A 144,179-nucleotide genomic window follows, 5' to 3' on the forward strand; every position below is an offset into this window, starting at 1 on the left:
CAATCAAAAGTCTCCAACCCAATCAACACCCAACATTTTCTGCCCACACAAGATTGCATCAAAGATAATGGCATTTTGGGGGATATAATACATCCAAACCAGCACACCGACCAATGGAATCAAATTGAGTGTTCAGAAATAAACCTATCATCTAGGACAATTGATATTTGATAAGGCAGTCAAGACAACACAACTGGGAAAGAGCAGCCTCTTCAATAAATCGTGTTTGGAGAACTGCATATCCATATCCAAAAGAATGAAAGAGAACTCCTATCTCACACCCTATACAAAAATTAACTCAAAATAGATCAAAGACCTAAACATTAATACTAAGACCATAAGACTTTTAGAAGAAAATGTAGGGAAATATCTTAAAGATCTTGTGATAGGAGGTGGTTTCCTAGACCTTATACCCAAAGCATGAGCAAAGAAAGAAAAAAAAAAATGGCATCTCCTCAAAACTTAACACTTTTGTACATTAAAGGACTTTGTCAGAAATGTAAAAAGGCAGCCTAAGCAATGGGAGACAATATTTGGAAACCACATATCAGATAAGGGTTTAATATTCAGAATATATGAAGATATCCTACAACTCAACAACAGAAAGACAAACAACCCAATTAAAAAATGTGCAAAAGACATGGACAGACACTTTTCTGAAGAGGAAATACAAATGGCTCAAAAACATACGAAAAGATGCACAACTTCTCTGGCTATTAGGGAACTGCAAATCAAAACCACAATGAGATATCATGTCACACCTAGTTGAATGGCCATTATTCAAAAAACAGAAAATGACATGTGCCAGAGAGAATGTGGAGAAAGAGACACACTTAGTTACTGTTGGTGGGAATGTGGAATTGTACAGCCACTCTGGAAGACAGTGTGGTGGTTCTTCAGGAAGCTAAGTATAGGATTGCCATATGACCCAGCAATTCTACTGCTAGGTATATACTCAGAGGAACTGAAAGCTAAGACACGAACAGACGTTTGTAAACCAATGTTTATAGCAGCCAAGAGATGAAAACAGCCCAAATGTCCATCACAATTGCCAAGAGATGAAAACAGCCCAAATGTCCATCAACAGAAGAGTGGATAAAGAAACTGTGGTATATACATACAATGGAATATTGCGCAGCTGTAAGACAGAACAAAGTCACAGAACATACAACAACATGGATGAAACTTGAGGACGTTTTGTTTGCCAGAGATGGGAGACAAATACTGTATGTTCTCACTAGTGTCAACTAACATTGATGGGCGAGCTTTGAGCATTGGAGCTGGGAACTCAGGTTCTTGGTGGGTGGAGAGAGGGTAGAGGTCAGGCATTTGATGCTGAAGGATTATAGAATGTTCAGCGGGGTTGATTGTACAGATCTGGAGGTGGATGGCACAGTGCTGTGTGATGGTGGCATGATATTGTAGGCATATACTGACCAAGGATGACTGTGGGTGGTGTTGAGGGAGGAGAGCTGGAAGCAAGTGTGACGCCAGAGAGAGGGATGGATGACAAAGACTGGGACTCTGTAACTTGGTGAAACCTGGAGTAGTCAGTGATGATGACTAAATGTGCAAATGTAAAAATGTTTTTACATGTGGGAGAACAAATGAATGTTAACCTTGCAAGGTGTTGCAAAAAGGATGGTACTGGGGAAAAAATATAATCTATGCAACTAGAGTCTGTGGTTGGCAGTAGTATTGTAGTATGCTCCCATTGCATGTAGCAGAGGCAATATGCCAAAGCTGGGTATCTGTTGGAGGGAGGGGTAGGGAAGGGATGTGGGATTCTTGGTGGTGGTGGTGTTGTCTGACCCTACTGCTGCATTTTATTTTATTTTTATTTTTTCTTTTATCTTTTTTACTATTATTTTTTTTTTGAGTAATGAATATATGTAAGTGCTGATTGTGATGATGAATACACAACTGTATGATGACACTGTGAACAACTGATTATACATTGTGGATGATTGTATGGTGTATGAATATATCCCTATACAATTGCAGGGGGAAAAATGGGCAGAGGGATGTGGGTGCTGGAGGGAACTTGGAGAGAGGGATCTGCGTATTCACTGATGGTGGGGAAGTGGAATGGTGTAGCCTATCTGCAGAACAGTGTGGTGGTTCCACAAGAAGCTAGGTACGTGGGTGCCATAGAGTCCTGCATCCTCATTATTGGATATTTGCTTCAGGGATCTGAGAGCAGGGACACGAACGGATGTTTGCTCGCTGGTGCTTATGGCAGCAGTATTTGTGCTTTGCAGTGGATGGAGGTGGCCTAGGAATGCATCGACTGATGAACGGGGTGGTGAACTGTGGTGTATGAATACAATGGAATATTGAGCAACTGCAAGGAGTTGTGAGTCATGCAACTGGGTGAATAGATTTTGACGATGGCATTTTGTGTGAGGTACGCCGGAGGTGAAGGGACAGACATTGTAACTCCTCATCTCATGTGGACTGGGTATGGTGTGCAAACTCTGAGAATTGAATCTTAGAGTATGGGTTATCAGGAGAAGGCTTGATGTAAAGGTCCCTAGATTGTAAGTTCTTCTATCAGTCACATCTATTCCTGAGTTGGAATGGTTATCTCTAAAGTCTGAGATGCTGAGCTCCTTGTATATAACCTGGTCTGTCTCTGGAACTTTGGGTATCTGTGTGACACCTGAGACTCTAGCTAGAGCTAGAGCTCAGCAGCTGTGGATGTCTGTATTACTTCAAACAGCAACTGTTAAAAAAGCTGAAAAAGAGTTCAATTAGAGATATGAATGAAGCAGATCTGGCTGGGACTAGGGCAGTTCAGGCCAGGGGTAAAGGATGATACTGACTGGGTTTTGAAACTACAACTTTTGTACAAGACCAAGGAAGGGGATATTTATTTGATGCATGATCTATATTTTCTGTAGCACACTAGATAATTTAACCTGTGTGATCAGTTTGTTTGAACACCATAGGTGCATGGAGCTTCGAATGGGAAGTGGGATTTGATGAGTTTTATAGGCTGTGGTGAAATCCTGTCACATCCCAGAGTGATTTGGGCAGAGAATATAAGTGTATTTGCAGGCCCCCTGGGGAACTGGGGAGAAATGCGGAGATGTTGGACTTCCCCACCTGGGTTATTGCTGATATTATCCCAAACACTGGGGATTGCCACTGTAGTGGGCCGAGCCCTCAATCTGGGGGCTTTCCCTTGTGAGGCTAGTTACTGCAGAGGAGAGGCTAAGCCCACTTATAACTGTGCCTAAGAGTGTCCCCCAGATAACCTGTTTGTTGCTCAGATGTGGCCCCTGTCTCTGGGCCCACTCAGCAGGTGAACTTGCTGCCATCCCCCCTACATGGGACATGACTCCCAAGGGTGTGAATCCCCCTGGCAACACGGGAGGTGACTCCTGGGAACGAGCCTGGACCTGGCATCATGGGATTGGGAAGATCTTGGCCAAAAGGGGGAGGAGAGATGAAGCAAAGTGGGGTTTCAGTGGTTGAAGGATTTCAGGTGGGGTTGAGAAGTCACTCTGGAGGGAATTCCTATGCGCCATATAGATACCACTTTTTTAGTTTTTAGTGTTGGAGTAGCCAGAGGGAAAGACCTGAAGCTGTAGAACTGCAACCCAGTGACCTTGATTCTTGAAGACGATTGTGTAACTGCGTAGCTTGCACTGTGTGACTACGTGATTGTGGGGACCTTGTGGCCCACACTCCCTCTGTCCAGTGTGTGGACAGATGAGCAGAAAAACGGGGACAAAATTTAGATGAAGAATAGGGTGAGATGGAGGGGATGGAATGTTTTGGGTGTTCTTCTTTACTTCCATTTTTATTCTTATTTTGGGGAGTAATGAAAGTGTTCAAAAAATTGATTGTAGTGATGAATGCACAACTATATGATGATACTGTGAACAACTGATTATACACTTTGGATGATTGTATGGTATGTGAATATATTTCAATAAAATTGCATTAAAAAAGAAAGTGACAGAATTCTAGTCAAATAAATTAGGAAACTTGTAAGAAATGGATAAGTTCTTATCCATTTTGAATCAGAATGAACAATGAAGACACATAAAACCTGAGTGAACCAATAACTATCAATACATTTTATTGCTAAAAAAACATTCTTCTTACCGAGAGCCAGGAGTCATAACCTGAGCTATGTGGCTGGACATCTGAAGGTATTTGAAGCCCCTGAAACTGTATGCATAAATTTATGTACATATGTTTTTCTGCAGAGAGGATGTGAAACTTTCAATAGGTTTTTAGTGAGATCTGAGACCTTTTTTTGCTTAGCAGGCCGTTTTTCTTAGTAGATAAAGATGTTTCACAATCCCTTGAGAAGGGCATGTTTAGAGAGTTTTACACGTGCTCTTTCACATGCACTTCATTTCACGAAAGGCTACTGAAAAATTAAACCTATGTTTTTGTGTCCACAAAAAAAAATTCTTCTATCCTAAAAGGCACAAAAACTAGATGGATTCACTTGCAAATCTGATCAATCCTTCACAAAGCAGATAATGTCTGCCTTATAAAAACTCTCTTAGAAAATAGAAAAAAAAAAAAAAGAAAGCTATCTAATTCAACTTGTTACAGTTGTTAAGGAAGTAACAAAGCTCATGAACCAGACTAAGGACAATTTGACCTCTAGGATCATTGCCAAATCTGAAGTATTTCCATGAAAAGTACAATCAATGATATGCAAGAAAATCCAAGAGGATGTGACATTTGGTAAATATACTTTATTACAAGGATTTCTTAAAACAATACTCTGATCATTCTCAACATTGGATGGGACTGAGCTGAAAACCAGACAGGCTTTGAAGTGAATAGATGGAACCATATACAGCGGTTGTTAAGTTCTGAGTATATAATTTATTACCTAAAGCCAGGGTTCAGAGCCCTTTCCCACAGTGAAGAGGTTTAAGTTAAAACATACATAACCATTCTCCCAGAAACCTCCTTTGTGTCAGAGACTGAAATAAGCCCAGAGAAACAGTGGAAATAAAAATTCTTCAATACCTATAATATGCCAAACATAGTACTGCATAGTCACTATGTTATTTGACATCCACAATGACCCTCAGAGATGGGCATATTTATCTTCATTTTACAGATTAAGAAATTGAGGTTCAGAGATGTTGAATAAAATATGCTTCTTTGATTCCAGAGCACAGCATTCTCCTCGACCTGGCTTGTGACTTGAAATCTGCAGAGGAAAGGCAACTCATTAGTAACCCCCATGAAAGCAGGACTCCTTCCCAGATCCCATCCTCACTCTGCAAAAAGCAAAACTGTGTGCATTTTGTGTGGTTTCTGTCTCATCAGGAAGAATATACGTTCCAAGCCAGGGATCTAAGACGTTGTCCTACTCAGGCAGTGAATGTACATAGACGACCAGTGTCTTCTTTAAGGGAGGAAATCTCTCCAAATGGTTCCTTAAGCAAATGGTCATTTGTAAATAGAAATTCTACATAAGCATAAGTAAAAATATAAATAGGCATCACTATTTTCCCAATCCCACATCATCATTTAAAAAATAAAAGTCTCAGAGGACAACCCAGCCATTTTAGGGGCAAAATTCATTTTGTGACTCCAGAAAGATCTAATTCAGGCTTTCTGAGTATCTGCAACAACCAAATGATATAAACTCTATAGGAGATGGTATCATATTCATCCCTTTAAGATTTAGGGATATCAACATAACCAAAAAAGTGTAGTTTTTGAAAAATATTAAACCAATTTTCTGTAGAAAGTGAATCAAGTAATTAACATCTTCATCTTCCAGACCTAAATCCCAAATGTCACACCACTGAAGAAACTTCTCTCAGTGTTTTTCTATGATGAACCTCAACTCTACAAAGGATCCAAAGAGAGACTACTCCTTGGCACAGGTAGACTTCACATGTCAAATATGGGGTTAGGGAAGGAGTCAGTGACAGAGTGACTGGAAGGAGAGAAGACCTCTCTTCTTTAATATTTTTAAAACTCACATGAACACCTCAACAAGAGAATTTCTGTACATATGTGTATATGTGGCTATATCCAAATCCTTCACCCTTAATGCAAAAGAAAGCAACTTCCCTTTAATTCTGTTTTTCCAACTTTTCTTATCATAAACACAAGGTAATGAAAACATCAAAAAATCAGAAAATGCACAATCTTTAAAAACAGATTAGTAAATTAATTATTCTAAGCAATATGTGTATGACTTAAAAGAAGGTAACTTTTAAAAAGAGGTGAAAAGTTTCTCTTACAAATAGTCAAAGATAAAATTTTAAAATTAATGTGTGTGGCACACAGAGGGGATGGCATAAGTGGTTGCAGAATGTAAATTTTAATGACAGATATTAATAGTGAATGTGTAAGAATCATTTCAAGGGTGACTTTCTGTTTCAGGACATATTTTTTATTAACCTTTAGCACATCTAGTGGCCTACAGGTTTCACGCCAGAACACGTTTTTTATACTTAATGAAAATCTGTTCTATTCATATAGTGTTTTTCATATGGGTTCGGTGGTGAATAATGAGATGCCTATTCAACCTGAAACTTTTTCTGACACAGCACAGGGGACACAAACGTTTACTCTCCAGTGTGACTTTCCTCGCGGCATGCAATTTCGGAGTCCAAAATAAAATATTTTGTATCCATGGAGCTTCTACCCACTATGAACGTTCTGACAGGAAATAAGCTCAGAGATACAAAGAAAGGTGGTCTCACACTTCGGACATATTAAGGGTCTGAATCTTGAGAATGAAACTTAATTTTCATCACAATCGCTGGATCACTCACTGCCCTCCTCTTCCTCTCCCTTCTGCCTCCCGTTCCTGCTTCTCCCCCTCCTCCCCCTCCTCCCCCTCCTCCTCCTTCCCCCTCTCCTCTCCTTCATCCTCCCGCCCCCCACCCCCACCCCAGCCGCGGGCCCTTCTTGGGGAGCGCTTGGCTGCCCAAAGTTCTTCCCAGTCTGAGCACTCTGGAAACGAGTTGTCAATGTGTGCATTTTCTCATGCAAGTAAGATTCATTTTCTGACCAAACTATTTCCTGCACTTAGCACATTCCTGGGCTTTTCAGCAGCATGGGTTTTCTGATGCTGTGCCAATCCTGACCACATAGAGCCTGTCCCACAAAAATCCACGCATAAGGTTTCTCCTTTACATGGATGTGAGTACTGGCAGAAGCTGGTGCCACACTCAGCACATTTATAAGGTTTCTCACTGGTGTAGATTCTCCCGTGTGTCCTCAGGTTGGCTGGATGAGTGAAGATTTTCCACAGTTAACACAATCATATTTTTTCTTTCCTGAATGAATTTTCTAAGGCAAAGCAAGGTATGAATTATCACTGAAACTTTGGTCACATTCAGGACACTTACACACCTTGTTGGCTTCTTCCTGGGGAACTTCAAATATTTCAGAAAGTGCTCTGGGTTCTAAACATTGAGATAGTTCTACTAATGGAATATGTTTTTTTTTCTGTAACTAAAAGGCTCATATTGTCCTTTCAGGGCTTTCAGCTTCATCCTCAGTGGATGGTTCTAGATATAGACAAGGGGCAGAACAATGAAGTACTTTTCTAGAGCAAGTTCTGCAAGTCCCAGAGACTCTAGACTTAACTGCAGATTCATCTCAGCCTTGCCTTCCCCTCCAGCAAGGCTATATCCTGCAAACAAGACTGTGGGAACCACTAAATGTATGAGGAAGTATATGATTGGGGGAAAATACCACAGACTAAGTTTCTCTGTGAATCAGAAAAATACTCTGATTTTTCACAAACCTCTCCCCAGGGAATTTTGTTTCATTAGTTAAAGCAACAAAATGAGCGTTCAAATAGTGTATTAATGGACTATGTTTTACCTGCCTTGGCCAGGAAAAATACTGAACAAAACAACCCAGGCCAAAAATAAGGACACAGATTTGCAAGCACAAACATATTCTTTGGTTTTTCTAGAATTCAGTTTCATAAATTATTGACAGAAATAAATGACTTCAGGCTCTCATATTTATTCAGAGGTTTACCTTGGCATGTCATTTACTATGGTGACATTTGCCCTCCAGAACAGAGCATGAATTATTCACTTCACTCTTCTCTGGACTCTATCAGTGCAGTAAAATGGAAAGAAATTCACCGATTGAAAAATATATTTAGTGTGGAAAACTAATGCCAAAATGCCAATATGCCCAAGATATGATAGAAATATTACACAGATACTTCTTGAGGACCACTGTGCTGGGACCAGCATCAAAGGAAGGCTTCCCAAGTAGTCTATATAAGCCAGAAGAATGTATATGGGGAGAGTGATATAGCAATACTTCCAGCTGGGAGGTACTGAATTGGCTCCATAAAGAGAGGTGATGTGATGAGTAAGGTCTTTAGCCAAAAGTACACTTTTTCCTACGATCGGCACAAGTTATCTCCTTATTTCCATGCTCCAGCTCCCCTGTCAAGATCATCCTCTTTCTACTTTACAGGAGTGGTATAAAAATTATTGAGGTAAACCCACAATTCCTCTAACAAAGAAAAAAAATTAATGAGGAAAAGAATGAAAGCAGTCCTAACATTTTAAGAAAGACAATAATATATCATAGCTAAGATATTTTATTTAATTATTATATGGTGTTTATGAATTATTAAATCATCATAATCATACATATTTGTTGTATTTTTTCATAGCATATTCTATTAGACTTTCCTATGACTGTTAACATTTAATTAGATAACATTTATTAATTATCCAAACTTAAATACAGGAAATATTCTATTTTAATATAATTCATGATATTTAAACTGTACAAAAGTTTATCATTTTAATAAATCATATATTTAGAAAATATTTGTGACTTTTGAGAAAGGATTAATTTTTTTGTTCTACAATGAGCACTCACAAGTAAACAAGAAAACATAAACATCCAAATTTTAAAAAGTAGGCAAAGATAATGAAAAATTTACAGAAGAAATACAAATATCCATTCAATATATGCATTTATATTTAATCTCCCTAGTATATAAGAAATATAACTAAAGTCAATGATATATACTTTTATCCTATATTAACAAATATATACAATGTTCAAAATTTATAATTTTCCCAGTTGTACAGGATATAGACAACCAAAAATATCTATAAACTACCATGTGATAGTATAAGCTGGTGTAAACTTTTTTTTAATTTATTTTCCTTTTCTTTTTTTTCATTTGTTTCTTTTTGGTGTAAACTTTTTAAATAACAGTTTGATAACAAGAATAAAAATTTAAAACCTTCAAAACTTTCTGCAACTTAATTTTAAGGAATTATACAACATGGTCTGAAGATTCATGTCAAGTAAATTCATTCCTACACACAAAGGTTAGAAAAAGGTGAAAACAATTTCTTTGCCTTTAAATTGGGTATTATATAAATTATGATAGCCATTTATATAGTCTGCACCCTCTCTGGTGTGCACACGCTCTGATACACACACACTTATCCACATTTGAGTGTTGGGAGGGTTCACAGGATCGGGAGGGCAAAGGGGAGGTAAACATTCAGAAGAGAAGCCGCAGAGTGAATAAAGACTCAAAGTTGAGAGATCTTGCCACAGTTTATTAATTTACAGAAGTTCATTTAGCTCAAGACTAGATCACAAAGGGAAGAGCTGAGCTGTGAGAAATGAGGCTACTATTGCAGGAAATGAAAACTCAGAGGGCCTTGCAGACCATGTTAAAAAGCATAGACTTTATTGAGAGGGTGATGGAACGTCCCTGGAGAGTTCAAGCACAGGAACGCCCTGGCCAGGGATAGGGTTTTAGAGAAAGCCTCCTGGCTGCAGTGTGGAGAACACATTGGAGGAGCTGTAGATAGCATTAGTAAATTAGTAATTAGTAATTCCCTTCATCTTGGCCAATATTGATCTCCAAATGCCTTAAAATTCAATCTTTTGGTGTGATTATTTTTAGTAATGATTTGAAAGCTCTTAATCACATTTTATCACAAGTAACCACAAAAACAACAGTCATTATAGTAGAGAAAGTGTCATCTACATGGATAAAAAGAGGTAAAGGTGCTTGAAATATAATGGTTTGGGGAAGTAGAGTAAATGGCAAGCATTTCAACAAAGCCATTCTAGGCCAATGCATATCACAGTTTCTACCAAATCATCTCCATCAAGAGAATAAACTTGTTCCTTAAGTGCCTAGAGCCCTAGGCCTAGGTTTCTAAAAAAAATCTATTTCATCTTAAGTACTCATGTAAATTTTTCAGTCCAATCCTTAATAGATTTGTGGGTTTGATTTAGTATGATACTATCTGAATTGCTTTTCAACAAAAAAATTGATAATCCAAAAATCTTGTTCCTTTGTCATTTAGGTAACTATTAGCATATCATCCTCTAACCACATTCCACCTTCTGCACTCCCCTTACCTTTACAGCCACTAACACCCAGTGCAAGAGCTGCTCTAGGCCTTCTGTCAGGAAACAGTTTCATCAGATTACAAATGGCAGTGCCTGTGACTCTATCATTCCCATCTCACATGCTAATCATGAGATTCTTGTGGGCAGCGACTTTTGCTTAAATTCTTTGCCATCTCCCTAGTGAGTCAGGCATTTTGTATTTGAATAACGAATATAGTGAGTCAAATAAACAAAGTTAGAATCTGAAAAAGGGGAAGAAATATCAGATGATATTTTTGTGGTTACTTAGCAAGGAAATTACAAAACTTGAAGTCGAAGCAAGTCGGTTAATAGAGATAGTGGTATTTGATAGGAGTTTCTTTTAGCAGCAGTAAAGTTTCAAACAAGTCTAAGCATTGAATCTGAATGGATTAACAGGAACCAGATTGGAGGTAAAGAATTGAAACAAGAAAATCATCTTCAAAATACGATGAAATAAAACCACATACCCATGGAATTTGTATTGTCCTGGTATTTCCTGGGAGAGAACATCCATTTAGTTGTAATATTTGATTCTATTCTCACTATCACATGTCTCCTTACTGTGACTTTTATCACAGATGGAATATGCATGATTTATTTAAAAATGAAAAAAAAAATGTAACTGTTCTAGTTTGCTAATGCTGCCAGAATGCAAAACACCAGAAACGGAATGGCTTTTATAAAAGGGGGTTTATTTGGTAACATAGTTACAGCCTTAAGACCATAAAGTGTCCAAGGTAATGCATCAACAGTTGGGTACCTTCACTGGAGGATGGCCAATGGTGTCCAGAAAACCTCTGTTAGCTGGGAAGGCACGTGGCTGACATCTGCTCCAAGTTCTGGTTTCAAAATGGCTTTCTCCCAGGATGTTCTTCTCTAGGCATCAGCTCCTCAAAAATGTCTCTCTTAGTTGCTGCTGGGGCATTTGTCCTCTCTTAGCTTCTCCAGAGCAAAAGCTTCCTTTCAAAGGCCATCTCCAAAATGTCTCTGTAAACTGAAGCTCCTCTCTCAGTTCCAATGTGCTCTTCAAAGTGTCCCTCTTGGCTTTAGCTCCTCTTCAAAATGTCACTCTCAGCTGCACTGAGTGCCTTCTTTTTGTCAGCTCACTTATATGACTCCAGTGATTTAAATTAGAACCACCCTGAATGGGTGGGCCAACACCTCCATGGAAATTATCCAATCAGGTCATCACCCATAGTTGGGTGGGGCACATCTCCATGGAAACACTCAAAGGATTCCAATCTAATCAGCACTAAAATGTCTGCCCCACAAGATTGCATCAGAGAATATTGCTTTTTCTGGTGGACATAATACATTCAAACCGGCACATTCCACCCCCTGGACTCCAGGAAAACATATTCTTTCCAAACACAAAATACATTCATCCCATCACAATATCACAAAAACTTAAATCATTTCAGCAACAATAATTAAGTACAAGATCCCATTAAATCAGTTACAGGCATTGTCTATCCAAAAGCAAAATTCCCCTCTGACTGTGGACCTGTAAACTTAGAACAGGTTAAGTGCTTCCAATATACAAAGGAGGGACATTCATAGGATAAACAATCCCATTGCCATAAGGAGAAAGAGTAAGGAAAACAGGGTTAACAGGACCAAAACAGTTCCTAAAACCCGCAGGACAAACTCCATTAGATTTCAAAGTCTGCAAGTCATTAACAATGACATTGCATCCTTGGGGCTTGAGAGAGCGGGAATCTAACCCTTCCTAAGGGCCTTTGTGGCAGCCCTTTTCTCTCCAAACACTTGGTTGAGTGCTCCAACTTATTCACACATTGGGGAGACCACCTTTTCAGCTCCACCCTCTTCAAACATCGGGGCAGTACCTGGATTCTCTTCCATCTCCGGGGCACACACTCAACCCCTTCAGAACAGTGGGGTGGCAGCCAGGCTCTCCCCATTTCCCTGGGAATGTGCTCCACCCTCTTTGGGTCCTGGGGTAGCAAACCTCTTCTAGAACATCGATGCAGAAGGCCCACCCTTGACCTCCAGGGCAAACTCACCCTTTCCATGAATGTAGGTCACTCTGCTCTCCCAGCCCAAGACCTCTTGACTCCAGATTTCAACCTCCATGGCTCTGTCTTTGAAGAAATTTTTCCTTCAATTTGTTACTTGTCTGTCCCCTCCAGTCCCAACCAGCAGCAGCTCTGTCTGTAAAGAGCTCACAAAAATTCTGTTGGCTTCGCATGAAGCACACAGGGGTCAAAGCTGTCTGACAATAGGACTTTCCACAAATCCTTTCTGCTTAACTCTTTCTCCAATCTTGGCTTGTTCTGAAATGGTGGCTGGGTTCCATGTTTGGTTACATCCTCATGTTGGGCTATAGCTTCTGGAGTTTCACCCCCTGGAAGCCCAGGGTTTTTCAGGCCATCAGTTTCTGGTTTCTTTGAAAACAAGAGTTCACTTCTCAGCTTATCTCTGTCCTCTTGCATTTTACTATAAGCTGCAAGTAAAAGCCAGGCTATTTCTTCCATATTTTGCTTGGAGATCTCCTCAGCTAAGTGTTCCGGGTTGTCGCTTTCAAATTCTGCCTTCCATCCAACAGCAGGACTCAATTTTGCCCAGTTCTCTGCCACTTTCAAACAAGGATCACCTTCCTTCCTGTTTGCAACAACACATTCATCATTTCTGTTCAAGGCCTCATCAGAAGTATCTTTAGAGTCCATATTTCCACAAACAGTCTCTTCAAAGCAGTTTAGGCCTTTCCTATCAAGCTCCTCACATTTCTTCCAGAACCTTCCCATTATCCATTTAAAAAGCTGTTCTAACATGTTTGGTATTTGCAAACACAGCAGCAAAAGCACCCCACTTCTCTCCGAGGGTCCCATTCAGGGTACCAGAATACATTTTTTCTGACTTTCCCTGTTTTTGATAACTTTGACAGTTTTGAGGCATATTGGTCAGGTATGTTGTGGAATGTTCCTAAATTGGAGTAGTCTGTTTTTCGCATGATTATACCTGACTTATGGGTTTTGGGAGGAAGACCAAAGAGATAAAGTGCCATTCTCATCATGTCATTTTAAAGGTACATACTGCCAACATGACTCAACATGCTAAGGTTAACCTGGATCACCTGCTAAGGTAGTTTTTCAGGTTTACCTACTACGCAAGCTACTCTTTCTCCCCATTTCCATCCTGTATTCTTCAGAAGGAGCTAATATGCACAGCCCATGCTTAAGGAGTGGGGATTTATGCTCCTTCTCCTTGAGGGCAGTATAACTACAGCAATCATTGGGTTTTTTTCTGCATGAGGTATTTGCCTGTTCCCCCATTTATTTATTTATTCGATCATTTATATCACTACAAACTCACTCACATTCATTATGTATTTTGTGTTATAATCCACTATTATTTATTTTTCTACTCATCATCTATCTATGGATCTATTGGTCTATCTTTCTAACCACCATATTGTTCCAGCTGTGGCATGGGAGCTCTTTCAGTTGGCTCCAGGGCCCCTTTGACATACCCCCTTTGTGTGTTTTCTTTCTGTTTGTTTTGTTTGTTTTTGTTTATTTGAGCACTCCCTTACTTTCTTGCATGAAAAGATGTTCCAGGTTCATCTTGTATATTTTCTGCTACAGTATAGAATCAGCCACTTCTCCAAGGAGCCCTCATTCTTCTCATTGAAAAATGGTATAGAAACGAAGATCTGGGTGCTAGGAGATATCTTCTTTGGCCCATGGGGTTATACGTGTGTTATTTCATTTCCAAGTATTTGGGGATTTTCCAGCAATCTTTGTTATTCATTTCCAGTTAAATTCCATTTTGTTCTTAGAACATACACTGTATGATTTTAAATGTGTCAAGTTGTGCTTTGTAGCCCAGAATGTGTTCTATCTTGATGAATGTTCTAAGTGAGCTGGAAAAGAATGTGCATTCTGCTAGATAGTGTATTCTACAAATGGCAGTTCAATCAAGGGGAACGTCATTTATACTTAGTGCCTGGTACTACAAAAGAAAAAAAAAAGATTTAATGTCAGAGAAAGAGTTTTTAGAAAAATCATCCTTATAATACAATCAATAAGGATAAAGAAGAGTTTGGATTGATTAAGGTAATTTTCTGAAGCCCCACTGGGTTAACAGAGGAGAATTTGCATTATGCATCTCTATAGCATATCACATGTGTGGTAAATCTTAGACATCTAAAAATTGTTTAATAATAGGTGTGGTGGTTTGAAGCTGTTATGTACCCCAGAAAAGGCCATGTTCTCTTAATTTATTTCTGTAGGTACAGACCTGTTTTAGGTGGGACCTTTTGATTAGGTTATTTCAATTGGGGAGTTACCCCAGGATGGGTCTTAATTCTTTTACTGGAGTCCTTAAAAGAGATGAAATTAAGAGAAGCTCATAGAGAAAAGCCTCAGAGAAGCTAAGAGAGGTCCCACGGGAGCTGAGAGAGGAAGCCACTGAAGCCAGAAGCTGAAAGCAGCCCATAGGGAAGAACCAGCAGTTACTGGCCACGTGCCTTCCCTGAAAGTACTTGGACTCTGAAACAGCTGGCAGCCTGTTTTCAGAGTCCAAGTACCATCCTGCTAATGCCTTGAATTGGACATTTTCATCATCTAAGGACTGTAAATTGTAAGTTAATCGCCATTGTTAAAACCAACCCATATCTGGTATATTGCATCTGGCATTAGCAAACTGAAACAATAGGTTTTTACCTTTTAAAAAATTCAGGTGTTTCCCATTTGCTTAATAATATAAGTGAAAACTTCCCTGAGTCTCTTGCTTACATACACAGATCTCATTTTGTTAGGAACTCTCCTCAGTAATTCAGTCAAGCATGTGAAGAGCGCAAGGAACAGGGATAAGATTGTCATCTTCATCAAAGTTCTGAAGCAAGTAGTCATTCTTTTCCACAATAAAAATATGAAATATTCCAAAGGAGAAAAATTGAGGAATGAAAATAAGAAAAAACTAAAACCACTTTGAGATAATCTGAAGAAATGCATCTTCACATATCACATGACCCACACATTGTAACCAAATGATCATAACTTCGGGTTGACGTTTACAAATGCAATCATGGTCTTTGGCAGATTAGGTTGTTTCTTCCTATCTTTGAAATCTATTATTGAGGAAAAGCCGAGGAATTTACAGGTGGAGTTAATATGGGATGGGACAATTCAACTATGCCTGTCCAGAGATGATGAAGACAGGGGGAAGAAAGGATTGAGGAGGCATATTTGAAAAAGAGGGATCTGATTTTGGACATAATAAACTTGAGATGTCTATTCGTCATCCAAATGGAAATGTCAAGTAGGCAGTTGGAAATCTGTATCCGGAGCTCAGGGAAAAGATCTGAACATAAAGCAGGATGGGCTCATATAAGTAGAGAGTACATATAGATGGCTGAGGATTGAACCTCATGGAACGTCAACATTTAGAGCTAAAACAAAGGAAGGGAATCCAAAAAATAAGGTTGAGATGGAGCAGCTACAGATATAGGAGGAAAAATAGGGAAGTGTGCAGAAACCTGGAGAAGAAAGTTTTTATTAAGCAGGGAGTGGCTGACTGTGTTAAAGCTCCTGGGAGGCCAAAAAATGCAAGGATAGAGAAATGGCCATTGATGTCCTCTATGACATTGATTAGAACTGGTTTTGTTGAGATAAAAGGATGGACGCCCAGAATGGAATAAATTGGAAAGAAAATAGAAAGAGAGGAGTTAGAAAGTGTGTTCTTAGTCAACTCTATTGGCAAGAATACTAGAAAGGGGGGAAGAGTAAGGAGATAGTAGCTAATGGAACATATACAGTCAAGGGAGGTTATTTTTCTTAATTTGGTAGACAATAGAGCACTTTTATGGTAACGGAAATGAATCAATGGAAAGGGAAAAATTGATGTTGCAAGAGAGAGTGGAAGGGGAATAAATATAGAACTAAGATATTGCAATGTGTGTGTGTGGGGGGGGTGGTGGGTTCCAGAGCACAAAAGGATGGTTTGTCTTTTTATAGGAGCAAAGATAATGCTTCCACTATGACTATAGAGAAAACAGGTGGAGGAAAGGTTTTTCATGTTTTTCTTTTCATGCTTGTCTTTATTTTATTACTCATCCACCCATACACTGGGTCAAAGGAGTGTTAGTCCAAAGGTTTTTACAATCACATGGTCACAAGATAAAAGCTATATAGTTATACAGTCATTATCAAAGATCAAGGTTACTGGACTACAGTTCAACATTATCAAATATTTCCTTCTGGCTATTCTAATACACTAGAAACTAAAAAGAAATGTCTATATAATGAGTCAATAGCCACAATCACTTGTTAAATCCTAACTTCTGTTACAACTGGAGGTAATGATTTTTAATAGACAGTCTTGGTACATAGAGCACTGATGAATCTATGCCTTGATTGGACATATTTGGTTCAATGTGCCAAGTGTTATGTACAGATTTCTAAATTGTTTTTCTACATCAAAGGAAAAATGGGGTGGGAGGGCAAACATGGGATCTTTCTTTGTCAACAGTTCGTTTCCTCCCAACGGCGGTTGTGGCATTTCTTGGGCGTATACTGAAGTCTGAGGTTTACCCGAAATTTTAACATATATGCCTTGTGTTTTCTTGATGCGTTAGAAATTTTATACATGAAACAATTTATACTAGCATGCATGTAAGTAGATACAAAGTAGCAAACTGACTGCTTGGAAGCAGGTATATTTTCAGAAGAGTAGCTATGCAAAAGAGAAGTTTGTGAATTAAAAGAGATTCTTCACCTGTATCTTTACTGGAAGAGACTAGTGTCTGTGGGGGTAGGGAAATGGGGAGAAATAGAGGGCAGAAAATGACAGCTAGGTGAAGAATAAAAGATAGTGCCTTGAAAGAAATGAAATGATAACAATGTGACAACAGTGGATTTTATTGTAAACAACAGAGCAGAGTCAAAAGCTCAGACAGACCTCGAGATCATTCAGTAACGGCATGAATTTTATGTCCTAGCACTTACCATATGAGTATTAGAGCTACCTGTGCAAGTGTCAGGGATAGTTTCTTATTCCTTTTTGAATTTACATCACCTAGAATACCTGAAAAATGTGGTTTTAAAGAAAAATATTTGTTGAATAAATGAATGCATGAATGGGGCTGATAAAGCCCATTTTGATGTAAACTGCAGCTTGGTTACACAAACAGGTGCTGTGATTGGAGATAAGAAATGGAAAAGATGGAATAGGCATTCACCTATATGGAAATAATAAAAATAGAGAGCCAACATCATACAGTACTTATAATATTACAGGGACAATCATTATTTCATTTAACCTTTCAAACCATTTTAGAAGTGCTACCATAGATGAGTCAACTGAGAGCAAGGGAGGACAAGTTACTTAATATAGTTTTGTAATTGGAATTTGAATCCAAGCAGCCTGACTCCAGAGCCCGGACTCTTTAAACATGTGGCTCTATCATTTCCCCCAAACCAAAGATATCTATAACACCTTAAAGTCTTTACTTAATCTCCCTTTACCCTATGAGGAATTCTACCAATGGCTATTAATGTGTGAATGATCATCCTTTTTAGTCCCTTACTTCTTTCTGAGAATTGGTTCAATCACAAAAATTTCCCCCTAATCACACATTCCTGAGAAATAAACATTTTAATAGGTAATATAATCAAAATAAGCATTCAGAATTTTAAGATTCCCAATACTAAGAAAGAATAGCAATGTGGTTCTGGGTCAGCCACAGGAAAATTAAGTGACCTGGAGCCTGGACCAAAAGATTCAAAATGAGAAATAGGTTATATAGAGAATGATTTGCTATGAATGTCAAGAGAAGACAGGAACCATAATTAAAGTGAATAGATTTAATTATAATCATATGTAAAATTTGTGTACATCATAACAAAATAAAATGCAAATAACATGGAAAATATTTGCAATGCTTTTGTAAAAGAAAGAGTTATAGCCTGGGTATACAAGAACTCTCTCAAATTGGTAAGAAAAATGACAAAATGCCATAGAAAAATGACAGAAAACATGTACTAACAATTTATGAAGGAAGAAACATTTATTGTTAATAATTCTCTGAAAAATATCTCATTTGAGTAAATCTCATCTAAGTGCATTGATTGTCTCTCCATTTGTTTAGATTGTAATCTATACATTCATAAGATTATCATACCAAGCTGCATAAAATACAGCTTTTTATATGTTAGTTGATTAACAACAATTTTCAGTTATATATTTTTATTTTAACTGATTTATTGAGGTATAATTGGCATAAATAAAATGCACATATTTAGAGTGTAGAACTTGATACATTTTGATATATATGTATACACCTGAGCTAGTCTTCATCCTCAAGTTCCTCTTCCCCTTTGTAAAATCTTTCATCACAGTTTTTAAAAAGTATAGATTCTTGGTCCCCAACTCAAAATATTCTAATCCAACAAATTTGGGACTCAACCTGGGAATACATATTTTAAACAAAAATTTCCACGTATTTTATGCTGGGGAACTTTTTTTTTGAATTTCAGAGCTTAACAGAAATTTTTTTTACTTTTTATTGAAAGCTGCACTGAATGCTAAATTTCCACTTTTATAATAACCAAACACAGCAACAGTAACTCACTAAAATAAAACATATTTCTGATAGGTACTATTTTTCTGTTTGAGACATTTTTAAAGTTGGGTTTTTTGGTTACCAAAACAGGAATGTACCTATACAAAAAAGGTGATCTTTTTAAACAAAAAGGTGATGATTCACAAAAGACTACAAATATCACATGTAGCTAATTTTATGCAAATCTAATAGGATTTATTAAATTCAATTCATCAAATAGCATCTGAAGTGTTCTTTAATAAAATATCATGTGAAGAAAGAAGACTTTATCAATGTCTGAAAAAAGTCGGTTTGTTCATGGACAGTATGACAAGTTACCGTAAAAAGTGTTTCCTGAGACAAGGAAATGCAACATTATTCCTGAACCTTTCCAAGTCCAATATTTTTCACTCAATAAAATAGCTAAAGATCTTAAACTGAGAAAATACACAAACAGCTTGTGAACTTAATACTTTTTTTTGCATCATCAGAGGGCTCTAGTGAACTTCAGCCAGCTTGCCTGCTCAGAACATGGTTCAGATGTGAGAGAAAGACTCCTGTACAGGAGCCTGTACTGTCTCCAATCCTCTGCTTCCAGTGGTCTAACAGAGGTAAACAGTTTTCTCCCCATTTTGCAGTAATTTAATCTTCCTACTAGCAAAAGAGGTGACCAGCTCCAAGGACCAAAGGGGCTAGACTCATAGGATGGGGGATTCCACTAGCAAATTTTCTATTTTGATGTTTGGAACTCTCACACAACATTCTAGAGCAAGGTGCTCAGTACTTACCTGCTGTGCCCAAGGGTCTGATAAAGGTAAAATATCTATTTATTCATTATGATTTGATGCATACATGAAAAACTTGACACAGTAACAGAAGTTGACGGTTAATAAATCCTCCTGGTCTTTCAGCACTTCCGGAAGCAGACACTACCTTCAGTTTTCCCACGTCTGGGCTTCTAGCTCTTTTGTAGTTTTAGCACTGCAGCATCAATGATGCATTATGTCCAGAATCAGTTTTGACTGTGTCACATTCCTTTTCACTTAGTTCATCTGTTTTTCAGTGCTGGGCCCAGGTTTATCTGAATGATTACCTTTCGATCTTCTCTGCTATCAGAGTGCTCTCGAATGTCCTTGTGTTTTGTGGGCTGGTTGAAAGATGGAGCCTGGGAAGTGTGTGCCGCCATTGGGAGATTGTGGATCACCGGGATATTCCAGGGATGATCCCTTCCGCGGCTGCAGGGCAGCCTCCGGGAGCCACGCCCACGGATGCCTGGTGGGTATCTGTACGCGGCACCATTGAGCTCTGGATGAATTACTTGCTGATCTATGACTGACCAAGGAGCTGTTGTAATAAAGAAAATCCTGTTCACACAGTTTCTCAAGCTTTCTGGGATGCGACCTACAATTTATTGGCAGATCTCAGTAGCAGCTGCCTCCCTTTTCTCTAATGATCCTTGCTTAGTATACCAAGCCTTATGGGGAGTAAGGATTAAATTCTGTGCATCTTTCAACCGGCAAATCTAAAATGCTCTGCTACTTTCACATCAAGGCCGCTTCTCGGATCCTTCTTTCCTTGAGGGCTTAAGCTGAGGCTTTTTCCTCCACCTGTCTACCACAGGCAGCATTCACTAAGAATGCCCCTTGCCTCATCTGCTTGATAGTAAAATCACTGATGAGGTGGTGGTTTTGTTCGTTGAGAGTACAGTGCAAGGAGATGCAATTGCTCTGATAAAGCAAGTCCTGCAGGGTACAGATCTTCTGCATGTCCAGGGACCACGCTATACTGTCCTGCAAGTAGGACGCTTGCATAAAACAGAATGCTGAATCCAAAGAACTTGGCTTGAACATCAACAGCCTACCTCGAGAGACCGAAGCCAAGAGGCCCAACATCTCCCCACGGATGTGGGCAGCGCCAGAGGCTATCTCAGGAATCTGCGCAACGCCCAGGGCCTGCCTTCCGGCAGCGGCTGGTAGAGCCACATGTTCTGCCAGTATAGGTTGAGGATGTGGCACATGGTGGAACCGGCAGTCTCTTACACCGCTGCTGATGGGTTGTTGCATAATCCTCCTCAAAATCTGTGATAATTCCATGGACTTTTTTTGTTCTTTCCACAAATATACATTAATTGTTATTTATTTCCTCAGCCAGGATAGCTTCAGGTAGCTAGTCTGCATCTCAGCAGTTCCTTATTTTAATTTAATTTATTATTTTTTTGTTTTTATTTTTTTATTTTTAATTTTTTACCATTTAGCAATTGATTTTCCCCAGTTGTTACTGCTTTTTCTTCTACAGCTTACCTTTAAGTATTATAAAAACTCTACTCCTTACTTCCCTGGGATACTGCAGGCAATAGGCTTAAAAATAAAAAAAAAAAAAAAAAAAAAAAAAAAAAAGCCTTAACGTTTCTTAGATAATGGAAGGGAAGGATACCGCAAGGTAATTCTGACACCAATTATACAGGTCTAGAACCATCCTAGAATGACATCTCAATCTGCCTCTGCATCATGAGCAGCTTACTTCCTCCCCCTACACTTCTACCCCCTAGAATAGCTACTGGGCACCTCCATACCTGTGGCATGGGCAAAAATACTAGGCCTCAAAGAGTGGAGGGTGTATTCTTTTATCTAAATGAAAGGCACTCTTTCCAAGTCCTTGATTTCTGCCCCCCAAAAGACTCCACCCTAATTTGGTTTATCATGGAAATAGTCATTACCCAGACATACAATGGTGTAAAATTAGTATGTTTATTACAATCTGAGCTCTTTAGCCTTAAATGATCTAACTACAAAACAAGAGAAGTATGGTTCAGATTAGTAAATCACAGATTCAGTCCAACATCTTTGAGAATCTGGATTGCAAGCTCATCCAGGATGACTCTATTAAAACAAACAAAAAAATCCCATCCATTTAACAATGTTTCTTAACTGACAAAGGATTTTGACACTGGTCACAAAAGAACTGAGAAGACAACTGAAAACTCAAACTGGTAATGATCAATTCATTCCTAATATTTCCACATAGGAAAAAATAACTTTTTCATTCATTCAATTATAATATTTAATGAACATCTATTATGTGCTAGGCATGGTTCTGGGCATTAGGACTATAAAAATGAAAAAGCTGAGTTCTTGTAGAAAGGATATTAGCATAGTAAAATGGCAGAGAATGAGAAGCTAGCAACAAATACAATGCAAAATGAGAGTGCGAGTGGAGACATGAATCAGACATGACTGGAACATGAAGGAGCCTTAGTCTGCTGCAGATAATCAGGGAGTAGTTACAGAGGAAATGCTGTGGTGGAAGCAAATAACTTAAGGAATTTGACAAGCAGAAAATGGTAAGTAAATGATTTTTAATGTAAATCATATTAAAAACATGAAGTTCGTAAGAGCAGTTCTGAAAACAAAAACGCAAGGTCAAGAACAAAAGCAAAGCTAGTTCTGGAACTAAAGATGGAAAATAATAAAACTTTCTTGAAAGACATTAAAGAGGTCTGCTGTGGGAGGCAGAATAAATGGTCCTCTTAATGAGGTCTATACCCTAATCTCTGGACCCTGAGAAGACGTTTGCAGATGTGATTAAGTTTGCAGATGTGATTAGAGATTATCCTTGATCTTCTGGGTAGTCTTAATCTAATCACATGAGTCCTTACAAGTAGAAGAAGAAGGCAGAGGAGTGTGTCAGAGGAATGGGATGGGAAAACTCAAAGGACTTGATCCACCTGTGGCTGGCCTTAAAGATTGAGGAAGGCAGTCATGAGCCAAGGAAAGTGGTAGCCTCTAGAAACTGGAAATATACCACAGCTTGCAGCCAGCAAGAACTTTATATGACGTTGGTTGTATACAACCTCAAAAAACTGAATTCTGCCAACATCTGAATCGACCGGAAACAACACCTTAATTTCCACCTAGAGAGATTTATGTCAAACTTCTGACCTACATAACCATGAGTTACTGAATGTGTGCTGTTTAAGCCAATAAGTTTGTGGTAATTTTGTTTACTTGCTAAGTTCATTGGGAATTCCATCTGGATCTATGTAATTGTCTGTAACTAACAAACTTTACTTTTTTTTATTACTACTCTTGCTTATGTATAATATTCTCATCCTTCTTGATTGAATTGGCCTGGAACTCACCATGGTGAAAATCGTAGTTTAGATGGATCTACCTTTCAGAAAACACCATCCAGTGTAGGGACATATAATTCCTTTTCATCACTCAAAGCATCAATTTAGATTCAATTGGCCTAATTTTGAAATGAGGACTGGGAAAAGCCAAAGTCATCAGCAGAGAAATGTATTCTCAAGTGGTTTACACTTTTTATAAGGTCACATTAATGAATTCACCCAACCAGATCTAATAGTTATATGGAGGGGTGGAGTCTGTGGATTGTCCACACAGTTGTCACAATTGAAATATCTGGAGGATTAGTGTGTCTGTGCTACTTTTCTACTTTAGAAAGTACATATGGAGACTTCTATTAGAAAAATCTCTGCCATTTCCTAAAACTTTGAATTTCATTTGTATTGTGGAAAATCACTGGTCTCTTAAATGGAATGAGAGTTTGAAAATGGCAGTTTCTGCCATTCAAAAAGTTTCATTATTGTGGAGGAAAGGATAGATAGATATGTAGCAGTTGATTTTAAATCATTATTTTTAAGATTGTCTTTCCTTCCTTCTCCCTCCCCACCCCCAAACACACACACATGAATGATACACTTACCCGTCTGAAATAATATAGTTGGAAGAAGTACTTAAATTTCAAGTCAGCACTTGCAATGTACCCCCAAAATTCATTAGTTTATTAATTTATGGTATAAAACAATTTCAGGATTTATAGAATATATTGCACAGAAAGAGCTCTTAAATGAAAAGGGATAGAATTAAATAAAGGTCAACCAGGAAAGCATAAGTTAGATCATTAATTTTTCCACCTTCTAAAACCACTTCCTTAAACACCATGTGCTATATTAATATGATTTTGAGGGATGTGTTTGTGTTCAAAAAATTGTATTGTGACTTGGAATATAAGTTTTCTAAAAGCAAAAGTCATCATCAGAACTATTTTTAATATCTTCTTTATTTTGACAACACTTTAAAAATTATATATAGTTATATCAGGATTCTCAGTGGCAGAAAGCATCTATGAAAGTGTGTTCTACTAGAATCATTATCCTCAGAATGGTTGTAATTGTTTTAGGCATTTGGGATCAATAACAAATAAGCATATTCTATGGATACTTAGTAATGACCTACAACTGGCAAAACATGGGCATTTTTTGTCCATATTTGTGTGTACAAATATAAAGATGCATATAATTGCATAAAGACATAACTTTTAATCTTGAAGGAAAACAGAAAGACAACCAATTATAATACAAGTAGAATGAAATGATCACCTACCCAAAAATCCTTTTTAATTTTTCCTTAGCTTTTATCCTTATAGCCATTATGGAATACCTGCTCTCTCAGAGATTAATGATTAAGTTTAAGAAATTAAATTCTTTGTCAGTAGCATAGAGGTACTATCAGTACATTTATATACAATATATAAGCAAATATATAGTACTACATAAGGATATATAAAATTGGTAAGAGTTCAAAAATGAGAAAACAATTAATTCATCCTGAGATATGGGATCCTAAACAATGTAATTTAGTATGGTCATTTAAGATTTTCTCAGTAAATGCAAGAGCAGGTTTCAGAGTATTGCATATAATGAGCTTCATTTCCTCCATAAAATCTTCCAAAATTTTAGATTTTCTAAGTGTAACAATAGACACTGTGAGTCAATTGGGTGAGAGAGTAAAGTCCCCATCAAGTACCTGGAATTTGGTTAAAAGTAGAAAGATGTATTTTAACAATAAGCCAATATAAAAACTTAGTCATTCTCATATATTTTAACCACAAGTCAAAATAAAAATTTAGTCATTCTCTATGGAAATGGGCAACCTCCCTCTCTATCAAGCATCTTTAGAAGAAGAGTAATGGTTTTAGAAAAGTAATTTGAACAAAAAAATGTAAAAAAACAAACACAACAAAATAAAAAAACAAGAGGGGGAGGAGATTAGAGCATAGGAGACCAATTAAAAAGGTATTCTTTGTTTCAGATGTGAGGTGCTGACATACCAGGCAAAGGCTGAGGCAGTAGGAGTGGTACAAAGTGGAAGGATTAATGAAAAACATTAAAAGCACTCAGAAGTATTCAAAAGACTCAACAGTTCTTCAGGTGTGAGCAATGAAGGATATATCAAAAGGAAAATTGAATTTGGATGCAAAAATCCTTAACAAAATATTAACAAATGTAATTAAGCAATGTACAAAACTAAGTATACATCGTGACAAAGTGGGGTTTATATGAGGGATGCAAGACAAGTTCAACATTCCAAAATTAGTATAACCTGTCAAAGAAAAATCATAGGATCATATTGATAAATGCATAAAAAGTATTTGATAAAATCCAGGGCCTGTTCTTGCAAAAAACTGTCAGAAACCTCAGAATTGAAGGGAAACTACCTTGGCTAGACAAAGATAGTCTATGAAAAAACTACAGGTAACATCATACTTAATGGTCAAAGACTAAATGTTTTCTCCCTAAGATCAGGAAAAAGCAAGGATGCTCTCTCTTACCACTTTTTTTTTAATTCAATTTTATTGAGACATATGCACATACCATACAATCATCCAAAGTGTACAATCAGTTGTTCACACTACCATCATATAGCTGTGCATTCATCACCCTAATCTATTCTTTGAATGTTTTCCTTGTATCAGAAAAAGTGAAAATAGGAATAAAAAACAAAAGTAAAAAAGTAAAAAAAGAACACCCAAACCATCCCTCTTCCCACTCTATTTTTCTATTTTTGTTTTTTTGTCCCCATTTTTCTACTCATCCATCCATACCCTGGATAAAAGGAGTGTGAGCCACAAGGCTTTCACAATCACACTGTCACCTCTTGTAAGCTACATTGCTATACAATTGTCTTCAAGAGTCAAGGCTATTGAGTTGCAGTTTGATAATTTCAGGTATTTACTTCTAGCTATTCCAATGCATTAAAACCTAAAAAAGGTTTTCTATATAGCGCATAAGAATGCCCATCAGAGTGACCTCTCGACTCCATTTGGAATCTCTCAGCCACTGAAACTTTATTTCACATCCCTCTTTTGGTCAAGAAGATGTTCTCGATCCCATGATGTCGGGTCCAGATTCATCCCTGGGAGTCAACTCCTGCGTTGCCAGGGAGATTTACACCCCTTGGAGTCAGATCACACATGGGGGGAGGGCAGTGAGTTCACCCGCCAAGTTGGCTTGGCTAGAGAGGGCCACAACTGAGCAACAAAGAGGTATTCAGGGGGAGACTCTTAGGCACAATTATAAGCAGATTTAGCTTCTCCTTTGCAGCAACAAGCTTCACAAGGGCATATCCCAAGATAGAGAGCTCACCACACCAAACTGCCAGTCCTCAATGTTTGTGAGAATGTCAGCAACAATGCAGGTGAGGAAGCCCAACACCTCTGCACCTTCCCCCAGCAACTCGGGGTGGAGGGTTCAGTTTGGCCTCACCTTAGCCTTACAGATGGTTTCAAGTGTGTAGAACCAGGGATTAGGACTCAAACATATCCTGTCAGGGACACAAATGAAGATCAGTTATGGCTTTGCTGCCTCATCTGGGCCTACGTAATTGGGTCTGAGCAATGGTTTGGAGCAAATCCACTTCCTCTCTGTGTAGCTCCTTGCACTGCTGATACCTTTGTCATTCAAATAGGCACACTCTCCTCCTCCTCTGATGTGAAACCTGCCAAAGAAGAAGAAACCACATCAATCAGTTAACCCCGGGTCCTTTCTTTAAAAGTAGAGAAACCAAAGATGTGAAAAGAAAGAAACTAACATTAATTCAGCCTCTAAATGTATGATGCATTACACATATCATCTATTTAATATTAACAATCACCCCGTGAGACATGTCTCGTCCCTCCCATTGATAGCCAAGGAAACCAAATTCCCCAAGTCCATTTAACAAGGCAAGTTAGGATTCCCTAGGTCAGTGAGATGGTCAAGTCTAGGCTATATCCACCCCTTCACATTGAGAAAGGGAAGAGTGGAGAAGAACTCACAGATAAGGTTTTGCTTGTTCACAGACCATGATTTTATCCTGACTTATGATGTTTATCATTAGCTAGTCAATGGGCTTTGATTAGGAGGAGATATAATAAATAAGCTAGGGGACAGCACTGAGTCATGAATCAAATCTATCTTATGTCTATAAGTATAGTGTTATTTCAACTACATCCAAAGCCTCACTTGGCTGGTGGGAGAGGTCTGACACCTATTTTCTCTCTACAGGTTCGGCAATAATCTGCTTCTTTAAATACCTGAACACCTCAGCAGCTTTTTCTAACCCAGTGTTTCATTATTGCCTTCCTACTTCCCTGATTGTTCTAGGCTGCAACTGTGGTGCAGTTGAGCTGAATTTAAATGGTCTGACTCAGACATCCTCAGAAATTGCAAGTTCCTCCTCTTTATTCAGTGAAAATTGTTATGGACTGATATGACTTGCTAATTGTTGAAATATGCAAGGCCTTAATATAATATTTTATGTATCTATAGTGATGAACAGTTTTCAACAACTGGATAGTTAAAAATATATTTATTCTTAAAACACCCTGAGAATTAGGCAGAGTATTATTATTTTAGGATTTTAAAGGAAAAAGCAAAGGTTAATTCTAATATTTGTCAAGCACCCACCATGTGCTATGCAGTGCAGATTCAACAACTATAAGTGGATGTGTTCTCCAACTCTTATCGCTTACCGTCATGTCCAAGGTCAAAAGGCTTATGAGCACTGAAGCAAGAACTGGTTTTGGAACCTACCAAGGCCAAATCCAGTGTTCTTTCTGCTAAATAAAGTTGTCTTTCCAATCCTGATGACTTTATCATCATAAAATAGCTTTTAAAAACCTCCTGATCTCAGACAAGCAAACGTTTACTGAAATTGTCTGGATCCAAGTCATTCAGCATTATCCAAAATATTTTCAATACTATAAATATCCTTTAAATATACAACTGAGACTAAATTCCATACTACTAAACTTTACCTGTCCTAAACTATGATCTCACCATGAGTCAAACATAGGAAGAAGCTTCCATCGCAATTACTTATAATCCCTCTCTAAATGGCTGAAGATTGATGCAATGGAAGTTTTACATGGACATTTAACTTTCATTTATATCATCTTTTATAGTTTAAAATGTACATAATATCCATTGAAACCTCCAAGGCTTATAGCAGCCCCGTGGAATCAATAGAACGACAACTACTGCTTCGCTTTTAGAGATGAAGAAACAGACTTCAAGAAGCTGTGTGGTTTGCTTGCAGGGAAAGGGCTCCTAAAGGACATAGATGGGACTAGAACACTAATCTTGGAATACGATATCGTAGAGTGTGTAACTAGGGAACACTTTAGGTTTCATGAAGAGTAAATTCAAATACAAATATCATTGCCAGATTTCCAGAACTTACCATCCAGTAAATTCATCACCATTTGTCCATTTCCAGGGTTGGCCTTGTTCTCTGCTCAGTCCAGTCCAGTGGTCAGAAGGACCCTTGTATCTCAACAGAAATTCCTTTCAAAGAACACAGAGATGATACTGATATCACCCAGGCTTTCACAGAAGTGCTGCTTCTATGCTATTTTGTTAACTGCTCTTGTAGTTTTCTTTTTCATTTTGAATGCAAAATAAAGCATTGAGAATATGCACACTATATTATTACACATACATAGAGAAGATTATTTAAAATGGAAAGGAATTGTCAATAACTTATTTGTTTCTATATATATATATAGTATCCCTTTGTTTGAATATTCCACAATTTGTTTATCCATTCTCCTATTGGTTGACACATGGGTGGTTTCGAGTTTGGAGTTAGGATGAACGCTGTTATGACGTTCTCGGCATCTGTCCTGGAATAGAATTGTAGACCCCAGGCCATGCAGATCGTCACCTTTACCAAATGACACAGATTGGTTCCTAATGTAGTTGTAGCAAATCATACTCACAACGACAGTGTAGGCCAATTTCCCTTGCTACACATTCATGATGCAGTGCATCTTTTGATGGTTACAGACCCTTAATTTTGATGTAATTGAATATATCAATATTTTCCTTTGTTATTAGTGAATTTAACTACTGCTTAGTGAAATGCTTTACTCTCTTGAGGTCATGAAGATATATTTCTATATTATTTTCCATGACATTTTTAGTTTCATCGTTTATATTTAGGTCTTTGATTTGAATTCATGTACCATATGATGTGTGATTCCTTTTTTTTTTTTTTCCATTTAACATGTTCTAGTAGTAATTTTTTTTTATTTTATTTTGAAATAAATTTAAACTTACAGGAACAGTTGCAAAAGCAATACAAACCCCATACACAGGACTCCATCATACCCCGACCCCCCTCCCCCGATACCCCAATCCACCAACTTTAACATCCTGTCACACCACCATTTCTTTCTTTCCCTCTCTCTCTCCCTCCTTCCCTCCCTATCTATCATCCATCATCTATTGCTCTGTATTCTGAACATATAAGAGCAAGCTGCACACATCCTTGAACAAACAATATAATTCACATAAACATTTCCCATGAACAAGAACATTCTTTTATGCAATCCCATTAAGTGCAGCTGAGAAGTTCAAGAAATTCAACATTGATACAAATCTTACACTTCATATTTCCTTTTTTTTTTCTTATGTCCCAGCTGTGTCCCTTTGAACCTCCTCTCCTCCCTCCTCAGATCCCATCCAGGATCATCCTTGGCATTTAATTGTCATCATCTATTTAGTCTTTTTTTTTTTTTTTTCTCAATTGTGGAAACATATATACAGCCTAAATCTTCCCATTCCAACCCCTCTCTAGCATTTCATTAGTGGGATTAATCACATTTAGAATGTTGCAATGCCATCACCTTCCCACCAGAGGTGTGATTCCTTTTTACTTTTTTTTTTTTTTCCAAATGGATTATCTAACTTAACTGACCAAATGTTGACAAACCTATCCTTTCCCCAATGATCTGGTGCAGTGACATTTTTGCCATAGAGCAAGGAACTGGGCCTCCCAGTGAGTTCTATTGGCCGCACTTGTCTGTCCCCTTCCCCCAAGTCACAATGTATTCATGATGTCACTTTATAATGAACTTTGGTATATGTCAGGGCAAGTGCCTCCACCTTGTTCTTTTTCTTCAAATGTCTTGGCTATTCCTGGCTGTTTGCACTTCCATATATAGTCTAAAATTCACCTAATAAATTTCCACCAAAATCTTTTGCCATTTTAATTAAGACTTTGGTGGCTCTATATGCTATGTTGAGGGAAACTGACCTCTTTATAATCTCTGGTCTTGAAGTTTTCTAACTCTTTTTAATTTTTTTATTAGTATGGAAAAATGCAATTAATTTCTGTATTTGGAAAATTTAGTAAGCTCTCTTATTGTTGCCTTATCTATGTATACAAACACCACATAATAATAGAAGGTTAAAGAAGTGGCTTTTTTCTTTGCTTTTAATACTAATAATTTTTTATTTCTTTTTCTTTTCTTACTATACTGCCTAGAACTTCCAATACAACAGTGAATACAAGTGGTAATAGGGGATATCATTGCCTGTTTCCAATCCAGAGAGAAATCTTTCGATGTTTTAGCATTAAATGTAAGATTTGTTGTATTTTGTAGATGCTCATACTCTTTATCTTGTTAAAGTAGCTCTCTACTCCTAGTTTGCTAAGAGTTTTAAGATGAACAATGTTGAATTTTATAAAATATTTTGTGGTTCCATTGAAATATTTTATCCTTCAAATTTAAGTCTTGGATTATACTGATTGATTTCTAATTCTGAAGCAAGCCCTCATTCTTCAGATATACCTAACTTGCTCATGTATATTATACTTTGCCTACATTGATGAATTCAGTTTACTAATTTAGGAATCTTGCATTTATGTTCATGAATAAGGTTGGCCTCTAATTGCTCTTTATCCTACCCTCCTTGTCTGGTTCTTAATCAAGGCTATTATAATCTTATTTAATGTAGTTTGGTGTAATTATTTTCTAATTTCCCTTTTTTTACCTATAGGTAATTTAGAAATTCTCATCTTAGCTTCCGAGTATATACGTTTTTCTAGATATTTTTTGGCTATTTATTTCAGGCTTAATTGCTTTGTACTCAGATAACAAAGTATGAATGATTTCAGTCCTTTAAAAGTATTCATTTCCGTTATAGTCTAGTAAACAGTCAATTTTTGGCTAATCTTCCATGTATGCTTGAAAAAAAATTCTATAGTTTGCTGGATCCAGTATTCTATATCTACCAATTAAATTAGTTTTTATGTTATTCAAAACTTCTATATGCTTACTGTATTTTTAGCATTAAGAACATTTTAATGAACTATAGCTATATTTAGTAAGAAGTTTGACAATGCTTTCTATTTTTGAAAATATCTTTAATGCTTGGCATAAAGAAGATAGCAGATTCTTATATCTTCTGCATCAATTTTTTGTGATATGTTGCTTTGGCCGAAGTGTATAAAAAAAATGCAGCCTTACACATATGTGTAGTTGGAAAAGGAAGGAGTATTTTAATAGCCTTTTAAAATAATCGTAAACATTCTTCTTCGAAACTATACCAAAACCCATAGAATGATAGTTTTAAAAGATTGTCTGCAATGTAGAATCCAAAACCATTTTTTTTTCTTTTTGTTTATTAGAGCAGTTGTAAGGTTTACAGAAAAGTCATGCAGAAAGGAAAGAGTTCCTATATACCACACCCCCCAGTTTTCCCTGTTATTAACATTTTACATTAGTGTGTGTACCCTTATGTATTTTGCCTGCTTCTTCCATCATTTTATGAGAGGCCTACTTAAATTTCTTGCTCTGATAGATTTGTTCCTGTCATTCTATTTTTGCTTGATTTATTTTGAAACTGTTATTAGCTTCCTACAAATTTAAAATTATGTTGCTGCCTCTAATTTTCTAATCTGTATTTGAACAGTTCTGATTCACAAATCAAAGAAGGCATTGGCTTTCTCTCTGGCTGTGTTCCTGTCATTGAGGTAAGAGCAGATGGCCCACAGCAGAATGTAACACCTGTTGGGTTCCTCTCTCCTTGTGCTGCAGTCAATGACTAGCAAGTGTCTAACCCTATATCTTACTATGTGGTGTTCTCACCCAACACCACACAGTACCCTGATCGGGCTGAATCTTTAATTCCAGCCAGACCTATTTCCTTACCATTTCCTGGGAAGTTTCAACCTGTACAAGGTCAGCACCTTGTGAGTCGCAATATCTTTGACTGGATGTCCAATTCTTGGTGTCAAAAGAAAAATAGAAACATTTTCTTTGGAAGCCAATCCAGTTGTCTGGGCATGCAACTTCAAGACATTCTGGTGGCTTTCGGTGGAATTTAACTGTAGCTACTGAAAATAAAAACAGTTTATTTCATACTGTATGAATTACCAATTGCTCTCTAATACATTTCCCAACACTCCTGTGTAGTATTAAAAGAATGATTCCCATTTTTCAAACAAGTGTTCAAAATTGTTGCCTACATTACACAGTAAATGGCAGATCTGAGATTCAAACGAATTCCTTCAATGGTTTGGGTAAGCTGAAGAAGGCCTTCTTAACGCCTCAAGCCCTGGGTCACATACCTGTCTGCTTGGATTTCAATGATGCTACCCTCCCTTAAAATGCCAGGTACCTCAATAGCAGCATTTGATCAGCTTGGAGAACAGATTGTACTAGTGCTCTAGAAGCCTTGGTAAATGAAATGAGTGGCAGGTATAGGTAACATCTATGAGTAAATTTTCTTAAGATGTAATGGTCTGGAGCATGTATGGATAGTCCCATGCCAATGAAAAAAGTTGCTGTACCCTAAGCCTCCTTCTACTAAGAAGATGAAACATTTAGGGAGGCTCTCTGGGTTTTTGAGGCAGCACTATTCCACTTGGACAAACTTTTTCTGATATACTTCCCATATATCCAGGAGAGATGATCTCTTTAAGTGAGATTCAAAGCAAGGAAAGTCTCTCCAGATGGTAGTCACTGAACTCCCAGCAGCTGACTGTGCAGCTTTTATGACCCCCTTCTCCTCTTAACCCAATAGCTCTAAAAGTATCTATGGCAGACCAGAAAGCTGCATACTCGGTAAATTTAAGTAGCATAATTTCCAAGGAGGCACCTTAGGTTTGGCTTTTATGAGAAACAGAACCTTGTTATTGATAATCACTGATGTCATCTGAATATCTAATCATATAACACCAGGAAAATACGTGCTCTAAGGCACGCATCACAAGCTAGGTTCCAAATTATACCTACCATCAGGAGTATAATTTCTGGGACTAGACCTGAAGGCAGACTGCCCTTCTCCAAATCTATGCAGACCTATTGTGCTATCCCTGCTCCTGCCTCAGGTTTAAAGACTAATGGCAGGCTAGAGGATGACTTGGAAACTCTTGGCACCAGACAATGAATCTTTTCCAGTTAAAGTGCTGGTTGAAGGGAAGAGAAATGCAGAATGAGTAATGAAAGGAGGCAGTCTTAAGTACTAGAATCAAAGTTATTATGATTATTTAAATAAATGAGGGCTGTAGATTTAAATTGTGTTTCAGAATATATTTTCTTGACTAATATTGAGATATATACAGGCTGAAAAAATCATCTTCACCTTTTCCTTTCTTGAGTAGGCAATGTTAATTTAAATCTCTACAAACTTAACATTTATTTTTGCTTCATCAATGTGTAAAATATATTACTTGTGGTTACAAAATAGCAAGAAATGATCAGCTGTGTGGAATCATAAAAGGATGGGGAGATAAGTTGGAACCATCTAGAACATGGGATATTCCAAGCATTGTTGACCCTGAGATTCGGGAGCAGCACTTGAAGGGTCTCTGTGGAATTCCTTCTGGATGTAGTAGCAAGGGGTAGATTTCAGGTTACTGCCCAGGTTGGGACGAGGAGCAGGAGTGGTCTTATAGTTGTGAGTGTCACATGTTTATCAGGCTTTGATCTATAAAGGGATCTTCATAGCTAGCTTGCTTCCAGTGTACATTCTCCAAGAGGGAGTTTGTTGTCTAGAAAGATTGGTTGTGTCTGCTAGAAAACAAGGGCTGGAACCTAGAGTAGCTGTTAAGAGAAGCAATGATGTCTCCGACCCTGAGATGTTATACAGCCACTTAGTAGTTTTGCTTCTCCTTTTTTAAACCATCTGAGCTTCCCTTATTCATGCAGCACGTGCGTTGTGGAATTAAGTCAAAATTTGTCCTTTGCTATGACAGAGTAGACAAGAGATTACTGCACATCCCAGATACCAAGTATATTGGCCAAATCCAAACAATTCTTCCCTCTTCATAATAATTGGTTTTCAAAGTTCAAGTGTAGGTTAAAAAAAAAAAAGTAATGCATAATCTCTCTGTTCAGGGTTTCTGTACAGAGTAATCTTGAGCAAAGATCACTCCAGAAAATATTTACTCATAGTGCCCATGATGGGTTAATTATTGCACTTTTATCTTAGCTTAACCTGCTCATTAAGGTGACACTGGCAATAATGATGCTGATTATGGCTATGAAAGTAGAAGGAAACAGATTTCAAGGGTTACTTTGTTTCAAGTGTGATCCAAGTAATTTACATGCATCAAATTATTGAATCCTAATGATATTTTATACACTGAATTTATAATTATTTATACCATTACCTTTCCACTATAGAGGTAAGGGTGATTTCTGTGCCTCTTGTACAGATACAAAAAAAAATACAACAATGTTTTTTTCAATTAAACGATCTTGTATAATCTGTGGACACAGAGGGCAGAGTCACAGATTTCAAGAAGGGCAAAAGGCACAGGCAGTTATTTTATGTGGAAGATCATGGTCAGTGATTTGGATCATGGGTGCCAAAATAAGTTTTTAGTTAAATAACAGGAGAAATTAAGAACAAAACAAATAAATAAGAGTATAGTCTACACAGAGTTGAAAAATTAACTGCTCAGACATCAGCCATAATGGTCTTACAGAAAAACAGAAGAAAGCAAAAGAAGAAAATGACAAAAAAAAATTGTTTTGAAACTATTACTAGATACCAGATACTTGATGGTCTATGTTCTATAGGTATATGAGCTTATTTATCTTCACAACAACCCTGTGAGTTGGATTTAGCATGCCCATTTTACAGTTGAGGAAATTAGGAACAGGACGTTAAGTAATTTTGCCAAAGTTCCCCAGCTAACACTCGCAGATTTGAGATTTGAATCCAGATAGTTTCGTGGTAAAATGTGTATGTGGTACCTAACCAATAAAGTACAATTTCTTTTATAACATTTAGAAGGAAAAGTCTCTATCCAAAAGGTTTGTAGGGAAAGCAGAGTTAGAGAAGTTGGAAAATGAAGTTGAGGCATTTAAATTTGCATTCAAAAGGATAAAATGATATTTGGAACTTTTTCCATCAGTGATCATTTACTGACTACTCTGTACCAGGTACTGGCCTAGGGGCTAAGGATATGGGGGAAAAAGTATTTTTGCCTCAAGGAGCACACACCTCAACTAACAGGCATAAGAAACAACTACACTATCAGACAACAAATGCTATGAGAGCACAGAGGATACAACCAGCATTAGTTAATATGTTACTCCTGAAAAACAGAAACACTTTAGAAATTTACAAAAAAGCATACTTGCTTTAAAATGGAGTAAATTCTAGAGGTTAAGAAGAAACTAGATTCAAAATAACTGGATCAGAATTCTGTCTATAAAAAATATGGAATATGTGACTTTGGGGCAATTATTTAACCATTTCAGATTTTCCTCAAATTTCATTACATTATAGCATCACATGATTTTATTTTTAAAAACTTTTTAGCAGTATACTTACAACTAAAATACTGTATTTTATCTAAAAATAAGTTGAGTTTTCAAACAAATAATTTTTATTCTCAAAGCACTGGGTATCAAACACTGTCTGAGTCCAAGTCCTAATTCACAATACCCCTGAATAAACAGAACAGAGAGGTTGTGAGAGCAGTTCAAAAGTACAAAGCTTTGTGAGTAAAAGAGCTAGAGTTCAAACCAGGCCATCTAAATTCAGAATTGTACTCATGTCTGTGCTCTTAAACTCTTAGCTCTTACTAATGATTAACTTGGCAGACAAACTGGTGTCTTAAGGGGAATTTCCAAAAGGATGATTAAGTGTGTAGTTATGTGCTGTGAAAAATGAGAAAGGCATGATTATATATTTCAATCAGTTATTACCTGTATTTGAATTAAGTCATTTTTTAATGACTTGAGAGTATATATTTTTCTGGATTATTCTGCTGGTACCAAGGTTTATTGAAGAGCCAGACCTAGGGTGAACCATATGTTCATCACTACTTCCTGGGGTATGTAAATTCGCCAGGCTATGCCTCAATAACAGACATCGAAAGAACTATATATGTTTAATCCAATAGAATATAATTGTACTACGGCAACTCTTACCCTTTCTTTGCAGTAATACAGAAGAAGAGGTACACTTGTATATCCCCCTCAAAAGCCCTCGCCAAGTCTAAAATGTAGAAGGAAGGCTTGATGGATAAACTCGGTATAATAAGATAATGTGTGATTTTTAATATCTTATGTATAGTTCATCTTATGAACATTTCTAACAAGGAGGATTACATTCAAATCAATGTTTATAAGTTGTTCATCTGATATCTGTTACTGGAGGTCCATTTTAGTGGATTTTTTATATAGTAGAATGGAAAGAGAGTTGGAAAGAGAAAAGAGACCATTATCACTGGGTTTGAGTTAGTAAAGGTGAGTTTTCCTTATGTCCTAAAACAGGCCTTTTTTTCCCCTGGAATTTTAACTAAAATACAAATAAAGATTAGGATTATATGTGGTTTTTGGTTGTCCACCAAAATCTGTTTTTTTCTCCTTTTGTAATAATTGAGTCAAAGCTGGACAACTTCATATTTCCCAGACTCCTCCAAAGGTAATTGCGGCTTTGTGACTAAGTTTCCACAAGCGAAACTTGAATGCAAGAGACATGTACCACTGTTTGTTCTGAACCTTGAGCATGTCCCTTCCATATACTCTTTTCCTTTCCTATAAGAAACCTGAGCTTGATGGTGACATCCTGCAGAAGCCAACAAGGCTTAGGGAATGATGGAGCATAGCGGCCCCACAGAGCTATTTCTTCATCTTAGAATTATTGAAGGGTAAAGAAGTCTACGTTTTGTAAGTCAGCATAATTTTTAGTACTCTCTTCTTTTTATTCTATTTAAGCCTGTACCCTAATTATCATTATTTAAAATAATACATACTGAATCCACATCCAGTACTCAAGCATGAACACAATACCCTAAATTAAACACATATGCTCCTACAGCTTTATTTTGACATGCCCTACATCAGAACCTATTCACATTCTCTTTTAAGTAATTGTAATTAAAAACAGAATTTTTGAGAGAAGAAAACACACATGCAGTAAAACCACACAACTACAGGCATAGCAAAATATAAATTGAAACATAATCAGATTGACAGTTAGAGTCTATCTTCTACAGACTCTGGTCATTCCACAAAACTTGAAATAATATGACCCCTATCTTACACCATTAAAATTTTGGATCCTACTTACAGGGTAATGGGAGTTAAAATCTATTGACAAAATAAAAGATTTACATTAGGAGATGCAAAGAACAAGAAAACTATCAAGAAGACTTCTCTTCTTTTGGTAAGTGGAATTCTCTAGATAAGCAAAGGTTATGATTTACTTACCTAGGGCTGTAGTAACCATTCCACACAGCACAATAGTCAGACTCAGACAAATGACCAAGGGTGAAACGAAGACCCGTTTCAAGATACTATTATGAGAACCCTTTTCTGAAGGCAGATAACCTGCAAGAATTATTGAAAAAACATTTTTTATTAAATGTACACATCATACTTCCAGAAGCATTATCTGTCAAAATGTTACTCCATTTAATTCCTTTCCTTTTCACTAGAGGGGGAATTTGCCCTGTCATTTTATAAATTTACTATTGGGTCTCCAGAGTTTAGTCTTTCACTGAAGTTACAATCAATCTTGAATGCATACAACTCATGAAGTAGTCTTACCGAAAATAAATAAGTAAATAAATAAATAAATAAATAGCGCAACTAAATATGAATCTGATTAAATTGCTAGATATACCTACCATTTAAAGAAAATATATAGGGGAAAGAATCATGTTAAACTAAAGTATAGGAATGAAAGCAACAAAATCCGGACTGTTGGAAACTCTACAGAACAAATAATACTGATTCTTTAAAAGGATAATAAGGGAACACTCAGAAAGAGAGATATTGAGGGGGACTCTACAGACTAAAAGAGACATGAAAGACATTTTCTTAAAGCAAAATGGTAGGGGAAAACATGATTACCATGTAACTACAAAGAAAATATCGAAGATGTTACAAGCTCAAAGAGGCAGAATTTCGAGTGCAGGTTGCCAGGGGTTGGGAGCAGGGGGCAGGGGAATGGGGAGTTAATACATAAGGGGTGTAGGGTTTCTATTTGGGGAGATGGGAAAGTTTTAGTAACGGAAGGTGGTAAGATACTGCAATATTGTGATTGTGAGGAGTTGTGATGGGGAAGTTTATACTGTAGATACGTTCCCACAAATTTAAAAAAAAGTGATTACCGTAGAAGTCTAATTAGTGTTACTTTTGGGAGGAAGGGATGATTAAATGGGAGTAAATACATGCAGGGCATCTGAGATGGACAGCAAAGGTCTTTCTCCTGACAAAAGATAGTGATTACAAGAGTGCTCAGAATAGAATAATTCATTAAGCTGTATATTGGCTTTGTGCAATTTTCAGTATTTGTGTTACATCTTAAAACATCTAAGGTTACCTCACATCTCTTGTGAAGTTTATTGTTGGCGCCAACCTCTGACCCTTTTTCTTGCCTGTGACTCACACTTTCAGCTACACCTGTCTGTAGTAAGAGTCCTTGGCTAAACAGACCTATTATTTTTCTCCAATGTTGCCTCCATATTAGCAATTATCAGCCAGCTTCTCATTGACATTTACCAAAATATTTTTCTCTGCTAGGCCCTAAAGCTGAATTGAGACACTTCACAATACAGAGTAGAACTCAGGTCTCAGGTCAAGCCCACACTGTAGAATTTAGGCCTCCATGAGCATTTCTGAGGGCAAAAGAATATACCAAAGAACCTCAAGGGGCAGGCAAAAGCTGATTTAAAAAGTTAATGGGCCAGGGTAGAAAAGGAAGAATGATTAATAAAAATATTTTGTCATTTTATTGTAAGTTCCATGAGGGAGAAAACCTTATCTATGTGTGTGCATGTGAATGTGTGTTTCTTTTGAAATTTTATTGTGGTGAGATATATAAAATAAATTTTGCCATTTTAAGTGTACAATTCTGTGGCATTAATTGCATTTGTATTGTCATGCTACCATCACCACCATCCATTAAGAAAACTTTTCATCACATCAAGCAGAAACTCTATACCAAGTAAGTAATAACTCCCCATTCCCAGTATTCCAAGCCCTTGGCAACCTGTAATCAACTTTCTGTCTGTAAGAATTCACTTATTCCAGATATTTCTTATAAGCAGAGTCACACAATATTTGTCCTTTTGTGTCTGGCTTATTTCACTTAGCATGTTGTCAAGGTTCATCCATGTTGCAGCATGTATCATAACTTCATTCTTTGTGTTACACATGCATTATAAAATTTATATAATATATAATATTTAATATGTATATAATTAATAGTATATATAATTAATATATAATATTGAATACCCAATCAATATATAGTGTAATATTTAGTATATAGCTGTACATATCATATAATATTTATATTATAAATATACTTATTGTATATAAACTATCAATTTTACAAAATGAGTATATAATATTCAATATTTATATAATATTAAGATTTACTATTTGTTATAGAGTTATACAACTTAACATAATATAGATATATTAAATTTAGGTATTATATATGTAGGATATTACATATATAGTGCATATATATATATGTATATTTCAATGTTATATAATTCCATTTGAATACTAGTATGTTTTTATTTTTACCTCTTTTACTTTTTTAAATTGGAAATGTACTTCACTTTTTAATTTTTTCTCTTCTAAGTGCTTCCATGAAAGTTTTATACTTTATTTAATAATGATAATATTTTGCAACTCTGACATAGTTTACAGTTTGCATAATTTTTCCCTTAAATTAATCATTTTCATTCTCAATCATAAATTTAACCTGATCCCATTCTCTTATACCATTTTCTAATGGATTATCTCTCCATAGTTGCTATGATTAAGTATTTCAGTATTCACATATTTTTACACAAACTTATTTATGGTCTCTAGCACTCCAACTCTCAATCTTGAAAACTTTACATATTAACCATTTTCCCCTATGTAAGGCCTAGAAACCATAACTATCACTACCATCTTAACCCAATTCCTCCACTAGTTCCATACAGCCCACAGCCTTACCTGGGTTTGCCAGCAATTCAGTAGGTATAAAGTCTTTGTCTACATTACTGGTCTCATGCATTGTGCCTCCAGCTTCTATGAGCAATAAACCAGTCTCTAAATCGTTTGCCAAACAGTTTAGGGGAGGTTAAAATTTTAAACCTGAGAATGGAAAAATCCCTGACACTGAATCTGAAAACATTCTGAACGCTGAAGAGGTCAAGCTTTGCATCTTGCCTAAGGTGAAAGAGAAAGAACAGGCAGCACAAACGGCCACAGTGTTTTGAAAACACGTGACTTTTTGTAAGGACTTAAAAGAGAAGTTGATTTTCTTAAAGTGATAGTACTCTGATTGCAATAAAAACTAATTTCAGTTAAGCAAAAGAAAATAAATTTATTGAAAAGAAAGAGGTGGCTTTCAGAGGAAGTGAAGTTAGGCACTTCAGCTAAGTAAAAACAACAGAAATACCAATCTCAAATTAAAATCCATTTCCAAGAGCTCATTCTTATTACATTCTGTATTCATGGATTGGAAGAATAAATATTAAGATATCAATTCTACCCAAAGCAACTTACAGATTCCATACAATCCCAGTCAAAATTCCAACAGCCTTCTTTGATAAAATGGAAAAACCAGTCACCAAATTTATGTAGAAGAGTAAGGGGCCTGGATAGTCAAAACCACCATGAAAAAGAAGAGCCCAAGTAATCTTATTACAAAGCAACTGCAATCAAAACAGCATGGTTCTAGCTTAAGGATAGATGTATAGACCAATGGAATCAAATTGAGAGTTCAGAAATAAACCCTCACATTCTCAGACAAATGATTTTTGATAAGGGTGTCAAGTCCACTCTATTGGCAAAGAATAGTCCCTTCAAAAAATGGTGCTGGGAAAACTAGATATCCATATGCAAAAGATGAAGGTGGACCCTACTGCGCACCATATGCAAAAATTAACAAAAAATGGATCAGATCAGAGATCTAAAAATAAGAGTCAAAACTCTAGAACTCCTAGCAGAAACCTTTTGGAAGCATCTTCAGGACCTTGTGCTAGGAAATGGTTTCTTAAGCTTTACACCAAAAGCACAAATAACAAAAGAAAAGGTAGATACATGGGACTCCATCAAAAGTAAAACTTTTGTTCATCAAAGGTCTTTGTCATTAAAGTAAAGACAATCTACAGAGGAGGAGAAAATATTTGGAAACCACATATCTGATAAGGGTTTAATAAAAAAAAAATTCAGAATATGCAAAACAATCCTACAATGCAACAACAAAAAGATAAACAACCCAATTAAAAATGGGAAAAAGACTTGAGCATACATTTCTCCAAAGAAGATAGGCAAATGAACAATAAGGACATGAAAAGATGCTCAGTATCATTAACCATTAGGGAAATGCAAACCAAAACCACAAGATACTATTTCATACCTAGTAGAAATATATTACTTAATAGTAGCTGTTATTGAAAAAAAAATACTATTAAAAATTAATAAAGTTGGTAAGGGTGTAGAGAAATAGGAAAACTCATTTTTTGTTAGTGGAAAGTAAAATGGTGCAGCCACTGTGGAAAAGTTTGGCTTTTCCTCAGAAAGTTAAGAATAGATTACCACATGACCCAACAGTGCCTCTTCTAGGTATATGTCCCAATGGATTGACAGGAGGGACTCAAACAAATATTTGCACACTGAAGTTCACCACATCATTATTCACAACTGCTAAAAGATGGCAGCAACCAAAGAGTCCAAGATGAATAGATTAAATGAAATGTGGTGTACACATGCAATGGAATATTATACAGCTGTGGAAAAGAATGAAGTTCTAGGACACATGACAATCTGAATGAACCTAGAAGACATTTTGTTGAGTAAAATAAGGTAAACAGAAAGGGACAAATAGTGTATGATCTCACAGATATGAAATAATTAGCATAAGCAAATTCATTGAGTCAAAAACTACAATACAGGTTACCTAGGGACAGGGTGGGGGTAGGGAATGGGGAGTTAATGCTTAATTTGCCCAGAATTTCTGTTTGGGTGATGGAAAAGTTTGGGTAATGGATGGTGGTGATGGTAGCACAAAATTGTGAATGTAAATGACACCACTGAATTACATATTTAAATGTGGATAAAGGAGGAAATTTTAGATTGTAAATGTGTCACCAGAACAAATCTTTTTTAAAAAAACTGGATTGTACAACACAGCAAAACCTGTTGTAAATTATGGACTATAATAAATATTACAATTATAATAATATTCTTTCATCAAGTGTAAAAAAAGTTACCCACTAATGCAAAGTGTTAATTATAGGGAAACTGTGTGAGGGGGTCCTTATAAGAGGAAGACAAGAATGTCACAGTCAGAGAGAGATTTAAAGATGCTATACTGCTGACATAGAAGATGGAGGAAAGGGCCAAGAAATTCAGGCAGCCTCTGTAAGCTGAAAAGGAAAAGGAAACAGTTTGTCCCCAAGAGCTTCCAAAAGGAACACAGCCCTGCCAACACCTTGATTTTAGTCCTTGAAGATCCATTCTGGACCTTTGACCTCCAGAACTTCAAGATAATAAACATATGTTGTTTTGAGTCACTAGTTTGCGGTAAATTGTTACAGCAGCTGTAGGAAACTAATACAGCAGCTATAAAAACTCTCTCAGCCTCAGTAGCCAAATGATTAACAGGAGTATAAAATTATCTTCCTGGACTTCCAGGAAGATGGTGGAGTAAGTGAGGTGGAACGGGCTTCTCCTCCTCCAAGAAACTAACTAGAAAGGGGCTGGAGGACACCAGGGACTATGGTTTTGGGGTGTGACTGGCCATGCAGGGTCCCCCACAGTATGTGGAGGGGACACCAAGAAAATAACAGAGTAAAGATGATGCCTGGGCTGATGCAGTGAATTTGTTCTGCCTACAGACCATCCCTACCAAGGCCAGTGGCATCAAACCACTGCTGCACAAGGGAGGGAGCAGCGGCTCTCTATTCCCATGCACCTACCTTGATAGTTTGCTGGAGGGTGATCCTCCACAGTCAGACAGCAAGGAGCTCTCATGAGGGAACCTCACAGGTGGTGTTTGCTCACCCCCCACAGAAATCCAGGGAGGTGCAATGGTGAGAAGTGGGGAAGGGAAAGGTGCCATAACAACAATCAGGAGTCCCTCCTACACCCCAGAGACTCATGGTTGCTAGGCAGGCAGAGAACCAGCAGGCAGAGCCCATGTCCCATCCGCAGGGTGCCCTTGATCAGACTCCCTGCTTACCTGCCCAAGGGCCCCCATTGCAACTGCAGGACCAAAATTCCCAGAGTACATGGAGATCTGATGTACTAATTGGTTCCCCACCTGGTTTGGATCTGCCCACCTCACAGGAGAAGTTTGGGGAAGACCTACTTGAGAGTGCCACCTGCTAGTAGGTTAGGAAAATGGCACTCCAGAAAACCAAATTATATATAAATGCTCAAATAGTTCTGCACATCCAAAAATAATTCTGTCAAGACAAGCAAATGCCCCCAAGCCAACAGAAAGTAATAAAGCACTTGAGGATCTAGAAGATATGAATAAGCCAAGTGAACAAATTAAAAAGCTGCAACAGACACAAAAATTGGAGCAATAAATTAAAGAAGTACAAACAAATCTCCAAAAGAACTTCAATGAGATGCTAGAGACATTAAGGAAATCAAGAAGACTCTACAAGAGTATAAAGAAGAATTTGAAAGAGTAAATAAAAAAATAGCAGATTTTATGGAAACAGAAGACACTGTCATTCAAATTAAAAATATACTAGAGACACACAATAGCAGATTTGAACAGGCAGAAGAAAGGATAAGTGAACTTGAGGGCACATAATTGAATGCAAACACACAAAAGAACAAATGAGGAAAAAACTCAGAAAATTTGAAACGGATCTCAGAGAAATGGTGGATAATGTGAAGTGAACAAATGTAAGAATCATTGGTGTTCCAGAAGGAGAACAGAAGGGTAAAGGGCTAGGAAGGGTGTTTCAAGTCATAGTTGAGGAAAACTCCCAAACCTAAATGACATAGATATGCAAATCAAAGATGCTCAACAAATTCAAATAGAATAAATCCAAATAAACCTACTCCAAGACATATACTGATTAGATTGTCAAATACTAAAGAGAAGGAGAAACTTCTGAAAGCAGCAAGAGAGAAGTGGTTCACCACATACAAGGGAAACACCATAAGACTAAGTACTGACTACTCAGTAGGCACCACGAAGGCAAGAAGGCAGTGGTTTGATATATTCAAGATACTGAAAGAGAAAAATTGCCAGCCAAGAATTTGTTATCCCGCAAAGTTTTCCTTCAAAATTGAGGGAGAGTTTGAAATTTTCACAGACAAACAAACACTGAGAGAATTTGTTAACAAGAGACATGCCCTGCAAGAAATACAAAGGGAGCTCTACCGGCTGAGAAAAAAAAAAAAAAAGAAAGGAGAGAGAAGTCTGGATAAGAGCACAGAACTGAAGAGTTATTAATAAGGGTAACTCAAAGGAAAAAAAAAGAGAGAGGGGAAAAAATAGATCTAACAACTAAAAACCAAAGGATAAGAAGGTTGGCTCAAGAACTCCCTTCACAGTAATAACTTTGAATGTGAATGGATTAAACTCTCCAATTAAAAGATATAGACTGGTACAATGGATTAAAAAATATGACCCATTGATTATGCTCTTTACAGGCGAATCACCTTAGACCCTGTAGCACAAAGAGACTAAAAGTGAAAGGATGGAAAAAAATATTCTACACAAACTGCAATCAAAAGAAAGCTGGGGTAGCTATACTAATTTCAGACAAAATAGACTTCAAATGCAAAGATGTCATAAGAGACAAAGAAGGACACTATATGTTAATAAAAAGGATAATTCACCAAGAAGAAATAACAATTATAAAATTTTTAGGCACCCAATCAAGGAGCTCCAAAATACATAATACAAACATTGCCTACACTGAAGGGAGTAAAGGGCGATTTCAATATACCACTCTTTTCTGCAGATAGAACAAATAGAGGACCAATAAGGAAATTGAGAACCTAAACAATTTGATAAGTGAATTAGACTTAACAGACATATATAGATTGTTACATACCAAAGTACCAGGATATACATCCTTCTCTAGTGTCCATGGAAAGTTTTCCAGGGCTGATTATATGCTGCAGCACAAAACAAGTCTAAATAAATTTTATAAGATTTAAATTATTCAAAGTACATTCTCTGACCACAATGGAATGTCACTAGAAATCAACAACCACCAAAGATCCAGATGTTTCACAAATATATGGAGCTTAAACATACACTCCAAAACAACCAGTGGGTCAAAGAAGAAATTGCAAGAGAAATTGGTAAATATGTAGAGACAAATGAAAATGAGAATACAACATACCAAAACCTGTGGGATGCAGTGAAGGCAGTGCTGAGAGGGAAATTTATAGCTCTAAATGCATATATCAAAAAAGCAAGAAAGAGCTAAAATTAAAGACCTAACTGAATAACTGAAGAGGCTAGAGAATGAGCAGCAAACTAACCCTAAAGCAAGTAGACAAAAAGAAATAACAAAGAAATAGATGAGCTGGAAAACAAACAAACAAACAAAAAAACAATAGAGTAAATAAAATTGAAAGTTGGTTCTCTGAGAAGATCCACAAGATTGATAGACCCTTAGCTAGACTGACAAAGTAAAAAAAGGAGAAGACCCAAATAAACAGGATCACATAAGGGGATAATCACTACAGATCCTGAAGAAATAAAATAAAAAAAAAATCACAAGGGAATACTATGAACAACTGTATGCCAACAAGCTAGACAATTTAGAGGAAATGAACAATTTCTTGGATACACATGAACAACCTATACTGACCCAAGAAGAAATAGAAGACCTCAACAAACCAATCACAAGCAAAGATCCAATGAGTCATCAAAAATCTACCTACAAATAAAAGCCCAGGACCAGATGGCTTCACAGGGGAATTTTACCAAACTTTCCAAAAACAATCGACACCATTCCTGCTCAAACTCTTCCAAAAAACTGGAGAAAAAGGAACATTACCTGACTCATTTTATGACACTAATATCGTTCTGATACCAAAAGCAGATAAAGACATTACAAAAAAGGAAAACTATTGGCCAATCTCCCTAATGAATAGAGATGCAAAAATCCTAAACAAAGTAATTGCAAATTGAATCTTAAGCCACATTAAAAGAATTATACACCAAGACCAAGTGGAGTTCATTCCTGGCATTCAAGGGTGGTTCAACATAAGAAAATCAATTAATGTGATTCAACTCACTAACAAATTAAAAGGGAAAAATCAAATGATCATCTTGATAGACACTGAAAAAACATTTGATAAAATTCAACATCCATTTTTGATAAAAACACTTCAGAAGGTGGGAATTGAAGGAACATTTCTCAATATGATAAAGGGCACATATGAAAAATCCATAGCCAGCATAGTACTCAATGGTGAGAGGCTGAAAGCCTTCTCTCTAGGATATTGGGGACCTACAGATAGACAGTAGCTGGTGAGGGGGAATGATTATCTAATATGTTCAGCTATGTTAATAATAGTAAATTCAAAGGTATGGTAATGAATAAGAGTAACAATTGTTTGTTAATGGGATTATAAATATCAGAGCTGTATGGAAGGTGAATAGGATTGAAAGGGGTTGTTTAAAGGCATGTTTCCCACAGATCAGCACCACAAATATAGATAGGTGCTTGTGTGATATATTTCTAAGGTATAACACTAGCTCAGAGAGTTGACAACAGAAGCATATATGGGAAAAATCTACATATTGCATACTAGGGACTATAATTAATAGGAATACCATACTGTTATTACACAAATACCAGGGACAAATAATTGAGGGCTGACAGGAGCTATGAGATTTTTTGGGTCATGAGAGCTGTTTAAATTGGGGAGTGATGAGGATTGTACCACTAAGTGATGATAATTTGAGCTATGGATGGATTATTGTGGACATAACATATGCTATGTGAACTTAGGAAGCCCCTGTTTTATAAGTCAAGCCCTTGATATTGATGCTTACTCTGGTGAAGCTTATGGTTGTAAAGGGGAGGATAAGCCCAACTGTAATTAGACCTAGGAATCACCTCCAGAGAACCTCTTTTGTTGCTCAAATGTGAACTTTCTCTCTCTAAGCCTAACTCGGCAAATAAATTCATCACCCACCCCCTGAGATGGGACAGGACCCCCAAGATGAATGAGCCTTCCCTGCAACATGGGACATAGGTCCCAGGAATGAGCCTGATCATGACATTGAGGGATTGAGAATGCCTTTTTGACCAAAAGGAGGAAAAGAAAGACAACAAAATAAGGTTGTAGTGGCTAAGAGAATTCAAATAGAGTCAAGAGACTGTCCTGGAGGTGCAGGGGAGGAGGATTAGTACTGGCGGCAGAGGAGAAATTGGGGGAGGGGGGCCCTGTGCTAAACGGTCTGTCAGTGAAGTAAAATCTCTAAAATAGTTATTTCAGTTCAAACATCTGCTCTTGAGTCTTTCTCCACCACCATCCCTCACCCCCTCGACCCCCACAGTTGGGCTCCAGCTCTCAGGAAAGAAGACTGAAGGAAAGAAACCCGGAGTGGGGAAAAGCTGAGGCAGATGCTGAGAGTCCACTATGACACAGCATCATTCCCCACCACCAGTAGCTGCAAAAGCAGTGGAGGCCTCGCCCGTTTTCTGGCATCAAGCGCAGAGTCATGCTTGCTGGTGAAGTTTTGATCTAGAGAACACCAACAAACTTTTTTTTTTTTTTTGCAGGGTTTGGATAAAGCCACTTCCCCCAAATGTGGACCACTGACCAGAGACCCTTCTGACTGGCCAGTACCAGAGTTTAAAATATTCCAAATAATAAATGTTTCTACAAGGGTAGGAGAAATGGTGTGTGTTTCATACCAGTGCATCCTGAGAAGGATCTGAAATAAATGGATGAAGGCAGTTCAGCAAAGCAACTACAGTTAAGGATTAAAAACAGAGAGGGGGTGGGGCAAGATGGCAGAGTGGTGAGATGTGTGTTTTAGTTACTCCTCTGGGGCAGCTGGGAGATAGCCAGGAACTGTGTGGAACAGACATCTCAGGGGAACCTGAGTTTGGACACACATCATACAATAGTCTCCAGCATGTGGAGCAGCTGAGATCAGTGAAATCTGTAAGTTCTTGAGGCCACAGGGCCCATGCCCCTCCCTGCCAGACACAACAGACTGTTTTGTGGCAGGTTTCCTGAAGGAGGAGGGGACGTCATGCTGAGAACCAGGAGGAAGAACTGCAGTTGCAGAACTGATTAACAAACTCAGACTGCTGAACAAAAACTCCAATCAAAGATAAACTGAGACCAGACACTGGAGAATCTGGAAGCAGTCTGCCTGGTGGAGAGGAGATAGGGCTAGCAAAAACAGAAAAAAAACAAAGAAAGAAAGAGAGAAAGAGAGAAAGAGAGAAAGAGAGAAAGGGAGAAAGAAAGAAAGAAAGAAAGAAAGAAAGAAAGAAAGAAAGAAAGAAAGAAAGAAAGAAAAAGAAAAGAAAGAAAGAAAGAAAAACAGAGACTTTTGAAGTGGGGGTGAACATAATAGGAGAAGGGCTGAGCTCAAGTGGAATTAGGCACATATGCAAGCCCAGAGGGCCAGGGCTCTTCTCTGAAAAACTGTTTTTTCTGTTTTTTTTTTTTTCCCCCACCTCAATTGCTCTCCAACTCCTTGTCTTTTTACATTTCAATAGACCATCAGAACTGCTAGGACTGAATTAAAGCACTTTTCTTTAAATAGTCTATACCGGGCCTTTCTTTCTTTCTTTCCCTCCCTCCCTCCCTCTCTCTCTCTCTCTCTCTCTCTCTCTCTCTCTCTCTCTCTCTCTCTCTCTCTCTCTCTCTCTCTCTCACACACAACCATTTTTTTTTATCTTTTTCTCTTTTTTAAAAAAATAACTATTCTAAGTAGCCCATTACAGAAAGCCTCAAAGACTTGCAATTTGGACCCAAAAGCAGAAGTAAGATAGCTCTGAGAGACAAAGCAATAAGTCTAGTGGGGAGACAATTCACCAAAGGCCATAATTTCCCCAAGAGAAGGGGGGGTTCCAGTTCCACTGGCAGCCCCCATTTGGGGAACTCAGACCCCAGGGGCTGGAATTCAGAAACCAACTTCAGCCAACCACATCCCCAACAGGGCCAGGGTCATCAGAACTAAAGGCTCCAAACCTCCTTACACTGGTGGAGGAGCTGTGGACTGGTTAGCACCACCTGCTGGACAGGATAGGAAAAGCACAAAATCTAAAGGCCTCACAGGAGGGTCACATTTTCAAGGAAACCCTATACTCTCCTCCTGACACCTGGGCCTCCCTGGACTGGGAAAACCTGACTGGGTTTGACTGTATCTGAGGAGGCCCTCACATAAAAAGGCTACATAGAGGGAGGGCATGAAACAGAAAAACAAGAGGTGAAAAACTCCAATCAACTAAATAGAATCTAAGAGGCCTAGAATAAGCTGAACTGAGCACCAAAGGTTACAGAACAAAGCCAACCAATAAGAAAACCCTAGGTAAAATAGTGAAAATGAGATCCAGAATAAACTAATCAAGAAAGGCAGATGCCTAGACAGCTTAAGATAATGAGCCATACTAGGAAACATGAAAATATGGACCCGCCAAAGGAACACACTAATAGCTCAACTGAGATACAGGAGTTGAGGCAACTAATGTAAATCAATTCAATGAACTGAAGGAAGATCAGACAATCTCCTAAATCAATTGAAAAATCAAGTTAATGAACTTAGGGAAGATATAGCAAAAGAGATGAAGGATATAAGGAAGACACTGGATGACCTTAAAGAAGAATTCATAAACATGAAAAAAAGCAAATGGCAGAACTTATGGGAATGAAGGGCATAATGGAGGAGATGAAAAACACAGTGGAGGGATACAACAGTGGATTTGAACAGGCAGAAGAAAGGATCAGTGAATCAGAAGACAAGACATTTGAATTCATTCACACAAAAGAACAGATGGTGAAAAAAATGGAAAAATATGAGCAGGGTATTAGGGAGCTGAGTGACAACATGAAGTGCACATGTATACATGTTATGGGTGTCCCAGAGGGAGAGGAGAGGGGAAAGGGGACAGAAAGAATAATAGAAGAAATAATCACTAAAAGTTTCCCAACTCTTATGAAAGACAGAAAATTGTTGATTCAAGAAGTACAGCATACCCCAAACAGAATAGATCCCAATAAACCTACTCCAATACACTTACTGATCAGATTTTCCAATGTCAAAGAGAAAGAGAGAATTCTGAAAGCAGCAAGAGAAAAGCAATCCATCACATACAAGGGAAGCTTGTATAGATTTCTCTGCAGAAACCATGGAGGTGAGAAGACAGAGGTGTGATATATTTAAGATACTGAAAGAGAAGAACTGCCAAACAAGAATTCTATATCCAGCAAAACTGTCCTTCAAAAATGAAAGAGAGATTAAAATATTTTCAAACAAACAGACACGAAGAGAGTTTGTGAATAAGAGACTGGTGCTACAAGAAATACTAAAGGGAGTGCTAAGGCTGATAGGAAAAGAAAGGAGAGAGAGGTTTGGAGAAGAGTGTAGAAATGGAGATTATCAGGAAGGGTAAAATGAGAGAGAGGAAAAAATAAGATATGACATATAAAATCCAAAAGACAAAATGGTGGAAGAAAGAACTGCCCTTACAGTAATAACACTAAATGTTAATGGATTAAACTCCACAATAAAAAGACACAGACTGGCAGAATGGATTAAAAAACAGGACCCATCTACGTGCTGTCTACAAGAAACTCACTTTAGACATAAGGACAAAAATAGGCTGAAAGTGAAAGGTTGGAAAAAGATATTTCATGCAAATAGCAACCAGAAAAAAGCACAAGTAGCTATATTAATGTCAGACAAATTAGACTTCAAAAGTAAAACAATTAAAAGAGACAAAGAAGGGCACTATATATTAATAAAAGGGTCAACTCATCAAGAAAACATAAGAATCATAAATATTTATGAAACAAACCAGAGCACCCCAAAATTCAAGAGACAAACACTGAGAAGACTGTAAAGAGTAGATACCTCTACAATAATAGTTGAAGACTTCAATACACCACTCTCATCAATGGACAGAACATCTAGATAGAGTATGCCAGTTTGGATGTATTATGTCCCCCAAAACACCATGTTCTTTGATGCAATCTTGTGGGGTCAGACATATTAGTGTTGATTAAGTTGGAACCTATTGATTGAGTGTTTCCATGGAGATGTGACTCAATCAACTCTGGGCAAGTCCTTTGATTGGATAATTTCCATGGAGGTGTTACCCCACCCATTCAGGGTGGGTCTGAATTAAATCACTGGAGCCATATATAAAGCTGACAAACAGTGCAGCTGTGAGTGACATTTTGGAAAGCAACTGAGAGTGACACTTTGAAGAGGAGCTGCAGCTAAGAGAGGACAAAATGTCCCAAGAGCAACATTTTGGAAAACACCATTTTGAAACGCAACCTGACATCATGTTGAGTGAAATAGGCAGACACAGAAGGGTAAATACTGTGTGACTTCTCTTGTGTGAAATACTTAGAATAAGCAAATTCACAGACAGGAAGTGGGAGGGGGGAGGGAGTTATTTCTAAATGTGTATGAGTTTTGGTTTGGGGTGGTGAAAATTGCCTGGGAATATGATGTGGTGAGAGTTACATAGTATTGTCAAAGAATTGTCCCCTTGAAATGGTTAAAAAAAATTTTGTTTTGTTTATTTTACCCCAATTAAAACATTTAAAAATTAAAAAAAAAAAAAAAAAAAAAAAGAAATGCAACCTGGGAGCAAGCAGATGCCAGCCATGTGACTTCTGAGCTAACAGGTTCTACATATGCCAATGGCCATCCTTCAGTGAGGGAACCTAATTGTTGATGCCTTACCTTGGACACCTTATGGCTTTCAGACTGTAACTTTGTAACCAAATGAACCCCCTTTATAAAAGCCAATCCATTTCTGGTATTTTGCTTAATGGCAACATTAGCAAACCAGAACACAGAGGATCAACAAGGAAATGGAGATGTTGAATTGTACAATAAATGAACTAGACTTGACAGATATTTACAGAACACTACACCCCACAACAGCAGGATACACATTTTTCACAAGTGCTCATGGAATATTCTCTAGGATAGACCACATGTTGGGTCACAAAGCAAGTGTCTACAAATTTAAAAATACTGATATTATACAAAACACTTTCTTGGATCATAATGGAATGAAGTTGGAAATAAATAACAGGCAAAAGACTGTAAAATTCACAAATATATGGAGCCAGTTTATCCTTAGAAAAACTGGGAAAGTAAGAAATTACAAGGGAAATTAGTAAATACTTCAAGACAAATGAAAGTGAAAACACAACATATCAAAACTTATGGGATGCAGCAAAGGCAATGCTGAGGAAAATTTATTTCCTTAAATGCCTATATTAAAGAAGGGAGATCAAAAATTGGGGAATTAACTGTTCACCTGGAGGAACTAGAAAAAGAAGAGCAAACTAACCCCAAAGCAAACAGAAGGAGAGACAACAAAGATTAGAAGAAAAATAAATGAAATTGAAACAGGAAAACAATAGAGAGAATCAACAAAACCGGAAGTTGTTTCTTTGAGAAAATAAATAAAATTGATGGACTCCCAGCTAGGCTAACAACAACAACAAAAAAAAAGCAGGAAAGGAAACATAACTACTGACCCTGCAAAAATAAAGGAGATAATGAGACTATACTATGAGCAACTGTATGCTAATAAACTAAACAACTTACCTGAAAAGGACAACTTCCTAGAAAAGCATAAACAACCAACATTGACTCAAGAAGAAACAGACAACCTCAACAAACCAATCACAAGTAAAGCATTGAGTCTGTCATCAAAAACCTCCCAAAAAAGAAAAGCCCAGGACCAGATGGCTTCATGTGTCAATTCTAGCAAGCCTTCAAGAAAGAATTAGTACCAATCCTGCTCAAACTCTTCAAAAAAACTGAAGAGGAGGGAAAGCTACTCAACTCATTCTATGAAGCCAACATCACCCTAATACCAAAATCAGACAAAGATACTACAAAAAAAGAAAATTATAGACCAATCCCTTTAATGAATATAAATTGAAAAATCCTCAAAAAAAAAATACTTGCAAATCAAATCCAGCAGCATATTAAAAGAATTATACACCATGACCAGGTAGGGTTTATTCCAGGTATGCAAGGCTTGTTCAACACAAGAAAACCAATTAATGTAATACACCACATCAATAAATCAAAGCAGAAGAACCACATGATCATCTCAATCAAAGCAGAAAAGACACTTGACAAAATTCAACATACTTTCTTGATGAAAACACTTCAAAGGATAGGAATAGAAGGGAATTTTTTCAATATGATAAAGGCAATATATGAAAAACCCACAGCTAACATCATACTCAATGTGGAGAGACTGAAAGCTTTCCCTCTAAGATCAAGAACAAGACAGGGATGCCCACTGTCACCACTGTTATTCAACATTGTGCTGGAAGTTCTAGCCAGAGCAATTAGGCAAGAAAAAGAAATAAAAGGCATCCAAGTTGGAGAGTAAGAAGTAAAACTTTGACTCTTTGCAGATGACATGATTCTACATCTAGAAAATGAAGAAAAATCTATAGCAAAGCTATTAGAACTAATCAGTGAATACAGCAAAGTGTCAGGCTACAAGATCAACATGCAAAAATCTGTAGTGTTCTTATACACAAGTAGTGTGCAACAAGAGGAAGAAATCAAGAAAAAACTCCATTTACAATAGCAACCAAAAGAATCAACTATTTAGGAATAAACTTAATGAAGGCCCCAAAAGACCTATACAAAGAAAACTACAAGAAACTGCTAAAAGAAATTGAACAGGACCTAAAATTGGAAGAACATACCATGTTCATGGATTGGAAGACTAAATAAAATTAAGATGTCAATTCTACCTAAACTGATTTATAGATTCAAGGCAATACTAATTAAAATACCAACAACTTACTTTGCAGAAATAGAAAAACCAATAGCCTAAATTTATTTGGAAGGGCAGGGTGCCCCAAATGGCCAAAAATATCTTGAGAAAGAGGAACAAAGTGGGAGGTCTCACACTACCTGACTTTGAAGCATATTACAAAGCTACAGTGCTCAAAACAGCATGGTACTGACATTGGTACCAACCAATGGAATTGAATTGAGTGTTCAGAAATAGACTCTTGAATTATGGACAATTGATCTTTGATAAGGCAGTCAAGCTAAAGCAACTGGGATAGAGCAGCTTCTTCAATAAATGGTGTTTGGAGAACTGGATATCCATTTCCAAAAGAATGAAAGAGCACCCCTTTCTCACAATTTATACAAAAATTAACTTGAAAAGGGTCAAAGACCTAAACATTAGTGCTAAGACCATAAGACTCTTAGAAGAAAATGTAGGGCAATTTCTTAAAGTTCTTGTGATAGGAGGTGGTTTCCTAGATCTTACACCCAAAGCACAAGAAACCAAAGGAAAAATAGACAAATGGGATCTCCTCAAAATTCAACACTTTGTACATCAAAGGACTCTGTCAGAAAGGTAAAAAGGCAGCCTAGACAGTGGGAGGCAATATTTGGAAACCACATATCAGATAAAGGTTTAATATCCTGAATACATAATGTGATCCTACAACTCAATAACAGGATGACTAACAACCAATTTAAAAATGAACAAAAGACAGGAACAGACACTTTTCTGAAGAGGAGCTACAAATGGCTCAAAAACATATGAAAAATGCTTAACTTCACTGGCTATTAGGGGATTGCAAATCAAAACCACAATGAGATATCTTCTCACACCTATCAGAATGGCCATTATCCAAAAAAACAGAAAATTACAAGTGCTGGAGAGGATGTGGAGAAAGAGTCACACTTATGCACTGTTGGTTGGAATGTAGAATGGTGCAATCACTCTGGAAGACAGTGTGGCAGTTCCTCAGGAGGCTAAGTGTAGATTTGCCATATGCCCCAGCTATTCCATTACTAGGTACATATTCAGAGGAACTGAAAGTTAAGAGATGAAAGGACATTTGTAAACCGATGTTTATCCCGTCATTATTCACAATAGCCAAGAGATGGAAATAGCCCAAATGTCCATCAACAGACAAGTGGATAAACAAACTGTGGTACATACACATGATGTAATATTACACAGCTGTAAGACAGAAAGAACAAAGACATGGAACATATAATAACATGGATGAACCTTGAGGACATTATGTTGAGAGAAGATAGCCAGAAACAAAGGGACAAATACTGTATGGTCTCACTAATATGATCTAACATTAATGAGCAAACTCTGAGAGTTAAAAGCTGGTAACACAGGCTACCAGGAGATAGAAAGAGGGTAGAAATCAGGCATTTGATGCTGAAGGACTACAGAATGTTCAGCAGGATTGATTGTATAAATCCAGAAATAGAAAGCATAAAACTGTGTTGTGGTAGCACAATATTGTAACTACACTGAGCAAAGATGTCTGTGAGTAAAGCTGAAAGAGGTGGGCTAGGGGTAAAGAATGACACCTGAGATAAAGAAAGCATATAAATACTGGGACTGTTTAACTTAGCAAAAACTGAGTGGTCAATGAATATGACTAAATGTACAAATAAAAAACTGTGCTTGCATGTGGGAGAACAAATGAATATCAACCATGCAGATTGTTGGAAAGGGGTCAATGATTGTGGCTAATGTACAAATATAAAACTGTGCTTGCATGTGGGAGAACAAATGAATATCAACCATGCAGACTGTTGGAAAGAGGTCAATGATTGTGACTAAATGTACAAATATAAAACTGTGCTTGCATGTGGGAGAACAAATGAATATCAACCATGCAGACTGTTGGAAAGGGGATGTATTGGGGACAAAATACAATCAAAGCAAACTGGAGTCTATGGTCAACAGTAACAGTGTAATATATGCTTCCATTAAATGTAACAAAGGTAATATACCAAAGCTAAATGTGTATGAGAGGGGGATATAAGGGAGGCATATGGGATTCTTGGTAGTGGTGTTGTTGTCTGACCCTGCTATTATATTGTACTGTATGATATTTATTTTTCTTTTTATTATCTTTTTTACTATTGGTTAAAAAATAAAACTTTTTTTCCTGTAATCAATATGTTCAAGTGCTGACTGTGGTGATAAATGCACAACTGTATGATGAGACTGTGAACAAGTGATGGTACACTGTGGATAATTATGTGGCATGTGAATACAGCTCTATAAAATTGTATGGAAAAATAAAAACAGAGATAAAAGTCCTGGTGAAAACATGGAGAGAAGCATATACATATTTACTGTTGGTTAGGAGGAAGAATGGTGTAGCCTTTCTGGAGGACAGTAGGGTGGTTCCACACGAAGCTAAGTAGGTAGGTGCCATAAGGTCCTGCAACCTCATTAGGAGGCATTTACTTGGGGATTTGAGAGCAGGGGCATAAATGGACATTTCAACACTGGTGTTTTTGGATAGAGTATGCATGATTTGCAATGGGTGTAGGTAGCCTAAGGGTACACCAACTGAGGAACAGAATGGCGAACTATTGTGTGTACATAGAATGCAATATTGAGCAACTGCGAGAAGGAGTGAAGCTGTAAGACGCTCAACAAGGGGAATGGAACCTGTAGATAGCAATTTGAGTGAAGTATGCCAGAAACAAAGGCAAACACTGTAATGCTTCAACAATATGGACCAACTACAATGTGTAAATCCAGAATTGAACCTTAGAGCACAGCTTCTCAGGGAAATGCTTATTGTAAGTCCCTAGTTTGTAAGCTCTTACAGCAGTCACATCTATTCCTGAATTGTAGTGGCTATCTCCAGATTTCAAGATGCTGATCCCTTTGTGTATAACCTGATCGATCCCTGGAACTTTATGTCACCTGAAAATCAGAGCTAGAACTCAGCAGATATGAACGTCAGTATTAGCACATGTAGCAACTGTTAAAAAAGCTGAAAAAGAATCCAGACTTCAACTAGAGATATGAATAAAGCTCAATTAGCACTAGGGAAAATTGAGCTAAAGGGTAAAGGACAATACTGACTGCATTTTAAAACTTCAAATTCCGTGTGAGACCAAGGGAAGAGATGTGTGGTTGGTGCAAGATCTGTATTTCCTAAACAGTTTGACTCGTACAGTTTGTTCAAGTAAGAACTGGTAGGTTTGCATAGGTTGGTGTGAAATAGAGACACATCCCAAAGTAATTTGGACAGAGAATAACAATATATATGCAGGACCCCCCCACCCCTCCCCAGGACCCAGGGGAAAATGCCGAGGTGTTAGGCTTTCTCACCTGGATTGTTGCTGATGTTCTCACAAACGTTGAGGACTGGCGGTTTGATTTGCCAAGCCCTCTATGACAGGACTTGCCCTTATGAAGCTCATTACTAGGAGAGGCTAAACCTGCTTATAATTGTGCCTAAGAGTCTCCCCTTGAATACCTCTTTGTTGCTCAGATGTAGCCCTCTCTTTCTAGCTAAGCCAACTCAGCAGGTGAACTCACTGCCCACCCCCTTCATGGGATCTGACACCCAGGGGTGTAAATCTCCCTGGCAATGCAGGATATGATTCCTGGGGATGAATCTGGACCCAGCATTGTGGGATTGAGAACATCTTGACCAAATGGGAGATGTGAAATAAAGTTTCAGTGGCTGAGAGATTCCAAATGGAGTCGAGAGGTCACTCTGATGGGCATTCTTATGCACTATATAGATAACCTTTTTAGGTTTTAATGCATTGAAATAGCTAGAAGTAAATACCTGAAACTATCAAACTGCAACCCAGTAGCCTTGACTCTTGAAAACAATTGTATAGCAATGTAGCTTACAAGGGTGACAGTGTGACTGAAAGCCTTGTGGATCACACTCCCTTTGTATGGATGGATGAGTACAGAAATAGCAACAAAAACTAAATGAAAAATAGTGTGTGTGGGGGGGAGATTTGGGTGTTCTTTTTTACTTTTTTTTTTATTCTTATTTTCACTTTTTCTGGTGCAAGAAAAATGTTCAAAAAACAGATCAAGGTGGTGAATGCACAACTATATGGTACTGTGAACAACTGATTGTACACTTTGGATGATTTTATGGTATGTAAATATATCTCAATAAAACTGAATTTAAAAAGAAAACAGAGAAAATTACCCTCTTCTAATGAGCATGAGCAGTCAATAGTGAATTGTTACTGGGCAAAATAATCACATATTATTTGGTGACCGCTACATGGGCACAAGACTCCTGCTATAACAGTGTCTGTGCTCAAAGAGGATAACATGAAAATTCTGCATAGTTGTTTAACAAGATGCCCTGCATTTTTATTATACACTTCAACCCACCACTACCCCCCATTGAGGTAGCTGGTCCTGTGTGTATGACATAAGTTCAACAAGTGGAGATTTCCACTAAAGCATTACAAATTATTTTTTTCAGCTCAGTGATGTCCTGCTATTGATGACAAGAAAACCATGACCTACACTTCATCTTTGAAGTTTTCACACTTGTGGCAGAAATATTCTTGTGACTTTTAATATTTCCAAAGAACAGTAATACAAAGTAAAAAATTACTGTGAGTCAGACACAGTGTCATTGGATTTTCGTGTGTGAGCTCATTTAAACCTTACAACTAGCTAGTGAAGGTGGTATTATACCCAGTTTTCATGAGGAAAATGAACTCTGCTTGAGGGGCTATGAAGTTTGTCAAAGTCCCATGGTTAAGTCAGAAAGTCCATGGTTTAGTTATGTGGCTTAGAAACTAGGTCGGGTAAGGTCACATTTTGATTCAAATTTCATTTGTAGGTCAGTCACACATACACAGTTTATCAAAAATATCTTGCTTTTTAGCTTGTAGATTCATGTAGAAAATCAAATTGCTTCATGAGAAAGTTAAAAACAGAAACTAAACAAATAGGACAGGCTTATAATCATAAGGCATTCCTGTATTCCGCAGCTATGTTTGAGTATATCCTGTACCCAAGACATTGCCCCAGGCTCCAAGGATACAAAAGTGAACTAGGCATAGCCTCTGCTTTTAACTTACCCAGTTAGAAAATCTGAGGCAAAACCATTATTAGGCTTAAATAAGGTTAAGACTTTATGAAAGAATATATGTTCATACATCAATGAAATACATTTATATGAAAATATTTACAGTGAAATTCACAGAATTACAATTGACAAAATGAAAAACCCATCAATAAAGTAGGAGATTTTAGCATACCACTATATAATTGTTATACCAAACAGTCAGAAAACAATTACAATACACAAGTTTTTTAGAAATATTATTAATAAGCTTAATGTAACGTCCATATATTGCACACTACAGAAAATTATATACTAATTGCTGGATTAATTTTGGGGGGGAGGTGGAGATTAGTAGTTTAAACCACTCTCATTATATTCATAGGAAAATTTTTATCATGATTTCTGACTTAATGGAGTTACCACTGAAATTACATACATGATTTTAATCTAATTACTTCTAAAAGCCATATACCAGAGTTAAATACATTTATGTGCAGGAAGTTACCAAAGAAATAGTATGCAATTAATAAATAACTCATACTTTTAACTATACATTACATTAAATGATGGCAAATTATTAAGAAGTAGTGTATAGATTAATTCACATTTTAATTTATTAATGAATTTACTTTTGATATTTATAAAATTTATATTTAACTTGATTTGAAAAATTAAATACTACTAAAGTCATAATTCCAACTTTACCCTGAAGAAATTATTTTAAAAGAATCTCATTATCACTCAAAATTTTTATACTTAAATTTCAATGTGTGTGTCCATATATATATATATATATATATATATATATATATATATATATATATGAAAAAATGCTAAACAGGAAAAGATAAATGAATGTTAAGAAAATAAAGATATTACATATTACACTGTTCATAAAATTCTAGAATGGAAATACAATATTAACAGGTACTTTTAAAGAAAAAGAATAAAGTAAAATTTCCTAGGATTCAGGAAGATTTATACATGTAAATGTATAAATGGATGAAGATGGGCATCAAATCACAGTAATATTCAGATTTCAGTAGATATGTTTAAAAGTACAATATAACATTAATTATATTTTTTCAATATGTATAATGTGAGGGAAATTATATCATTTGCAATTATTTAAATCTATTTAAAATTTAGATGATAATGCACAAATATGCAAGGTGACACTTAGTTTTCAAAATGTTACAGCTCATATTTAAGGAATTGTACAAGTAAGAATCTTTTAAAGACCACAAACATAATCCAAATATATATAATGTATAGTAGACTTACTTCTGCTGGTAAGTAATCCCTTCTTGCACAATCTTTGTGCCAAAGAATGCTGAAGTCATTTGCCACTTTATACAAAGGTTCAGGAATTTTTAAGAAGTATATAGGACTCCTTTATTTTTCTTCATTACTCAAATAGCTTTAAAAAAAAGGGAAACTGAAAGACAGGATATGCCCCAAACTATTGGAGGTGGATATCTCACATCAGTATTTATTTAATTGTGGTAATTCTGATTGGGACGTGTCAGAGGATAGCTTCATAGATTGAACTCCTGATCCTTTCACAAAACTCCTCCAACCCACAGGCTTTCTCACATCAGGGCGTGGCAACTACATTCTTGCCATTCTTTAGAGAAAACCCCTAGAGGCATCTTCGACTCTTCATTCTAAAACTCCATATCCAATCTGACATGAAATATCTTGGCTCAACTTTCAAAACATCCAGAAACTAACCACTGTGTCCCATGTTCACTGTTACTTTCAAGTCCAAGAACTCATCAACTCTTCTATAGATTACTACCAGAGGACCCTACCTGCTTCTACCCTTGTCTCTAACAGTCTATTCTCAACGTGATGGTCAGAATGATTATTGGAGGTGGGTGATATCATCAACATGGTGATGTAAAAAGCTACTGAAAACTCCTCTCCAGAGACTCAGTGAAAAAAATGAATGTCAGCATTACTCCATACAGCAAAGGTAAAAGATTCTGAAAAAGTGATCAAACTTCAATTAGAGATATGAATGAAATAGACTTGGTTAGGACTAAGGCAAATCAGACTAAAAGGTAAATGACGATACTGACAGTGTTTTAAAACTTCAACTTCTATGTGAGACCAAAGGAAGAGATGTTTATCAGGTGCAAAATCTATATTTTTTGTAGCACTCTATATAATTTAACTTGTCTGGTCAGTTTATTCATACCCCATAATTACATGGAACTTTGAATAGGGAGTGAAAGAAATCTGGTTGGTTTGTACAGGCTAGTGTGAAGCCCTGATACATCCCAGGGTAATTTGGGCAGAGAATAAAAATGTATTTGCAAAGCCCCCTTGATGAACTGGGGAAAAATGTGGAAATATTAAATTTCCCCACCTGGGGAATTACTCATATTCCCACAAGCATTGGAGACTACTAATTTAGAAGGCTCAGGCCTCGATCTTCAGGCTTGCCCTTATAAACTTTGTTACTGCAAAGGAGAGGCTAAGCCTACTTACAATTGTGCCTAAGAGTCACCCCCAGAGAACCTCTTTTGTTGCTCAGATGTGGCCCTCTCTCTCTCTCTGAGCCAACTCTGCAGGTAAACTTACTGCCCTCCCCGCTACGTGAGACATGGCTCCCAGGGGTGTAAATCTCCCTGGCAACACAGGACATGACTCCTGGGGATGAGCTTGGCCCTGGCATCATGGGATTGAGAAAGTCTTCTGGGAAGAGAAATGAAACAAAACAAAATTTCAATGGCTGAGATATTTCAAATAGAGTTGAGAGGACAGTCTGGAGGTTATTCTTATACATTATATAGATATACTTTTTTAGGTTTTAGTGTATTGGAATAGCTAGAAGGAAATACCTGAAACTGTTGAACTGCAACCGAGTAGCCTTTATTCTTGAAGACGATTGTATAACTATGCAGCTTACACTTTGTGACTGTGTGATTGTGAAAACTTTGTGGTTCCCACTCACTTTATCCAGTGTATGGGCAGATTAATAGAAAAATAAGGACAAAAAGTAAATAAATAATAAGGAGGGATGGGGGTACTGGAAGTTTTGAGTGTTCTTTTTTACTTTAATTTTTATTCTTATTCTTTTTCTTGTGGTAATGAAAATGTTCAAAATTGATTATGGTGATGAATGCACAACTGTATAATGATAGTGTAAACAACTGATTGTACACTGTGGATGAGTGTATGGTTTGTGAATATATCTCAGTAAAGTTGAATTTTTAAAAAAATGATTATTGGCAAATGAAAGTCACATCATGCCACTTCTCTCCCACAAGTTTCTAATCTTCCCCACTGCACTCAAAGTAAAAGCCAGAGTCTTTCTATGTCCAACAAGGCCACATATGACCAGCCCTATTTCCTTTCTGACCACCTATCCTTTTACTTTTCCCTTTCCTCACTTTGTTATCACCACACCAGCCTCCTTGCTGTTTCTCAAACAAATTAGGCAGATTCCTCCTTATGTCTTTTGCTCTACTTGGATGATTTTCCCATATACCCATATGGATAAGTCCTTCATTTCCTTCAAGAGTTTGCCACAATGTCACCTTCTCAAGAAGGTTTACCTTGGCTACCTTGTGTATACTGAAAGCTTTGTCAACCCTAGCCCTCTTTATTAAGTGTATTACCTGTGTCTTCCTGCTGGAGTGTAAGATCCATGAGGCAAGGATTTTTGCATGTTTTGTTCACTGATATATCTCAAGCCCTTGACATGGCATCTGGTACATAATGGAGCTCAATATATCTTTCTTGATAACATAAAGGAAAATATGGTAAATTTGTAGAAAAAGTAACTTACCTGCCAAGACAATAGAAAACGCAGTTATAGTTGCAACCAGGACTATAATAATGAGGAAGCCACAAAAAACTTTACCAAGGGTTACAGCGCTTATAAATGCTAGACATTTTTTTTTTTTTGCAAATATTTACCTGTAAAATACAAATATCCTAATCTCAGTATCACCAGTCATCAGGGAAATGAAAATTAAAATTATGATGAGCTACCACCACATATCTATTAGAGTGGAAAACGAAACAAAATAACACAACCAAGTGCTAGTGAGGAAGTGATACAACTAGAACTCTCAGACACAGTTGTGGGAAATATAAAGTGGTGTGGTCACTTTGGAAAACATTTTGGTGCTCCATATGAACATAGGACCTAACAGTGATATATCTAGGTATTTACTCAAGAGAAATGAAAACTTATGTTTACACAAAAACCTGTACACAAATATTTGTAGCATCTTTATTCATAATCTCCCCAAACTTGAAACAACACAGAGGCCCTTCAGCTGATGAAGCAGTAAACAAACCATGGTATGGTCATGCTGTATTCTATTACTCAGCAATAAAAAAAAATTAAAAGACTATTGATACATGCTACAATATGGATGAGTCTCAGGTACATTATACTAAGTGAAAAAAAGACTCAAAAGTGACCTTCTGTAGGATTCCATTAATATGACATTCCACAAGGCAAAATTATAGGAAAAGACAAAAGATCAGTGGTTGCCAAGGGCTCAGGGTGGGGGAAGGAAATGACTATCAAGGAGCATGAGGGAATTTGGGGTGCAGGAGGGCTGGGTATAGAATAGTTTTATGTCTTGATTTCAACGGTGGTTACATGATTGCATATGTCAACTTACCAAAATGTTGACCAAAAGGGAGAATTTTACTGAATTTAATTATACTTTATATATATATATATATATATATATATATATATATATATATATATATATATATATATATATTTCCTGCTGCCTATATTTCAATGCTATATTTCAAAAACATATCCCAACTAATAGGGAACTTCAGCTTGAATACTAGACAGGAAACAAGGAATGTCCAATTGGATAATTTTAGACATAAATGTCATATTGATTTTGGCTTCATATAAAAAGCTCAGTCTTCATTCTTTCCTGTTTTACATCAAAGCAAAAGAGTTTCAATAGACTCTGCATATAATGACTTTTATATATTTTTTTCATTGACACAAAAGCAAGATGTAAAACCTTAATTCAACAAATCTCCTATATACCCTCCTTATATACTTTCTAAAATTCCTTACTTTCTCTTTTTTTCCCCCTACATCCAGCTCCTCTTATTAGCATCTGTCCCTGTATCTTGCTCCATTTCCTCTTTTGCTAACTTGTTTCTCTCATACATTTTTTATGGTGCATCCTTTTCCAATATCCCTCAAAATTCATATGCCTCCTTACATCTCACTTTCAACACAATAACATTCAAATTTTAGTTGAAGATATAATATTAGGAATTATCTCTCAGAAGAACAAAGTAATAAGCTGTATTACTGGTGTAAATTTATATTTCAGTTGCATAACCCATGAAACTTACTTCCCTTACAGAAATAGTCTACCTTTCAAAAAAATAAGTTTCATAATTGAATTGTGTAATATTTCAGCAGAACAAATGTGAGTTTCAGTTGTGTAAGCACTTGACTGAGCTGTTTTTTCAAGGAATCCAATATTCTCTCCTCCCAAACAAAAAACAGAAATGTGGTGGGGGGAGGGGGTGGGGAGGAAAGAAAAGAAAAAGAAAAAAATATATTTTTGTCATCAAGAAGGTGATACAGATTCAATAAAATTTCTCCTTCCTGTTAGACTGAAGTAAAAATACACACTCATTATTTTGTTTCCCTCTCTAATTAAGTTTGGCATATACTGAAAAATGCTGAAGGATTTGCTGGTGGACAGGTTCCCTTCCTTATTCCCACCCCAGAATCCCCACATCTTTTTAAATTACAATGACTCTAAACACCAGCTTTTGCAGGGCAGCTTTTTTTTTTTTTTTAATTGATTATGGGTTTAATTTATTCTTTTTTTTTAATCTTCATTTTATTGAGATATATTCACATACCATGCAGTCATACAAAACAAATTGTACTTTCGATTGTTCACAGTACCATTACATAGTTGTACATTCATCACCTAAATCAATCCCTGACACCTTCATTAGCACACACACAAAAATAACAAGAATAATAATTAGAGTGAAAAAGAGCAATTGAAGTAAAAAAGAACACTGGGTACCTTTGTCTGTTTGTTTCCTTCCCCTATTTTTCTACTCATCCATCCATAAACTAGACAAAGTGGAGTGTGGTCCTTATGGCTTTCCCAATCCCATTGTCACCCCTCATAAGCTACATTTTTATACAACTGTCTTCGAGATTCATGGGTTCTGGGCTGTAGTTTGATAGTTTCAGGTATCCACCACCAGCTACCCCAATTCTTTAGAACCTAAAAAGGGTTGTCTAAAGTGTGCGTAAGAGTGCCCACCAGAGTGACCTTTCGGCTCCTTTTGGAATCTCTCTGCCACTGAAGCTTATTTCATTTCCTTTCACATCCCCCTTTTGGTCAAGAAGATGTTCTCCGTCCCACGATGCCGGGTCTACATTCCTCCCTGGAGTCATATTCCACGTTGCCAGGGAGATTCACTCCTCTGGGTGTCTGATCCCACATAGGGGGGAGGGCAGTGATTTCACCTTTCAAGTTGGCTTAGCCAGAGAGAGAGGGCCACATCTGAGCAACAAAGAGGCATTCGGGAGGAGGCTCTTAGGCACAACCATAGGGAGGCCTAGCCTCTCCTTTGCAGCAACCGTCTTCCCAAGGGTAAAACCTATGGTAGAGGGCTCTACCCATCAAACCACCAGTCCCCTATGTCTGTGGTCATGTTAGCAACCATGGAGGTGGGGTAGATGAATACCCTGCAGGGCAGCTTTTGCTAGTATGTATATACTCAGGGATATAAAGGGCCTGTTGTTTAACATAATAAAGTGACTTGACTGGGTGGAAGCTGGAAGGAACTTGGACAGAGGACTAACAATATGAATACAGAGAACATTGATTCCTCAAGCTCTTGCTACCTAATTCACTGCATATTTCTTCTCCCCCAGAAACGTGCAAGTAACTTGCACAGTAATACACTAATAGACTTAGTCGCATACCTAGCATCCCACCCGCCTCTGAAGCCAACAGCCATATCCCTCTAAATGGAGACTGCCTGTGAAGTGCTAAGAAGCCAGAAATGCAGTTTCTTTCATGTTTCCTTGGAAGCAAAGCTCCCCGTCACCCACATTTTTATTTTTTCAAATTTCATCAGTTAGGCCCCAAATCTTCCCCTCTCAATAGTCTCTGAATTTAAGGCTAGTCTACAATATTTCCAAGGAAGGCTTTGTAGCAGTCATCTTTCTGTTTAGATGAACACTCTATAACATAATTTTAAAGAAGTTTCAATGGTCAGAAAGTTGGAAAATAGAGGCTAAACTTTGAATTGTTTGTCCTAACCCTAACCTTCCTGTGAATCAATAAGCTTACAAAGCCAATTTCTACATTATAAGGCCAGATTACTAAAATGGGATTCACTGGGAATGAGAGAGCTGTAAAAAATTATCCTACCACAAATATTCCTGGTCACAACCCTGTATCGGGGACAAAATATTTATCTTTGAGAGAGAGAGAGAGCACTCCAGAAGACCAGAGGTTATTTGATATTGGGAAGTGGAATGGTTAATAGTTTGACTTATCACCTTCATCTCCTTGAACTTGCTTTTTATCCAGGAAACTACAAAGCAGAAGTAGAAACAACTGAGTCAGGCTGACATACCAATTGCGCCAACTAAGACCTCTGTCCTTGCAGAGAAGAAACAAGTCCTGCTGATACCAGCAAGTCTGCTCGTCTTCTCAAGATAGCCACCCACTCCCCATTCCAGTAGAAATCTCCTGCCTATTCAAGTTTCAAAATTAATGAAACATGCCCAACGACAACCTGTCCCAGGCAACACAGCTCACTCTCCCTTGCTCCCCTCCCCATTCCCCCCCACACCCCGCACTTTGTTCCTAGCAGCCATATAAACTTACCCCAAAGCTTGCTTTTTGAGCAGTGGCCTTTTGTGGCTCTTCAGCATTAATACTACTTGAGTTCAATAAGGTTCTTCTATACTTTGATTTCAGAATCGGTTTTCAGCAAAACAGTACAAAGTTTAATAGACTGTAATCAAAATAAATGATGCCGAAAAATGCTTTAGGATTATAAAATACAAAGTTCCTTTAACGTGTAAAGATCAATTCCAAAGACCTCTGCTTCTCCCAAGATGGAACAAGTGGGAAGTAATTTACTCCCTGCTTGAATTTTTTTAAAAAAATCCTTTTAAAGACAAAATACATGAAAAATGGCTTCCACAACGTTGATCATCAAGTGTGGGAACCCTGGGCCCCTCCCTAAGTGTCTTGAAGACTGCACACTGCCGTTTGCTTGACCTAGGACAGTTAATGTTTGACATATTCTCCTTGTCCATGCTAAATGTAATCTATAACTACCTCCTCCCTGAGACTCCCTGTGATACTGTAATCTACAAAATAATCTATAATCCTCCCCTCCTCCCTGTTGATTACAATCAATTCCTCCCTATGTTGCAAGCCTGCCTTATGCTCTCATACCCATTGAAATATCAAGCCCTTATAACCAGCTTATTCAGCCCCTCCCTCCCCCCAAAGTGCAGAGTATTTTCATGTTGAACTCTGAACTCGCCGCCATTCAGAGCAGCTCCTGAATTCATTCAGAGAAGCTCCTGAATTCTGGGCAACATGACTCAACTTCCCACCCTGTTGGTAAGCTCCATAATAAAGGCTCATGTGTCAGAACATGTCCAGTGCTTTCTTTAGTCTTTTGGCTACAAAAGCCCTCTTGGGCCATAACATCAAGCAATAAAGGATCATGGCCTCTGGAAACAAAGTAGGAGAGCCCTACACTTGCCACAGCTTATTACCCTCAGAGAGTTTCAGTGGTGCAGCTTAGGAAGGGAAATCCAAGCACAGGGCAATGGAATTCCTTAGCTGAGGAGATGGTGCTCAGAGACAGGGACACCAAGACTGCTTGAGTTCACAGGAGAGTAACAGGAGAAGGTTGCAAAATGGAACCAAGAGTTAAGAGTTAACAAATGAATATATTTACTGGATCATTCTCTAAATGCTTTCTTACTTTTTAATATATTGTAGAGTAACCAAAAGTAAATATCTGTAGCCACTGAAACTCACTGAACTGTAACCCAGATGCCTTGATGGTTTGATGATGATACTTTATTGTGTAAGTGTATAATTTTTAATTCGTAACTGTAGAGCACCATGATAACTCATGTCTGGCCCTGCTTGTACCCCTTTATCTTGTCTTGCAACTTTGAAGTCTTGTGATCTCATAGGAGCCCCTTAATATTTATTAATGAAGGAACATGAGTCAACTCAGAGCTAACCCACCCCAATTCCTAAGCTATTTTGCTAGATAAAGCTAGTTCTAACCAGAATTGGTCCACCTGACATGCACAGTAACTTAAACCTTAAACAATGGGCAATCTATACTTCATTATAATACTAAAAATCATCCCCTTCATCATGTTAGGTCTGCCATTTTCTTATGTCTGTCCTTGACTAAGCATGTAATCAATCTGCATATGCTCAAAAATTAGACTAATTTCATCACCTTGAACCATTATACTCATTATCCTAAGCCTTTCCGTCTGTTTTAATATTATAAAAACTCTCTGAGTTGCTGCAGTTCAGGAAGACAGATCTGAAGACCCTAAGTTTCCTGTTCTCCTTGCTTTGTGCTCTGCAATAAAGCTTTTTTTCCCTTTAAAACCCCAGAGTCACAGCATCAGTCATTGTGCACCATATAAAGGAGCTGACAAACAGAAGGAACACAGAGCAGCTGCAGTGAAAACAGATATTTTGAAAATGGCCATTGGAAGCCGACACTGACATTTTGGAGAACGCCATTTTGAAACACAACCTGGGAGAAAGTAGACACCAGCCATGTGCCTTCCCAGCTAACAGAGGTTTCCCAGATGCCAATGGCCTTTATCCTATTGTTGATGCCTTACCTTGGACACTTAATGGCCTTAAGACTGTAATTTTGTAACCAAATAAACCCCCTTTATAAAATTCAATCCTTTTCTGGTATTTTGCATAATGGCAGCATTAGCAAACCAGAACACTGCTATACCCAATAACATGGAAAGCATGTGTATGTGTGTTACTTTGATTTAGAAAAAAAATAATAATTTGGCAAGGGGAAAAAAAAACACCATAGATACCACTACACATCCACTTAATGTCTAAAATGAAAAAGACTAGTATATAATTGTTTATGGCAGATATTGAACAACTGGAATGCTTATACATCGCTGGTGGAGTGTTATTATTTATAACAATCTTGGAACAGTCTATGGCAGTAACTAATGTTCAATGTGATCAAACCATGATCCAGCAACAAAATCCATAAGTACGTACAGAAAAGGTATGTATAAAATGTCTTTGACAGCATCATTTGTAATAGCCAATAACTGGGAAATCAAATGCCCATCGATAGAAAGGAAACATACATAGTGGTGCATTAATTCAATATAACAGTATACGGCCATGAAAATGCACACATTCCTGCCACAGGCAACAGCATGTGTAACTCTCACAGGCTCTGATACAAGGATTATCAAAATCACGTTTGTTTTATTGCTCTTAGTCCTTGGTGTGGATGCATCAGAGTTTGTTTAACTATTCATCCACCAAAGGAGATCTGGGTCATTTCCAGTTTTGGGTCATGACAAACAAAGCTGTAACACATTTCAATTATTTGGGATAAGTGCTCAGTGTTAGATCCCAGAAGAAGAGACTAACATGTAGAGTTTCTGACCCAGGGGCCTCACAGCTTATTTCACAGAATACAGATGCCCCATAAACTAAAAGATGAAGGCTGTTCAAGGCTGTTCCAGCCACAATGGCGCCTCAAAGGCGGGTAAGGCAAGGTCAGATATATCCATAAGACGAACAACCAAAAAGGCCTGCTCTCCCTAGATAGATAACGCAGCTGCTTTTCTAAGGAGAATACTGTCTCAGAACCCCAGCAACCAATCAGCCCAAAACTTGATAGGCACTTACTCAATCAAGGGACAGAACATCACAGCAGGCACCCTTCCCAACGTGGGTTCCTTTGTTCATTGAAAAATGTGGCTCCCAGCAGGGAGCTCAGAGCTGTTTTCTTTTTTCTCATCCTCCTTCTTCCTCTAATAAACTCTATACTTTGACTCGCTGCATTGTGTGGACTCCTGAATGACTCCGTACCTAACACTCAGGACTGAGATTGCTAGGTTGTACGGTTGTTGTATTTTTAGTTTTATAAGAAACTGCCAAAATGTTTTCCAGAGTGGCTGTCCATTCTACATTCCCACCAGCAATGTATTAGTTGTCCAGTTTCCTGCATCCTGTCCAGCAGTTGGCATCATTATTTTCTATTTTAGCCATAGTGAGAGATGTGTAGGGATACCTCATTCTAGTTTTAATTTGCATATCTCTAATGGCTAATGATGTTGAGCATCCTTTCATGTGCTTTTTGCTGGGTGAATAACTGTTCAGTGAAATATCTTAGGCCTTTTGTCTGTTTTCTAACTGTATTGTTTACGTTTTCACTGTTGAATTTTGAGAGTTCTTTATATATTATAGATAAACAGGTAGGAACTACATTCCCAAGCCACCCTTACAGCTAGATGTGGCCACAGAACTAACTCTCACCAATGGAATGTGAATCAAAATGAGGAGTGTCACTTCTAGGCACAGGCCTTCAAGTCTACATGTCTTTTCAAAAGCTTTCACTTCCCTTCCTCTAGCTGGGTGAAAATAACAAAGAGGTCTCAGGGGTGGGTGGCACAGTCTCAGGATGGAAGAAACTATGTGTTCTGGCCCGCAGAAGCTGGTCCAGCAGGGAGACCACAGAAAGCACCAGGAGCAGAGCAAGACATAAACTTTATTAGGGGAATCGACAGGAGTGAAGCAAGAAGTTGGTCAAGCTGCTCTGACAGTGGCAGGCTGCTGTGTGCATAAGTTTCACAGAAGTAGGGAAAGGCCCAGGTTCTGAGCTCCCACACTGGTTTCTGGTTTCCATTTTGTGTTCTCAGGTTTTATTTCTAGTCATGCATTTTGGTTTCACTTCTGGCTGCAGCCCCCATTCTCTGTTATACACAGTAGTGTAAACAGGAAGTGGTTGTGGTTCCTTGGCTTCCTCTTCACACTTGCTGTTCACTGTGAGGGCCTGTTCTGGCACCGGTGATCCAGAAGCAGAAAGAGAGGAGGAAGCCTATGTTCCATAGTCCTGATTCTGGGGCAGAATCCTGGGATTCAGGGGAACCCAGCCGTGGTGAAGGAGCAGGCCAATCCTCCGACTTGGTCTCTTCCAGGCAGAGCAGGTGGTGTGCCGCTGAGGGCCCCCCAGCCCAGGGGTCAGCCTGGCCTAGAAAGGGATGAGGCCCAGACGGTTTGGGGATGAACCCTGTCCCATCCGCCCTTTCTTGCAATATCATGGGGTGATAGGATTTCCAGGCTGAGTATCTGCCCACAGTGGGATTTGTACAGTTGGAGCCCCACTTACATATATGTTATTAAAACAAAATAGCAACCATAGCAATTATCCTTAAATCAACAACAACAAAAAAAACTTTCTGGAGGACTCTTTTAAACTCTGCCATTATTTAGAATTTCTGGTATCTGGTGACAAGAAAAAGCAGGTGACTTTTCTTAGGTATTACTGTGTTCAACTCTAAAGCCCAGTGAGCATACAGCCATCCTTAATCTAGAAACAAATGTTTCAGTTGTTACAAATACACAGCTCTGATAAACATGGTCTGTGTTGTAACAATTGTGTAAGGATCCTGAGCTAAGATCACTTCTGCAAAAAACCCTTAACATATATCTGGAAGAAAAGGTGCCTTGGAAGCCACTGTGTAGCAATCACTACTGTGGAGAAAAAAATGCCTTATCATATTTCTTTTCTTTATCAAGATAATCAGTATGAAAAATAAGCATGATGCCTTTTAATGGGCCTTGGTTAAAAGACCCTGCCTAAAGAAACAACATTTACAAAGAAATATTTTAAGGGACACAGTGCTTCTTTGCTTTAATAGCAGCCTTCTTGATTCCAAATTCCTCTACAAAATATGACTACCATGATTAGGTTTCAGTGCATTTATATCTACAGACAAACAGACCACTACAGCTTTCAACAATAACTTCAAACCCCCCCCCCCCCCACAAAAAGCAGCAAACACTGGGAAGGGGACAGACTTTGGCTTCTAGATATACCAAGTTAAAATATTCAAATGTCCCAATTTCAAAAAACTATCACAAGGTATACAAAAAAATAGGAACAATGATGAATTCAAAGGAACAAAATAAGTCACAGAAACCATACCCAAGGAAACCGAGACATTGGAATTACTAGTCAAAGATGTTAAGTCAACTGTCCTAAATATGCTCAATAAGCTCAAGGTAAATATGGACAAAGAACCAAGAGAAATCAGATAAACAATGAACAAGATGAGAATATTAATAAAGATATAGAAATTACAAAAAGCAACCAAATAAATTCTGGGAGTTGAAAATTATAACTGAAATTAGGAATCCATTAGAATGTTTTGACAGTTCTTTTAAAAGGTTTAATATTCAAATTACAGCAGATTTGAGCACACAGAAGAAAGAATTAGTGAACTGTGAGATAGGAAAATTGGAATTATCCAGTTTGAGGTTCATAAATTTAAAAAAAAAAAAAATGAAGAAAAGTAAACAGAGCTTAAAAGACCTGTGGGACACCATTAAGTAGACCAACATATGCCTTATAGGGGTCCCAGAAGAACAAGAAAAGAGAAAAGGGCATATGAAGATATGATGCCTGAAAACTTTACAAATTTGATGAAAGACATGAATATACAAATCCAAGCTCAACAAACTCCATATAGAATAAACTCAGAGATATCACACCAAGACACATATAATCAAAATATCACACACCAAATCTAAAGAGAGAATCCTGAAAGCAGCAAGAGAGATTCAACTCCTCAAGTACCACCAATCCTCAATAAGATTAACAACCAATTTCTCACCAGGGAACATGTAGGGAAGAAGGCAGTGGGATGATATCTGACAAAAATGTCCTTCAAAAATGACAGAAACATTCCAAGATCAATAGAGCTGAGGGAATTCTTACCATTAATTGTAACAAAGGAAATATACCAAAGCTGAATGTCTGTTAGAGGGGGATATAAGAGATTAGTATGAAACTCTTGGCATTGGTATTGTTGCCTGAACTTTTTAATGTATTTTATTTTATTTTAATTTTACTTTTTCTTTTATTTCTTTTAGTCATCTTTTTTTTTTTCTTTTTTCTCCTCTTCCTCTTTCTTTGTGGAAGAAATGGAAATGTACTCATATAGATTGTGGTGGTGAATGTATAACTGTGATTATACGGGAACAGTGTTTTAAAACTTTAACTTCTGTGTGAGACCAAAGGAAGAGATGTTTCTTGGGTGCAAAATCTATATTTTCTGTAGCACACTATATAATTGAACTTGTATGGTCAGTTTATTCAAACACCATAATTACATGAACCTTGAATAGGGAGTGAGATCTGGTTGGCTTGTACAGGTTAGTGTGAAGCCCCAATACATCCCAGAATAATTTGGGCAGAGAATAAGATGTATTTGAAAAGCCCTCTTGTCCTAGTTTGCTAATGCTGCAGAATGCAAAACACCAGAGATGGTGTTTATAAAACGGGGGTTTATTTCACTACACAGTTACAGTCTTAAGGCCACAAAACGTCCAAGGTAACACCTCAGCAATCGGGTACCTTCACCAGAGGATGGCCAATGGCGTGCGCTAAACCTCTGCTAGCTAGGAAGGCAGCTGGCGTCTGCTCCAAAACTCTGGCCTCAAAACGGCTTTCTCCCAGGATGTTCCTCTCCAGCAAGCTTGCTCCTTTTCAAAACATCACTCCCAGCTGCACTCATTCCCTCTCTCTGAGTCAGCTCATTTATATAGCTCCACCAATCAAGGCCCACCCTGAATGGGCGGGGCCACACCTCCATGGGAACATCTCATCAGAATCATCTCCCACAGCTGGGTGGGGCACATTCCAAGCAAATCCAACCAGCACCAAAACCCACACAAAACCACAAAGATAATGGCATTTGGGGGACACAATACACTCAAACCGGCACATCCCTTGAGGGACTGGGAAAAAAAATGTGGAAACATCAAAGTTCCCCACCTGGGGAATAACCAATATTCTCACAAGCATTGCAACTACCAAATTAGAAGGCCAAGCCCTCGATCTTTGGGCTTGCCCTTATGAAGCTTGTTACTGTGAAGGAGAGGCTAAGCCTACTTATAATTGTGCCTAAGAGTCACCCCCAGAGAACCTCTTTTATTGCTCAGATGCAGCCTCTCTCTCTAAGCCAACTCTGCAGGTAAACTCACTGCCCTCCCCGCTACATGGGACATGACTCCCAAGGGTGTCAATCTCCCTGGCAATGTGGGACATGACTCATTGGGATGAACCTGGACCTGGTATTGAAGTATTGAGAAAGCCTTCTTGACCAAAAGGAGGAAAAGAAATGATACAAAATAAAGTTTCAGTGGTTGAGAGATTTCAAATGTAGTCAAGATGACATTCTGGAGGTTATTCTTGTGCATTATATAGATATCCCTTTTCTGTCTGTAGTGTATTGGAATAGCTAGAAGGAAATTCCTGAAACTGTTGAACTGCACCTCAGTAGCCTTGATTCTTGAAGATGATTGTATAACTATATAGCTTATATGGTGTGACTGTATGATTGTGAAAACCTTGTGGCTCACACTCCCTTTATCCAGTGTATGTACTGATGAGTAGAAAAATGGGGACAAAAATTAAATGAATAATAAGGATGGATGGAGGGGTATGGGATGCTTTGGGTCTTCTTTTTTACTTTAATTTTTATTCTTTATTTTTTTTTGCATTAATGAGAATGTTCAAAAATTAATTTTGGTGATGAATGCACAACTATATAATGGTACTGTGAACAATCAATTGTACACTTTGGATGATTGTATGATACATGAATATATCTCAATAAAATTGAATTAAAAAAAAAAACAGTATGGTACTGGAGTACGATTGGACTTATACAACAATGGAATAGAATTGACAACCCATATGTAACCACATCTATGGCCAATTGATTATCGACCATGGTGGCAAGTCCATTTAAATAGGGAAAGAATAGTGTCTCCAACAATTGGTCTTGGGAAAACTGAATTTGTACATGCAAAGGAATTAAGTTGGAACCTACCTCATATCATATGCAGATATGATCAAAAAAGGGATCAGTGGCCTAAATATAAAAGCTAAAACCATGCAACACTTAGAAGAAAAGAGGGACAAATATTCATGACCCTGGATTTGGTGATGGTTTCTTAGACAGAACACCCAAAGCATGTGCAACATAAGAAAAAATAGATAAATTAACCTTCACCAAAATTAAAACCTTTTGTGTATCAAAGTACATTATCAAGAAAATGAAAAGACAACCTACAAAATGGTAGAAATCAGGGCAAATCATATATCTGATAAGTGTTCAATACCTAGAATATTAAAAAAACCTACAACTCAACACAAAAATACAAGCAACCCAATTAAAAACTAGGCAAATGACTTGAATAGACATTTCTTCAATTAAGATATATGAAGGGCAAATAAGTACATGGAAAGTTGCTCAATATCATTATAGTCATTAGGGAAATGCAAATTAAAAACACAGAGAGATACTTCATATACCCTGGCATGACTATTTTTAAAATGGAAAATATGTGCTGATGAGGATGTGGAGAAATTGAAACCCTCAGGCATTGCTGATTAGAATGCAAAATGATGATGTGAAAAATAGTTTGGTGATTCCTCAAAAATTTATGCATAGAATTACCCTATGACCTGATACTATGGATTGAAGCATGTTCCCCAAAAGGTGTTCAAGTCCTAACCCCAGTCCTGTAATTGGGAACTCATTTGAAAATGTTATTAGTTAACGTTAGTTATCCTGAATCAGGATAACCTTTAACCCAATACGACTAGAGATCTTATAAGTTGAAGAAATTTGGATACAGTTAGGAGGGAAAAGGGGAGAGAAAGCAATGTGATGGAGGTAGAGACTGAGTAATGGGTTGCCAGCAAATCACCACCAAAATGCTACAAACCAGATAAAGCACAATCCTACTGATGTCTTGATTTTGGAATTTTAGGCTCCAAAACAATGAGACAATAAATTCCCATTGTTTAAACAATCATTCTGTGTTATTTGCTAAAGTAGCCCTGAGAAATCAGGACACCCAGCAATTTCACTCCTAGGGATATACACAAAAGAACTGGAAACAAAAAGTCAGATTCTTGTGCATCATTGTTCATGGCAGCATTATTCACAATAGCTACAAGGTGGAAACAACTCAAGTATCCATCAACAAATGAATGGATAAATGAAATGTGATGTATACCTAAAATGGAATATTATTCAGACATAAAAAGAAATTAAGTTCTGATACATGACGAACCTTGAAAACATTATATTAAGTGAACTAAGTCAGATACAAATTGCCAAATATTGTATGACTCCATTTAGACAAAAAAAAGCTAGAGTAAGAAAATGCATATAGAGAGAAAGTAGGTTAGTGGTTGCCAGGGGAAAGGGGAAATGGTAAGTTATTGCTTAATGGATATCAAGTTTTGCTTGGGTTGACAAAATAGTTTGGTAATGGGGATGATGGTAACACAATATTGTGGATGTAATTAGTGTCGCTTTATACTCTTAGAATTTTTTAACAATGACTAATTTTTTGTGTTTATATATTTTAACCACAAAAAAACTAAATAAGTAGAAGTTAGATAAGTGAAAAATTTAGGCTTTTTGGGATGGAGGGAAAAGTATTCTAGTTGAATGGAATGGCAATTGACTAAACCCTGAAAAAAGAGAATGTGTAGTATATTTGGAAAACCATCTATAATTAAGATTGCTTGAGCACAAATTATGAAAGGAGAAATGTGAGAAAATAACTTTTGAATTATGACAACAGCTCGTGTTAAACTATGTGAATTTCATAACTTCTAAGCTGTATCATTTTGTTTACTTTCTTATGCAATTCTATGTCTAATAACTGATATCCTGTATCAGATACAGTGACATGTATACGTATCGCCCCTGAGGAGCTGCTGCGGAGGTGGAAAGAACACAGAAATCACTTTAATTTCATTTGACAAGAGGATGCGCTTCTTTTAAAAAAAAAAAAAAAAAAAAAAAAAAAAAAAAGATTCTTTAAATTGGGAATATATTTAGGAGGCAGAAATTGGTGACTAATTGACTTGATGTAAAAAGAAAGAAAAATCCCCTTTAAATTTTGTTTTTTTTCCCCATTATTACTCAAGAGAAGTGACCATCTCAAATCTTCATTTATGGGTCAAGTTTTTAGTGCCAAGACTAAGAAATTATTGCCTAGCCCTATGTCTTAGATTCCTAGGACCACTGTAACAAAACACCACAAACTAGATGGCTTAAAACAACAAAAATGTGTTGTCTTGTAGTTCTGGTGTCTAGAAGTCAGAAATCAAGCTGTCAGCAGGGCCGTGCTCTCCCTGGAACCCCTGGGATGGAGCCCTTGCTTGTCTCCTTGGAGCTTCTGGGGGTTTGTCAGCAATCCTTTCCCTCAGTGTCCATCTGTCTGCGTCCAGTTCTCCCCTTCTTGTAAGAACGCCAGGCATATTCGATTAGGGCCCACCCTAATCCAGTTTGGCTTCATTTTAACTAATCACCTCTACAACGATCCTATTTCCAAATAGAGTCATTTGGAGACCAGGGGTTAAGACTCAAATGTATCCTCTGGTGGGGGGACAAAATTCAACCCATAATTTACTAGTTCCCAAAATTTTTCCTGAAGTTTTCTTTTTCTTTAAAATTTTAAAGCTTTACATTTTACATTTAATTCCATGGTCCATATTGTATTAATATTTGTGGCCAAGATTAGTTTTTGTTTTGTTTTGTTTTGTTTTTTCGCCGAAGGATGTCCAACTGGTCCAGCACAATTTGTTGAATTGTTTTTGCAGGTTTATAAAAAATTGGCTGGCATATGTGCATGAGTATATTTCTGGTCTCACTATTCTGTTCCATGATCTGTGTGACTTAACCTCCACCAATACTGATTAAATTATCGTAGCTATAGAGTATGGCTTAACATCAGATAGACTGATTCCTTCCATTTTATTCTTCTTTTTCAAGATTATTTTGACTATCCTAGTACTTGTGACTTTCCATATACATTTTGAAATAAGCAGCTTATCTATAGCTACAAATATCTTGCTGACATATTGATAGGGCTTGCATTAAACCTATAGATCACATTGGGAAGAACTGATGTATTTACTCTCTTGAGTCCTTCAATCCATGAAGGTAATGCTTATCTTCATTTGTCTAGTCTTCTCTGATATCTTTCATCAGGAATTTTTCATTTTCAGCATTCAAATTATGTACATGTTTTCTTAAGTTGCCACATAAGTTTCATTTCCTTTGGAATGTTTATAAAAACTATTGTGTTTTTAAGTGTCCACATGTTAGTATACAGAAATGCAATTCATTTTTTGTGTTGGTCTTTTATATGAAAACTTTCTGAAATAATTTATTAGTTCTAGGAGTTTTTTGTTTGTTGGTTTCCTTTTTGAGATGATGTGGATTTTCTAGGTAGACGATCTTAGATATGCAAGCAGGACAGTTTTATTTGTTCCCTTCCAATCTGTAAGCCTCTTATCTCTTTTCTGTCCTACTGCACTGGCTAGACTTCCAGCCTGATGATATGATGAAAGGAGACATCATTGCCTTGTTTCTGATTTTGGGAGGAAAGCCTTCAGCCTTTCACCATTGAGTATGAAGATGGCTGTTGGTTTTTTTGTAGATGCTCTTTATTGGGTTAAGGTAGTTTCCCTCTGTTCCTTGTTTTCTCAGAGTTCTTATCAAATTGTGGATTTCCTGATTTTGGTGTTATAGGTGATTTTCTATCACATCCTAGAAATTTTGGCTATTAAAGTTGGAGACTCTGGGTTTTTAAAAAATTTTTTGAATTTATTATTTATTTTGCCCAGCAGTCATCTTGTTTAGTTTTAGCATAGAAGTTCTGGCCCACTTTTGTGGGCTGTGGTTCCAAAGGTTCCAGAGGTTCCAGAGTCTTTGGAGTTTTAGTTTAGTCTGCTTGGTTTATCTGGTGCCACTGTGGCTCCACTGGGCTCTGCTGGTGCTTGAGAGGATAGAAGGAGCTTGCCCAGTGCAGTCTTCCTGGTGCCTGTCAGTGGGAAAAGGGGTCTCCAATGTGTGGAAACGAAGGAAGCTTCCTGGGCCATGAACTTGTTGTGGTGGGATTCCCCTTGCTGGTGTCCTGGCCATGAGATGACTCTGGGAAGGAGAAGGGAGTCTCAGGTCTGGTGGGGAAAACAATGCTTCCTGTGCCTGCTTTTTGCCAGCAGGGCTTCCAATATATCCCTTTTGCTGGTGCTGCTGGCCTCACCTGGTGTTGTCGGTGGGTCTCCTATCAATCAGGGTGTTCTGGTTTGCTAATGCTGCCGTTTTGCAAAACACCAGAAATGGATTGGCTTTTATAAAGGTGGTTTATCTGGTTACAAAGTTACAGTCTTAAGGCCATAAAGGGTCCAAAGTAAGGCATCAACAATAAAGACCCTTCACTGGAGAAAGGCCATTGGCAACTGGAAACCCTCTGTTGGCTGGGAAGGCATGATGTGGCTGGCATCTGCTTACTCCCAGGTTGCATTTCAAAATAGCATTCTCCAAAATGTCAGCATCAGCTTTCAATGGCCATCTTCAAAATGTCTGTCTCTGCTGCAGCTCTGAGGGCCTTCTGTTTGTGAGCCCCTTTATAAGACCCCAGGGAGCTAATCAAGGCCCGTGCTGAATGGGTGGGGCCACACCTCCATGGAAACAACCCAATCCCAATATCCCATGAGACTGGATTAAAAGACCATGGCTTTTTCTTGGGGGACATAATATATCCAAACTGGCACACAGGGGAAGGAATAAGTCTGCCTGGGCTGCCTTCTATTGTTATGTTGGGGGTCAAGAAATGCAGGATTGTTTGGGCTTCTTAACGGGTGTGGAGAGGGGAATAAAAAAACCCTGATGTTATGCTAGTTCTTTGGTCCTGAGGTCACTTTCCTCTTATCACCTTTCAGAGTTCTCCCCTCGTTTTTCCCATCCTATTTCCAGATGAGGATCTGAGACAGTTGAGTCTACATCATCTTGTCCTGACTGAAAGTTGTAGTCACACCTTTTCCCTCTAAATTCTTGCTGTGGTAAATCTAATACGACTTTTTACATTTCACTTCTTTAGCCCTGTTTCTTTCCTTTTACATTTTAATACTTTGTACCTTTATGTTTCTTGTTCTCCACTTATTTCTGGGTTATCTCTGCTCTTGAAGTTATTACATTGTTTTCTAAGAGGCATGAGATTGTAGATTGACTGGAGTATTGAACTATTAAAATACTACAGTGCAAAATGCAACATTATGCATGGGATTCTCGTTGACAAGATTTAAATCCCAGCACTAAATCTATTTTACTCATTGAAAAAAAAAAGTATTATAAATTTTACATTTATTCCCACTGAACAATTGTCAAAATCTATTTCCCATTTATTTATCTCATAATCAGAACATTAGTATAATGAAAACTTGTGTTTAAATACAATTTGATCATTTCTGTGTTATAGAGCAGGTACTCTTTTTGCAAAGTTTCCAGGCTATTTTCAGGGGAGTTCTGTGTTATTGCTATATTTTCCTTGACTCAAAGCCAGAGAAATCAGAAGACTATTAACTATATTTCATGGTACTGAAAAGTTACATATTTTTAAGCAAGCAGGCCACAAACTATTAAATGTAAATATGATTTAAAATATCCAAAAACATAAACAGATTTATTCATTTAACCGATATCAATTGGATGCCCACCATATTACAGAAGCTACACCAAGCACTGAGGACACAATTAAGAAAATGTCACTCTCTTCTCTCCTGGCATGTAAGCTACATTTTGATTTGAGAGTCAGAAAATTGATTAAATAATAGCAGCAATGTAATGAGGTTTAGATTGGCAAAATAACATGAGCTATGAGAAACAAGGATGCAGAAATAAAACCTAATCTAAGGATCAGAAAACATATCCATAGAAGGTGATGATTAAACCAAGACTAAAGATGAGCAGCCCAAATTTCCTCTCTTTGGTTACAGTTCTCTACTCACTCACCATGCCCAAACTCAATCTTCTCCATCAAAAGTCTCTTTCTCCTCTGCACTGGAATTTAGAGTTCATTGGAATGGCAGCTGCTGATGAGGCTATAATCCTAATTACTCACGGATGACTCTGCTTTGATCATTTTGGCAATTGCTAAAACCACAGTATTAATGCCAAGGGAATGAACACCGCAGAGTTTCTATACAAGCTCTGGCTTGACAGGGCATTGCCAAGTCCCTTCCAGAAGCTGAGATCCTGTCTAATAGCAGGAAACTTACTTTGCATATCATTCCTTTTGCTCATATTTAGTTTTGGTGTCAAATCTAGGGAACAGAGATTATGAAGAGAAAGACTGAGAAGAAGACGGAAAGGAAAGCAGTGGCAAGATTGTATTATTATTTTTCAATTTTATTTTGAAGGCAAAGGAGGAGTCAGTGAAAGGGTTCATGCAAGGGAGTGACCTGATGATATTGTGCCTTAGATTTATCAGTTTGGTGCAATGCAAAGAATGAATCATTATAGATTATACTGCAAGAATGGGAAAATTCTGAATTATGCAGACTGTCCCTGTCATATGATTACTTACCATGTACTTCTGCAGGATTGTTTCTGTTAAGGAATGCTTCCCACGCATGTTTTAAATGATTCATTCAACCAACGGGGATTTCCACTAAAGCATTACAAATTAATTTAAACAGCTCAGGGACTTCCTGCTGGTGGAGGCAGAAAAACCATGACCTTCACTTCATCTTTTAAGTTTTCATTCTTGTGGCAGAACTATTGCTTTTATTTTAAATTTCTTTCCAAAGAGTAACGACGGCGGAATAAAAAAATTATGAAACATTTCCTATGAGTCAGACACAATAGCAAGGAATTTTCATGTATGATCTCATTTAAACCATACAACTAGTTAGGGAAGCTGGTGTTATTATACCACTTTTCATGAGAACATCCTGCTTGAGGGGTTTTGTAATCTGTCGAGGTCACAGGTGGTAAACAATGAAGTCCATACTTTAGGCACATGGCTTAGAAACTAGTTGTAAAAGAAAAATTGATCAGTTAGGGTCTCAATTTAACTCAAATTTCATGTCAGTTTATAAAAATAATATTTTATTTTATAACTTTGTTTGTCAAAAAATAAAAAAGTAGAAAAAACATTTCCAGATAAAATAAAACAAAGGAACAAGAAAAACAAATATCCTGATATAACTTCATTGCTTCCAATATGTTCCCACAAGTCCACAAAAAAAATCAACAAGCCAATTAACAAGCCAAAAATAATATCTTGCTTTTTAGTTTCTAGATTTCTGTAGAAATTTTGATTTCTTTGTGACAAAGGCAAAAGAAACTAAGAAAATGGGCAGTGTGCCACATAGCCTGCATTCCACTGTTATATTTTGAGCACATTCTATTTTGAAAATACTGCATTAGGTTCTGAAGTCTCAGATGCCAAGAAACTTAACCAGTTAAAAAAACCTGATATAAATAGATTTTAAGGCAAAAAGCATTTTAGAGTTAAAAAAGGTTAACTGGAAAACAGATTTAATTCATCAATGAAAAATACATGTATTCAACTAGCAACATAGTATCAAAATATATACAACAAAAAATCCCAGAATTACAAGAAGGAATTGACAAATTCATTAATAAAGTAGAGGAATTTAGCATGTCACTCTCTATATATAATGCTTATCTCAGTGAAAAAGCAGTTATGATATAAAATATTTAGAAGCTTCATGTACTTTCTTTATACTGCACTTAGCTATTAGAAAATGTATACATAAAACATTTAGGAAAATTGCCATATGACAGGTACTGCTTCAAAGTTGGTTGGATATACGAATGGAGAGAAGGAAGGAAGAAAGGAAGGACAGGAAGGAGGAAGGAAGAGAGGGAGAGGGAGGGAGAAAGAGAAAGAGGGAGTGAGAAAAGGAGGGAAGGGGGGAGGAAAAAATGGTGGAAGGGAAGATGGGAGGGAGAGATAAAGAGGAATGATTGTGTATTTCTACCCTAAGAAATGGATAAGTGCATAATTCTGAAAGATACATATCCAGGAAGAGAGGCTTATACACATTTTTGTACTCTACCATTTGCACTATTTTTTCAGCTGTGTGAGAACCATTAAAAAACTCATGCTTTGCAAAAAATCACATGGAATTATTCTTCTGTTTCTGAAGTGGTTAATGACTGTATCACTGAGGTTGCAGGAGCAGACTAAAAGAGCTGGGGAGAAATTGAAGCACACAGAAGAGAGATGCATTGCAAATTGTTATTTCATCCTACTTGGGAATCATCAGTACAGTGTAGCTGATATTATAAAAAGTTAAAACATTTTGAATCTAAAGCTCAACAGTATATAAACTGTCATTAAGATTAGGTACTAGATGCTCAAATAATTCAAGTAGTTAATCGTCTGTGATTTATTCTATGAAAAAAGGAAGGATTCTAAATCCAATAAATGGTAAAATAAAGAATGAGGTTTGTCTTCAGGTATGAGAATTCAATATTTAAAATACAGTAGTCCTGACCCTGTTCAGTTCTGAAACCAGGTATTTCAATTACAACCTGTCTCCAACAACGTGGTTCAAATTTCAGTTACTAGAGTATACTAACTGCTTTAAGTGAGTATTTGCATTAGTCACAACTTTGCTGCTGGATCTTTAGTGCACAAATCACTACAAAGATCACAGAAGCTCAACATGGCAGCACCAAGCACATCACTTATTCCAAGGCTGCCTGGCACTGGTTACTGCACATCCATTACTCAGTTCATGAAAAGAAGCGAAGTGTGCAGTTGGGTTGCCTCCTTTGCCCCCAGTGATAAACCTATGTGGCATTTTACAAAAGTATCGATCACAGAAAGAGGGAATTAGCCAACAAATAACGAAAGTGCACCAAAGGAACGAAAGTGCTACTTCTGGAAGTGATATCCAATTGAGCACAAAAGAGACATAGAAGAAATAGCTGACTGTGGGGACGTTGGTATTACTGATGTTTGAGAGACTCTGGTATGGGCAACTACTGACATAAATGAAGAAAGTTGTTGTCGCAAAATGATGAAGATGTCCCAGGAGAACAGACACCGGCAAGAAACTTCACATGACTCTTGCATATACTACATGACATTGAAAGCACAAGATAAAATCTTAGAAGCAGATCCAAATACAGAAAGCAATGCCACAATTCACCAAGTCATAGAAAAGATGTTCCCTCTGTACAGAAGCATATACAAGAAAGAGAAGCCAAGTACTGTTCAAACTTCTCTTGGCGAGCTTTTTTTATCAAGAAATGAAACACTTTAATTCTCAACATTTCTAATGTTTTAAATCATAGTGCATTAAATATATTAGGTTTTGTATTTTTAAAAATATCCTTAGATATTTGTAACTGATGGTAAGAGTGTTGTGTGCGTTCACAAAAACTTTTTAAGTCACAACATAATGATGATTTTTCTTATTGATTATTAAAATTGTTTTGCGTGGTTTCAGCTGAGCCTGGTATTTTTATGGACCCACATAAGGACTGTAAAAATAAGGACAGTCTGTATAGGAAAAGGTATTTTAGCAAATTTTATATCCGATCATAGAGTTGGGATTCACTGAAACTTATACTCTGGGATAAAGAGATAAGAACCAACTCATATCTAATCACCTAATTTAGAATCATGATTTTCCAAATCCCTGTATTATACCACTCTGAGATAATTTGCATCTTTGCTGTCAACAGATACTATAAATATATATTGGTAGTATTTTTTGTACAATAACAAAAACATTGACCAGCAACTGTATATAACAAATTACAATGCATCTCTCCTATGTGTTTTGGGAAATTCCTTATCAACACCTTGATGCAATTTAAAACTTCTTGGCTTAACTGTTTAACTTGTTACAAATCCATTTCCTATCTGTGTAGGTCCTAGCACTACTGACTCCATTATCATTCAGGAAGGCACGTTCCCCAACTCCTTTGATAACAAACCTAAAACCAAATACAAAAATAGTAAATATCCACAACTTGGATGTCAACATTCCCTCCCCCATTATAATCTTCAACACCCTCACCCGAGATTTTTTTTTGTGGTCAACAAGAGAATAGCAAATATCTGTCATTAATATGGCTTCTTAATATGACACACCATTGCTTTATCCAGTTCCTTTTACATGCTCAAGGTCACTGCTTGAATATCAGAGGTAAATTACTCCTCAGTAGCAACCCTTATGTTGTGGGCTAGGCATTCAACTAATATTTGCTCTTATACCCAAGTGGATGTCAACCATTAGTGGCCATCTGTGAAGATTATTTTCAGTCTCCTAAATTGCTTCATAAATGTGCAAAAATACTAATTACTTGCTAGTAAATTCTGAAAAGGTCTTGGCTTTGATTGATGAAGTTGACTGGTTCCTTCAACTAGAATGTACTAGCTATATTCAAATTATCTCGCAGGAATATTCACAACTATTACTATGTCCCTCCTGGTGACAAAACCTTGGAAGACAATTCCATAGGGCTCCTGGTAACCTTCCCTTTATAAATGGATGTAACAGAAGAGTGGAGTTAAGATTCTTGAATATGTCATTTCTCCAGTGGTTTCCTAGGATTTTAACACATTTGCTGTGCCTCAGTTGTTGTCTCTGCATTCTAAATAGGGATTTCATATAAATAGGGAAAGTTTGTAATGAGTGGATGAAAGCTCAAGATCTATGTCAAGTGTCATCATCATGCCAACGATTTCAACCGAAATCACAGTACGTAAAGTTTTTCCAAAGGCACACCTACTAAATGGAAGAAAGAGAAAAGATTCACATATCCTACCTGATATTGTGGTAAGCTTTCCATGTTATTAAATTTCTTTTCTCATAAACACAACGCATACATACAATCACACACAGACAGTCTCAAAACGTACGAGCTATTATATTCAGTGCCATCTGTCCATTTCCAGATGTGATATGATGATTCCCTGCTAAGGCCAATCCAATGGTCAGAAGGGCCTTTGTATCTTTTCAGGAAATTCTGTTAAAAAACAAAAGCAATGAAAATAATATCTCTTTCTCTCCTATTACTCGAGTCTTCCTTCCTTACAGCCTTCTCTGTCTGAATGGCAGCATGGTGTGAGTCAGAGCATATATTTTGGAGCTAGACTAATCCCCAATTCTAGTTTAAGTCATTTAACATCTCTGATCCTTAGCTACCTTATTTAAAGTGATCAAGTTTGTCTGGAAAGTCTCATTTTATATCTGTTATTCCCACATCACATTAATTAATAGTGTCCTCTCTCATTCCCCAAAGCGTCCCATTTTGGATGATAAATTATAAGGATTACACTACTTATTAGTAGAACAGTAACAATACATCCAATCCTGCAGATTATCTATGGAGATTACATGAGGTAATTTCTTTAAAATGTCTCACAGGATTCAAGCAAATAATGTACACTCAACAAATGTTAGATACTACAGTGACCCATGTCCCAAAGTCTGCCTCAACTGGGACCCTTCTTCAGGCTTCAGTTTAACCTCTGCAGTCCCCCCTCAGAGGGCTAAGTGTCTGAAAAGAACACGATCCGATCCCAAAACATTTCTTACCAGTTCCTCTAGAGTTTCAAAATGAGCAAGATCAGCTCCCAGTGATTCACAGAAAGTTTGGCTGAATGTCCAATTCCTGGTGTCATCAGAAAAATAGAAACACTTCTCTCCATAGCCAATCCAGCCTTGGGGACAGACAGCATGCTTATGGAGCCCTAAGATGAGTTCTACTTTTCTCTCTAAAATAAGAAAAGTTAAACAATCACAATGAATTATAATAAATGATTTTTCTTATCTCTTTTATTCGTTTATCTACTTCTCATCTAAAGTCAATAAGGAAGGATGTGCGTTCGATTGTTGCCTTTCTAACTCATCACTAAGTTTTATCCTAAGCACACAATCATCAGTCCAGTGGTCTTCAGGCTGGGTACCTGTGACCCGACTTCCCAAGGGGCACATGGCAGGAATGGTCTTAAGGAAGTCAGTTTTCACAGCTTTAACTTCTTCAGTACCATGTAGGTTTTCTTTCCACACATCCTCATTTATATCAGCTCCTCTTTCCTTGACAAAAGAAAGGCCAATCCCTACCTGTCCTGGATTTTACTGTGGTGCATTTTGTGGTTCAGTTGCAAAAACAGAACACAATTCAAAATATTGTTTTGTGTATCATAAATACTATCAAGACCTTCCTGAATTTTTCTGTTTTACATGCATTTGTGTTAATATATATGAGAAGTATTTTGGTCCTTGTTAGATGTTCTGAAACCAGCAATGTTTCAGACATTTTTGTTTCATGACCTCACCTTTTCCTCCCTTAACATCCAAGAAAAGAAATATATTGCTTTTTGGAAGGCCTAGTGAGAACAAAGCAAAAAAGAGGTTGGTAAGAAATACTGAAAGAAAAAAGATGGTCTTTATTTCCCTTTTTTAAAGATAACCAATTCTTTATGACTATTCCTAATCCTCATCCCTGGGGTGAGTCATTGGGGGGAAGAAAAAGCAAATTAGAATAGCCAAAGCAGTAAGGGTTATTATTGCTGAACAGTTTTCAGGGATTACCTAATGTTTCAGGTTACACTGAATGAAACCTGTTGGCAAAACACTTACCTGCCTTTTTTTTAGACTCATATGCATTATTCACTGAGGTAGTTATCAAATCACATCATGACATATTTACCTCAACTATGGTCAATCCTCATCTTATTTCATCACATAAAATGTTTAATAGGTTCTTCCACTAAGAAAAAATGAAACTATATACTAACTGCTGGACCAATAAAGGTTTTTGTTGAGAGTGTAGGGGATTAGTAGCTTAGACCACTCTCTTTCCTTAAATTCCCGGGAAAATATTCATCATGATGACTAACTTCATTAATGGTATTCTCTGAACTTTTATACAGGAGTCTAATGACCTCCAAAACCCAATTACCAAAGTTAAATACACTTATGTGTAGGGATTTACAAATAAATAGCATGCATTTTATCATACTCCCCAATTAATAACTAATTCATACTTTAGCTATACATTACACTGCATTCAGACAAATTATTGAGAAGCATCATACAGATTAATTAATTCATCTTTTTATAATTTTCAAAAATGTGTAACATATTTAAGTTGCTTTGAATAATTGAACCTTACTAAAATTGCATTTCTAGCTTAATCCTGAAGAAATTATTCAACAGATTCTTGTAATCACAAGATATTTTATGAAATTAAATTTTCAGTCTTTATACTTATTTTATAGCAGAAAAAAATGAAAAAATATTAAACTGGAAAAGATAAACAACTTTTAAGGATACAAAGACATCCATTGTAATATCACATATTACTCTGTAATAAGTAGAGATATAATATAAACATGCATTTAAGAAGAAAAAGAATAAAGTGAATTTTCCAATATGAAGAAAATTTTTATGCATGCTTTTTCAAATGAATGACAGTATCAATCACAAAAGTATTCAGATTATAGTACATTTAAAGGACAATTCAGCAGATCAAATTTAAAAATTAAATATATACAATGTTGCAGAAAATTATATCATTTGTGCCATTAAATCAATTTAAAGGTTTAGAAGATAATAGAATAATTTGCAAGGGTAATCTTAGTTTTCTTATATGTTTTGTCATGTTTTATGACTACTCTTTTGAAGACCACTAATTTAATCAGAATACACATAACAGTTACTTACCACTGTGTATAAGTCATCTGTTCCTGCATAATCTTTAATTGTGCCAAGCAATGCTGAGTACCTTTGTCTCTATATACAAAAGTTCACAAATTTTAAGACTATATAGTTATCTTGTATTCTCTGCATTTCTTAACAGTTTAACAGAAGGTGAAGACTCTGAAAGTCAGAGAGGATATGCCTGATATCATTTCAGACAGAGGTGTCTTTCATGTGAGTATTGCTTTAATTAAGTGACAATTCTGATTGGGACATGTCAGAGGATAGCTTCATAGATGGAACTCCTGATCCTTCCACAAAACTTCTTCAACCCACAGCCTTTCTTGCCTCAGGACACGGCAACAACATTCTTCCCACCACTCGAGAAAACCACTAGAGGAATCTTTGGCTCTTCATTCTCAAACTTCATATTCAATCTGACATGAATATCTTGGCTCAACTTTCAAAACATCCAGAAACTAACCACCCTGCCCCATGTTCACTGTTATTCTCAAGTCCAAGAACTCATCAACTCCCCTATAGATCACTATCAGAGGGCCGTACCTGCTTCTACTCTTGTCCCTAACAGTCTATTCTCAGCATAACAGTCAGAATGATTGCTGGAAAAAGAAAGTCTGATCATGCCATTCCTCTCCCACAAGCTTCTAATCTTCCCCTACTGCACTCAAAGTGAAAGCCCCATTACCTTTCCAACCGCCCATCCTTTTATTTTTCTCTTTCCTCACTTTGTTTTAGACACCCCAGCCTCCTTGCTATTTCTCAAACAAGCCAGGCAGATTCTTCCTTTAGGCATTTTGCTCTACTTGTTTCCTCTGGCTGGAATGATTTCCCAGGTAGCCACATGGATAAGCCCTTCATCTTCTTTGAGAATCTGACAAACGTTCAAGTTTTCATGGACGCTTACCCTGGCCACCCTATGTGTCCCTGACAGCTCTTTCACCCCTACCCTTCTTTATTAAGTGTCATTACCTGTGTCTTCTTGCTGGAGTGTAAGCTCCAAGAAGCCAGGGCTTTCTGTGTGTTTTGTTCACTGATATATCTCAAGCCCTTGACACAGTGCCTGGAACATAATGGAGCTCAATATATCTTTCTTGATAATATAAAGGAGAATATGATAAATTTGAAGAAAAAGTAACTTACCTGACAAGAGAACAGAAAGTGTAATGATAGTTGCAACCAGGATTATGATAATGAGGATGACACAAAAAACTTTGCCAATGGTTAAAGATCTTATAAATGCTAGACATTTTCTTTCCCAATTTTTACCTGTAACATACAAATATCATAATCTTAGTACCTCCAGTCATTAAGGAAATGCAAATTAAAATCATAATGAGCTACCACTACATACCTATTAGAATGGAAAACAAAACAAAATAACAAAGCCAAGTGCTGTGGAAGGTATGCAACTAGAACTCTCAGACATGGTTGTGAGAAATGTAAAGTGGTATAGTCATTGTGGAAAACAGTTGGCAGGCCATATGAATATAAGACCCAGCAAAGATATACCTAGGTATTTACTCAAGAGAAATGAAAACTTATGTTTATCCAAAAACCTGTATATGAATATTTGTAACATCTTTATTCATTACTGTGTTGCCAAAAACTGGCAACAGGAATGCCCTTCAGCTGATGAAAGCAGTAAACAAACCATGGTACATCTATGCAGTATTCTACTACTCAGCAATAACAAAAGAAAGAAAAAAAAAAACTGTTGATACATGCTACAATATAGATAAATCTCAAATGCATTATGCTAAATGAAAGAAGTCACACTTAATAGTTATGCTAAATGAAACAAGGCACACAATAGTTAACTACTGTAGGATTCTACATACATATGGTATTTTGAGAAGGAAAATTATGGGAAAAGAGAACAAATCAGTGGTTGTCAAGAGCTGGAGCAGAGAAAGGGAATAACTTATAAAGGGGCATGAGAGAATGGGGTGTGGCTATAGAACAGGTCTATATCCTTATTGTGATGGTTGTTACATAATTATATGTATCTTTCAAAACCCATAGATATGTGCAGCAAAAGTAAGAATTAAACTGCATATAAATTTTACTTAAAAATTTGCATTTCACTCATTTCAAATATATCTCCCACAATAAGAGAAGCTTCATCTTAAATCCTAGACAGGGAGGAGGACTGTATAAGTTGATGGTTTAAAGCAATATAAAATTCTTATGCATCCTTATATCTCACTCTCAAGGCAATAAACTTCAAATTTCTAGTTGAAAAAATAGTATTAGGAATTATATCTCAGAAGAATAAAGTAATGAGTCATATTAGTGGTGTAATTTTAATACCAATCTTGTTCAAACTCTTCCAAAAATTGAAGAGAAGGGAACACTGCCTAACTCCTGTGAGGCCAACATCACCCTAATACCAAAGCCAGATAAAGATACTACCAGAGAATAAATCATAGATCAATTTCTTTTATGAATATAGATGCAAAAACCCTCAACAAAATGTTAGCAAATTGAACGCAACACCACATTAAAAGAATTATACACCATAATCAAGTGGGATTTATCCTAGGTATGCAAGGGCAGTTCCACATAAGGAAATCAATTAATGTAATATACCACATTAAAAAAAAAGGAGGAGAAAAAACACATGATCATCTCAATTGATGCAGAAAAGGTATTTGACAAAATCCCTTTTATCATCCCTTATTGATAACAACATTTTGAAAAATAGGATAGAAGGAAATTTCCTCAACATGATAAAGGGCATATGTGAAAAACCCACTGCTAACATCCTAGTCAATGGTGAAAGACTGTCAACTTTCCCTGTAAGATCTGGAAGAAGACAAGGATACCCACTGTCACCATTAGTATTCGACATTATGCTAGAAGATCTATTCAGAGCAATTCAACAGGAAAAAGAAATAAAAGGCATTCAAATTGGAAAGGAAGAAATAAAACTTTCACTATTTGCAGATGACATGACACTATATAGAAAATCCCAAAAAATCTACAACAAAGCTACTAGAGCTAACAAACAAGTTTAGCGAAGTGGTGGGGTACAAGATCAACACTCAAAAATCGGTAATGTTAAGATGGCAGCACAGAGGGGTGTAGAGTTTAGTTAGTCCTCTAGAGAAACTAGTAAATAGAATCAACGAGTAAATAGTCTATAACAACTGGTGGGGGACATCTGTGACTGGACACACATCATTCACCAGTCTGGAATGGATGGAATGGCTGAGATCGCAGCACTGAATTTTAAGTAAACCTCCCCAAACTGCAGAGCTGATGCCTCTCCCCCACCAGCATGGCAGGCTAAGCTGACATACTTCCCTCTGGAAAAAAGAAGCTGGTTACCTGGAGTAAGGGCAAGTAGTTCAACCAAGCTCCAACTGCAGTTTTATTTAACAAATTTGGACTACTGAATTCAAGCTATAAGCACAGATAAACTTGGAGCAAATAGGAAAGGAATCTGAGGATCCTACTGGCAGAGAGGAGGCAGGGCCGACAGAAAATAAACAAATAAATAAATAAATAAATAATAAATAAATAAAAGAAATCAAACACAGGCTTTTGGAGACCACTAAGCTCAGAATACTGGGAAACAGCTGTGTCTCAAGAAAAGGGGCACATACAACTGCGTGCCAACACCTGTCAACCAGCAAAGCTGGGGGCTGGGGACTAGCTCTGAAAAGGGGTTTTGCTCTTTTTCCTTTTTTTCCTCTCTCATTCTAAGCAGCTCAATAGAGAAAGCCTCAGGCCTTTCAGCACTGACTCACGCAAGAGTAGAGTTAACAGAGTCAGAGAGATAAAGGAGGAACTCAAATGTAGAAGATAACTCCCTAAAGGGTGCGCCGTCCCTAAGAAAATGGGGATGGGGCCCAACTCAAATGGCTGCCCTCCCTTAGAGAATTCAGATCCCAGAGCCTGGGGAAAAAAAAAAAAAACAACACAGAAACAACATAAGCTTGGCATCTGAGACCTTCAGCCCCTGGCTAGGATACGGCCTGCTGAGAATTAAAGAGACTGCATTTTCTTATACCAGTGGGGAGCTGTGGGCTGAAAAGTGACACCTGCTGGACAGGATAGGAAAAGCACTGAGTCTAGAAGACTCACAGGGAAATCTGACAACCTGCTCCTCAGGGAAACTTGCTACTGATGACAACTCCTCCTCCAGGTCCATCTGGTCTGGGAAAATTTGATTGCAGTAATCAAGAAAACTAGATGCCTAGGCAACAAAAAATTATGAGTCACATTAGGAAAAGTGAAGATACAGCCCAGTCAAAGGAACAAACTTACTCTTCAACTGAGATACAGAACTTGAAACAACTAATTATTAATCAAACCTCTTAAATCAATCCAAAAACCAAATCAATGAGTTGAGGAAGATATGGCAAAAGAGATGAAGGATATAAAGAATGCATTGGGCAAACATAAGGAAGAATTCAAAAGTTTGAAAAAATGATTGGCAGAACTTATGGGAATGAAAGGGACAATACAAGAGATGGAAAACACAATAGAGACATACAACAGCAGATTTGAAGAGGCAGAAGAAAAGATTCATGAGCTAGAGGACAGGACATCTGAAATCTACACACAAAAGAACAGATAGGGAAAAGAATGGAAAAATATGAGCAGCATCTCAGGGAAATGAGTGACAACATGAAATGCATCAATTTATGTGTCATAGGTGTCACAGAAGAAGAGAAGGGAAAAGGGGCAGAAACAATAATGGAGGAAATAATCACTGAAAATTTCCCATCTCTTATGAAAGACATAAAACTACAGATCCAAGAAGCACAGCATACCCCAAACAGAAGAGATCTGAACAGACCTATTCCAAGATACTCAATAATCAGATTATCAAATTTAAATGACAAAGAGAGAATTCTGAAAGCAGCAAGAGAGAAGTGATCCATCACATACAAGGAAAGCTCAATAAGACTATGTGCGGATTCTCAGTAGAAACCATGGAGATGAGCAGGCAGTGGCATGCTGCATTTAAGATACTGAAGGGGAAAAACTGCCAACCAATAATTCTATATCCAGCAAATCTGTCCTTCAAAAATGAGGGAGAGTTCAAAATATTCTCTGACAGACACTGAGAGAATTTGGGAACAAGATACCTGCTCTACAGGAAATACTAAAGGGAGCACCACAGGCAGATAGGAAAACATAGGAGAGAGTAGTTTAGAGCACAATATTGGGTGATGGTAGCATAATAATATAAGTTCACTGAACAGAGATGACTGTGAATATGGTTGAAAGAGGAAGGTTAGGGGCATGTAGGACACCAGAAGGAAAGATAGGAGATAAAGACTGGGACTGTATAACTTAGTGAAACCAAGAATGTTCAATGATTGTGATTAAATGTACAAATATGTTTTTACATGAGGGGGAACAAATGAATGTCAACTTTGCAAGGTGTTAAAAATGGGGTGGTACTGGGGAAAAATACAATCAATGCAAACTAGAGTCTACAGTTAACAGTAACATTGTAATATGCTTACATTAATTGTAACAAAGGCAGTATACCAAAGCTAAATGTCTGTAAGAGGGGGATATAAGGGAGAGGTATAGGATTCTTAGTGTTGGTGGTGGTGTCTGACTTTTTTATTGTATTTTATTTCAATTTTATTTTTTCTTTGTTGCTTGTTAGTTGTCTTTTTTTTTCTTTCTTTTCTTTTTTCTTTTTATTTTTTCTGTCTCTTCCTCTTTCTTTGTGTAGGAAATGGAAATGTCCTTATATAGATAGTGTTCATGAATGCATAACTTTGTGATTATTCAGGGAACCATTGTTTGTTTAATTAGGATACAATGTATGTCGTGTGAACAAAACTGTCTAAAAAGTAAACAGAGGGGTGTCTGGGATGCTAACATACATTGGGACAGGTAAAATGTCGGACTACTGTGCTTCTTTTTACTAACTACATTGGATCCTACATTGGATCATTAATTCAAAATTGTGATCTGCACTGATACTTAGAAGAGCCCCACATGCAAGCAGGGCCCCAAAGGCAAATCTGGAGAAACCAAGTAAAACCTAGATTTTCCTAAAGTTGTTCTTAAAATATTATAGGCAGAAGATGGCAGATTAGTGAGGTGCATGTTTTAGTTACTCCTCCAGGAAAGTAGGTAGAAAGCCAGGAACTGTGTGGACTGGACACCACAGAGCAATGTGACTTTGGACATACTTCATACAACACTCATGAAAACGTGGAACTGCTGAGATCAGCGAAATCTGTAAGTTTTTGCAGCCAGGGGACCCGCGCCCCTCCCTGCCAGGCTCAGTCCCGTGGGAGGAGGGGCCGTCAGCGCTGGGAACGAGAAGGGAGAACTGCAGGGGCAGCTCTTATCGGAAACTCATTCCACGGATCCAAACTCCAACCATAGATAGACTGAGACCAGACACCAGAGAATCTGAGAGCAGCCAGCCCAGCAGAGAGGAGTTAGGGATAGCAAGAAACAGCAAGAAAAGCCCAAAAATAAAAGTGGAGGCTTTTTAGAGTTCTGGTGAACCTAGAAAGGGGAAGGGCAGAGCTCAGGCCCAGAGGCTCATATGCAAATCCCGAAGAAAAACTGAGCTCTCTGCCCCCTGGACTTTTCCTTAAAGGTCCTAATTGCTTTGTCTCTTAGCATTTCAATAACCCATTAGATCTGCCAGGAGGGCCCTTTTCTTTTCTTTTTCTAAAACAATTACTCTAAGAAGCCCAATACAGAAAGCCTCAAAGACTTGCAATTTGGGCAGGTCAAGACAAGAGCAGAACTAAGAGAGCTCTGAGACAAAAGGCAATAATCCAGTGGCTGAGAAAATTCACTGAACACCACAACTTCCCAAGAAAAGGGGGGCGTCTTCTCACAGCCATCATCCTGGTGGACAGGAAACACTCCTGCCCGTCACCGGCCCCATAGCCCAGAGCTGCCCCAGACAACCAAATGTGACGGAAGTGCTTACAATAACACACATACACCACAAAATTGGGCATGGACATTAGCCTTCCCTGCACCCTCAGCTGGTTGTCCCAGACTTGGGAAGGTGGAGCAGTGGGAATTAACAAGCCCCATTCAGACATCATTTCAGCAGACTGGGAGCCTCCCTACACAGACCGGCAGCCCAGAACCACCCTGAGGGGACGGCACTCACCTGTGACATAGCACAGTCATCTCTCAACAGAGGACCAGGTGGTGCAAGGCCTGGAAGAGGGACCGACTCACAAGTCTCAGGGGCCACACACCAATACCAAGGACTTGTGGGTCAGTGGCAGAGACAAACTGTGGCAGGGCTGAACTGAAGGATTAGACTATTGCAGAAGCTTTAAAACTCCAGGAACACCAGGGAGATTTGGTTGTTAGAGCCGCCCCCCTCCCTGACCGCCCAGACACACGCCCCTTGTACAGAGCGGGCAACACCAACTACACACACAGGCTTGATACACCAACTGGACCCCACAAGACGTACTCCCCCACTCACAACAGAGGCAAAGTGGGGGAGAACTGGCTTGAGGGGAACAGGTGGCTCATGGACACCACCTGCTGGTTAGTCACAGAAAGTGTACTCCACAAAGCTGTAGACCTGACAAATTAGAGATGAGGATTTCAATTGGTCTACAAATCCTAAAACAACCCTACCAAGTTAAGCAAATGCCAAGAGGCCAAAAACAACAGAAAATTTTAAAGCATATGAAAAAACCAGATGATATGGATAACCCAAGCCCAACCACCCAAATCAAAAGATCAGAAGAAATACAGTACTTAGAGCAACTAATTAAAGAACTAAAGATGAATGATGAGACCATGGCATGGGATATAAAGGACATCAGGAAGAGCATGGAACAGGATATAAATGACATCAAGAAGACCCTAGAGAAGCATAAAGAAGACATTGCAAGACTAAATAAAAAAACAGATGATCTTATGGAAATTAAAGAAACTGTTGACCAAATTAAAAAGATTCTGGATACTCATAGTACAAGACTAGAGGAAAGTGAACAACGAATCAGTGACCTGGAAGATGACAGAATGGAAAATGAAAGCATAAAAGAAAGAATGGGGAAAAAAATCAAAAAAATCGAAACGGACATCAGGGATATGATAGATAATATAAAACGTTCAAATATAAGACTCATTGGTGTTCCAGAAGGAGAAGAAAAGGGTAAAGGTCTAGAAAGAGTATTCAAAGAAATTGTTGGGGAAAACTTCCCAAATCTTCTAAACATCATAAATACACAAATCATAAATGCCCAGCAAACTCCAAATAGAACAAATCCAAATAAACCCACTCCGAGACATATTCTGATCACACTGTCAAATACGGAAGAGAAGGAGCAAGTTCTGAAAGCAGCAAGAGAAAAGCAATTCACCACATACAAAGGAAACAGCATAAGACTAAGTAGTGCCTACTCAGCAGCCACCATGGAGGCAAGAAGGCAGTGGCACGACATATTTAAAATTCTGAGTGAGAAAAATTTCCAACCAAGAATACTTTATCCAGCAAAGCTCTCCTTTAAATTTGAGGGAGAGCTTAAATTTTTCACAGACAAACAAATGCTGAGAGAATTTGCTAACAAGAGACCTGCCCTACTGGAGATACTAAAGAGAGCCCTACAGATAGAGAAACAAAGAAAGGAGAGAACGACATGGAGAAATGTTCAGTACTAAACAGATTTGGTACGGGTACATAAAAGGATATTAATAGAGAGAGGGGAAAAATATATATGACAAACATAAACCAAAGGATAAGATGGCTGATTCAAGAAATGCCTTCACGTTTATAACATTGAATGTAAATGGATTAAACTCACCAATTAAAAGGTGTAGATTCGCAGAATGGATCAAAAAAAATGAACCATCAATATGCTGCATACAAGAGACTCATCTTAGACACAGGGACTGTGCCGGTTTGAATGTATTGTGTCCCCCAAATGCCATTGTCTTTGTAGTTTTGTGGGGCGGATATTTTGGTGCTGGTTAGATTTGTTTGGAATGTGCCCCACTCAGCTGTGGGTGATAACTTTGATGAGGTGTTCCCATGGAGGCGTGGCCCCGCCCATTCGGAGTGGGCCTTGATCAGTGGAGCTATATAAATGAGCTGACTCAAAGAGAGGGAACGGAGTGCAGCTGGGAGTGATGTTTTGAAGAGGAGCAAGCTTGCTAGAGAGGAAAGTCCTGGGAGAAAGCCGTTTTGAGGCCGGAGCTTTGGAGCAGACGCCCAGCTGCCTTCCCAGCAAACAGAGGTTTCCCGGATGCCATTGGCCATCCTCCGGTGAAGGTACCCGATTGCTGAGGTGTTACCTTGGATGCTTCGTGGCCTTAAGACTGTAACTGTGTAGTGAAATAAACCCTCGTTTTGTAAAAGCCTATCCATCTCTGGTGTTTTGAATTCTGCAGCATTAGCAAACTAGAACAGGGACACAAAGAAATTGAAAGTAAAAGAATGGAAAAAAATATTTCATGCCAGCTACAGCCAAAAGAAAGCAGGTGTAGCAATATTAATCTCAGATAAAATAGACTTTAAATGCAGGGATGTTTTGAGAGACAAAGAAGGTCACCACATACTAATAAAATGGGCAACTCAACAAGAAGAAATAACAATCATAAATGTTTATGCACCCAATCAAGGTGCCACAAAATACGTGACAGAAACACTGGCAAAACTAAAGGAAGAAATTGCTGTTTCCACAATAATTGTGGGAGACTTCAACACATCACTCTCTCCTATAGATAGATCAACCAGACAGAAGACCAATAAGGAAGTTGAAAACCTAAACAATCTGATAAATGAATTGGATTTAACAGACATATTTAGAACATTACATCCCAAATCACCAGGATACACATACTTCTCTAGTGCTCATGGGACTTTCTCCAGAATAGATCACATGCTGGGACATAAAACAAGGCTCAATGAATTTAAAAAGACTGAAATTATTCAAAGCACATTCTCTGACCACAATGGAATACAATTAGAAGTCAATAACCCTAAGAGACTTAAAAAATTCACAAATACCTGGAGGTTAAACAACACACTCCTAAACAACCAGTGGGTTAAAGAAGAAATAGCAAGAGAAATTACTAAATATATAGAGACGAATGAAAATGAGAACACAACATACCAAAACCTATGGGATGCAGCAAAAGCAGTACTGAGGGGGAAATTTACAGCACTAAACGCGTATATTAAAAAGGAAGAAAGAACCAAAATCAAAGAACTAATGGATCAACTGAAGAAGCTAGAAAATGAACAGCAAACCAATCCTAAACCAAGTAGAAGAAAAGAAATAACAAGGATTAAAGGAGAAATAAATGACATAGAGAACAAAAAAAAACAATAGAGAGGATAAATAACACCAAAAGTTGGTTCTTTGAGAAGATCAACAAGATTGACAAGCCCCTGGCTAGACTGACAAAATCAAAAAGGGAGAAGACCCATATAAACAAAATAATGAATGAGAAAGGTGACATTACTGCAGATCACGAAGAAATTTTAAAAATTATAAGAGGATACTATGAACAACTGTATGGCAACAAACTGGATAATGTAGAGGAAATGGACAATTTCCTGGAAACATATGAACAACCTAGACTGACCAGAGAAGAAACAGAAGACCTCAACCAACCAATCACAAGCAAAGAGATCCAATCAGTCATCAAAAAGCTTCCCACAAATAAATGCCCAGAGCCAGATGGCTTCACAGGGGAATTCTACCAAACTTCCCAAAAAAAACTGACACCAATCTTACTTAACCCCTTTCAAAACATCAAAGAAAATGGAACACTATCTAACTCATTTTATGAAGCTAACATCAATCTAATACCAAAACCAGGCAAAGATGCTACAAAAAAGGAAAACTACCGGCCAATCTCCCTAATGAATATAGATGCAAAAATCCTCAACAAAATACTTGCAAATCGAATCCAAAGACACATTAAAAAAATCATACACTATGACCAAGTGGGGTTCACTCCAGGCATACAAGGATGGTTCAACATAAGAAAATCAATCAATGTATTACAACACATTAACAAATCAAAAGGGAAAAATCAAATGATCATCTCAATAGATGCTGAAAAAGTATTCGACAAAATCCAACATCCATTTTTGATAAAAACAATTCAAAAGGTAGGAATTGAAGGAAACTTCCTCAATATGTTAAAGAGCATATATGAAAAACCCACAGCCAGCATAGTACTCAATGGTGAGAGACTGAAAGCCTTTCCCCTGAGATCAGGAACAAGACAAGGATGCCCGCTGTCACCACTGTTATTCAACATTGTGCTGGAAGTGCTAGCCAGGGCAATCCGGCAAGACAAAGAAATAAAAGGCACCCAAATTGGAAAGGAAGAAGTAAAACTATCATTGTTTGTAGATGATATGATCTTATATCTACAAAACCCCAAGAAATCGACGATACAGCTACTAGAGCTAATAAACAAATTTAGCAAAGTAGCGGGATACAAGATTAATGCACATAAGTCAGTAATGTTTCTATATGCTAGAAATGAACAAACTGAAGAGACACTCAAGAAAAAGATACCATTTTCAATAGCAACTAAAAAAATCAAGTACCTAGGAATAAACTTAACCAAAGATGTAAAAGACCTATACAAAGAAAACTACATAACTCTACTAAAAGAAATAGAAGGGGACCTTAAAATACGGAAAAATATTCCATGTTCATGGATAGGAAGGCTAAATGTCATTAAGATGCCAATTCTACCCAAACTCATCTACAGATGCAATGCAATCCCAATCAAAATTCCAACAACTTACTTTGCAGACTTGGAAAAGCTAGTTATCAAATTTATTTGGAAAGGGAAGATGCCTCGAATTGCTAAAGACACTCTAAAAAAGAAAAACCAAGTGAGAGGACTTACACTCTCTGACTTTGAAGCTTATGATAAAGCCACAGTTGTCAAAACAGCATGGTACTGGCACAAAGATAGACATATAGATCTATGGAATCGAATTGAGAATTCGGAGATAGACCCCCAGATCTATGGCCGACTGATCTTTGATAAGGCCCCCAAAGTCACTGAACTGGGTCATAATGGTCTTTTCAACAAATGGGGCTGGGAGAGTTGGATATCCATATCCAAAAGAATGAAAGAGGACCCCTACCTCACACCTTACACAAAAATTAACTCAAAATGGATGAAAGATCTCAATATAAAAGAAACTACTGTAAAACTCCTAGAAGATAATGTAGGAAAACATCTTCAAGACCTTGTATTAGGCAGCCACTTCCTAGACTTTACACCCAAAGCACAAGCAACAAAAGAAAAAATACATAAATGGGAACTCCTCAAACTTAGAAGTTTCTGTACCTCAAAGGAATTTCTCAAAAAGGTAAAGAGGCAGGAGGCGGGGCAAGATGGCGGCATAGAGAGGAGTGGAAGCTAAGTAGTCCCCCTGGAACAACTACAAAAAACCAGGAACAACTAGTAAATGATCCAGAATAACTGCAGGGGGACAAACGAGACCATCCACTCATCATACGCCAACCTGAATTGGGAGGAATGCCCAAGAACACAGCATAAAATCTGTAAGTAAAACCTGCGGATCCAAGTCGTGAGAACCCTCCCCCATAGCCCGAGCTGCAAAGCCTCATGGTGCCAGAGAGAAGCTCTCTCCCAGCAAGCGAATATAGCTCAGCTGAGCTCCAACTGAGCTCCAACTGGGGTTTTAAGTAGTGAGTGTAAACTGCTCACTACAGGTACGCATCCCCAAAAAACAGAGGCTTTGGGTGACGACTGACCTTGGAGAGCTGGAGGGTCGCCTTGGACTGGGTCTGAAGGGGACTATCTGTTTCTTTTTTGGCTCAGTGGAGAAAGCCCCAGTCATATTCAGTTTCCAGGGCTGTGACTTGGGGAAGGGTGGAGACAGCACAAGCAGAGAGAGAGACCATTGAAATGCTAATGACCTCCACCTGGGGGCTCTGTCTTCTCTAGGAGGAAAGGGGCGGGGCCCTTTCCATTCAGAACCAGACCCCAGAGCCTGGGGGAACATAGCCATACCTCCTCACACCAGTCAAGAATTATAGGCTAACAGGCATCACCTGCTGGGCAGAAAAGCACAGTGACCTGAGGTATCAAAGGCTGGAACAATTTTCTAAGATGCACCCACAGGGAAAACAGATACTGAATATTTCTTCCCTCTGGGAACTGAGCCTGTTATGGTCTGGGAAAACCTGATTTGGATAACCAAGGAAACCATGCCTAGACAACAGAAAATTACAACCTACACTAAGAAAAACAAAGTTATGGCCCAGTCAAAGGAACAAATGTACACTTCAACTGAGATACAGGAATTTAAACTAATGCTAAATCAAATCAAAAAGTTTAGAGAAGATATTGCAAAAGAGATAGAGGCTGTAAAGGAAGCACTGGGCATGTATACAGCAGAAATCAAAAGTTCAAAAAAACAACCAGTAGAATCTATGGAAATGAAAGGCACAACACAAGAGATGAAAGACACAATGGAAACATACAACAGCAGATCTCAAGAGGCAGAAGAAAACACTCAGGAACTGGAGAACAAAACACCTGAAAGCCTACACGCAAAGGAGCAGATGGAGAAAAGAATGAAAAAATATGAGCAACGTCTCCAGGAACTCAAGGATGAAACAAAGTACAATAATGTACGTATCATTGGTGTCCCAGAAGGAGAAGAGAAGGGGAAGGGGGCAGAAGCAATAATAGAGGAAATAATTAATAAAAATTTCCCATCTCTTATGAAAGACATAAAATTACAGATCCAAGAAGCGCAGCGTACTCCAAACAGAAGAGATATGAATAGGCCTACACCAAGACACTTAATAATCAGATTATCAAATGTCAAAGACAAAGAGAGAATCCTGAAAGCAGCAAGAGAAAAGCGATCCATTACATACAAAGGAAGCTTAATAAGACTATGTGCGGATCTCTCAGCAGAAACCATGGAGGCAAGAAGGAAGTGGTGTGATATATTTAAGATACTGAAAGAGAAAAACTGCCAACCAAGAATCCTATATCCAGCAAAGCTGTCCTTCAAATATGAGGGAGAGCTCAAAATATTTTCTGACAAACAGACAATGAGAGACTTTGTGAACAAGACACCTGTCCTACAGGAAATACTAAAGGGAGCACTACAGGGTGATAGAAGACAGGAGTGCATGGTTTGGAACACAATTTTGGGAGATGGTAGCACAACAATGTAAGTACACTGAACAAAGATAACTATGAATATGGATGAGAGAGGAAGGTGGGGAGCATGTGAGACACCACAAGAAAGGAGGAAAGATAAAGACTGGGACTATGTTTAACTTGGTGAAATATAGAGTATTCAACAATTGTGATAAAATGTACAAATATGTTCTTTTACAAGGAAGAACAAGCAAATGTCAACCTTGCAAGGCGTTGAAAATGGGGAGGCATTGGGGGAGGGATGCAGTCAGCATAAACTAGAGACTGTAACTAATAGAATCATTGTATCATGCTTCCTTTAATGTAACAAAGGTGATATACCAAGGTGAATGCAGATAAGAGGGGGATAGGGGAGGCATGTTAGACACTTGACATTGGTGGTCTGATTCTTTATTCTACTTTGATTTAAGGTTATTTTTCCTTTTGCTACTTCCTAGCTGTCATTTTTTTTTCCTCTTTCTTTTGCCTCTCTACCTTCTTTGACTCTCCCTCCTGCCTTGTGGAAGAAATGCAGATGCCCTTATATAGATAGTGGTGAAGATGGTGAACACATAAATGTATGACCATGCAGAGAACCATCGATTATTTACTTGGGATGGAATGTATGGTGAGTGAACAAAACCATATTAAAAAAAAAATGGGTTGATGACAAAACCTCGAGGGCAATATACTGAGTGAAATAAGCCAGACACATAAGGACAATTATGGCAGGGTCTCACTGATAGGAATTAATTATAATATGTAAACTCATAGACATGAAATATAAGGTGCCAAGATATAGGACGAGGTTTAAGAATGGGGAGTGGTTACTTAGTATGAGCAGAATGTTCAACTAGGATGAACTTAAATGTTTGGAAATGAACAGGGGTGTTGGTAGCAAGATGTGAGAATAACTAACAGTGCAAAATGGTGTGTGAATGAGGTGGAAAGGGGAAGCTCAGAGTCATATATGTTACCAGAAGGAAAGTTGGAGGTCAAAAGATGGGAATGTATGAAACTGAATCCTATGGTGGGCAATGTCCATGATCAACTGTACAAATACTAGAAATCGCTTCCATGAACCAGAACAAATGTATGACAATACAATTAGAAGTTAATAATAGAGGGGCATATAGGGAAGAACTATATACCTATTACAAACTATATACTACAGTTAGTAGTATTTCAACATTTTTTCATAAACAATAACAAATGTACTATATCAATACTAGGAGTCAACAATTGAGGGGGGTTGGTTAGGGATAGGGGAGGATTACAGATTCCTTTTCTTTTTTTCTTTTTTCATCTTTCACTTTATTTCTTGTCTGGAGTAATGAAAAGTTACTAAAAATTGAACAAAAATTAAGTGTGATGGATGCACAGCTGTGTGAGGGTACCCAGGGGAAAGTGATTGTACACTTTGGATCTTTGGATAATTGTATGGTATCTGAACAATCTCAATAAAAATGGAAAAAAAAAAAAAAGGTAAAGAGGCAGCCAACTCAATGGGAAAAAAATTTTTGGAAACCATGTATCTGACAAAAGAGTGATATCTTGCATATATAAAGAAATCCAACAACTCAATGATGATAGTTCAGCCAGCCCAATTTTAAAATGGGCAAGATATGAAAATACAGTTCTCTGAAGAGGAAATTCAAATGGCCAAGAAACACATGAAAAAATGTTCAGCTTCACTAGCTATTAGAGAGATGCAAATTAAGACCACAATGAGATATCATCTCACACCGATTAGAGTGGCTGCCATTAAACAAACAGGAAACTACAAATGGTGGAGGGGATGTGGAGAAATTGGAACTCTTATTCATTGTTGTTGGGACTGTATAATGGTTCAGCCACTCTGGAAGAGAGTCTGGCAGTTCCTTAGAAAACTAGATATAGAGTTACTGTTCAATCCTGCGATTGCACTTCTCGGTGTATACCCGGAAGATCGGAGAGCAGTGACACAAACAGATATCTGCATGCCAATGTTCATAGCAGCATTATTCACAATTGCCAAGAGATGGAAACAACCCAAATGTCCTTCAACAGATGAGTGGATAAATAAAATGTGGTATATACACACAATGGAATACTACACGGCAGCAAGAAGGAACGATGTCGTGAAACATATGGCAACATGGATGAACCTTAAAGACATAATACTGAGTGAAATAAGCCCAGGCACAAAAAGACAAATATTATATGCTACCACTAATGTAAACTTTGAAAAATGCAAAACAAATGGTTTATAATGTAGAATGTAGGGGAACTAGCAATAGAGAGTAATTAAGGAAGGGGGAGCAATAATCCAATAAGAACAGATAAGCTATCGTGGGTAAATTTAATGTTCTGGGAATGCCCAGGAATGACATGGTCTGTCAATTTCTGATGGGTATAGTAGGAACAAGTTCACAGAAATGTTGCTATATTAGGTTACTTTCTTGGGGTAGAGTGGGAACATGTTGGAAGTAAAATAGTTAGCTTAGGTTAGTTGTCTTTTTCTTACTCCCTTGTTATGGTCTCCTTGAAATGTTCTTTTATTGTATGTTTTTTTAAATTTTTTTTTAATTTTTTTAAATTTTTCATACAGTTGATTAAAAAAAAAAAAAAAAGGAAAAAAATATGCAGAGCCCCCTTGAGGAGCTGGCGGAGAATGCAGGGGTATTGGCCTGCCCCACCACGAGGGTTGCTAACATGCCCACAGATATAGGAGACTGGTGGCTTGATGGGTTGAGCCCTCTACCACAGGATTTGCCCTTGGGAAGATTTTTGCTGCAAAGGAGAAGCTAGGCCTCCGTATAATTGTGCCTAAGAACCTCCTCCCGAATGCCTCTTTGTTGCTCAGATGTGGCCCTCTCTCTCTAGCTAAGCCAACTTGGCAGGTGAAATCACTGCCTTCCCCCCTACGTGAGATCAGACACCCAGGGGAGTGAATCTCCCTGGCAACCTGGAATATGACTCCCAGGAAGGAATGTAGACCCTGCATCGTGGGATTAAGAACATCTTCTTGACCAAAAGGGGGATGTGAATGGAAATGAAATAAACTTCAGTGGCAGAGAGATTCCAAAAGGAGCTGAGAGGTCACTCTGGTGGGCACTCTTACATACAATATAGACTACCCTTTTTAGGTTCTAATGAATTGGGGTAGCAGGTGGTGGATACCTGAAACTATCAAACTACAACCCAGAACCCATGAATCTTGAAGACAATTGTATTAAAATGTAGCTTATGGGGGGTGACAATGGGATTGGGAAAGCCGTAAGGACCACACTCCCCTTGGTCTAGTTGATGGATGGACGAGTAGAAAAATAGGGGAAGGAAACAAACAAACAGACAAAGGCACCCAGTGTTCTTTTTTACTTTAATTGCTCTTTTTCACTTTAATTATTACTCTTGTTATTTGTGTGTGTGTGGTAATGAAGGTGTCAGGGATTGATTTTGGTGATGAATGCACAACTATGTAATGGTACTGTGAACAATCGAATGTACGATTTGTTTTGTATTGACTGCGTGGTATGTGAATACATCTCAATAAAATGAATATTAAAAAAAAAAAAAGTAAACAGAGGGACACAAGTGCTAGAGAATATGTGGAGAAAGGAATGTACCTAATCACCATTGGTGGGGAAGTAGAATGGTGCAGCCCATCTGGAGGGCAGTGATTCTTCCACAGGAAGCTAAGCATGGGGTTGGTTATTGGGTACATATTTGGAAGAACTGAAAAAAAAGGGCATGAATGAACATTTGCAAAGTGGGGTTTATGGTGTTAGTATTCATGATTTGCAGTGGAAGGAGGTGGCAGAAGGGTACATAAACTGTTGAACAGAATGACAAACTATGGTGTATACATACAATGGAATATTGAGCTGCTATAAGAAAAAGTGAAGTTGTGAGGTGAATGGACATGGAGGACAGTATGTTGAGGGAAATAAGCCAGAAATGAAAAGAAAAACATTATAGTGCCTCACTAATACAGACTAACTATAATGTGTAAGCTCTGAGGTTTGAGTCTGAGAGCACAGGTTATCAGGGGAAGGCTTATTGTAAAGGTCCCTAGATTGTAAGCTCTTATAGCAGTTACACCTATTTCCAAGTTGTAATGATTATTTCTAAATTCTGAAATACTGAGCTCTTTGTGTATAATCTAGTCGGTCTCTGGAACTCTGAGTATCTGTGTGACACCTGAGATTCAGAGCCAGAATCCAGCATCTATGATTGTTAGCATTACCCCATAAATCAAATGTTAAGGAGTCTCAAAAGAGAGATCAGATTTCAACTAGAGATATGAACCAAATGGACTTGGTTAGGACTAAGTTATATTAAACTAAAGGAAGGATGATATTGACAGTGTTTTTAAAACTTCAACTTCTGTGTGAGACCAAAGGAAGAGATGTTTATTAGGTGCAAAATATTCCTTATAACACACTATATAAGTTAACTTGCATGGTCAGTTTATTCAAACAACATAATAACATGGAACACTGAATAGGGAGTGAAATCTGGTTGGTTTGTATTTGCGAAGCCCCAATACATCCCAGAGTAATTTCGGCAGAGAATAAAGATGTATTTGCAAAGCCCCCTTGAAGGACTGGGGGAAAATCTGGGAATATTAAATTTCCTCATCTGGGGAATTAATGACTTTCTCACAAGCCTTGAGGGGTACCAATTTAGAGGACTGAGACCCTGATCTTGAGACTTGCCCTTATGGAGTTTGTTACTGCAAAGAAGAGGTTAAGCCTGCTTATAATTGTGCCTAGGAGTCACCTCAGAAAATCTCTTTTATTACTCAGATGTGGCCTCTCTTTCTAAGCCAACTCTGCAGGTAAACTCACTGCCCTCCCCCCTACTTGGGATATGATTCCCAGGGGTGTAAATCTCCCTGGCGTCATGGGACATGCCTTGTGGGTATGAGCTTGGTCCTGGCATCATGGAATTGAGAAAGCCTTCTTGGAACAAAAGCGGAAAGAGAAAGGAAACAAAATTTCAGTGGCTGAGAGATGTCAAATGAAGTCAAGAGGTCATTCTGGAGGTTATTCTTATGCCTTATATAGATATTCCTTTTTAGTTTTTAGTGTGTTGGAATAGCTAGAAGGAAATGGCTGACACTGTTGAACTGCAACCCAATAACCTTGATTCTTGAAGACAATTTTATAACTATATAGCTTATACTGTGTGACCATGTGACTGTGAAAACTTTGTGGCTCCCACTCCCTTTATCCAGTTTATGGACAGATGAGTAGAAAAATGAGGACAAAAAGTAAATGGAATAATAGTGAGAGATGAGGGATATGGGATGTTTTTGGTGTTCTTTTTACTTCAACTTTTATTCTTATTCTTTTGTGTGTGTGGTAATGAAAATATTCAAAAATGAAAATGTTCAAAATTGTGGTAATGAATGAAGTTATGGTATATGCAATAACATGGATGAAATCTTGAAGATATCATATTGAATGAAATAAGCTGACTTTCCATATCACCTGTATGATCTCTCTGATATGAAATCATTAGAATAAGGAAACTTATAGAATCAGAATCTAGAATACAGGTTACCAGGGGCTGGTTGGGTATAGGGAATGGGGAGTTAATGCTTAGATTGTATAGAATTTCTATTGGAGTTAATTGTAAGTTTTGGTAATGGATGGTGTTGATGGTAACTATAATTAATAGCACTGAATTATATATGTGAATATGATTAAAAGGGAAAATTTAGGTCCTATATATGTTACTAGAATAAAAACTAAAAGATAAAAACATAGGACTGTACCACACAACGAACCCTATTATGAATGATGGACTATAGTTAATAATACAGTTATAAAAGGGTTCTTTCATGAATTATAACAAATGTACCTCACTAATGCAAGGTGTTAATAATAGAGTGGTATATGGGAACTCTGTATTTTATATATATTAGATATGATATTTCTATAATGCTACAACTTAATAAAAAATTATTAAAAAAGAAAAAAATGTAAGTTTTAGTTATGTAAGCACTTAGTTTAGCTGAAATCAAAGATTCTTTAAGAACTTTACATTTCTTATGAACCTTGTTTTTCAGAGACTCCAATATCCTCTCTTAAGAAACAAAAAAGTATAGAGAGTGGGGTAAGGGGAAGGAAAGAAAAAGAAAAAAAATATTTGCTGTCAGGCAGAAGATAGAGAGAAGTTCAAAAAAAGGACTCCTTTCTGCAGGCTACAAATCCAACACAGTCATTATGTTACTCTTTCTCAATAAGTTTGTCAAAACTGAAAATGTTGACGATTTTGCTGGTAGTTGGTTCACCTCCCTACCCCCACCCCGGAATCCCCACATCTCTTTTTAAATTACAAAGAATCTACACACAAAAGTCCCAGATTTTACAGGGTGACTTTTGCTGGTGTGTATATTTCAAAGTTGTTGGGGTCCCAGAGTCTGCCCTGGGACATAAATGACCTGCTGTTTAACACAACAATGTGATTTACTGGGGTGCAAGTTGCAAGGGACCTGGGGAAAAAGGCGGGACAAACAATATGAACACAAAGAACATTTCCTCATGCCCTTGCAATCGAATTCCCTGTTCATTTCTTCTGCTCCATAAAAATTTAATTTATACAGTAATACAGTAGCTGATGTAAAATTACACTTCTATTCTCCCACCCACCCTTATGCCTATAAATACATAATTTCCTATGGAGATTGACTATGAAGGGCGAAGCTAACTAAAAACCAGTTTCTGTTAGCCTACTGTGAAAGAAAAGCTCACTTTCCCCACCCTTTTATTTTTTCAAATATATTATTTACCTACCAGATCTTTTCCCCTCCATGCTGTGTCTGGGTATAAAGACTGTCTGTAATATCTCCACCCGAGACTGTTCCACAGGCATTGTCTTTCTCCTTAGCTGAAAGCTCCGTAACGTATTTCTACGGGAAGCTGTGTAACTGTCAAACTACAAAGTGGAAAAAGACACTTCTGTTTATAGTGATTTGCCCTGTAACAAGATAGTTTTACATTTTTGTCTGATAGGGAAATAAATTGTGGTGTATTCCACAAGTAGAAAGTGCTCACACAGATAGTAAAGAACAAGCTACTGCTATAACCAACAACATGAAAGACACGTATATATATTTTGCCTTGATTTAGAAAAAAAAAATATATGGCAAGGGGGAAAAAAAAACCATAGATACCATCCACTACACATCCACTATAATTGCTAGAATGAAATGACAGGTATAAATATTTTTAGAGACAATATGGAATGCTCACACACTGCTGGCAGGAGTGTTATTAATTTTTTCTTTTTCTTTATTAGAGAAGTTGTGAGTTTACAGAACAATCATGCATAAAACACAGGATTCCCACACACCATCCCGCCACCGACACCTTGCATTGGTTTGGAACATTTGTTACAGCTGATGATAGTGCATTTTTATAACTGTACTATTAACTCAAGTCCATGGTTTAACTTAAGGAGTATTTATTATTTTTCATAACAATTTTGGCACACTTTTTGGCAGTAACTGCTAAAGTTGAACATAATCAAACAGCATTATATGCAGAAGCCAGTAACTGGGAACTCAAATGCCCATTAATAATAGAAACATATATTATGGTATATTAATTAAAAATAATACTGCAATGAAACCGAACACGTTCCTGCTACAGGATACATATGGATGAATTTCGTAAACATAATGTTCATTACAAGAAGTCAGGAACTATAGAACACATCTTGAATGGTTCCAATTACATGAAGTTCAAAAACAGGCCAAAGTAATCTACTTTATTAGAAGTCAAGAAATAGAGGACTATGTGGGGGAGCAAGGGTTTTGAAGCTGCTGGTAACATCCTGACTTCAAGATCAGAGTGATGTTTACATAGATGGTGTTCACTTTTTCATAATCAAATATAAACAGTGAGGCATAAGCTGCTCATTATGCCAAAATAAAAATATTTACCAAATACGCATTTGCGCAAAAAACAACACCTGTTTTCCAAAACAAACAAAATAGTGCACATTAAATGCATTACAGTGGGTGCCTATGGGAGGTGGCAGTGGGAATAAAAAAAGGATATGTTTAAAAATATATAACCAGGATTTTTTACAAGGGTCAATGATGAAGACTGACAGGAATCTGGTCTATAATTAACTTACCAACTGTACCACCTGAGATCCAAGGTGGGTGTATGGGGGGGGGAGGGGGACGCCTCTGCAAACACTTATAAAAGAGCGCGACTCAGGGGCCGCGAATTTTCGGCTGGAGACAACCAGAGGGGACTTTCCCTAATGGCCCGAACAGGACGAGGCCCGCTCTACTGGCAAGTCCCTGGCGAAGTCATTCTCTGGGTGGATCCCCGAGAAGGCGACTTCTTTCCAGTTTTTGGATCTCATGGCGGTGGTCCCTCCTTCGCCTCAAGCAGGAGGCGCTGGAGAAGAGCGGAGGGATACTCACCCCCTGTCAGACTCGAGACTGCACAGCTCTCTGCTCCCAGGCGCCCGCCCTCCTGCGTCCCCGCGTCCCCGCGTCCTCGCGCAGCGCTCCTCCCCCGCAGCTTCCGGATCCGCCTCCGCCGGCGGCTGCTCAGCTGGCTCCAGCCCCACCTGCCCATCCCTGCTGGCGGGGGCGGGGGAAGGCCGCGCGCGAGCCACGTTGCGCCTGGCCGCCAATCTGGTTTACATGTTGTATTCTTGGGTTTCATTTCTGTTAAACACCTTGGTTTCACTTCTGGCTGTATCCGCCCTGGGTGCTACACGAAGTGGTTTGCGGTTCTTTGGCTTCCTCTTCAGACTTGCGGTTCACTTCTGCAGTCCCCTGGCTGTGAGGGCCTGTCCTGGGACTGGTGATCCAGAAGTAGACAAAGGAAAGGAAACCTTTACTCCATAGTCCTGATTCTGGGGCAGAATCCTGAGATTTAGGGGAACCGAGCCCAGGCGGCCACTCAGTTCCGCTGAGGGCTCCCCAGCCCGGGGGTCAGCCTGGCCTAGAAAGGGACAAGGCCCAGACTGGCGATGAGCCCTGTCCCCGCCACCCTGTCTTGGAATATCGTGGGGTGATGGGATTTCAAAACTAGGCGTCTGCCCGGAGTGGGATTTGTCCAGTTGGAGTCCTGCTTATATGTATGTTTTTAAAACAGAACAGTAACCACAGAAATCGATCTTAAATCAACAAAATTTTTAGAAAACTCTTTCAGGCTCTGCCATTATTTACAATTTCCTGCATGCAATGATAATAAGCACATGAATTTAACTGGTGTTATTATTGTTTTTAACAATAAAGCCCAGTGACACAGAACCTGCAGCCACCTTTAACCTAGAAACAAATTCTAGGGATGTGGCATATACAGAGCTCTGAGAAGTGTGGACTTTATGAGTAACAACTGAATCAATAATCCTGAGTAAAAATCATTTGCTCCCGTTACTCCTTAAACACAGATCTTAAAAAAAGGCACCCTGGATACCATCAGAGACTGCTTTAAGCAAATTAAAGCACCAACCCAAGAGAAAAAAAAAAAGAAAAAAGATTGAATCTGATAGCCGTATTTGTGCTTTGCTATGACCACAGAAACACTGATAAAGAGAATTTTTATCTGTCCTTGCTGAAGGGTAAATATAGTTTTAAATATGTTCATTTTACAACACAGGCACAACTTTCAAAATAGTGTTTCTCAATTTTGTGCATCAGAATCACCTTGAGGTTAAAAATAAATTTAAAAACACACTCATAAAACAAAACAATGACAGCAACATTCCTGTGCCCCCACAGCAGACTGTAAATGAGAAGAGCAGGAGTAAAACGGAAAGTTATCCTATGAGCAAGAAAAATTTGAGAACCTCAATTTTTGAAGATATCAAATCAGAGATAACAATAGGATGCTGATCATCCAAACTGTAGCACCAGACAAACCAAAAAAATGTTAACATTTACAGGAGAACACAAAGGTAATATAAAATATAAAAGCAGCAGAAAAATCCATAAAATACATAATTTAAAAGAGGGTATATTTCAAAATCAAAAGAATAATAACATTATAAATGGTCTAAATTTCCATTTTTCAAGGCAAAAAGCTCTTAGATTTTTGGCTTTTTAAAAAACTAAATGTTCCAGGCTTTTGTTCAAAAGATAAAAATCAGAAGCCCCAGAGACAACCACCATCCTGATTCAGATGTTTCAGATTCCATTCATGTCAGCAATATTTTTCAATCATCCACTGAGTGCCATGCTCCAAGCTGCAGTCTAGAAGTGTGGGAGATGAGGGCCAGTTAATAGATACAAATAGGGAGCCCAAAGGGCAAAGGCCAAAGCTGTTTGGTCCCTCATATTCAGCCTATAAAGTCAAGCAAATAATACCTGGCCTAACCCAGGTTTCGATGCATCAAATGAAATAACATAGATTAAAACTTGTTACCAATTACACTCAATTTTCTGATTATAAGCATACTGAAATTTAATGGAAGAAAAAGAAAGGCATTACATGGCCCTCTGCTGGGAACTGTTAGTAAATTAATTCAAATGAATGGACTTTCACTCTTTCAATCACTACTCCATTGCTTTAGGTCCTAATGCCTTGAAAGTGTGAGACAAACATCAAAGGCAAACTCTTGAGCAGCACCAATGTCCAGCACTACCCCCTTGTCCTTTGCATCACCCACACACCCACCCCCAAACACACACAAACATCCACCAGGCAGCCAGAGGGACCTTGGAATGAAAACCTGAAAATCAGATGGCTGTGTCCTTTATAACAGACAGCAGTGCTTCTTAAACTTCGATGTGCCTAGGAGTCACCTGAAGATCTTGTTCAATTGCAAATCCGGATTCACTGGGTCTGGGGTGGGACCCATCCAAGAAACAAAGTCACCAGCATAATAAAAGCTGCAAGTTTTTGGAAGGGAACAGCTCAAGCAGAGAGATCTCAAACCAGGATTAGGAGTGAGACTCTCAAGATGGTGCCTGGGCTATGGCTTTAAAGGCAACAAGGGGATTTTTGAAACCGTGGGCAGACCAAAACTGGTTCATGGGGCTGTCCCCTGCTCCTGCAACCTTTTATCTGGTCTTGTTTAACTGCAGGTCATATAACATGAGCATGCACAGAAAACAGACTCTTGTTCTTTAGACCACCTTTGAGACAACATGAACAATCCCTCAGAACCAAGATTATGAGGACAAGGAGACACTGGAAGAAAATCAAATCTAAGGGGTCCTTCAAAAAGTAAGATTTGGCTTACAGTCCTTTCTATCACATATGGACAACTCTATAATTAACCAATTGTACTATGCCAAGTCAAATCTCCCCAATTTTCACTTCCCATGCCCATAAAATCTCCCTTAACTCTCGTGTCAGGGAGACAGATTTGAGCCTTGCCTCCTGCCTCCTTGCCAGTTGACCTCACAATAAAACTCATTCTTTCTCAAAAGCCCAATGCCATGTGTCACTGCCCAAGTGGGCTTTTGCAGCAGAAGGACTAAAGAAGGCATCAGGCAAGGTTTGAGACATGAGCTTTTATTTGGGGCTTGCTTACAGGGAATGGAAGTCAGTCAAGTTGCTCCAAAGTCAGGAGCTGCTCTGAATGGCGGCTGGATCAGAGCTCAATGTGCAAGTACTCCACTCGTGGGGGGAGATGATCAAGGCAGTTACAGGGGCTTGAGACAAAGACATTCCAATGGGTATGAGAGCATAAGTGCAGGAGCAGGGGTCTTGTGACGGAGGGCAGGATAAATTGCAGTCAGCAGGGAAGAGAGGAGCATTATAGATTATCTTGTAGATAATAGTATCTCACGGAGCTCAGGAAGGAGGTAAGCTATACATTACATTTAGTGCAGGAGGCCTGATTTTGCAAGGAAAGTAGGTCAAACCTTATCTGACCTACATCACAAAAGCTGCTATGTGCACACTCTTCAAGGTCCTTAGGGAAGGCCCTGGACCCGAGGCTCTCACACCATGATATTGGCCTCTGTGCACATCTATGTACTCTTACTCGGTAACATTTACAAGTGGGGAGTTGTAATGATTGGATGACATTTAAGTTCTTCATTACACAGGAGGGTTCTGCAAAGCAGAGAACACATATACATTGGTTAGTATAGCATACTTGTCCATTTTAATAGGCTATCCCTGCCTGCCCGAAACCAGCTAATCATCAATATTGCAAAAATTGCACCTTTGCTGGGACTGCTCCACTTGCTTGGAAAGTCCTGTCCTTGGTCAGTTCTTATCTTTAGAGAAGTCGCTGCCATGTCTCAGAATGAGGGCCACTCCCTGAAACTTCCAGTGCAGATAGCTGTTTCCTTTTTATGTAATAAATCAGAGGCTCTGCATTTCTAATAATCTTCCAGGTGAGGCTTCTGCTGCTAGTGGTGGGACCACACTTGAACGGTGAGGCTTCCCTGCCTGTGGCTCCTTCCAGCTTGTCCTGCAGACAGAATCTCTCACTGCCAAGCAGACAAAAGGGACTGGTTCCTACAGTCCTCAGGAGAGTCACCTCCCAGCCCAGGAGGTGCAGGGGTGCTCAGAGGAAGTTTGTCCTGTAGAGAGAAGGGGAAGTGGTGGCACAGCATAAAGGGGAAACCCACTCCCAGGAATGGGCGGTCTGTGTTTTCAGGTCCCTCCGCCTGCTGACAACTGGTAATTCTGGTCCAAGCAAAACCAAAATGAGGCCAAGAAGCCACGCAGGCCACTTGTGACAGAGTTAAGAATTTTCCACTCAGTGCTCTTCAGAGGCCAAGGAATTGTTCTTCTGAAAGTTTCCCTTCCTGTGAACCAGACAATAGGGAAAGGGGAGAGGAAAGACTGAGTGGCTTTGGAGGTGGCTGAGATATTGGAAAAAGTGACTCACCTGATGCAGAAAGGCATTTCTTAGGCCATGTGAGCAAGGTGAAGAGGGATGTTTAGCTGTTCCAGGTACTTCCCTCCTGCCTCTGGGTGTATCTGAGAGGTCTAGATACTCTCTGAGATAGACGGTGCAGCCAATGTTTACTGAGTTTACTACATGCTAGACGTTTTTAATCCCATTGCATACATACCCAGACAGACTCCACAGAGCCCTATCGTTAGCTCCAGGTATACCGATTAGGAAAAAAAAAAAAAGGCTACAGTCTGTACAAACTGGCAGTTGGAGGACCCAATATGCTCCAACTGCTAAGCAACAGCCAGGATTCAAACATCATTCTGTATATCTAACTGCAAAGATATGCTCACTTCTTTTCCCAAGCTGCTCAGTATGCTCAAGCCAAATGTATGAATTTGCCCTGGAACAAAAAATGACTATGGGACTATATTGAATAAAATACAAAAATAAGTAGATAGCATTTTTTCATCTATCAAAATAACAAATATTAGAGAAATAAAAAGATAATATTTGGGGCTCTGAAGGTTAAATGATCATTGGTGCTATTACACATAATTGGCATGAAATTATTAACACAGCCTTTCTGGAAAGTACCTGGCAACCGGTTAAGAACCTGTTAAGTGTTACTTAAGTGTATGTGTCAAATGGCACCTGGCCAGCCCCGCTAGAATATATGTTCCCAGCAGGGAGGAAACGGGGTCTCTTCCACTGTGACATAGAAAGGTGTGTGTTGGTAGTATCAGAAGGGACTCAAAGACTATGGGAGCCAATTCTCATGACTGAAGCTGATCTTGTGTTTTCTCTTCTCTATGTGAGGAAGGCATTGTTGCAGCCTGTGTGTGCTACATCTTACCTTGGCAACTGCTACACTACACTATCACAGAGCAGGCAGAATTGTCCGCACTCCTACTCTCAGTAAACGGTATATCTTTGCCATTCTCCAGGTGATGGCCCTTCTCCCCTGGTGGAAGCTCAGAACCTTGGCTCAACACCTCTCAACTGAGGCAACCTTTATTTCCCATATTCTGAGAATATCTGATGTGGTTTTAAGATCTGTGAGAAAATTCTAACCCTTTATTTATTATAGATGGCATACTTCTTTAACACCTACAACATGTGAAATGTCTAAATTTGTATGATTCCTATTTTTGAGGAACCACAGAGTTACAGCTTGAGCTAGTCTTTCCTGACTGATAGAGTTTTTAGGTCAGTGTTGGAGAGTATCCTGATTATGAAACTGGTTGAATTTTTAATTTCTCAGAATCTTCTTTATTCAGTTAGCAGGCACCACAACATCATGGAGTATAGAGTAGATGTGCCAACCATTGTTTTAAGCCAGGAAGAATGTATGGTTGAATAAACCTGATTGCTATTTTCAGCAGTCTCATTGAAGATACAGATATGTGCCTTCTAAGATGTGCCCCCTCCCCCATGGTCCCTGTCTCTAGGTGTTCACACCTTTGTGTAGTCCCCTGCCTTTGTGAGAAAAATGATGGAATGTCATTTCCATCAATAGGTTTAAAAGACTGTGTCTTCTTTACTGTTCTTTCTTTTTAACCCATCTGTATGCTGTCTGCAAGACACTCACTTTAGATTCAAAGATGAAAAGAATATGAAAGTAAAAGGATGGAAAAAGATTTTCCATGCAATAGTAACCAAAAGGGAGCTGAGTGACCATATTATTATCAGACAAAATAGATTTTAAGATAAAAAACAGTAACAAGACACAAAAAGGACATTTTATAAGTATTTTAATAAAACATACAATCTATCAAGAAGATAAAACAATTATATACAAACATGCACATAAAAGCAGAGCTAGCAGGGTATATTGTAAATGTACTTTCTGCATGATTTTTCTGCAAACTTACAACTTCTCTAATTACAAAAAGGAGAGCTCCAAAACAGATAAAGCAAAAATTGACAGAATTGAAGGGAGAAACAGACAGTTCTAAAATAACAGATACATCAATGTTCCATTTTCAATGACAGATAGAACAACCAGAAAAAGTATCAATAAGGGAACAGAGGACATAAACATCCCTACAAACTCATGAAACTAACAGATCTATAGATCTCCATGCAAAAAAAGTGAAATACATTCTTCTCAAGAACATGGAACATTCTCTGGAATAAACCATAAGGTAGATAACAAAACAAGTGTTAATAAATTTTGAAAGACTGAAATCATACAAAGTGTCTTTTCTGACCATAATAGAATGAGGCTAGAAATCAATGACAGAAGAAAAACTATAATCTCACAAATATGTGGAAACTAAGTAATACACTCTTAAACAACCAATGGGTCAAAGAAGAAATCACAAGAAAAATTAGAAAATACCTTGAGAAGAAAGAAAATTAAAATACAATATACCTGTGTATAACCTGGTCGGTCTCTGGAACTCTGGGTGTCTGTGTGACACCTGAAACTCCGAGCTAGAGCTCATCATCTATGAATGTCAGTATTACCTCATATGGCAACTATTGAAAAAGCTGAGAGGGAGTTCAGACTTCACTTAGAGATATGAATGAAGCAGATCTGGTTAACACCAGAGCAAATAAGGACAAACGGTAAGGGATGATACTGAAAGTGTTTTAAAGCTTTGGCTTCTGTGTGAGACCAAGGGAAGGGATGTTTGCTTGGTGCAGGATCTATATTTTCTGTAACACACTAAATAATTTAACTAGTTGGTCAGTTTATTCAAACACCATAAGTTCATGGAACTTTGAATAGGAAGTGAGATCTGGTAGGTTTATACAGGTTAGGGTGAAATCCCAACACATCTCAGGGTAATTTAGGCAGAAAATAAAAATGTATTTGCAGGGCCCTCCCTGAGGAACTGGGGAAAAAGGCAGAAATGCTTGGATTTCCCCACCTGGGCTATTATTGATACTCTCATGATCATTGGAGACTACCAATTTAGTAGACTGAGCCCTCGATCTCGGGGCTTTCCCTTATGAAGCTTGTTACTGCAAAGGAGAGGCTAAAGCCTACTTATAATTGTGCCTTAGAGTCTCCCCCAGAGAACCTCTTTGTTGCTTTCTCTCTAAGCCCATTCAGCAGGTAAACTAACTGCCCTCCCCCCTACATGGGACATGACTCCCAGGGGTATAAGTCTCAATGGCAATGTGGGACATGACTCCCAGGGATAAGCCTGGACCCGGTATTGTGGGATTGACTCAATATTCTTGACCAGGCAGGAAAAGAGAAATGAAACAAAATGAAGTTTCAGTGGCTGAGAGATTTCAAATGGGGTAAAGAGGTCACTCTGGAAGGTATTCTTATGTGTTATATAGATATCCCTTTTTAGTTTTTATGTATTGGAATAGCTAGAGGGAAATACTTGAAGCTCTTGAACTGCAACCCAGTAGCCTTGATTCTTGAAGATGGTTGTTAACTATGTAGCTTACACAGTATGACTGTGTGATTGTGAAAACTTTGTGGCTCACACTCTCTTTATCCAGTGTATAGACAGATGAGTAGAAAAATGGGGACAAAAATTAAATGAACAATAGGGTGAGATGGGGATGATAGAATGTTTTAGATGTTCTTTTTTACCTTCATTTTTATTTATTTATTTTTTTGGAGTAAGAAAAATGTTCAAAAATTGATTTGTTCATGAATGTACTATGAACAACTGATTGTATACTATGGATGATTGTAGAGTATGTGAATATATCTCGATAAAACTGTATTAAAAAAAAACAACAAATATACCAAAATTTATGTGCTGCAGAGAAAGAGTGCTTGGAGTAAAATCTAAAGCTGTAAAAGTCTGCATTAAAAAGGTGATCTTAAATCAATTACCTATTTGTACCTCTTAAGAAACTAAAAAAGGAAGAGCAAACTAAACTAAAGCTAACAGAAGGAAGGAAATAATAAAGAATAGAGCAGAGATAAACAAAATAAACAATAGAGAAAATCAACAAAACTAAAAGTTGATATTTCAAAAAGATCAAAAAATTTCATAAACCTCTGGTTAGACTAAGAAAAAAAAAGGAAAAAATACTCAGATTACTAAAATTAGAAATGAAAGTAGGGACAATACTATAAAATTTACAGAAATAAAAAGTATTGAAAGGGGATACTATGAAAACCTGTACACCAACAAATTTGATAACCTATATGATATGAAAAAACTAGAAACACACAAAATACCAAAACTGATTGAAGAAAAAAACAGAAAATCTGAATACACCCATAACAAGCAAGGAGATTGATTCAGTAATCAGAAACCTCCAAGAACAGAAAACCAAGACAGAATGGCTTCACTGGTATATTTGACCAAATATTTAAGGAAGAATTAACACAATTAGCAAACTATTCCAAAGATTGAATAAGAAGGAACACTTCCCAACTCATTCTAAGGGGCCAGCATTACCCTGATATTGAAACCAGATAAAAGCATTTACAAGAAAAGAAAACTAGAGACCGATATCCCTATAAATAGAGGTGAAAATAAACTCAACAAAATACCAGCAAACTGAACTCAGCAACACATTAAAAGGATAATACACAAGCGACCAACTGGAATTTATCCTAGGAATGCAAGAGTGGTCCAATATATGAAAATCAATAAATTAATACACCGCATTAATAAAATGAAGGAAAAAAGATCATCTCAATTGACACAGAAAAAGCATTTGAAATATGATAAATTGGACTTCATTAAAATTAAAAACTTCTGTTCATCAAAAGGGCCACTATCAAGAGAATGAAAAGACAACCCACAGAATGAGAGAAAATATTTTCAAATCATATAACTGACAAGGATTTAATATCCCAAATACAAAGAACTTATACAACTCAGAAACAGAAAGACAAATTAAAACCCCAAAATTTTTAAATCAATTAATATATTTAATTAAACATTAAAACCAACAAAAAGCCTGATTAAAAATAGACAATTGACATGAATAATCATTTCTCCAAAGAAGACGTAAAAATGGCCAATAAGCATGCAAAAAAGATATTCAGCATCATTAGTCATTAGGAAAATGCAAATCAAAACCACAGTAAGAGGCAACTTCATACCTACTAGAATGACTATATAAAAAAAGAAGAAGAAATGAAAATCACTATTGCTGGAGAGGATAAGGAGAAAATTGGAACCCTTATATGTTGCTAGTAGGAATGTAAAATGGTACAGCTACTGTGGAACACATTTTGGCATTTCTTCAAAAAATTAAACAGATTTACCATCATCCAGCAATTCCACTCCTAGGTATATACACAAGAGAGTTGAAAAAAAGGACTTAAACAGGTACGTGTCACCAATGTTCATAGCAGGATTATTCATAATAGCTAAAAGGTGGAAACAACCCAAATATCCATCAATAGATGAATGGATAAACTAATCATGGTATAAGCCTACAATGGAATATTATTCAGTCATAAAAAGGAATGAAGTTCTAATACTTTCTACAACATAGAATGACTCTTCAAAGCATGCTAAATGAAAACAAGCCAAAACTAAAGAACAAATATTGTATGATTCCACTTACATGAAACACCTATAGTAGAAAATTCGTAGAGGCAGAGAGTAATTAGAGGATAGCAGTGACAGTTGGAAGAGGATATGGGGAGCCTTTCCTTAATAAGTATAGAGTTTTTGTTTGGGGTGATGAAAATTTTGGAAATTGATAGTGGTAATGGTTGCTCAACATTGTAGAGGTAATTAAAGCCACTGAATTACACTTACAAATGATTAAATGGCAAATTTTATGTTATATACGTTTTACTACAATTTGAAAAAAAATTATACTTTAAATTTAAAATATAGTCCCTGGTAACCCTGCCTCTTGGGGTTCATACTCTTGTGTAATCCCTTCCCATTGAGTGAGAGGCTAGATCTAGTGATTAGCTTCTAGTGAATAGGATAACGCAAAGTGATGACATGTCCTTTCCGAGATTAGGTTTACAGAAGTGACTGTTGCTCTGTGTTCCTTGGAGCCTTATAGAGAAGTCCTGGTGGTAACCAACTGATGTCTCCAGCCATCAGCCATGTGAGTGAGCTTGGAAGAGGAACCTCCCCCAGCAGAGTCCTGAGATGACTGCAGCCCGGGGAGGTTCCTTGGCTGGAGCCTTGTGAGAGACCTTCTGTCAGAGAGACAGCTGCACCCAGATTCCTGGTCTACAGAGACTGAAATATTAAATGGTTCTTGTTTTAAGCTCTTAGGTTTCAGGGTAATCTGTTAGCAACAGAAAAGCAGTAAAAACTGTCAAAAACGAATCAACAAATGGAAAAGTATGGAGTGTGGTTAGGAGTGAGTTAAAGACAGTCTATAAGGAGCTGCTAGTCTGCTGAAGTTTCCAAATTAGAAAACTGTTATTGTTAGGCTTAAAAGACTTTTTTCGTTAGTGAGAGGACTCTAGAGGGTGGACACTTTGAAGACCATCATAAAGGCTTTTCTGAAAAGCAGCTGATATTAAAGGGTTCTGTATGGGTGTGTAAAGACTGACGTTGAATTTTCCTTCCTATTGGTTGTTTGCAAATGTCACCATAGGTATTTATGGTATTTATGGTTTCTCTTTAAATTTTCCACTTAAATTGTACTTGCATTGATCTTAATGTTTGCAAGTGTGTTGCTTAGCACTTTGTTAAAAATCCTTCAATGGTTTCATATTAAACTTGGTATAAAATTGAAAATTCCCAGTTCCCCCAGCTTACTCTAGGTGTCCCTCCCCAAACGATCTTTGAATAAATAGCTGGTCAGGATAGCGGTTCCCATACACAATGGAAATGAACATAAAGAACTAACATGGAACCTATTCATAGACAGTCCCTTCACACTGCTCTGCTGCCACCCCACCAAAATAAGGGGAAAAGGAAGCTAAAAACAGTTGAGGAATTTGTATTGTAATAAATTTTTTCAGAAGAAAGAAGATAATTTAACATAATTACTGCTTCATACTCTACAAAGTTATGGAGAATTTAGAATCTGAAAAGATGTCATACACTAGATCAAATAAAATAAGACATCACAAAAAGGTGCAGAATGAACTGCAATACTCAACACTGAAATAGAAGATGATAAACCTTAAAGAAAGGAAAATTAACTTAGAAATAACAAGATGCAAAATTTACTCTGCCAGCAAGGTAAAAGCTATTAAAAAGATGATAGCTGAAGAAGAGAGAATAAAAAGACTGACGTGTATAAAATTAGTATTCCTGAAGACTAACTAGACAAGAATAAAGGCTAAAGAAAAAGCATTAATAGAAGAAAATTTTACTGAACTAAGAATTCAACTAAATCCTAGCATTCGGGGAAGAAGAAAAAACAAAGCATATACTGGTGAAGTTATTTATTTTTCAGTATAAAGTAAAAGTAGGTTGTTTACAATGGGAAACATCGGTCTGGCCTCAGACTTTGCTAAATCCAGATAAGAGCAGAAGATAAAAGAGTAATGTTTCTACTGCCTGAAGGAAAAATGAGTGAGTCAGGTACTTATTTGCTCCCATCAAGTGCTCATGCAAATGTAAAAGCAAACCTGAATCTTAGGAACCTCCTGAAATCAGCATATATGGACTCTTCCTGAAAATCAACTACTTGATGAAGAAATCCAGTCAACCAGTGAGTAGCTGAAAATATGTATCACAAGAAAAATGTTATATGAAATGATTGGAACTATGGAGCCCCATTAGGGCTATTCATTATCCTGGGTGTTGAAATTTCAACTAAATAACACATAACTAATTTGCACTATGATGACGTATAGAAGTAGGGCTAAACCACAATTGAAATTAACATCAAAACGAAGGTAAACATAAAGAATGTAAGGAATGTAAATGTGTCTCAGTTCTTTTACTCATAGAATTAAGAATTCAATTGACAGGCTTTTCATTCAGTCTGAAACAAGAGATTAAATACATTGATTGCAGTATTGTAAAAGTCATCACTAAAATAATAACATTATAAAACTTTCCAAATTTTCCAAAGGAAGATGTACATATATACACTCCCCCCCACCACCCACCCCCCCACACAGAAGCATATCATATAGCAAAAGATAACTAAAATACACACACAAAGCATTCACAAAATAAGGTGATTCAATTATGAGTAACCTGTTATATTGATAAAGATAAGTGCATAAAATTGCATATTAACAGATATTGGTGCTTGTATCAATTAAAAATTGCTGTTATGAATTGCCTATAAGCAAGATGACTAAAGATGTTGAAAATAACATTGTGGCCAAGTACATAGCTGGCCACAAAGAAAAGAAAGTATAAAAAAATAAGCTGTATAAAATAATATGGTACATATGTATAACATGTATAAACACTTTTGTGCATATTTCTTTCAGATCAGGTTAAAAAAATAAGCAAATAAGATGTACAGATACAACTAAAGTCATTTTTCTCCTTTCGTCTCTCACAGAGATGATGTTTATTCTGAGGTTGGTGTGGATCATTTGCATGCATTTTTAATATATTTACTATAAATATTGATAAACAATATAGAGAATTATGCAATTTTATATCTTGCATAGTGTTTCCACTCTAGCCTTTTGATGACTTTTTCTAGTTTTTGTTTTGTTTTGTTTTGTTTTGCTTCAGATAAACTCCATTGCCTCCACTACCATCCTCAACATTGCAACCACTCACACAACATCAGCTGGGAATTTACTCCACCTTTTTTTCCTCAAAGATCAAGCTTGTTCTTTACATTATTTTTTTTTTTTTTGCTGTTAAGTTTGATTATATATTTGTATTTTATACTTAAGTTTTTCTTACATGTTTCTTCCAACAAATAATATGTGCATAACATAGTAGATGCTTTATACTTATAGATTGAAAGACTGAATTGGAGCATCACAGGATAAATATATCATATTACTTTATAAATGGAAGATTTTAGGAATTTGACATCTAATGCTGCTTTATCCCACACCTACTCCCTCTGTATTTGATAACACAAAATTGACAGGACAACTGTGCCAACTCTAAAAATAAACAAAATTTTAGGTTATAAAAGTGATTTTAATATTGATACCCTCTGAAATGGATGGATTTCAGGCAAATGCTATTAGGTCTGCTGTTAACTAAAGTGATTGACCATAGCTTAGAAAAATTTAATTGTTTCCAGGGACACCTCTGTGGTCAGTACTTCCTGTGCAATAAGCAACTGACCTATTTTTGTTTGCAGTGGAAATTTCTTAACCTTGGGCATCAAAATCTATTGTGAAATGTCATTTCTCAGTGTGATGTTGAAAATGTGCTGAATATCGGTATAATATATTATGAACCAAGGTATAGAAGATGCATTTGCTGTTTAAAATTGTTTGTATTTATATATGGTTTTAGATATCATAAACTTTTGCTGTGTGATCTTCTTGTACTGACAACTATAAATTCAGTTCTAATACTCAGACAAACACTAAAAATTCACATTTCCGTATAAATATAACCATTATCCTGGCTTAAATAATAAAAATTTATTGGTGGGTGTTCCATATCTACTCCATAATGCAAATGTGAAGCATAGGATAAGCACAGTAAGTACATCACACATTCATTCATTCTTTCAATATGTATTCATCTAATTATGCTCTGGGAATATTTTCATTTAATAACAACAGACATAAATTGATGATACCACATTGCAAACATTATATATAGGGTTTGTATTCAAAAATTGTAGAAACACTATGAAGGAAGGGATACAATGTATCTTCCCCCAATCACCCCATAGAACCCTGAAACACTAAGACTTAAGCAAAAAAAAGTTGAAACTTCTGGTGGTTTGAAGCTGTAAATACTCTAGAAAAACATGTTCCTTAAATTTAATCCATTCCTATGGGTATGCACCCATTTTAAGTAGGACATTTTGTTGAGGTTACTTCAGTTAAGAAGGGGTCTTCTTCCTATTACTGGAGTCCTTTATAAAAGAATGAAATTCAGACACAGAGAGAAAGACGTGGAAGCAAGAAACTGATAATGGAACCCAGAAGAGAAGGAAGAAACCAGGAGGTATCACCAGCAGCCCATCCTAAAATGCCACAGTCTTTGGGGAGAAAGCACCGCCTTGATGATGCCTTGATTTGGACATTTTCCCAGCCTCAAAACCGTGAGTGACTAAATTCGCACTATTTAAGCCTAACCATTTTATGGTATTTGCTAGGAAGCCTAGGAAACTAAAACCAAACTGAGTTGGTACAGCTGGACTCTAATCCAAAGCCAAATGATAAGTTCTTCTATGGTTAAGATGCATTTATCTCGCTTTCTAAAACCAAAGCTAACCTCTTAATATTTTAAAATCTTAGATGGAGTAATTTTTTAAAACTGTTTAAATTCAGCGGGAAGCATTTTGCTTACATTTGAATGAGCTAGTTACGGTTCATTCAGGCTCGTGAGAGTGTTAAATGAGGTACAGCACAAATGGGGTGATGTAGCTGCATGCTCTTTAGTCCTTAGAGGCTTTTGCTTGCTCTGTCATCTCCATCCTCTCACTGTATCCCTCCAACAATTGACCATTTTCCAGTTCTCCGGATGAGGCTGAAGTAAGATACTTCATTGCAAACACTGTCCTTACATCTTCATTGCTTTTCGAGAATATGTCTATGCCCTCCCTTTCCTTATTTGCAATCACTCAACTAGGTCTCCCCAGTCATACAACTTTTCTTTTTTATTTCTAGTCCTAGAGTAGATTCTGATAGCTCACAATTATCATGTCCTGACTCTCATGTTTTCACTTTTTTGAACAAAATCATTTTCTTATCATTCTTTATTCCATATTGTAGCCATAGTCTGTCCCTAATTGTATTTCTTTATGTTTAAGACTGTCTTTGTTTTCATTTCATTCTATTTTCCTGTCCACCCCAACTCTGACCATTAATTTGGCGAAGTTCAGTGTCAAAATAGGTGACCTAGTCTTAAAACCTATCTGTGTTGTTTTTTAATATACTCAATGTAATCTCTACCATTGCCATGTTCTAGATCCCAGTTACTTATAATCTTTCCCCTTCTGAAATTTTTTTCTCTAATATCGTATTATATGTGTGTATATAATCTAATTTCTAACCTCTCTCTGTTATGTCTCTGTCACCTATCTATATATCTTCATCATCATCATCATCTATTCTACATCTATCTATCTACCTGTCTATCATCTTTTATAGTGGCAGGCTATTCCTGACTTCTGATCTACTTACTATGAAAGTGTCATTTGGGTGATTAGATGATCAAATTAATCCATCAATATAAAGAGAAAAGTTCTCCAGGAGTGAATTCCCAGGAGGGTTTTATTTTAAAGTATAAAATCATGATATGTAATAAGGGTCTTTTGTGATGAAAGATAACAGTGAAGATGGTTTGTTGTTGTTCTTCATATTCTGTAACAAGCAAAATGATCTGTCAACATCTTTGGTTGATTTTTCTAACAAGTTTATACTTTTGCAGCTCATAGGCATTTGCAAGCTTCTGCTGAAGAGAACACCCTATCTCAAACCAATTATTTTTAATAAGATTGGTAAATCATTGTGGATTCTTTCTAGTTGGTGGTGATGCTTCAGAACATTGAAATCAAACATTGGTAAAGTAAAAGCACTATTTTAATGCCCTGATTAGATCATCAGACTTCCGTTTATCCACTGATCCCTCTAATTTATCTCCATACCTTCTACTTGCTCTGTTAGTGTTTCCTTAAGTGTGGTCCATGAACCACTGAAATACCTGGTGTGCTTCTAGTGCATTCTCCATCACAGGCTAACTGTATCTTGGGCAGCAGTATAAGCGACAAGAATTTGCAATATTAGCAAGTTTTCAGATGATCTTTATATATATTAAAGCTCAAGAACTATTATTGAATATAGATGACCCAGTACAGCCTTCCATAATTCTCACAGATTGAGGAATGTGGCTGAACCAAATATCTTTAATGAAATGATTGTTGGCTACCAAATAGTCAAGTTGTTGAAAACCATTTTAATTGAATTACTTAAAGAGTGATGCAATGGTGTGTTATCATTGTAGACTAGCTTTATTGACTGGAAATATTGTACTAAAGGTTTTGAGAATTTTGCAGGATGGCAAAGCATCCATCTTCTAAATGCTAGTGGAAAATCCATGGTGCATTACAGAAGAGAAAACAAAATTTAAAAAAGACATCTTGGATGTTCTTAGATAAATCTTATCTTAGGTTCATCATTTTAGTACAGAGTGCTGGATATAGGTTTTCCTAGTAATGGTCCATAAGTTCCTAAAAATGGTGACCATTTTGTTTTCCCCACCAGCATCTTAAAGACACATAAATAATAAGTTTCATATTTATCTTCTTGGGTTGTGCAACTCTCACACACGTCTACATCTCACTTTACAATTATCAGAGATTTTTAGGGAATAAGTTATGTCCCCATAACATTCACAGAATGACAACTGTCCGCTAGTAATAGGCATTTCCTGTCTTCTTGGGTTCAATGTCAGGAGGCTGCTTCCACAGTTAAGTAATTTTGAGTGTCTGGTACAATCCACCATATAGCAAGTGACTATAGAAATGCCTGGGTTTCTCTATTCGCACTTCTAACATGAGAATGTCATACTTTGTGTCACCTAAGGTCCATCCTGCTCTAAGCTGCTATGCCTGACAATCTTTGAAAGACACAGGAAATTCCAGACCCAATTCCTCTGTTTTCTATAATTCTGCATGATTCCAAATTCTTTTACTTATATGGAGATTCTATTATATTAACAAGTGCCTTGAGAACAAAGCTAAGAATAGTTTACTGCTCTTTCCCGCTTTGCTTTTCTATTGTATTTTTCAGGATCCTTTTCCACAGTTGCAACACCATTTTCCACATTTCACGATTTTCTTTGGAGAGCAGATATTTCAGGAAGACTTCAAAGCTTTTTGAATGGCATCAAGGAGGTTTTCTCTCTCTCTCTTTGCATTAATTTTGAATTTTTTCAACATTGTATTAAATGTTATTTGTCTTGATTACTGAGTTTTCTTGAGCTCCCCTAATTCCCCCTCCATACTTAAATTTTGCACCAGTGTTTGCCTGACCCTGCTCTGGCCCTGGAACAGGGAGGGGCTCAAGAAGAGACGGGTAGAGGGGTAACAAAAACCGTTCTCAGAATTTTGTTAGAAAGCAGACCAATTAACTAACCAAAGTAGATGCTACATGCCTAAGTATAACGGACACCCAGAAAATGGACGACCTGCCAAATTTATGGAGAAAACCCACAACTAGAAGTGTGGGTGGGTGGGGACAGTAGAGGCGGCAGAACCTTTCAGATTCGGCACTTCCTTTTGCTTATCTTGCCTCACAGAATTTGGAGTTTGTCCTCATACCCTAGTTTAGTGCCTCATTCTCCTGTTTGCAATGGATAGACAAGTAATATATGCAGATTTAAACTTATCTAGGGAGTTGGCCCTTGGAAGTTCATCACGCCCATCTCTTCCTGGGGGTAAGTGGTTTTAATTTTTCTTAGGGCATTTGTATATCTTCCAGAGTTATATTTTTCCTCTTGAACTTGCTTTAGATGTATGCTTTGAAGGTGAGCAGCAGTTGTATTTTAGTGTTAAGTAGGTTTAGCATAGCTGCCTTTATAGAATTACTACAGTGGAGAAAAACACATACCTCATTCAAATTCTTTTTGTATCAAGATAGTCCATGTGAAAAAAAAAAGTTGCCCCCCCCTTTAAATGAGCCTTGGTTAAAAGACTCTAAATTTAGACACGTTTTACATGTATGAAAAGAGGAACTTTTTAAGGAACACATTGCTGCGTTGCTCTAATAGCAGCCTACCTGATGCCAAATCCCTCCACAAAATATTAATACTATGATTCTGTCCCACTAAATTTATATCCATAGCATCCCTTTCAGAATATAAAGTGTACACTTAATTATTAACAGCCTCTGCACTCCTAAGGGAACAGGCAGGGTGCTGGGAGAAAATAATGTTCACTATCAAAAGATTTGGATATAATTACAAAATTACAACCTGGTAGTTTATAATTCGAAAGTGTCACTGCTTAGAAGGACTTAAGCCACAAGACATTGGAGCATATCAGAAATGAACTTATTTAACATTTGTTGGAATCAGCATTTTTCCATGTGTCACAGGAGTTAGTATTCTGAGTGACGCTAATGTGAGGAAATAGGTTATGGGTTCCATAACCTGGGGATGGATGAAAAATGACCAGAAACCAAGTCTGAAAATTATGTATGAAATTATCATAACACAGCGTTACCTTCTGAAATCTAACCAAATTTAGTGGCATCAATAATAATGCATTTGTTATCCAATCTGATATACATTCCATGTTGTACCAAGTATGTGGATTGTACCTTTTAAGGACTCTTTGGTATGTTTAAAACTATTTGATTAGCAAAATTATAAATCAGGGAGAAAAGTCTTAGGGTCACCAAATAAATTTCACTATAATCTTCCTGTGGGGATCAGGAAAAAGAGGAGTAGTTTGATAACTACAGTGAGGACTTGTTTGAACCTCAGTTATTTTTGATAGGAAAGAGTAAGACTTCTTTCTCCATTCAATTCTAGCAAATGGGGTGGGGTGGGTTGAAAGGGGATGTCAGAAAATGAATATGGAAATAGTAAGATTCATCAGAAGCTACTCTCTGTGGTCCCAATCAATGGGTGAAGAAAATTAGTGTCCTCTCATTATAATCATTCTACAAAGTATGATCTGGAAGTACATTTGAAAAAAATAGTAGAATAAAATCTGGTCAAAAATGAGGGGTTACAGAACACTGGCCTGATACTGCAAATATTGTGAGACCACGACTGGGTTCTTTAGCCAAAATACTGAGGCTGAAGTTACTGGATAGAACAGTCAGCAAAACAGAGAGATGTGAGCAGTGACCTAATTTGGTTTTGGCCAGATGGTCAAGTGTCTGATCTTTTAGAGGAGTGAATAAAGTACTTGCAAAACACCTCTAGAGTTCATTCATTCATTCAACAAAAAGTACCAGGCATGCTCTAGGTGCTGAGGCTTCAGTAGTGAACAAGAGAGGGAAAAATCTTTTCTTTCATAGAATTGACATTATACTACCATGGGAGCAGTCAATCAATAAAATAAATATATAAGGCAGACGCCACCGCCCGCCGCCGTACTCTTCACTTGCCGCGATGGTCAACCCCACCGTGTTTTTCGACATCGCCGCCGACGGCGAGCCCATAGGCCGCATCTACTTCGAGCTGTTTGCAGATAAAGTTCCGAAGACAGCAGAAAACTTTCGTGCTCTGAGCACTGGGGAGAAAGGATTTGGTTATAAGGGTTCCTGCTTTCACAGAATTATTCCTGGGTTTATGTGCCAGGGTGGTGACTTCACACGCCATAACGGCACTGGTGGCAAGTCCATCTACGGGGAGAAGTTTGACGATGAGAACTTCATTCTGAAGCATACAGGTCCTGGCATCTTGTCCATGGCTAATGCTGGACCCAACACAAATGGTTCCCAGTTTTTCATCTGCACTGCTAAGACAGAATGTGGCACTTCAAAGTGTCCTAAATTGTTTTTTATTTAAGGGAAACAATCAATTCCCACTATATCCTGAAATCATAATGTCAGATTGCACTCCCCACCCCCACCCCAGGACAACGCCACATTCTACTACAGTGCCACATTCTGTCTTAGCAGTGCAGATGAAAAACTGGGAAGCACGTGGTCTTCGGCAAGGTGAAAGAGGGCATGAGCATTGTGGAAACCATGGAGCGCTTTGGGTCCAGGAATGGCAAGACCAGCAAGAAGATCACCATTTCCGACTGTGGACAAATTTGATTTGTGTTTCGTCTTAACCAACAGACCATTCCTTCTGTAGCTCAGGAGAGCGTCCCACCTCCCCTGGTCTGCTCACAGTATCCTATCATTGTGCTCTCGCTGCAGTTCTTTGGGTTCTACATTATCCTCCCCCTTCCAAGTCTAGCGGGATTTCAGAGTTTAAGTTTATGATTATGAAATAAAAAGTTAAACAACAACAACAAAAAAAAAAATAAAATAAAATAAATAAATAAATATATAAGCAAATTTATGTAAAAGATAAAATGGTATTAAGGGCTATTGGGAAAAATAAAGAAGGGATTTGGGATTTAGTTTTTGGGTGGTCACCACATCAAATAGGATAATTGTGGAAGGCCTCAGTAAGATGACATTTGAGTCAAGACCTGAAGGAAGTGATGGAGTCATGCTCTCCAGGAAGAGTCTCCCAGGCAGCTGGGCCAACAAGCAAATACCCTGAAGTGGAAATGCCTGTCATGTTTTAGGAGGAGACTGTAGGTTAATGTGACAAGGCAGAGTGTGTGAGTAGAAACAGGAAGCAGATGAAGTCAGAGGAGTCATGGACAGACAGATGGAATAGGGATTTGTCTGCTTGATGGAAAGTCATTGAAGGTTTAGAGCAGAGGTATGGTGTGATTTAACACACTGTCTAGACTCAAATAAAGAATAACTGTGAGTCCTGCCAAGTAAATAAAGTTTCCCTGGTCACCTTAACTGTCTACCGTAACTCTATTAATTCTTATATGCTAAGCTTTGTGGCAGAAACACTCGGTACAGGAGAGCCTTCCTCCCAGGTACGAGATCCTCCAGTAAACTCCATTAAATACAGCTTGAATGACTATTTTAAAACACCACCCCTTATTGCCTTTTACCTATAATTTCTTAAAAAAATTATTGTGTCGAACAATAGCTCATATTTATTAAACAGTTACTATGTACCAGACACCATACCTAGCATTTTAGAAGCGTCATTTCCTATAATCCTCACCAAAACCTTAGGAAGTAGGTACTATTCTATATTTCACAGGTGAGAAACTTTGTGGTTTATGAAATTTGAGTATGTTGCCCACAATCACAAAGCTATATCTGCTAGATTTGAAAGTCTCTGCTCTTAACCACTGCTATGCATCAGTGATAAATATAAAATAGTGACTATATGGAGCTTTCTCCACTTTGCAAATAAAGTTCAGCTATTACAGGAGGAAAGAGGGAAGAAGAGAAGAGACAAAAAAGGTAAAATAAGGTAAACTAGAAGGAAAGATATCCTAGAGCTGATCTTAGGCTCATTGACTAGGTTTAGACACTCTTGCAACACTGGCTCTCCTTAGAAATTCTAGGCCAGTATTCCCAAGCCCAGTTTCCTCTATTCATTTCATTCCCAATGCCCTGGAACCTCCTCTGGGTATCTACTTCTATTTCCACTTCCATTGGTGTAACAGATCCTAAACAGCACCAGATGACAATCTACATGCCACTGCCTTGATTCTAATGTATGATCATATTCCTTCCCTCATCTCTTATAAAACTGACATCCTAAATTCTCTCTCTTCAGGAACATTTTGGAAAGAACTCACTCACTTATGTGAATGTCAATTGTTTTAAAGAGAGAGTAGTGTGCCAGTTTGTTATGTTCCCCAGAAAAAAACATATTCTTTGATGCAATCTTGTGGGGCAGACATTTTAGTGCTGATTAGATTGGAATTCTTTGAGTGTTTCCATGGAGATGTGCCCCACCCAACTGTAGGTGATAACTCTGATGAGATAATTACCATGGAGGTGTGGCCCTGCCCATTCAGCATGGGCCTAGATTACTGGAGCAGTATATAAGCTCAGACAGAAGGAGCGAGCTTGCTACAGCTAAGAGGGGCACTGAAGAATGCCCAGAAGCTGAGAGAGGAACTGCAGTTTGATGACAGCCGTTGGAAGCAGACTCTTGCTCCAGAGAAGCTAAGAGAGGACAAATACCCCAAGTGCAACTAAGTGTGACATTTTTGAGGAACTGCAGCCTAGAGAGGAACATCCTGGGAGAAAGCCATTTTGAAACCAGAACTTTGGAGCAGACGCCAGCCACATGCCTTCCCAGCTAACAGAGGTTTTCTGGACACCATTGGCCATTGTCCAGTGAAGGTACTTGATTGCTGATGTGTTACCTTGGACACTTTATGGCCTTAAGACTGTAACTGTGTAACCAAATAAACCCCCTTTATAAAAACCAATCCATCTCCGGTGTTTTGCATTCCGGCAGCATTAGCAAACTAGAACAAGTAGTTACCTGTATACTTGGCTGTGCAACTTAATCTCCAGAAGAGTAGTAAAAACAAAAACAAGTACGGAAGGACTTGTGTGCCACTTTGGAACATATAATGAAAATAAAGGATAATATTTTAGCATGTCTGATTATTTACCAAAAATTAAAAGCAAGTAAAAATTTATATTAAAAATATTAGAAAAATGCAAATAAGAACAGATAATATAAATTAATGAACAGCTGCAGATAAATCAGAAAACATTTATTTGTAAATGCTCTTGCATCCAAAAATAAAATTTGGAAGAAGAATTATTTTTCTAATATATCCAACATGTTAAAAACTAAATGACAACAGGAGGGGCCTTATAAGGAAATCAGAGGTATATAGCTATCTAAACACAACTTGGAACAGAGCATTAATTGTTATCAAAAGAATTCCCTGCTATGGCTGATTTAATTTGGTAGCTGTAGGCCAGTGTTTCACCAGATGTTTTTAAAAATTAATAACTTCCTCTTTGTTATTTTTACTATAGAGTTCATGTTTTTAAAGATTTCTGAAAGTAAAGTACATCAAAGTTGTGATGCATTTGTTTCCATTTAATTAATTACCTATAACCACAACTTCTGATGAACATGAAATGTACAATATATAATAATTTATATGATTACAAAGAAAATTAAAGGTATTTAACATTTTGTTTAGACTGCAGAGTGTTGTCAGAGATAAGTGCATGTTATGTTATACCCGCTGAAATAACGAAAACAATATGCAGACTCACAAAACACTCTTCCTTGAATGTCACACATTTGATTAAGCCAAGTTGGAAATGGTGGTTCTAGGCAACAGAGAAGCAGAAGAACCCAGGTGCAAGAATACAACATCTAAAATGTTGGTTGGCAAAAAGAAGAGCCTCAAATAATATAATATGATTGGAATTGGGTTGAACCTATAAATCTCTTTTGGTAGAATTGACATCTTAACAACATTTAGTCTTCCAGTCGATGGACATGGAATGCTCTTCCATTTATTTAGGTTTTTTATTTCTTTTACCCATATTTTGTAGTTTTCTGTGTACATGTCCCTTACATCCTTGATTAGATTTATTCCTAGATATTTGGTTTCTTTTGGTTGCTATTATAAATGGAATTTTTTCTTGATTTCTTCTTCTGATTGTTCATTGCTAGTGTATGGAAACACTACTGAATTTTGGGTGTTGATCTCGTACCCCACCACTTTGCTGAATTCCTTAATTAACTCTAGTAGATTTGCTGTGGATTTTTCAGGATTGTCTCTATATTAGGATCATGCCATTTGCAAATAGGAAAAGTTTTCTTCTTTCTGTCCAATTTGGATGCCTTTACTTCTTTTCTTTTCTTTCCTTTTCTTTTTGTTTTGCTTAATTGCTGTGGCTAGAAATTGCAGTACAATATTGAATAGCAATGGTGACAGTGGGTATCCTTGTCTTATTCCTGATCCTAGATGGAAAGCTCTCAGTATTTCACTATTGTAAATGAGTATGATATTAGCTGTGGATTTTCATATATGCCCTTTATCATGTTGAGAAAGGTTCCTTCCATCATTAGTTTTCTGAGTGTTTTTATCAAGAAGGGATGATATATATTGTCAAATGCTTTTTCTGCATCAATTGAGATGATGATGTGCTTTTTTCCCCTTCGTTCTGTTAATGTGGTATATGACATTAATTGATTTTTCTTATGTTGAACTTCCCTTGCATACCTGGGATAAATCCCACTTGATCTTTTAATGTGCTGTTGGATTTGATGTGCTAGTAATTTGCTGAGCATTTTGGCATCTATATTCGAGGGATATTGGTCTTTCTTTTTCTTTTCTTGTGGTATATTATCTGGCCTTGGTATTAGGGTGATGCTGACCTCATGGTATGAGTTAGGTAGTATTCCCTTGTCTTCAATTTTTTGAAAGAGTTGAGCAGGAAGTTTTAGGTTGTATATACCTTACCAGAATAAAAAATTTTAAAAACCTATAGAACTGTACAACACAGTGAATTCTAATGAAAACTATGGACTATAGTTAACAGTATAATAATAATAACAATAATTGTAATAATGTTGTTTCATCAATTGTAACAAAAGTACCAGACTAATGCAAAGTGTTAAAAATAGGGAAAATGGTGTATGTATATGAGGGTGTGGTGGGGTGGAGGGTATATAGCAACTCTGTACTTTCTGCATGATTTTTCTATAAACCTACAATTTCTATCGTATGTATAAATGTGTATTTATATTATATATACAATGAATTAGGGAACTCCTCTTTAAACAAAATGCTTTGACTAATTTACTCCAATAGCATGTGCAGTTCATTTTTCTATGGAACTTGGCCATTTTCAAAGTGTTTGCACATCTATTTCATTGTGTTCTCATGCCAATTCCTTACACACAAGACAAGCAAAAGTATTCCTGTTTTATTAGTGAGGAAACTCTGAGCTGGATCTTACTGAGAATGCATCCATCTTGTGCAACTCTACTTTCACAAAGCTAATAAATGTTCTCTTCTTCCCCCAGACCCTGACCTGATATGTTGTACAAACCACCTTTGATTTTTCTTCCAAATGTACTCACCTGAGTTGACCGAGTATGTTATCTTAATTTCTCAGGTGTCTGCCAGTGTCCACGTTGGCATCAATTTGCTCTGAAACTGGGCTGTGCTGGGATTATTCTCCTTGCCTTGACTGTGATAGGGTTGAGTGTTTCAGGTAAATGAAAAAAATCATTTGTTTCCTAATGTTTACTTCTGATTACATCACAGGAATTAGAGCATCTTATTAAAATTATTTGATTGAGTGAAAGACCAATGAAATAAAAAGAATAAAAAATTAATACTAATAATAGTACTAGCCCATAGCCACTCTGAAAACTTCAGCTTTTCATATATCCATTCCTAATTGTTCCTGGAGTCAAAATGGGGTATTTCACATGTACTCCAAGAACAACAACACAATGACAACTAAGATAAAAAGATGCTAAGAAAGAAAGCAAAAATCACCAATTACTAGCAGTTTATTACATACCAACCAAATCCCAGATTGTGCTAGGCAATCTCTGCCATGATATGGGTATATTTAGACTCATTCTGAAGATGAGAAAGTTCAGGCAAGAGGGTCAGCAATTTAATAGTTTAAATAACACCCTGAAGTTCACAAAGTTTATATGAGTCCACAATGAAGAGTTTTTTCCTTATTTCTTGTTTATTATGATGCCTTCTGACTAGTCTTTTTTTTATTTTTACCACATTGCTATTGCCTTATCTTGTGTTCATTTTCAATCTTGTTGAGATTACTTAGCTTCCTGCTGAAGTTATAAGTAGAGCTACATTTTTATTGTTGATAAAACTATAGTATTATTATTGATCAACCTCCCTGATTTGGGAGGAAAAGTAAAGAAGTGATAAATACAGCATCTCTATTATGCCATTCATTTCTGCATTTAATCTCCTTAATTTTTTTTTTTTTATTTACTAGTGATATTCTTAAGACAAAAATCAATAGAAAAAGCCACTGTGGAGGCTGAAGAGTACAGGAATGAAACATCTGGTAATTTTATGACTTAAATTCCCTAAGCATAAAAGCAAGTGTTTAACAGATATCATGCAATGCCTTGTTTAAGGTTCATAAAAAAATCCATATGTTAAGATTCTATTATTATCATCCTGATTTTATGTTTGAGAAAACTGAGGCAAGAAAAGATAAGTAACTAGCTCAAGTACACATAACTAGTAAGTGGTGATGCCGGGAATTGTAACTAGGTGGTCTGACCCCAGAGCCTGTGATCTTAGTCACCAGGGCATACTGCCTCATGAAAAGCTGCTGCTAAGATATCCAATAATTAATAACCAGATATCAAGTTCAAAAGTAAAATATGCATTTAAATATATTGATGATTTTACTAAACATGTCAAACAACTAACTTTGGTCTGAAATGTATTCATAGAACTGAAAATGAAGAATAAATTTGTTAATATTAATTGTATTTCTTTGACATGTCGCCACATTAATCTTGTTGCAGTAAGTAGCGTGTGTTGATAGAGGTGACCATTGTTGAGTGATTACAACAGAATGCAATCTGTGTGATAATTCTTACAGAACAGGGATCTAAAGAAACTTGCAAAATTCTTCTGGAAAATGATATCCATAGATGATAGTAAATAAGCAAATAGATTATTCAGCTATTAGAAATTTTCTTATCATTTTTTCTCTATAGTATTTTTCATTAATTTATGGAAATGAATGATTATTTGCTATCAATTTTGCACGCTGTTTAAAGCAGGAATTTGTTACAGATACTTTATATTGTTATCCATGAATGAAATAAGCACTTGTGATGGATTCAAGGAAATTCAGAAAAAGTCTTGATCCTCCTACCACATGATGGTGTGGACTTGAACAAGTTTTTTTGTTTGTTTGTTTCTCAGTGTCTGATATGTAAAATGTAGCTATTTAAATTATGTTGATGGTGTTTACCTCTAATGTCTTATGATTCCATTGATGCTTAATATAACTGATCAATAATTTCCAATTCCTGCTTCCGGAATGAACAGCAGGTCTCCAAAATCTTAAAACTATAATGAATTCATTAATTGTTTTCACAATGATTATCACAGATAATGACTTGTGTGTGACTGGTTGTGGTAGCAGTGCAGGTTATAAATAAAAACACTTATACAATTCTTTTTCTTTCTTACTTAAGAGAGACCAGGTCCATTAAAGTGCCCAATAAATTGGCATCAATTCCGAGAGAAATGCTTGTTATTTTCTCAAACTTTCAACCCCTGGAACGATAGCCTGTCAGATTGTTACACAAAGGAGTCCAGTTTGCTGCTTATTCAAGATCAGGAAGAACTGGTAAATGATTAAATATAAACCTTAATGAAATTTAGCACTCTCTTTAACCAGGTCAGGTTGTTTGATCTTTAACTGAAGGACTCTATGCTAATGGAATTAGAGACCTTGATTTCCAGAAGCTCGCTTTCTGATTGCCTAAACAGACACATAAACAAATAATTTAATGTAATGTGATGAATACAACAGAAATGTGTAAATGTAGATAAATACCACCAAGAACACATTATTACCTCTGAATGGGAATTGGGGAAAGTTTTATAGAGGGATCATGCTTGAAAGTATGTTTAGGGAATGAATAGAAGAATGCAGAAAATGAACAGATAAACAGATTCAGTATTCAGCCATTTCTTCTGTTCCATTTATAGAAATTCATACAGAGCCTGATAAATACTGGAGGAATTATATTTTGGATTGGATTAAATTTTTCATTATCAGAAAGGAACTGGAAGTGGATAAATGGCTCTTCTTTAAATTCTGATATGTGAGTATTAGCTAATCTTAATGTTCGATTCACATTAGGTTTACATTGCAAGGTATTGATACTGTTCTTGAAGATTGAGTACATAATTTTTATTTAGCTTAGAAATTCTCAAGAGTTTCAGAATAGGCCAAGGAAATGAATGATTCTCAAAGTTGGCTGAAAAATTCCATGTATGAAAAGACAGTATCCCTTCTCAAAGAATATATATTTTTGTCTTCAATGGAATTTTAGAAAACAGAGAACAGGATAACTTCTTTGGGACAGGCACATAAAATCAAAAATCTCTAGCAAAAGGCTTTTGGCACAGAGAAGTTTTGAAGTAGTGTTTTACAATCTGTAGAACAATATGCCTAATGGACCATGAAGTCAGTTCAGTGGACCACAACCAGGATTAACACAGCAAATATAAAGGGAAACAGTAGTAAATAGCAGAGCATGTAACCTAGATGCTTGAATAATTACACATATTGTGACAAATACTGCAGTTGGTTATAACTGGCAATGTGCAAGTGACAGTTATTTGAAGGAAAGCTATAAATACACAGGTCACAAAGGGACCATTTGCTATTTTCTCTCTAGTGTCTCATTTGAGTTCCTTGTGTAAGATGGTAAAATAATCAGCGGTGGAATAGGAGGGTTGATGCTGCGCAATTAAATTACATATTTTAACAGAATTCATGGTTAATTTTAAAGGACAGAAGTGTGCAGGCACTTAAACAAGTTTCTGTAAAGATCTGTCCATGTGTTTTTCAGAAGAGGTGATATAATGTTACATTTTATGAGTCTGTGAATGAGTGCAACATTTAATCAAACTTGGATAAATTGCACTTACAGTGACTTTTTATCATCAGAAAAACAAGGATGAAATTAAAAGCATAGAAGCATGTTCAAATTCACCTATTATATAGTGATACTTTATATATAGTGATTATTTATATATAAAGTGATACTTTATTATTAAAAATATTAAACATTGTAAAAAATCCTAGCTTAATTAGAAAATATTAACTTTGGCCACATTCTAAAATATTTTAAAAAGTGCAAAACTTGAAAATTAAGATTAATTAAAAGAACTATTCTGAACTAGAATGAATTTAGGAAGTGGCAAACATACCCACATTTTATTTACCTACAAATGAAACTTTATTTGACGTTAATCATATTTTTAAAAAATCTTGCACAAATGGGTTAATTTTGGTTTGTAAAATTTCTTTATTGGACCGTGATGTAAAATCATTATTATATTGTGGTTCAGAGAGAGAGACAGAGAGAGAGAGTTAAATATCTTTGAGCAGAAATATATGTAAAGTGGGCAGGTTAAATTCAGAGGATCATCCCATTTAAATCTGAAGATAAAAGTGATCAGGTTAACCTGGAAGGTATCATGTTATACAAGAAAGAGCATCAGTTAAGCCCTACTTTTATTTAAACTCTTTGACCCTGGGCTTTTAGGTAAGTATGCAAATAAATAATAATAATTCTCTCACAGGTTTGTGTTAGGAGTTAAATGAGATAATGTTAGAGAACTAGGCAGATATGTAGCTATGGAAGGCCAAGAGAGCCATTGAGAACTTTTGGTAAAGGGAGTAGAGTAACCTGGCCAGATTAGCTTTAAAAAATTACTGTGAAAAGCTTAAGAACGAATCAGAGAGAGGAAGAGAAACAAGTTAGGGGACTTTTGCAATAGCTCAGTGAGGGAAGTTTGTGGTTTCACTATAGAGGTGGCACTAGGAAGAAATCTGATTGAGGCTGCATGAAGAAGTGGAACAAAGAAACAGAGCAAAGCTCCCGCCTCACCTTGCTTGAGACAATAGGTCTTGAACTCACTCCGTCCTTGCAACATGAACCTAATACTTCCTGGCCCATCGTTTGAATTCTATTCCCAAACTTATCTCCAGTGAAATACAAGATCCATGCTTGTATGAAACTAATAATAGATTGAAGTGGGCACCCACCAACTTCTGTTTGGATGCAGGGTGGGGAAGAAAACTGGTTGCAGAGCACTTCCACTGAGCCTCTTTTCCAGGCTGCATCCAAACCCTGTGGAGCCTGGGTCTCCACTGCCTTCTACATAATTATTATTTTTACTGAGCACACACTTTCTTTAAGCATTGCCACACTTTCACATGCATCATCTCAATGCCTTCCCCAATATTGGGTCATTGTTCCCTTACATATTTTTTTAAAACCGGGTCTCAGTGAAGTCAAGGGACTTAGTATCCGGTATGTTAGTGGTAGAACCAGGAGATTCAGTTCCCAGTCTCTAAAGCTTTCTCTTTTTGTATACCATTTTGAAGTTTCTTGTTAGAGGGGTTCTTACTTCAGTGAAGATGAACCTGTACAATCCAGAAGTTATTAGCATTATTTTCAAAGCTTATTACATTATATTTGTGATTATATACTTTGCGCTTAATAATTTAGCATCCCACTATTTACCATTATTTATTCACATAATTTAAATCCCATTATTAGTCCTAGAAATGCTGGACTGGATGAGGAGAATATGTGAGAAATACTAAGTGAATTTTTTTTCTTTTGCTCCACAGATTGCAAATTACTGGTGATGCTAAGGGAAACAGCTGTGTTTACATTTCAAACACAAATATTCTTTCTGAGAATTGTGATGCGGATAATAAATGGATCTGCCAAAAAGAACTAAAAACTGTCACCAATAAAATGTGTCCTGATATTTGACTATTAATCTTATCTCAACTTCTTTACTTTCCATTACAGATTACTGTACTTAACTGCATAGATTGTTGTTACTGCCTAATGTTTTTCATAACACAAAAAGACAAGTGCTGAGATTTTAAAACTGTTATGAATTTTACAGATGTTCATGTCTATCCTACCTATTATATTAATGAGGAAACAGATACAGAGAGAATACATGTGCCATTTTTAAAAAGAGTGATACTTGATGGGAAGAAGACTTTAATGGTTAAGGGGATTGGATTACACTTGTGGTTGTCATTGACTCTCCATGTCTTTGCTAACCTCCAGAAGGAAAGTTGTAAGTGATTTCTGAAGTCCCCTGCAGCTCTCAAAGTCTATGATGTTTCCTACCATCACATAACTGCGTAGTGGCAGAATCTTGGCTAACGTCTTTTCTCTTGCTTCATACATCAGAAACTCAAAAAAAGGAGCTTTAGAAGGGAACTTAAATCTTCCCACCATACTAAAGGCCTTCCCATTTTAATTTTTCTCATTACTTCTCTGTTTTTCATCAATGTCTCCTTTCTATCACTCACACACAAGTTGTAGGCATTATGCAATTTTAAAACTTTCATTATCTGAATGGAAAACAAGTGGTATGTTTTGAATTCTGCAGTTGGGAAAATAAAAACTAAAAAAAAATCTATTTATTCTGGAATAGATATCTTGCGTATCCACTGTTCAAAAAATATGTCAAATTTTGGGTGGATGTTCTAGTTTGTTAATGCTGCCAGCATGCAAAACACCAGAGATGGACTGGCTTTTATAAAGGGAGTTTATCTGGTTACATAGTCATAGTCTTAAGGCCATGAAGTGTCCAAGGTAACTCATCAACAATTGGGTACCTTCGCTAGAGGATGGCCAATGGTATCCAGAAAAACCTCTGTTAGCTGGGAAGGCACGTAGCTGGCGTCTACTCCAAAGTTCTGGTTTCAAAATGCTTTCTCCCAGGGCACTCCTCTCTTAGCTTCTTCAGAGCAAGAGTCTGCTTTCAACGGCCGTCTTCAAACTGTCTCTCATCTGCAGCTACTCTCTCATCTTCTGTGCATTCTTCGAAGTGTCCCTCTTGGCTGTAGCTCCTCTTCAAAATGTCACTCTCAGCTGCACTGAGTTCCTTCTGTTTGTCAGCTCATTTATAAGCTCCAGTGATTTAATTTAGACCCACCCTGAATGGGTGGGGTTACAACTCCATGGAAACTATCCAATCAGAGTCATCACCCACAGTTGGGTGGGACACATCTCCACAGAAACACTCCAAGAATTACAATCTAATCAACACTGATATGTCTGCCCACACAAGATTACATCAAAGAATATGGCCTTTTCTGGGGGACATAATACATTCAAACCAGCACATTGGAAAACAAATGATAATGTGAATTTATTGTATTTGGAGGCATAATAAAATTTCTGAAAAAAATTGATATCTAGTTACCCACATAATTCAATGCTAAAGTGAATTATAAATTCAAGTACATCCTAAAATGAACAAAACAGCTTCTCAGTATTCTATTCCCTAAACATGAAAATTTATAATACTTTCTAATGACAAAATCTTGAACACATCAAAAATCCAAAGCATAATTTCATTTGTGCCAATTAGGAAATAAGTTATTTAGGAAAACAGTTTAGACAAAAACATCATTATGAAGTACCATGTGATAAAAGTGAGATTTTGATGGGTTTGACACTTTTGG

The 144,179-nt window shown here is 37.4% G+C and overlaps 5 protein-coding genes and 1 long non-coding RNA gene across 16 annotated transcripts; 2 read left to right on the forward strand and 4 right to left on the reverse strand.

Annotated features, from left to right (window-relative positions):
* Positions 1-19,105: 19,105 nt before the first annotated feature.
* On the reverse strand, positions 19,106-21,307 carry LOC119543029 (C-terminal-binding protein 2-like). The gene has a single exon (XM_037847611.1). It carries the CDS (start codon positions 21,046-21,048, stop codon positions 20,539-20,541), a length of 510 nt encoding a protein of 169 aa, XP_037703539.1. The 5' UTR covers positions 21,049-21,307; the 3' UTR covers positions 19,106-20,538.
* A 4,945-nt stretch (positions 21,308-26,252) lies between these two features.
* On the reverse strand, positions 26,253-40,750 carry LOC119543027 (C-type lectin domain family 2 member D-like). 2 transcript variants are annotated; one of them, XM_037847610.1, is made up of 6 exons: positions 40,511-40,750; positions 37,760-37,879; positions 32,237-32,421; positions 28,480-28,583; positions 26,708-26,754; positions 26,253-26,580 (listed from the first exon to the last, which is right to left on the reverse strand). In XM_037847610.1, the coding sequence occupies exons 1-6, from the start codon at positions 40,569-40,571 to the stop codon at positions 26,570-26,572; spliced, it is 528 nt and encodes a 175-aa protein (XP_037703538.1). In that variant the 5' UTR covers positions 40,572-40,750; the 3' UTR covers positions 26,253-26,569. The 2 variants fall into 2 exon arrangements, with proteins under 2 accessions (XP_037703538.1, XP_037703537.1); XM_037847609.1 differs by having other exon boundaries at positions 26,253-26,754; positions 40,511-40,749.
* A 19,856-nt stretch (positions 40,751-60,606) lies between these two features.
* On the reverse strand, positions 60,607-113,521 carry LOC119543025 (C-type lectin domain family 2 member D11-like). Of its 9 annotated transcripts, none has more exons than XR_005218511.1 (6): positions 112,017-113,521; positions 90,593-90,718; positions 87,323-87,501; positions 86,644-86,750; positions 63,220-63,339; positions 60,607-61,010 (listed from the first exon to the last, which is right to left on the reverse strand). XR_005218511.1 is itself a non-coding variant. In XM_037847601.1 (6 exons), exons 1-6 carry the CDS (start codon positions 112,261-112,263, stop codon positions 82,748-82,750), a joined length of 783 nt encoding a protein of 260 aa, XP_037703529.1. In that variant the 5' UTR covers positions 112,264-113,521; the 3' UTR covers positions 80,416-82,747. The 9 variants fall into 9 exon arrangements, 8 of the variants coding, with proteins under 8 accessions (XP_037703531.1, XP_037703534.1, XP_037703535.1 ...); XM_037847601.1 differs by lacking the exons at positions 60,607-61,010; positions 63,220-63,339 and adding exons at positions 80,416-82,767; positions 85,612-85,715; XM_037847608.1 differs by lacking the exons at positions 60,607-61,010; positions 63,220-63,339; positions 112,017-113,521 and adding exons at positions 80,416-82,767; positions 85,612-85,715; positions 110,371-110,893.
* Positions 113,522-114,720: 1,199 nt separating this feature from the next.
* Positions 114,721-118,847, reverse strand: LOC119542190. Its single transcript, XR_005218432.1, has 3 exons — positions 118,785-118,847; positions 115,724-116,315; positions 114,721-115,611 (listed from the first exon to the last, which is right to left on the reverse strand). It is a non-coding gene; the product is annotated as an uncharacterized LOC119542190 (long non-coding RNA).
* Positions 118,848-126,315: 7,468 nt separating this feature from the next.
* Positions 126,316-142,468, forward strand: KLRB1 (killer cell lectin like receptor B1). Of its 2 annotated transcripts, none has more exons than XM_037847798.1 (6): positions 126,316-126,484; positions 137,043-137,141; positions 137,907-137,978; positions 139,132-139,286; positions 139,652-139,767; positions 142,314-142,468. In XM_037847798.1, the coding sequence occupies exons 1-6, from the start codon at positions 126,355-126,357 to the stop codon at positions 142,459-142,461; spliced, it is 720 nt and encodes a 239-aa protein (XP_037703726.1). In that variant the 5' UTR covers positions 126,316-126,354; the 3' UTR covers positions 142,462-142,468. The 2 variants fall into 2 exon arrangements, with proteins under 2 accessions (XP_037703726.1, XP_037703727.1); XM_037847799.1 differs by lacking the exon at positions 126,316-126,484 and adding an exon at positions 129,643-129,822.
* LOC119543118 (peptidyl-prolyl cis-trans isomerase A-like) lies at positions 131,470-132,358 on the forward strand. Its single transcript, XM_037847800.1, has 3 exons — positions 131,470-131,869; positions 131,909-131,915; positions 132,035-132,358. The coding sequence occupies exons 1-3, from the start codon at positions 131,509-131,511 to the stop codon at positions 132,159-132,161; spliced, it is 495 nt and encodes a 164-aa protein (XP_037703728.1). The 5' UTR covers positions 131,470-131,508; the 3' UTR covers positions 132,162-132,358.
* Positions 142,469-144,179: the final 1,711 nt, after the last annotated feature.

The sequence above is a fragment of the Choloepus didactylus genome, chromosome 8 (assembly GCF_015220235.1).
Source record: "Choloepus didactylus isolate mChoDid1 chromosome 8, mChoDid1.pri, whole genome shotgun sequence".
NCBI classification, from domain to species: Eukaryota; Metazoa; Chordata; class Mammalia; order Pilosa; family Megalonychidae; genus Choloepus; species Choloepus didactylus.

What these genes read in the sequence shown, in the direction of transcription:
- LOC119543029 (XM_037847611.1), bottom strand. Translation starts at nt 21,048, where the DNA reads ATGGAATTATCACAGATTTTGAGGAGGATTATGCAACAACCCATCAGC.
- LOC119543027 (XM_037847609.1), bottom strand. Translation starts at nt 40,571, where the DNA reads ATGCATGAGACCAGTAATGTAGACAAAGACTTTATACCTACTGAATTG. An exon ending in TGAATTGCTGGCAAACCCAG is followed by an intron (nt 37,880 to 40,510) that starts GTAAGGCTGTGG and finishes TAATTCTTGCAG; the next exon opens with GTTATCTGCCTTCAGAAAAG. An exon ending in GGTGATGAATTTACTGGATG is followed by an intron (nt 26,755 to 28,479) that starts GTAAGTTCTGGA and finishes CTTCTTTGGCAG; the next exon opens with GTTTCACATCAGAGGAGGAG.
- LOC119543025 (XM_037847601.1), bottom strand. Translation starts at nt 112,263, where the DNA reads ATGAAACCCAAGAATACAACATGTAAACCAGATTGGCGGCCAGGCGCA. An exon ending in AGTCTCGAGTCTGACAGGGG is followed by an intron (nt 90,719 to 112,016) that starts GTGAGTATCCCT and finishes TGTATGTTACAG; the next exon opens with GTAAAAATTGGGAAAGAAAA. An exon ending in TTGAAACTCTAGAGGAACTG is followed by an intron (nt 86,751 to 87,322) that starts GTAAGAAATGTT and finishes GTTTTTTAACAG; the next exon opens with AATTTCCTGAAAAGATACAA.
- KLRB1 (XM_037847798.1), top strand. Translation starts at nt 126,355, where the DNA reads ATGGAACCCAGAAGAGAAGGAAGAAACCAGGAGGTATCACCAGCAGCC. An exon ending in GATAGGGTTGAGTGTTTCAG is followed by an intron (nt 137,142 to 137,906) that starts GTAAATGAAAAA and finishes TTTATTTACTAG; the next exon opens with TGATATTCTTAAGACAAAAA. An exon ending in TCTTCTTTAAATTCTGATAT is followed by an intron (nt 139,768 to 142,313) that starts GTGAGTATTAGC and finishes TTTGCTCCACAG; the next exon opens with ATTGCAAATTACTGGTGATG.
- LOC119543118 (XM_037847800.1), top strand. Translation starts at nt 131,509, where the DNA reads ATGGTCAACCCCACCGTGTTTTTCGACATCGCCGCCGACGGCGAGCCC.